The following is a 144179-nucleotide window of genomic DNA, read 5'->3' on the forward strand; positions in this document are numbered from 1 at the left end:
GTATAGAAGAGAGAGAGAAAGCTTCTGACATAGACATCAGAAGGGGGCAGGAAAAGTGCCCCCCTGCTAGCCTTTAGCCAGATGCTATATAGCTACTAGCAGTCCACTAATTAGAGAAAGGAAATGTCTCAGAATTTAGAGAATGGCACCAGGCCCCTCACCCACAACATGCCTGCTTGCAGGGTGTTCAAGAAAACAAGCAAAGAGAGATTGTAAAGGAATTAACATTTTGTTAGCCATATGTCCTTCCAGCCATAGGGGCGAAGACCTCCTACCTTACACAGAAGTTTCTGGATTCTGAGACTGAGCCATGTACGCTTTCTGCCGCGTTTGTTTTGCTGTGCCGGCATCCAGCACGCTGGGCTTCTTGTCACTCCCGTGCACTGGGTTTCTGTCGCGTTCTGCTTCCGCCTTGACAGCTTTTGCCGAGTCGGGCTTCTGCTGTGCTTGGCCTCTGCCTTGCTGGGGCCAAACGAGGTAGCTTGGCTGAGGTAGCTTCAGCCAAGTTAGACCTGAGTCACAGCACCAGCTATGTCGGGAGAGTGTGTAATTTCCTTGGTTCTGTCTCTCCACAACAAAGATTTGAAATGGTGGACCAGTGTTACAGATTGGTTACAGCTCAGAATTTTATTTGGTGAACAGAGGACAATACACCCTCAAGGCATGAGGGTGGGCCGACCCCAAAGGAGAGGCCTCAACCCATCTTGCGACCCTCTTTTTATACATTTTGGCTCCACACCCCCCCACCCCCCGTAACCCCGAGCCTGCCCTATGCAAATTAGGGCTAGCCAGGAAGGAGGCATGTTTGTTTCACCTGAGGTTCTTGCTTTGGTCCTCAGATTTATCCTTTATTCCCTTTTTTGTGGGCTTTTCCCTTTCTTTGTCTTTTAGCTACTGCCATTTTGGACTCCTTTCTCTATTCTAATTACCTAATAAAGGGACTCTATGTCTTTGAAAAAATGAAATCACAGTTAATGCAAATATTTGTTGCAGCATTTCCTGGTGTTTGTAACTCAGGTTAGATGGTGCATTTAGTGAGGTCAAGGACTTCAGAATTATCTTAAGTAGGTCAGGTAGTCACCAGGAAAATCATTTTTGCTCAAGGCCACAGTCTGTACTCGTACTGCTGCTGCTGCTGCTAAGTCACTTCAGTCGTGTCCAACTCCATGTGACCCCATAGACGGCAGCCCACCAGGCTCCCCCGTCCCTGGGATTCTCCAGGCAAGAACACTGGAGTGGGTTGCCATTTCCTTCTCCAGTGCATGAAAGTGAAAAGTGAAAGTGAAGTCACTCAGTCGTGTCTGACTCAGCGACCCCATGGACTGCAGCTCACCAGGCTCCTCCGTCCTAGATGTCTATTTAGCAATGTATACTATCTATCATAAAAACACCAGACCAAGCAGAGTCACAAAATTACAGAACTGAAGAGTTGGGAAGGGTCACAGAAATTATAAAATCAAAATGCCCCCAGTTCTCACAGCCTGCCATTGGACTTCTACATACTTTCCTGCTAAACTGTAACCCCCATGAGGACAGACACTCTTTTTCACCATCATAGCCCCCTGAATAATGTGTGGCCAGTAAATATTTTTGAGCAAGTAAATGGGTGTTCTTGTGGGGGAAATTGTGCCAGCTATATCCGTAGTGGCGCTAGTAGAAAAGAATCTGCCTGGCAATGCAGAAGACATAAGAGACGTGAGTTCGATCCCTGGGTTGGCATTCTTCCCTGGAGAAGGGAATGGCAACCCACTTTAGCATTTTTGCCTGGAGAATCTCATGGACAGAGGAACCTGGTGGGCTATACTCCATAGGATCTCAAAGAGATGGACACTACTGAAGCAACTTAGCAAGCATGCAAGCTTTCATTAAAAGTGGGAAGTTCAGAGTCTTCCCATTTGCATAGTGAATTGGAGCCACTGTAGCCTGAATATGGAGATATGATCATTCAGTACTATGAAATGGGAAATGCATTTTAACTACCCCAGGCATTTTTTTTTTGCAAACGAATTGCTTCTGTTTTTATGACAATATGAGATCATGAACCCGTTCACCTTAACGGTGGTTAATAAGGCCTATAAAGCAAGTCGTAAAAATGCTTTGTTTGCAGTGCTGTTTTTAGAAACTCTTACCTTATGGAAAAATCTTCTCATTATTGAAAGCTTTTTAGTTATTTAAGAATCCTGGAAATAAAAGGATTCCCATGAACTTAAGAACATCCTTCATACCTTAATTAAGGAATCAAAGTATTTGAAGACAGTGGTAAGAATTATTTCTAAATTTACTTCAAATCTATATAAACTATACATTTTTTTTGCTGGTACCATAAAGTAGAATTTAATCTGGAAATGGCTGAAAATAGTCTGAAAAAAGACACTGTATGTACAATGAGGTAACAGTCTGAGACAATAGACCAATAATTTCAAGGAAAAATATTTTCTATTGAATGATATTTCTTCCATTAAATATATATATACATGAAGTCACTCAGTCGTGTCTGACTCTTTGCAACCCCATGGACTGTAGCCTACCAGGCTCCTCAGTCCATGGAATCTTCCAGGCAAGAGTACTGGAGTGGGTTGCCATTTCCTTTTCCAGGGGATCTTCCCAACCCAGGGATTGAACCCAGGTCTCCCACATTGCAGGCAGATGCTTTACTGTCTGAACCACCAGGGAAGCCCATTAAATACATATATATGATTTTTTAAAAAATCTCACCTTAGAAAATGGGAAGGTAAAATTTAAGAATAGTGAATGCAAATTAAGGGAAGACTGATAACCTAGTTTTACAATTAGATTAGCACAAAATTTAAAGGCAATGCATTCATAGCTAATGAGGCTAAGTATGAGTTGCTACAAGTTGAGAAAAATAATCTGGAAATATGTATTAAAATTTAAAGTACACACACTTCTGAACTAGCAGTACTACTTTTGGGGACTCTGTCCTGCTGTAATAAAAAATACATGTATTGGAAATTCCCTGACAGTCCAGTGGTTAGGCCTTGGAGCTTTCACTGTGGTAAACCAAGTTCAATCCCTGGTACCCTGGTTGAGAAACTAAGATCCCACAAAGTGAAAAATGTCAGTTGCTCAGTGGTGTCCAACTCTTTGTGATCCCATGGACTGTAGCCAGCCAGGCTCCTCTGTCCATGGAATTCTCCAGGCAAGAATACTGGAGTGGGTAGCCATTCCCTTCTCCAGGGGATCTTCCTGACCCAAGAATTGAACCCAGGTATCCCACACTGCAGATAGATTTTTTTTTTTAATCATTTGAACCACCTGCAAGCTGAGGGCCAAAATACAAACAAAACAACAGCTAAAAAATACATGTACCTAAGATAAACGGATAATGGTGTATGTTGCATTGTTATAGCACTGCTTGATGCTGCAAAAGAAAAGAAAAAGGGAAAAAACAACTAGAAATAAATTGAATGTCTATAATTAGAGTTAATAAAAAATATTTGACTAAAAAAATATTTGACTATAAAAAACTATGTTAGGTTTTGACTTAATACTGGAGGGATGCTTTGATTTAATAATTAAAATTTATGGAGTAATATGAAGAATATAGTCTCTTTTCTATGAAACCGACTTTTAAATAAAAACCATATGTGCATGTTTGTGTGTTTATAAAAGCATGGAGGTTTTAATATTGATTGCCCAAGGTAATGGCCGTACTAAGAGGGGATTTAAAAGGGAGCTTTAGAGCTCCATAATCTACATTACTTCCTCAAAAGCCACTCTACACATACATAAAAAGAAGGAAAGTGCTTCCCTGTTAGTTCAGTGGTAAATAATCTGCCTGCCAGTGCAGGAGACATGGGTTCCAACCTTGACTCGGGAAGATCCCACGTGCTGCGGAGCAACTAAGCCTGTGCACCACGACTGCATAGCCACAACTACCGAGACCGCGGGCTACAACTCCTGAAGCCCGGTGCCCTAGAGCCCATGCTCTTCAATAGAGAAGCCACTGCAGTGAGAACCCCAAGAACAGCAAGGAGAGGCCAGCCTATGAAGCAATGAAGACCCAGCACAGTAAAAAAAAAAAAAAAAAAATTAATATATTTTAAAAAGAAAAAGAACTAAAAAGAGTGTTCCTGGTATTTGCACACAGCTCCAGGAAAAGTCACCTGTTCCTTTCTGCTGCTGCTGCTAAGTCGCTTCAGTCCTGTCTGGCTCTTAGCGACCCCATGGACTGCAACCTACCAGGCTCCTCCATCCATGGGATTTTCCAGGCAAGAGTACTGGAGTGGGGTGCCATTGCCTTCTCCAAATCTGTGTGACTTGAAGAAAATCAGTCCGTTTGCTCTGTAATTTCTGAACCTAATCAAATCACTACACCTAAACAATGCTGCATGGAAACTCTGAAGTCTTCTTAGCTTCAACAAAGTAAAATGGAAAAGAGACAGCTTTTTCATATACACCTTTTTAAAAAAAAAAATTAAGTTACCATGGAATATTTTCAAAGCTTAAAATGATTCTCTAAAAGAGTTGTGGTGAAACTAATTAGGAATTTATACCACTGTGTGCTGAGCAGGGGAAGCGGGGAAGGAGTGTTCAGGAGGAAACTGTTCAGTCTTCAGGAGGAGTGTTCAGTTGTTAACTACCAAAAGTAATAGAAATGTTAGTGATTTTTAACTGGTTTGTTCATGATCCTTCATTTTTTTTCCCCAGTATTTTTTTTTTCCTTCTCTCTGAACTGTACCCAAAGTCTAGACATTCTTAGCTGTTAGGACTAGAAAGGGTCAAAGTTCTTCCTCAAATCATTCTATAGTCAATTCTTTTTCACGTTCTCTTTGAAGTTTATCCTCCAGCATTGGTTTCCAAATTCACATACTATATTTTTTCATATAAAGTACCTGTTGCTAATATAGTGGCAAACTAGATTTAGGATTAGTCTTCCAGAAATTATGAATTTGCCCAAGGTATTGGTCTTTCATTCGCATGACCATTTCTCCTTACAACCAAAGTGCCTACCATGGAACGAAGTTCTGTCTGTGCCTATCATCTAAGAAAAGTTACAAAATTTAAGCTTCAACGCTCATGCAAGTAAATTGGGAAGTTTATGCATACATAGTATCTTGTGAATAACTCCAATATATCTATGATATCATGTGTGTGTGCATGTGATTGTATCCCCATAAATGTAAGCTTCAGTAAGGCAGGCATCATGTCTTTTATTTCATCTTTTTCCAGTGTCTAGCAGAGTGCTTGACGTAAGTACTAATAAATGTTCATTGGATACATAAAAGTATAAACAAATGAACATTTAATGAATGCCTACTTAGTCCAAGAATACAGTTATTTGGGCTTCCCTGATAGCTCAGTTAGTAAAGAATCTGCCTGCAGTGCAGGAGACCCCGGTTCAGTTCCTAGGTTGGGCAGATCTGCTGGAGAAGGGATAGGCTACCCATTCCAGTATTCTTGGGCTTCCCTTGTGGATCAGCTGGTAAAGAATCCACCTGCAATGCGGGAGACCTGGATTCGATCCCTGGGTTGGGAAGACCCCTTGGAGAAGGGAAAGGCTACCCACTCCAGTATTGTGGCCTGGAGAATTCCATGGGCTGTATAGTCCATGGGGTTGCAAAGAGTCGGACACAACTGAGTGACTGAACTGAACTGAACTGAACTGAATCAGACACTTAAGATACATCTTCAGTGGATCTCAATTCTTAAAATATTCAAATCCAAATATTTTAGAAGTCTTTCAGTTCAGTTCAGTCGCTCAGCTGTGTCCAACTCTTTGAGATCCCATGGACTGCAGCACGCCAGGCCTCCCTGTCCATCACCAACTCCCGGAGTTCACCCAAACTCATGTTTATTGAGTTGGTGATGCCATCCAACCTTCTCATCCTCTGTCATCCCCTTCTCCTCCCACTTTCAATCTTTCCCAGCATCAGGGTCTTTTCAAAAAACTCAGTTCTTTGCATCAGGTGGCCAAAGTATTGGAGTTTCAGCTTTCACATCACTCCTTCCAATGAATGTTCAGGACTGATTTCCTTTTGGACTGGATCTCCTTGCTGTCCAAGGGACTCTCAAGAGTCTTCTCCAACACCACAGTTCAAAAGCATCAATTCTTCAGCACTCACCTTTCTTTATAGTCCAACTCTCACATTTTACATGACTACTGGAAAAACCATAGCCTTGACTAGATGGACCTTTCTTGGCAAAGTAATGTCTCTGCTTTTTAATAAGCTGTCTAGGTTACTCATAACTTTTCTTCCAAAGAGCAAGTGTTTTTTAATTTCATGGCTGCAGTCACCATCTGCAGTGATTTTGGAGCCCAAAAAAATAAAGCCTGTCACTGTTTCCATTGTTTCATTGTCATGAAATGATGGGACCAGATGCCATGATTGTAGTTTTCTTAATGTTGAGCTTTAAGCCAGCCTTTTCACTCTCCTCTTTCACTTTTATCAAGAGGCTTTTTAGTTCCTCTTCACTTTCTATCATAAGGGTGGTGTCATCTGCATATCTGAGGTGATTGATATTTCTCCCAGCAATCTTGATTCCAGCTTGTGCTTCTTCCAGCCCAGCGTTTCTCATGATGTACTCTGCATATAAGTTAAATAAGCAGGGTGACAATATACAGCCTTGACGTACTCCTTTTCCTATTTGGAACCAGTCTGTTGTTCCATGTCCAGTTCTAACTGTTGCTTTTGACCTGCATACAGTCTGTAAGTAAATAATAAATCATCATTTATTATATTAAAATACATAACATGTCCAGTTAGATTTTTTCCCCCCAATTCTCATGGTAACTTCCAAAAATGTCTGAAAATTTCTTTAACAGAACTTGCTTGGCATAGCAAAAAGGAGAGATATGTGTGTTCCAGCCAATGAGCAGGGCCTTGGCTCTTTAGCTCACCTAGGTATGGTTTCTCTTTCTTTAATTTGCTAAGTCTTTCTACACCCAAAGGAGGTAAACCATAGTATCTATAAAGATCATTTCCTTCTCCTTACATTTTATGATTTTATAGTTTAAATTCTGTCACTTTTCAATTATAATTCTACTTCAAGTTGAAAAAAAAAAAAAACACATCATCCTGCTTTCTCATGTTGGCAAGCCTTGTTTATATAAATGATCAGATGGTGATTGTAGCCATGGAATTAAAAGATGCTTACTCCTTGGAAGGAAAGTTATGACCAACCTAGATAGCATATTCAAAAGCAGAGACATTACTTTGCCAACAAAGGTCCGTCTAGTCAGGGCTATGGTTTTTTCAGTGGTCATGTATGAATGTGAAAGTTGGACTGTGAAGAAGGCTGAGCACTGAAGAATTGATGCTTTTGAACTGTGGTGTTGGAGAAGATTCTTGAGAGTCCCTTGGACTGCAAGGAGATCCAACCAGTCCATTCTGAAGGAGATCAGTCCTGGGATTTCTTTGGAAGGAATGATGCTAAAGCTGAAACTCCAGTACTTTGGCCACCTCAAGTGAAGAGTTGACTCATTGGAAAAGACTCTGATGCTGGGAGGGATTGAGGGCAGGAGGAGAAGGGGACAACAAAGGATGAGATGGCTGGATGGCATCACCAACTCGATGGACCTGAGTTTGAGTGAACTCTGGGAGTTGGTGATGGACAGGGAGGCCTGGCGTGCTGCGATTCATGGGGTCACAGATTCAGACACGACTGAGCGACTGAACTGAACTGAACTGACCAAATACTCACGTGATGGTCTTCAACAAGCACAAAATAGAGTAGCTATTGATACCAATAGATTCATTGCATATGTTCATCACATTAATCTAATATTTGCTAAACTTTCACCCGATTTTGTTCAAGCAAACACTCAAACGTCTTGGAGAAACCACGCACACACACAGGCACACACACAATATAAGCATCCTTTATGTGGTTCTACCCTTCATTAGCTTTCCTCTTCCATCTGCAAATCAAAACCTTTTCACACACGATATTTCACTATAGTCTTCGGAAATAAGATTCCTTTCAGACATGAGAATGTGGAGGGAAATGAGTATTTTCTGCAACCAGTCTGTAAGCTAAGGATTTCCCACCACCTGCTGCTTTCTGCACTTCACAACTAGTGCTCCAGCTCGCTTTCCTGGGAGGAGAGGAGGAGACGGGAAGGGAGGGGTGGAAGGTTGCTGCGAGCAAGAGGCGGGATTGAGGGATGGGAGGCCGGGGCAGGCGTGGCCCGGCCCGACTGCGGGATAAATACCGAGAACGGGAGCCCGCGCGCAGAGAGGACTCCCGGGGACGCCTGAGCCGAGCAGCACCGAGGACAGCGACTGGCGGCGCCGGCGCCCTGAGTTCCCTTCTCCTGCAGCCCGGGATTTCTTCTTACACACACACACAGACGTCCACACTCGCGCACGTGCACAGACACACGCGCACCTATACCCTGAGGTTCTCACCCCACTTCAGCGCTGACACGCGCATACTCCACGCAGACCACCCACTCCGCTCTACGATGGCAGAATCCCACCTGCAATCATCTCTGATCACAGCCTCACAGTTTTTTGAGATCTGGCTTCATTTCGACGCTGACGGTGATTATCTTTTATCTTTTTAATTGTCTGAAGAACCTTGTCCCACCGTCTTCCCTTCCTTGAGCCTCCTGATCCGATTATCCTTCATTTCTTTTCTTTGCTTCTTCCCCCATCTCCCTAATCTCTCTCCAGTTGGCTGCCAACCATGAACTTTAAAGTTTGTGTGTTGTTTCTATGTTACCCCAAAACCTTGAAAGTTTTTTTTTTTCCCTCTCTCTCTCTCCAAGGATGATACTAATAGAAGGTGGGGGGTTGGGGTGGAGGGTAGCGACAGCGAGAGAGACCCTACCCTGCAAAATTTCTATGGCTACACTCATCAACCCAACCATCCTCCTTTGCCCTTAGTGGGTCTCTCCCAGGAGGGGACCACTGCCCTGTCGTGTATCTTTTGCGGGTTAACCAATAATCAATATTGAGGCCAAGATGGGACCTCTCCAGTGGCCGGAAAATAGCTATTGTGGAAATTGAACGGGGAAGAAACTTAAGAGTGAAATGTCTGACAACTGGGTGCTTCTTTGTCTTTACAGGAAGTGGTTACCTGGAAGGAAAGGAGCTTCAGAATCTGATTCAGGAGCTCCAGCAGGCGCGGAAGAAGGCTGGTTTGGTAGGTTGAAGTTTGCAAGGGAGGAAAGAGACCTTTGTCCTTGAATAAATATTCTAGCGTTCTCATAAAGAGCTAGCGAAATCAAATGGTTTCCGGGGACGTACACATTTATTTACTGAGAAGGGGAGAAAGAGTGCCTTTTGAAATTGTGTAGGGAGAAAGAGAGGGAGAAGGAGGGGGAGACACAGAGACAAAGGAGAGAGAGAGAGAGAGAGACATTCCTTAAAGGGAAAAAGCCTTACCATATGAAATCAGAGCGTTTAAAAGATTGTATACTTGTATTTTAATAGTACTTAAAAGGAAAGTGTGGGTGAGACCTGTTAGCAGATCACCACCTCTTCTATTGAGTTCAGTTAGGTAATTTTTAACCTCTCTTTAATAGCCTGAAAAGTAAACGAGTAGAAATACATTTCTGCCCCTTGGAGGTCAGGAAACCAATCTGTAGATTATAGATCTCTTATTCTATTGCCAATTATTATTCTTGTAATGTTGATGTGGTTGGAGTGAGGAGAAAATGTCCTCCCTCACTGGGGGAAATTTGTACAACTTTGCAACATAATAATGAGCAGGAAATTTAGCAAAAAGGGAGTTCATTTCTGTTGTGAGGAAGAAAATCAAAAGTTAGAGATGTAAAATGTAATTTTAATAACTTCACACATTTTAAACAAGCAAAGTGATTCTCTAATGGGAAGCAATTAGTGGGATTTTGAAAATAATCTATATTTGTGATTTAAGCTATCAGTTAATTTTTACTAATTATGAATAGCTTCCTTTAGGCATAAATTAGCCTGTTAAGAAAATATATTGTCAGCATAGAGATTTCACATTATATGTATACATATAATATATGAAGATACAAAGATATATCTTTAGAGGAAAATATAATTGTGTGAGCTTTTAGCAAATCACCACCTCCAGCACTGAGTTATATACATAATAGTTAACAGAGGAGCCTGGCGGACTGTGGCCCACAGGATCACAAAAAGTTGGACAAGCCTGAGAAGAATGGCCATATATATATATATATATACATATAATTCACTAATAGTCACCTTTTTGTTCTAAGTTGAAAATTGAGTGGCACACATCTCTGTACAACATATTAAAATAACGCCTAGCCCTCCAGGCTCCTCTGTCCATGGGATTCTCCAGGCAAGAATACTGGAGTGGGTTGCCGTGCCCTCCTCCAGGGGATCTTCCTAACCCAGGGATTGAACCCAGGTTTCCTGCATTGCAGTTGGATTGTTTATACCACCAGGGAAGCCCAAGAATAGTGGAGTGGATAGCCTATCCCTTCTGCAGGGGATCTTCTCAACTCAGGAATTGAACAGGGGTCTTCTGCATTGCTGCAGGTGGATTCTTTACCAGCTGAGCTACCAGGGAAGCTCCAAAAGAACGCCAGAGGACACCAAAATGATTTATAATGCATTAAAAGCTATCAGTTGCTAAAATCCAATGATCTAAATAAAATTTATTTAAAACCAGAGAGCACTCTGGGATCCTGGGTCAGGAATATACCCTGGAGAAGGAAATGGCAACCCACTCCAGTATTCTTGCCTAGAGAATCCCATGGACAGAGGAGCCTGGTGGGCTACAGTCCATGGGGTCACAAGGAGTCAGGCACAACTGAGCACGGCACACGGCACTCTGGGAATTGTTTTACCCAGATTTGATGTTACATAAATTTGAAAGTGTAATAGGATGGGATCAAATAAAATTGAAAATGTATTATATACTGTCTCCATACCATCTTATACATTACCGTGTACATAAATTCATGCAATACTATCATTATAGATCTATATATCTTTGACTAATAATACAAAACATTTTCTTCTACAGTTAAAATATATATATTTAAAATATCTGGTTGAGAAATCTTACTTACCATAAAATTTCTAATTAAAACCTTTAAAGATGTTTCCACCAGCTAAATGATTATATTTTAATTTTCCTAGAAGTAATTTTAATATTTATTTTCAGCTTAGAAATTCAGATATTTAGAAACTCTATACATGTTTTCAGATATTTCTTTTCCTCTTCCCATTTTAATATATATACTTTTTGTAAACAATGACTTCATCTTAGTCTTTTTTAACTTTTAGATCTTAATTATTTTTTTCTACTGCTAAATTTCCAATCTTAGAATATTGGAAGATGGTATTGTTGGATTATAATCCAATAATACCAAATCTGAGCACAGGTTCAGGATTATATCAAGTTGCTTAACAGCTTGATTATTGTAGTATAGGTTTGAATAGTTAAATCTAAATCAAGGTATGAATTGAAACATTCATGTACTAGACAAATATTTCACTACTGGCCTCACTGTATTAAATCAACTTTTATCTATTTTTTCTTCTCTTTATTTTTAGAACTTAAAGGTTGAACTTATAAACCAGGTTTCTTTGCATTTCTAGCAATAGGATAACAGATTTTACTGTATTAATGGAAAAATTGTTTGGCTTAGCATATTAATAATGTGAAATTTCAAAAATTTCACTAATATTAACTGTAGGTGAATATAACATTAATGAAATACCATAACTTAATATACTTTCAGAACTAGCATTTTTCACTAAACAGTCTCTAAATTTACATTTATTTTTTATAAAGCTTTAACTTATTATCATTATCATTGTAATTATGTTTTGCACTGTTTAAGGTAATAAAGGTAGGTTGAAATTAATCCATATTGGAAGAGGTTTTTTAAGCCTATTTTAAGCTGCTTAATTACTATTTGTTACCTTCTATTAAAGATATTTACGTTTAACCAAAGTAGGATTTTGTAACACTAGTAATAATAATATTCAGCCTCAGTACAACCCTCAAACTCTGTTAAGCTATTTATCCCTAGAGCAAATGTGTGTGATAGATACTATCACCATCTTGTTCGTTATGATAAAAACTGAAACCTTAATTTACTTTTCCAAGGACACAGAATAGGACATTCATAAAGGCTGACCTATTTTACATCAGCTGCAGTTAATGCAATAGGGCTATTTTAAATGGGCTATGTTGAAGACCCAAGGGTATAAAATCCAACTTCCTGAATACTAGTTCTATCTATGTACAGGTCATTAGTTTACAGTTCAGAGCTATCCATTCTGTCAATATGTGAAGAGGTTATGTAAGCAATAGAATAGATTGAAAAAGATAAGTCAAACGAGATGAAAGCTTTCACTTTGTCCCTCTTCAATAATCTTCTGTACATAACTAAATGGAAACAAGAATATCCTCTTGGTAGAAAATGGAAACAAGGAAACACTGGAGAACTACTCCCTAAATTCCTCTTGGAAACAAAGATCTTCAGTGTATACAATCAGTGATCCAAACTAAGGTCATCAGTGTCGCATATTTCTAATGAAAGTACAAATCGGTCAGGTCATTTTTGTTAATTTGACACAAATTTTTCTGATTTTTAATTTGTAAGAACATTTCCAGCTTCTTCCACGCTGGAAACTTTCTTTGTTTAAAAATGAGTTGCTTTTGAACATTCACATTTGCTTGTCCAAGATGAAAACACAATATTAACTTCCATGGATAAAGCGTGTTATAATAAGGAAAATGTTATAGAATAATTAGTGCAGCAATATAAAATAATCTTCCCCAAAGCAAGTAATGTTAAGGTGCATTCATGAGGATCACTATATTTAAATTCACTAAAGGTTATGAACAGAATAATTCTGACTACATTTTTAAAGGATAACATATTCTCAAAACTAATAATAGAAGTTAAATCATAATGACTGATTCAGAAATTATGTCTTTCATTTCAAACCAGTAAAACTGGTGCATCAGCTACATCCTAATTTTCATGAAAAGGTTAATCAATATGCATAATTCTAAATGATTCTAATTCCAGTTTTTCTTTGTAACAAGTTATTAACATGATAACAAACATACTGTTTGTTTTTTTTAAAAAACCTTCTTCTTACCTGGCTTGTTATAATTTTAGGAGTTATCACCTGAGATGAAAACTTTTGTGGATCAGTATGGACAAAGAGATGATGGAAAAATAGGAATTGTAGAGGTAAGGAATTTATGCATTGTTCTCATATGGTTTTAATAAGTGAGCTTTTTGAAGTTGTATTCAACTCAAACATGATAAGCAAAACCTGTTCTAAGAGGCTTATTTTACTTAAGTAACATGCTATCTTTTGTTCAGAGATATAAAATAAAAAACTGCTCAGAAATGAAACAGACCTAAGAATTTTCATAATCCAAGCCAAAATTGAATATATTATGAAACTAAGACCTAAAGAAGTCAAATGATTTGTCTCTGGCTGTGCAACTGTCTGCTGGCCTTGGGGCGGTTAGAGACTCAAGTTCCCACCTCTGGATAAGTACTCATCCCATTACCTTACCAGCCTCAGTCCAATAAAATGCTAACTAAGAACACAGTTCACTGGTATTTCTTATTAATAGTGTAGACTTTTCTGTTAGAAAATAAAATGAACTATTTGCAGGCCCTAAAGATGATATCATGGCAAAAAGTTGCATCTTGTTTTCTGAAGTTCCATTTTAAATTGCCAGTTGGCCATGTAAAAACACAAGAACTTAAAGTGAGTGAATGCATAGGTATTTCTTTTGAGTCTTTAAAAGCTGAAACTTCAGTGTCAAATCTTATCTTTTCCTAGTGAGGACAACTTTTTTGTCTATGAATCAAGGAAGCAAAACTTTGACTATACATTAACTCTTTTGCATTCTTCAGATATGTGAAACAGTACTTTTACTTTTATAAAATCTAATGTCTTAGCTACTTTCTTTATCTCTGCAACCCATTAGAGAAATTGAGTGGATAATTTTGTCCAGAAAAATTAATAAGGTCATAGTTTAAAATATATCAAATAATAGGCATAATTATGTTCTTTATATAATGTTCCTAGTGTATTAGATTGTGAAGTATTCTTAGTCATAATTTACCTTTGATTCAGAGAACTAACCTGGTTTTCAAAAATTGATGTTATAGGACACCAGTGATGTCAATGTGAAATATACTTATTTTTAAACAGCTACTACAAATAGAGTTAAAGAAGGACATACTATTATTATCTTTGTAATTAAAATATTCCCCTGGAGTATACACTTTTCCCTTTGCCTATGCATAACTCATTACTATATAAATAGATAAATTAATAGTAATGGGACTTATAGATTGACATAGAAGCCAACTAATCAAGATATGAATCATCAAGGATAAGAAAATAACATTGAAATGAACATAAATGAGATGACATAAATCTAATTATTCAGAACTAGTCAGAAATTCTGAAATCAGTGAAATTATAGATGTGGCTATTTGAGAGTTTGGCATACTTTGTAATTCTAGTACAGGAAAGACTGTCATCTTATATTTAATGTATTTAACCTTAAGGACTCCAATAGGCTCAGCTATTTTAAATTTCTTCTGTGACCCTAGGTTGTTAACAGTAGCACAAAAAGCATGGATCTGATTCACATAGATTCTATATTTTTAAAAGGATAAGATGAAAAAAGCGATTTTGAATCTATATTTTACTGTATATTATATGGGATAATGATTTATGAAGTATTATTTGAGGTCTAATTTGAATGAGAAGCTAGGAGTTATTACCAAATACATTTTCCTAGAGATTTGATGTAAGGAATTTCCACAGAAGTTTGGGAAAGAAACTGTTACATGAAAGAAAAGGATTTCTGTGTGGGGAAAGATAGAAATAGTTAACAGAAGAGAATGAAGAAGTTAATGAAGACCGAAATGAAGACTTGAGGAACTTTTATAGCAATAACAGTAAGAAAGAGAATTTTCATTTATTTGTATGACATTACACAAACGTGGAACCCACTCCAGAATTCTTGCCTGGAGAATCCCATGGACAGAGGAGCCTGGAGGGCTATAGTCCAGGGCTAAGAGTTGGACACGACTGAGGGGACTGAGCACACACACAATTATTGAGTGTTTTCAAACACGTGATCTCATTTGATCCTCATAATAACAAAATAAATTTATAGTTGAGGAAAGCTGTAGCTTAAATAGAATTTCAGCCGCTTTCCTCTAAACCACTCAGCCTTTTTTTTTTTTTTTGCAATTAATAATCCACATATTTTCTGCATTAAAAGAAAATATTTTCAAGCTTCAGTTCATTGGTTACTTATGGCAAGGCTTAAATTTAGCCTGGCTGAACAGGGATGCACAAAGTATAGAGAAGTTATTTGACCCAATCACTTGAAATATGATTTGGGAACCACTTTCAATCAGCGAAAGGACTTCCCTGGTGGCTTAGAGGGTAAAGCATCTGCCTGCAATGCAGGAGACCCGAGTTCAATCCCTGGGTTGGGAAGATCCCCTGGAGAAGGAAATGGCAACCCACTCCAGTACTCTTGCCTGGAAAATCCCATGGAGAGAGGATCCTGGTAGGCTACAGTCCATGGGGTCTACAGTCCAAAGAGTCAGACATGACTGAGAGACTTCACTCACTCACTCATTCAATCAGTGAAAGCAGAAAGAGTTTAAAAGAAGAGAAGTTAAACACATAAGACTTAATTAGAAAGTTTAATTATTCCAGGACATGGAACTTTTTGCTGCATGGGACCCAGAGGAAAAGCTAGCCAAGATTTCTCACTTTAAGGGTAAAGAAACTGAAGCTCAGAAAGGTTGAATGATGCGTCTAAGGTCCCACTGGCAAGGAGTGACAGAACACTTATACAGGTCTAGATCTGACTCTGATTCCAGAATTCTTTTTATTGATCAGAGTTATCAGCCAAGACTAAGGAAGTGAGGAGGGTCCGTACTTGGAGAAACAAGAAGGAGAGAATGGGGGAACAGGGAAGAGATTGCTGCCGTAGTTCACATGCAGGTTGATTGTATTTAACCTAGTTAAGGAGGACGGATAGGAAAAAAGGAGATTCCGAAAAATCATTGGAAAAAAGGAATTGAAAGCTACAGATTACATGTACAAAATGGAGGAGAGTGGGGAATGCCTGAATTTATAATGTGCCCTCTAGTGTCACCAGTAAGTTGTATTAAATCAAGTTCACCCTTTCTGTTTTCCAATCTGACATATATCACTTGCTAAGAAATCCTATATATAACATGGAACATAAATACATGAATTTCAGCCAGCTTTGAAAGAATGAAAAAAACCCAGGTTTTCCAACATTTATAATAGTTTACAGATTCCCATCCGCTCACATCAAGTATACCATAACTTTCACTTTCAAAGGGAAAAGAGATTAGATTTGCTTATGTATTGCCCACTTAGTAGGTGTATTCAGGGGCTCATCAAAATCTAATCAAAGAACCAAATGGTATTTATGTGGTAGTTTGCTTTCCAGGTCAAATTGACTTGGCTCTAATTGAAACGTGTTATTCAAAAAAACAGAAAATATAGTGGTTAACTTTCAAACTTCTGTTTTAACGAAGTTGCCTGACACTTTCCAACAACATGCTGTTACTACCTAGACATGTGAAAACGTGTAAAAAGAAGGGTAATGTACAAATATGCTTTCTTGTGAACTTTTAAGTTTCATGTCTTTTAAATAGATTTTCAAATTCACACAAATACAGCTTGATATAAAGAGATTGTTGATACAAACTCAAAACAGGAACTCTGAAATTCTGAGATAATTTAACAAATACCATGACAGTCAAATGTTCTAAATTTATTCAGACTAATAGCTCTATTGCAAAGAAGATTGATTAAAATAGTCAAAGAGGGAGACTGAATGATTTAGCAGATAATAGAAATTCCGTCTCTGGTGCTCACATTAAGTATAGATGTTTCCCTCAGCTGGATGTCAAATCTGCAAACTTTTCACCTGATTGCCTGAGCACTGTGTGAGAAAACAGTGTCCTCTCGAGTTGTTCTGTGTCTATTTGTCCAGGTCAGTGCATCCACCGGAAAAAAATAGATCGGAAAGCTATTTCAGTTGTAAAATTGTAATAACCCTCCCAGGGCAGCAGGCATTTTTCTGGACTTTCCTTCTTTTCTTGATAGTGGGATTTGAGCATGCAAGTTTAACCATAATAAATGTAATTTTGTAAATAGTAAGCTAATTTTCTACCTCAGGCTTCCCTGGTGATTCAGTGGTAAAAAATTCACCTGCAATGCAGGAGGCTTGCAGGAGATGAGGGTTCAATCCCTGGGTCAGGAATATACCCTGGAGGAGGAAATGGCAACCCACTGCAGGATTCTTGCCTGGAAAATTCCAAGGACAGAGGAGCCTGGCGGGCTACAGTCCATTGGGTTGTAAAGAATTGAACATGCCTGAGTGACTAAGCATACACAGTTTTCTACTTCAGAGTTTGGGGAAATGACTGACAATAAAACCTGATTTAGAACTTCATTCTTGATAGATTTTTAAAATAGTTTATTAAGACTGAAGATTTTAATGGAGGGTGATAGTTAAAGGACAAGAGTCTCAAAATCAAAAAGTCAGACTGATTTCAAATCTGGCTCCAACTGTAAGCTATGTGATAGCAGGTCATTTACCATCTCTGAGCCTCTGTTTCCTTGGTTGTGAACACAGATGACATGAATATCAACATCAGGTAACACATGTCAAAAATAGACAAGCCCTGGTACACTATAAAAACTAAGTAAATGTACTTGCTATTATTATTAAAAATAAAAGTATTTCATTAGAAAATCTTTGCCATTTTTCTTAATGTCAATCTTTTCCCCATTCTTACAACTTGTCAAATTCGAATTATTAAATTCAACTAGCCTTTAAAAAACGGAGAAGTCAATGGCAACCCACTCCAGTACTCTTGCTTGGAAAATCCCATGGATGGAGGAGCCTGGTAGGCTGCAGTCCATGGGGTCGCTAAGAGTTGGACACGACTGAGCGACTTCACTTTCACTTTTCACTTTCCTGCATTGGAGAAGGAAATGGCAACCCACTCCAGTGTTCTTGCCTGGAGAATCCCAGGGACAGGGGAGCCTAATGGGCTGCCGTCTATGGGGTCGCACAGAGTCGGACATGACTGAAGCGACTTAGCAGCTTAGCAGCAGCAGCCTTTAATTTGTGTGAAAAGATTATTTGCCTTTTAAATTTCCCAATTTCCTGGACTCACTTCTCACTGGCTAGAAAAATATTTCTTTGGCTTCCAAACCAAGAAAGTAAATGTTTTACTAATATGTGTCGAAAGAATCTAACGTGCACCAAGATTGTCTTCAAATATATACCTCATTCATTTATATTTCTTGTAAAGTTGTCCTTCACGTGTTCTCTCCCAGCACCTAGAGTGTAGCTTTACCACTGTAGTTATCTCTTGCTTTGAAATTGTCTGAAACAAAATTTTTAATTATCTGCCTCCCTGTAAAGTTCTTACTGTCAGTGACTATGAATCCCCAGCCTGCAATCCAGTGCCTCATAGGTACTGAATCATGGCCACGTGAGCCACAGCAAGGGATTTCAACCTAATCCAAAACATAGTCAAGAGCTCCATATTATGGCTAGTAATAGAAAAGAGGTGGTAAAGATCCCTGTCCTGGGACAGGTTGGTTCCTTTGGGGACCATATCTGAGCTGAAGAGAAGCAATGAGGAAGTTTATTAGGAAGTGCTCTTGGAATCAGTGCCTGTCCGAGGGAAATAAAAGAACAAAGCTGGGCAGAGCGAGACGTTGGGCTGTGAAACAGTCTCAACTTTGGCTGACCCTACAGTGAGCTCTGAACTGGGACAACCCTTGGGAGATGTCCCAAGTTTTGAGTGAAAGAGCTAGGTTTTGTATCCCTATGTGCATCTTGGGAACATAGGTCTTGTCAGCCCAGGTAATCTCCCGAAGAGACCTGACAGTTGAGACCATGACAACACCCCTAGCGCCTAAGAGAACTCTGGATGGCAGGCACAGTGGCCACCCCAACCCCTATCCACTGCTTAGTAGCAAGCTATTTGAATTCTCGCAGCCTGTGCTGACCCTGGATAGTCAACTGCCTTCATTCATTGATTGAGTAAAATATCTATGGAAATTCTTGCAGGTGCCAGGCAAAGAAACATTAATTAAGTCACAGACCCTTTCCTCTAGATGTACATAGACTGAAACAGAAGACAGGCAAGTAGAGAGAAATTTTTGCCTCCCCACTCTCAGTGACAAGCAAGCAATTTTCATAAATGAAGCTTTGAAAGATTCTCCTAGTAGCCACAGTTATCTGCCTTCCATTCATTTCTCTGCTTTTCTTAACTCTCTTCTCCAACTTATAATAAAGTTTTGAGAGTTTGTAAAAAAGCAGGCTGGTGGACTGAAAATTAAGAAATCACCAATAATCTTGGAACAAGTAATACAGGCTACTACTGTTGACAAGAGTGACTTAGCAAAAGAGAGGCAACAACAGCCCTACTTAACAGCTTCTATAAAAGACCTCAGTCACATTGTAGATGTGGTATTAGAGTCAACAGCTGGGGAGTTACGGCACCCAGCTCTGAAATTTGAATACTGATTCATATGCTTTCCCTAGTGGTCCATTGATTAGGACTAAGTGCTTTCACTGCCAAGGGTCTGGGTTCAATCCCTGGTCCAGGAACTAAGATCCCACAAACCACATGACATGGCAAAAAATACTCAAAAGATGATTTGTTATGTTATCTGTTTGTTGTGAAGGGGCTTCCCTCATAGCTCAGTCAGTAAAGAGTCTGCCTGCAATGTGGGAGACTGGGGTTTGATCCCTGGGTTGGGAAGATCCCCTGGAGAAGGAAATGGCAACCCACTCCAGTATTCTTGTCTGGAGAATCCCACGAGGAGCCTGGCGGGCTACAGTCCATGGGGTTGCAGAGAGTCAGACACAACTTAGAAACTGAGCACATAGCCACATCCTCTCCACACATACTTACTTCTTTCTTAGTGGCTGGTTTGTCTTCTGACAGTGTTTTATGTGTTTAAGACTCATTACTAACATCTATAAAATATGATGGTACTATATTGAATTTAACATTAATAGTTCAATTAAGTTAAAAGATTGACTATGTTGCATGTAGATATAATATGTATTTTATTATAATTAAACCAAGTAGGACCAAAATAGTGGGTGAAGAAATATACATTTATACTAAACATAAAAAGCAATTTTGCCATCTCTATATTGGACATTCTTAGAGACCTCTGAACTTCATGCAAGTTATGTAAAGTTTGATTTTTGAAACAAAAGAGGTTAAAATTTCCCTACTTTTACATGTGGTCATTGCTTGCTAGCTCAGTCTTCTAGTTTTTCTGTTTTTATCTATTTCGTGGGTTTTGATAAATAGATTTTTAAATAAAAATTATTATTTTGTTCAAAACAATGTACAGTAATTTTGAAAATCCAAGCAATATAGAAAATCACAACAAAGATAAAAAATATGCTCACTACAAATCATGTTAAGTAGGTACTTTTAATGAAGTAAAATTATTAACCAAATCCAAACATTTATGTCAAGCACCTAACATGTTGAGTACCACACTAAGTATTCAGGGGATGCAGACAAAGAATAGTCTTTGCCCTCCTGAAATGGGTGAGTTATGGGTAGGTCTACCAATAGTTTACAATGGGGTATCTGACAATTTACATACCAATAAAGAAAGAGTTGGCATTGGCTATTTTCTGTTTCCTAAATTAATGCTTGCATTAATGCATAACCATACTATTGACCTTTGGAAATAAGAAAATGTTTTCTGATAGTCATACCAAACATCCTAATAAGATATCTGGCTCTGCCCCTTCATTTCATCCCATTATTAGTGCCTGAATGATTCTAATTTGAAATATTATTTCAAAGATCTAAAAATAAGATGTTAAAGGACATATACAGCATAAAGAAGCTGAGGTTACTTGCATATAAGATAGAATGATACATTTTATATTTAAAATTTTTAAATGGACCTAAAAGGACAATATGGTTTTTTTAAGTGTGAGTCTGTTCTATAATTTGGTAGACTTTTGGCATTTATGCTGACCTAAAGGTTAATCTAGACCACGGGTTTTTTAGTTTAAAATTCACAGATGAGGGTCCCTGCCTGTACTTCAGGGATTCATCAACTTCTGGAAATTAGATGAAATATAGTGTTTAGGTTCATTCTTTAATGGTGAAGACACAGTGATTCTAACAGATTCTCAAAGTCATTTTGAACCCAACACATTTAAGAGACACTGGTTTCTATTTCAACTCCTCATTTTAAGTGATGAGCATGCTAAGTTCCAGGAATGGCTGAGGGAGTTGCTGGGGACCACAGCTAATTAGCAGCTGCCCAGGAATAGAGCACACACCTTCATTAGGACATCAGTCCAGCTCCCACATTCCCTGCGCACAATAGATAGATTGTATTCGTCCTAAAATGGGATCTGGAGTCCTTCTTTCCACCAAAAAAAAAGGAGCATTGAAGTTACAAAATGAGATCTTAGGAGAAATGTCATCGGGTCATTCCAGGGAGATCATCAAATAAAATTTAAGCCTGGACTCAAGCAACAGATGTCCTTTTAGCAGACACCAAACATTTGAGAACTAATATTCCCTATAACCATTCAGTTTCCACTGTTCCCTGTAAAGTGTCTTTTTCCATCTCTCTTTCTCTTGTTTTACAATTGTCCTTAGTTTATATTCCATTGCATCTCTTAATAAGCTTTCTCCTTCGACTTTCAGAATTCATTTTTTGCCTTCTGTCCTCTCTGCTACATTCATATCTCTCAGCTTCTTCTTTTATGAAATGTATGGCCCCACGTGTGCCATCTTCTGGGCCCTCACAGGAAAAGACCTGATCTGGGGCACAGGAAAGATGCAGGGGTCAAGCCAGCGGCATGAGTCTGCTTGTGTGTCTAGCAGACGAGAAGTGTCAGTCACCCTTCCCTGCACTCCCTAGGCATGCTTGCCGCAGCCTCCTCCCTGACCTGACAACCGGTCCCTCAAAGGGCAGCAAGCTCTGCAAAACACGATGGCACTTTGTAGGGACAAAGTATCCGAAAGGAAAATCGATTGCCATGTTTCTCCTCTCCTAGTTTTCTGGGTAATAAAATCATGGTCAAGCACAACTAAGAGCAGGAAACGAGAGAGACTTGCTTTCAAGCTCCTCACACCAGCTTCTTCGATCTTTTCCAGTTGGCTCATGTGTTACCCACAGAAGAGAACTTCCTGCTGCTTTTCCGATGCCAGCAGCTAAAGTCCTGTGAGGAATTCATGAAGGTATAGGAAACCTCTGTCACTGAGTGATATCTTCAGATATCTGAAAGTGGGGGAATTGTGACCTTTTCTAACGTGTTTGGTCTTCCTTATCCAAAATTACTTACAGACATGGAGAAAATATGATACTGATCACAGTGGCTTCATAGAAACTGAGGAGCTTAAGGTAAGCAAAGAAAAATGTGTACATTTTTCCCTTTCAAATGCAATTATGAATTTTGTGGGTTTTTTTTTTAAAAAAACTTCCCACAAAAGAAACTAACGTTAAGCAATGGCACATTTTCATCCACTCTTCCACATGGTTAATAAAGTACCACATCAAAAAAGAGACTTCAAGTACCTTTTGAAATTCTGTTCAGCAGCTGACATTTTCTGTGGTGTGTACCAATTGTTAATAAGGGATGGATAGATGATAGATAGACATATAATGGTACACTAAGCCAAATAAGTCAGATTATTTTCATTAAAATTTGACATTTTACCTTATAAATTAAACAACTATATAGATTTCCCTTTAAAGATAAAGAAACAACTATTGGACACCAGTTGTATGCCAGGCACTTTATACACATCTTATTTAACCTTTGTGTGAGTTCTGTGGGATTAATGTTACTGCAGTAAGGAAAAAAGTGAAGAGAAGTTAAGTGATGAACTGAAGTCTACACGGAAACAGGACATAGAGTTGTGATCTCTGAACTAGTTTGCTTCCAAGACTCCAGGTTTACAAAGTCCATCAAACTTCTGAAAAACTGTAACTTTGGAAATGAATTTATCAATTCGTATCTCAGAAGTGTACATAGGAGCTGGTAGGAGAGGAGGAAGATAGGAAGGAAAAGGTAAAGAGATCTGAAATCAAGTCTTGTCTATGGACAAATGTCTTTATCATTCTGTCTCACTTTTTCATCCTTTATATGAGGGTAATAACACCTACCTTTCAATTTATTGTGAGGCTCAAGTAAGATGTTGCATCTGAGAGGTTTTGTGAAATACAGGTACAATATAAATTATATTATTCATGAACTCAATAATTTACTAGCCTTTCAGAAATACAAAACCATCTCTCATTTTTTTAAATTGACCTCAACACTTCTCAGTTTGAAAGACTCTATTTTCTCTATCTTTAGGATATAGAGTAACTAGAAGGGAAACAAATTAATAATTAATGAGCACCTGCTATGTGGCAGGCATAATACTAGATGCTTAACATGTATTTTAACATTAGTCCTCAAAGAAAATTTGCATGGGAGGTATTATAATTCCCATTATACAAACAAACACACTGAAATTCAGAGAAATTAGATAATTTCTCAAGAGTACTCAGCTGCTCGGGAAGAGAACCTTGCTTTGGCCACAGAATATCTGATAATAGCAATGATTTTCTTTCCCACAACATCAAAAGTTTTCAGCTTTAGTCACTAAGAGTTACCTCTTCTGCTGTTCTGTAGGGAAACAGGAATATCAAACATGGTTTCCCGGTCATAACTGAACATCGTCTGAGTTACGCGTATTTGTATAATGGAGGGCTTCCCAGGTGGCACTCGTGGTAAGGAACCTGCCTGCCAGTGCAGGAGGCTCAAGAGATGTGGGTTCAGTACCTGGGTCGGGAGGACCCCCTGGAGGCGGCCACAGCAACCCACTCCAGTATTCTTGTCTGGAGAATTCCATGGACAGAGGAGCCTGGCAGGTTACAGTCCATAGCGTCACAAAGGCTGAAGCTACTTAGCACACATGTATAATTGCAAAATCGTTAAAGCACGTGGGACTAACAACACTTAGAAATGTAAACATTTTTCACGTGAAATCAACAAAAACTATATTTTTCACAAATTTGTAATTCAGCAACCCACAAGGTGACAGTTAAATTATTGTGTTTTTATTCCACTGGACCAAAAAAATTCTTTTAAAAATCATTTCAAGTTTATAAAGAAACTTTAGCTCATTTCCAATACTGACCTTCTTTGTTCTAAATTTTATTCTCAGAAGAGATTCTAAATAGAAGTACTTCTGTCTGGGGAATTTTGAAGATAAGTTGGCATTCTTTTTTAATGGATCTTTCAAGAAAGCTAATTTTAAGATTCCATAATGGAGTAAAACATTGCTTGCTCTCAGACATGACTTTGAATCTCAGCGTCCTGAAGTTTCTCCCAGGCTATTTTTGTGACCACCATTTTAGTCTCTGATGAGGATTTTTAACCCAATTAGTCTCTGACAAAAGCCTCATATGGTTCAAAAATAAAATTCATCCCCAACAGATAACTTTGAATTTTTCATGCTTCACTTTGAATTTTAAGTGGAATGTTTGAAGTGAAAATAAAATTATGAAACCAAGAAAAAAGTCTCCATTGAAAATAATGAAGTTAAATCATCCCAGCAGAACTAGAAAATTTGGGAGGGAGATATATGACAGCAAAGCTGAAGAAACCCAATCCTTCAATAACGTCTTAACATATCAGCTCAGTTTTCCATAATTGCAGTAATTCATTTTTCTGAACAAATAAAGAAGTTGCAAATGAACAGCACTAGACAAAGTGAAAAACTATTATATTCTTAAGTACTTACATTGTCATTTATATGGCAAGGTTTTGAAAGCTTTTATTTGATTTATTTCTGTGGTAGAAAAATTAAAATCACTCCTAAACTTCAACTGTCAAATTAATAATCATCTTTTTTTTCATCCTTCCCATATTAATTTCTACTTTGGTGTGATTCATATCCTTCAAGAATTAGGTAACGCCTGCAGCCAACTATTTTAGTTTGAACAGTCAGGTGAAACATTCTAACCAAGGTGCTTTGGACTGCATCAAACCTAAAAGCTAACCCAGTCTCTAGTGAAATGTGCTTCATACTGGCTATACACTGATATGGAAATACAGATTGTAAGGGCAGAAAATGCACTTGAAATTAAGGGTAGATCTCCACCTTGTATACTAATAATCATTCACATACCTCAAAAAGGTATAAGGGGGTCCATTCTGTTTCTTGGGATTCCCAAGTGGCTCATAAGCAAAGAACCTGCCTGCCAGTGCAGGAGACATTAGAGATGCAGGACCGATCCCTGGAGGAGGGCATGGCAACCCACTCCAGTATTCTTGCCTGGAGAATCAATCCCATGGACAGAGGAGCCTGGCAGGCTACAGTCCATGGGCTTGCAAAAGAGTCGGACACGACTGAAATGACTTAGCACACACACATGCACAGTGTTTCTTATTTCTTGGAGAAGAATCGCATGAGTATCTGTGAAGATACCATTGGGAAGAAATGCATCCATTGGGCTGGCTGGCTTTATAAGTTTTTACTCTGATTCCTACATGGTGCACAATCTAACTTCTCTTTTAATTGAAATCATAAAAGCATAGCATACCATAGCATGGTCTGACAGATCAGTTCTCAGTAAAAGGCAGATATCACACCCGTCAAAGGCAGCGTCACTGCTGGAATGCCAAGAGGACCTCTCTTCTAACGTCCTCCTTTTATCCAGTCCTAGTCTCAAAAAGAGACTTTCGTTGTATTCCTGGGGTGTTCCATCTCAAGGCAGGCTGTGAAGAAAGCAGATTGTTATTGATGAAATTTATGTTTTTTTGTCTTAACAGAACTTTCTAAAGGACTTGCTGGAAAAAGCAAACAAGACTGTTGATGATACAAAACTAGCTGAGTATACAGACCTAATGGTAAGACTGATCTTGAAAAGATTATAGCCAAGAGCCTATGAAATATTACTGTGTTCTGGCTAATTCCCAAGACTACACAGGATGAAATGAATAAACCATGGTGTGGGCATCGTATGCACACATGAATCATTTCACTTGAAAAGTGAAATACCTACACAGCTTCTACCTTGTAAGGCTAGCTTCAGGGCTCCGTGTATGAGCTTTTCCTTTCTTGTGGAGTTAGGTAATTTTCATCTATCAAAAGATCACTTACTCAAAAATTTATTCTGTAAGGATTTATTCATATTATCTGCTTTACTCTTTGATGCTCTAAAAGAGGAAAACAAATATTTATTTTCCTACTATTATTTGGAAAGTTTCAGGATGTGTACTGCCAGACACCATATCTCCCACATCTTGATACATATAAACACATATTTGCAAGAAAAATAAACAATGATGTTCCAGAAGTCTAGTGTAAGATCACTCTTACTCTGTTTTATATTGTTGTGATAAACTTTTGTAATTGACAAGTCATAGAATTGAAATTTTTCACTGAAAGTTTAATAAATGCTAGTTTCTAGAATTTTGCCATCTATATAGGTAATTGATTACTCAAACTTCTTTATTTTGAATTTCCTTCTCTATGCAACAAGTACTTTTTTTCAATACAAAATAATGCCTTCTGTCTTTCAGTTGAAATTGTTTGATTCAAATAATGATGGGAAGCTGGAATTAACTGAGATGGCCAGGTGAGTTTAGGAGCTATGCAAATATAACCATTATAAGCTGACCTTTGTCAAAAATCTAATGCAATTATATAATGTTTTTCTCTCAAAAGATTACTACCCGTGCAGGAGAATTTTCTTCTTAAATTTCAGGTATTTCTCTTTTTCTCTACCATACATAATATTTCTCAAAAGGGTAAAATGTGGGATATCTGCCAAGGGAAGCACAATGAAATGTAATTGTAGCATTTTAATCTTTGCCCTCTTCTCTATCATCTAGGGAGTCAAAATGTGTGGGAAAGAGTTCAATAAAGCTTTTGAGTTATACGATCAGGTAAAAAAAAAAAAGTGTTTCTTATCTGTAATTTGACTTTTTAGAAAAATTCAGAAAAAGGGAAAAAAAGCCTCAATCTCAAGGTTATATTTAAAGAAACATGAGCTATTAAAATTACTCAGCCAATTTATTCTTGTCATAGGAAATGAATTACGTTATATCCCAAATTAGACGAATTTGATTCAAATCCCCTGCTACAATTTATCTCCTGTGAACTGTGAATAAGATACCAAACTCCTCTGACCCTTAATTTCCTCATTTGTTACCAAGAGATAATAATACTCACTCCGCAGGGTGGAATGAAGATTGAGCTGGATGAAAATATCCGGCGGGGATTCTCCCACAAAGGGTATAGTGAGATCACGTGTGTGAGGAAAGGTTGGGTATGACGTCAGTAGTCAACATGCTCTGTTTCTGCTCATTTCTTTCCTCCTGGACCAAGCCAGTCCTCTGGAGACCCTAGTACAGCTCTCCCACTGCATGATGTGATAACGGCCCGCCTCTGTTACAGGCCGGGAATATGCTTCCCCCATGCCTATGTCCTCCCTCCATCAAAACATTTGTGATTAATTTCTTACTTCAACAAGAGGTAGTGATATTGTTAACATACAGGGAAACAGTAAATGTAAAATCACTTTGAAAATTTCGAAGCATTTTACAAATATAAGGTCTGAATGAGAGGAAATTCGTATCTGTTTTGGGACTTTGGAGCAGTTCAAAATTTGAGGGTCTGACCTACAAGGTTAGTATATCTGCCAAATTTGCAGTAGGCAGATTTTCTGAGGATTTCAATTATTTCCATTTTACTACCTTTGCTTTTTTTGTGGATGAGGTTGCTTATATATTGTTTTATTACCCCTACCATAGGATGGCAATGGATACATAGATGAAAATGAACTGGATGCTTTACTGAAGGATCTGTGTGAGAAAAATAAACAGGTAATGTCATTACCTTGCCATTTCCTTCTTAAGCAGACTTGATGGATCCATCCAGATGCAACCACACATCTACTTTGGAGAATCTACTTTAAAACTTTATAGAGGAGAAGAAGTAGATTTCAGTTCTTAACTTGATTTCATACTGGTCTGAATCAGTGCTTAACTGAGATAAATAGATTTTAAAAACAACCTTGTGATTTATTCACATTTGTATAAGAATTTAATCCAACTCTTCTGAATGGATTGGTATAACAAGCAGTTTTGTCTCATATTTTATTACTTGATAGTGGTTAATTCACTTCCATGTTTAACTGGATTGTAATACCATCTATGTCCTATTTAGGATCTGGATATTAATAATATTCCAACATACAAGAAAAGTATAATGGCTTTATCGGATGGAGGGAAGCTATACCGAACGGATCTTGCTCTCATTCTCTCTGCTGGTGACAACTAGGGTTGATGACCATGACACTTGTTAGTGATACATTGTATCTAAAAAATACTTGTGCACCATAAGGATGTAGGCTGTATTTTCTTTTCTATCTGTAAATTTAACTGCATATAGATAACTATCCAAGATCTGTGGCACTCTTTTCAGTTTGCTTCTATACTCTTCGTAATGTACAGTTTTTGTAACCATATGACTGAAAAGGAAGATGTCTATGCTTAGGCCAGTCAATACACTCAATTAAAAAAAAAATAACATACTCTTCCTTCCATACATGTCATTGGACAAGATTTCCCTCAAAAATCCACCAGGATTAGTCTCTAAAATCCTAGTCTCTGATGTTTGTCACTATTGAATAGAAGGATTATAAATAACAAGCTAAGTATTCTTATTTCAGACAATCTGAAGTCTGCCCAACAAAATAGTTCTGAGCTGTATTTCCAATTAGAAGAAATGTGCTTTTGCATCTAAAATACCAAACTATTAATCCATAGTTAATCGCGGCTCTATGAGGTTAATAGTTTCACTTCACTGGGCAAGATATAGTGAATCAGCAATACATCTACTACTTGAATTCTTATCAGTCTACTGGTTCAAGTTGATTTGATGACAAGGAAAAGCAGACAATGCATAGATCTACCTAATTCTACATTTGTATTTATAAGTCTACTGTCAAAGAGTATGACCTCAACCCATTTTCTAACTGGTTTCATGTCTTGCAGCCTATAATTATTCTAGGAAACTGCTGTTTTATGTCATAGTCTATGTACTATCTGATTAAATTATATATATCACGTATCCTGGTGTTTACTTTGCATACTTCTTGGATTTTCTTTCTATGTAGAACTGTTCTTTTCCACCCAGGGTAACTGCTGTCTCTGAAAATAATTTTTTCTAGCTATGACAGCTCTATTTTTACTACATAAGTGAATTTTAATGTAAAATTCATAGCACCCTGATTATTGAATGTTACATCAACAATTTTGTCTATTCTGTGAATTCTGTATTTCATATTGAGATCAGCATTCAAACTAGTTCTATTTCTATCTGCAGATAGTTTCAAATGAGTTAACAGGAACATCTGAAAAGAAATGCTAATGCAGTCATTTATCTTATTTAGCAAGGGTAATTCTAAAACATTCTCTTGACACACATTCAAGCCACAGTTTCATATATTTGTAGCTAGAATATACTATACTGGTTATAGTTGACATGTAATGCTTGGTGATTTCTCATTTTTTGATTGTGAAGCAGGGAACTATGAGAGATGTGTCTCTGAAATTTATAGTTACTACCAAAGAGTTAATGGTTCTGGGTCACTTTGAATGTTGCCATTCTATAAATTCAGCACTGATTTCCTCAATTCATATAAGTAACAAAAAGTGAGGTATTTCTTTCCCCCAAGAATGAACAGAAAAGAGATTGCCAAAAAATAAAATTTATCATGTGATTTCAGTGGTAGACTGGCTTTGCTTTTAGTGTGTAAATGGAAGCACTGGTCTTAGGCTGAATTTAACTACTAAGAATAAATAAAAACAGAAATAACTTTAATAATTTCTTGTACTTCTCTTTTCTTCCTCAAAAAAGTCAATGAACACGTAACCCATGATCAATCCATGGGAAATGTAGGTTATCAAAATTATTACACCCTAAGATGTCTAATGGGCTTCCCTGGTGGCTCAGATGGTAAAAAAATCTGCCTGCAACACGGGAGACCTGGGTTCAATCCCTGAGTTGGGAAGATCCCCTAGAGAAGAATGGCAACCCATTCCAGTATTCTTGCCTGGAGAATCCCATGGACAGAAGAGCCTGGTGGGCTACAGTCCATGGGGATGCAAAGAGTTGGACATGACTGAGTGACTAAGCACAGCACAAGACATTTAAATAAATGTAAACCTGCTTGACCCATTATTATCAAATTATGGGATGCCTCATTGAATTAATAGGTGTCTCTGACATTAAGATTTACAAAGAAATCTCAACAAACATAATCAAATATTTCTTTATGAAAGATATTCTCCAGAGGCATAGAAACAATATACAGAATTTGCCAGGGTCCAGCCCCAGTGGATCCAGGGAAATTCGAAGGGGAGACGGCTTCAGCAATCAGGATATGATAGCTTTAATTAAATATTAATTAGAGATATAAAGAGTAATAGAATAAGGATAGCTCAGCAGGAAAATTCAGTGGAGAAAAGAGGCTGAATAACTTGGTTTACGTGGAAAGCTAATAAAATTCCAAAATAAGGAATTTATGTCACCTATGTAGGCCACAGGCGTCCTCCCATTCTCCAGAAGGAGACACTAAGGCCTCCCTGGTCAGATCTTAGAAGCCCAGGCATAATTAGTAGGCTTGACGAGCCTCCACGTTCCAGATGGGGATTCAGCCAGAAGGTGAGAGAAAGAACGACATGGGAAGACCAGTCTTTCGAGGAATTTATCCCATTTTTTATTTTTCCAGGGTCTGTTTTTATACACTGAGATGTTATACAAAAGTCACGCGGGGTCAGCAGTCCTGATTTTATTAAAGTCAGGTGCTTCATACAAATGAATACAGAGGTCTTAGGGGTGTTACATCATCTTCTGGCCAGGGGGCCTGCTGACAATTTATGACCCTCTCCTTGTGACAGCGGTCAGTCAACCAGAGCACTTATTTCTCCAGGGGTGATTATTCTTAAAACAGACGCCACCTTCTGAAGGTACCAGATAAAGTTACATTCCTATAGAGTGAGGGTGTAGTGGGTTTTAATTAAGGAAAGAATTTGCTTAGCCTAAGGTCTGCATGATTCATATCGAAGGTTAATACTTATTTCTTCTATATATTCATTAATGTGTATAAGGGCAGGGGATGTGGAGACTTAGCAGCAAACATTGGCTCAACAAATGAAAAACCCTTCACCAGTACAATTTCTAATCAGCCCACTAAACTATACTAATAGTTTTCTAACTTCTCTAAAGAACCTGTTTTTATAAGGTTTAAAGCATCTTATGCCTCTCACAGTTGGGAGGCTGTGAACAATCACATGTGGCAGGACAAGCCTATCAGGCAGGCTAGAGAACCTTCAGAGGAGTTTGTAGGTTGAAACACTTCTATCATGCCCAGGAATTATTATTAACTGGAGCTGTAAGTTAACTCCTTCTCCAAAAGAGGTGGTGGGGGACAGCCCCCCGTGAAGTCAGAGGTGTAGGTGAGAGCACAAAGCAGTAAAGTAGGCAGACTCTGGTTTTGGGGGTAGATGCTCGAGAATTTCCAGGGGGACTCCTGAGGCTCGATCCCGCCTTTGTGTATGCCAAGCCTCCTTCTTCATGACCTTTGCCATGGGCAGAGTTCCTCACGCTGGCTCCCGGCAAGAATTTCCCTACATTTCATCCGTGGGTGAACAGGTGTTTATTATGAAGTATAAACCATAACTAGACCAGGTTTGGTACTCTTACAATAATAGCAAGGAAAAAGAAAGAAAAGCAACAGCAAAACCTTTTTTTTTTTTTTTTGTCTTTATCTATTGCTTTAATAATTGAATGTAACCGGAAGGTCTTTTCATATCTATTAAGTATTTATGAGGATTGGCGATAGCTAATAAAACAGATTTTTAAAAATTTAAATAAATAACTATTCCAGAGACAGGCATTCAAATAAATGAGCCATTTGGAACTGACACTTGGACATCCTTAGGGATGCTCTGAATGTTTTAGAACATCTTTTTCAAGAAATGCCTTTCTAATTCTTGGAAACTGCCTTTCAGTTCAGTTCAGTTTAGTTGCTCAGTTGTGTCCGACTCTTTGCAACCCCATGAATCGCAGCACGCCAGGCCTCCCTGTCCATCACCAACTCCTGGAGTTCACCCAAACTCACATCCATGGAGTCGGTGATGCCATGCAGCCATCTCATCCTCTGTCGTACCCTTCTCCTCCTGCTCCCAATCCCTCCCAGCATCAGAGTCTTTTCCAATGAGTCAACTCTTCACATGAGGTGGCCAAAGTATTGGAGTTTCAGCTTTAGCATCATTCCTTCCAAAGAAATCCCAGGACAGATCTCCTTTAGAATGGACTGGTTGGATCTCCTTGCAGTCCAAGGGAGTCTCAAGAGTCTTCTCCAACACCACAGTTCAAAAGCATCAATTCTTCGGCGCTCAGCTTTCTTCACAGTCCAACTCTCACATCCATACATGACCACTGGAAAAACCATAGCCCTGACAAAACTTCTTATAGAAGGATGTCTGAGGGAACTTCCTAGAGTGCTGACAGTTATAAGGGCCACAAATTGAGCACCTGGCCGATCAGGGTGGACTTTAACTCCTAAGCACTCCCAGGGAAAATTCTTACAACTCAGCTAAATTAGTCACAATTGCATATAGGTGACAGGCCAGCCTCCCGGAGCAGAGAACAGAACAAAGAATGGAAAATGAATCTGAAAGAACAAATGTAAGATAACTCATATAGCACCTTCCTCATATCACGAAATCCATTCCAAGTATGTTACCAGTCTAAATGGGAAGTGTACGCAGACAGCAAGAGAATATCTCTAATACTTCAAGCATGGAAAAATTCCTTAACCAATTATGAAAAAGCAGACTGAAAAATTGGACTCTATTAAAATTAGGAACTCTGTTCCCAAAAATATGCTATTAAGAGAACAAAGTTGCTTGTAGCTTGAAAACCAAACACCAGCATGTGAAAAGGTATTTGTGTTGGCTCACAATCTTGAGAGTTTCCCAGGTGAAACCCAAAACTGGCCCCAGTACACAGAGGGCGTGGAGAGACCTAAGAAAGAGGCAGACCACTCCAGACTGGTAGGTGGCAGTTTTAGTAAATAAGGAAATTGACATACAAGGTTTGGCTTGGGTGTTAAGTGACTAGACCTCCACACTCACCCACCTGAATCTGAGAGTTTCTATAGAGCATTGACCCTGGGTTCAGTCATGCATTCAACCCAGGTGGTCTCACAGTACCTTACGTACTCGTGGCTGAAATAGCTCTGGTGGTAGGAAGGGTAGGTCAAATGGACATTCGAGGAAGGAGGGAGTGAGGAGCCCAGACTCAGCTCCTGGGTCAACCTGCACTTAAGTCCACTTGATGACCGCCTTCAATGACTTGTAACACTGACAAAGGTACAAATATATAAACATTATTTCTGAAAACAATGTTTATATTCAACACAACATAAATATGTATAAGAAGGCTGAACAGGCATTTCACAAATAAAAGGATATCTAACTATCCAAAATAAAAATAAAATAATCAGTGGTATTAGTAATCAGGAGAAATCATATTAAAATAAGTGGAATACTAGCATGCACTCATCAGAGAGGCTAAATTAAAGAGATTTTTGAATGCCAAGTATTGGTGAGGTTGTGGCACAGTGAACATGTTTATGCACTGCTTGGTGGGCAGTTAAGTTGTGAAGACCTTGAAAAGCCATTTGGCAGTATCTACTAAATTTGAATGCATGTACACTTCATGGGCTTCCCAGGTGGCTCAGTGGTAAAGAATCTGCCTGATGATGCAAGAGATGCACGTTCAATCCCTGGGTCAGGAAGATTCCCTGGAGTAGGAAATGACAACACGCTCCAGCTCCAGTATTCTTGCCTGGAAAATTCCATGAACAGAGCCTGGCGGGGTACAGTTTATTGGGTTGCAAAGAGACACGACTGAGTGACAAAGCACACCCACACACGTCACAATCCAGAAATTTCACTTTTAGGCTTAGCAGCCTGACAGAGAAAGGTGCATGTATCTTCCAAAAAAAAAAAGGATGCTTTATAGCAAGCAGCATTGTATTTGACATAACCCAAACTAGAAATAATCCAATGTCTACCAACAGTAGAGCAAATAAACTGGTATATTCATACAGTGAAATGTTATATAACTATGAGAATGAACACAGGAGACTGGCCTACACATGGACACCACCAGATGGTCAACACCAAAATCAAACTGATTATACTCTTTGCAGCCAAAGATGGAAAAGCTCTATAGAGTCAGAAAAAACAAGACCGAGAACTGACTGTGGTTCCACCATCAGCTCATTATTGCAAAATTCAGGCTCAATTTGAAGAAAGTAGGGAAAAACACTAGGCCATTCAGGTATGACCTAAATCAAATCCCTTATGACTATACAGTGGAAGTGAGAAATAGATTCAAGGGATTAGATCTGACAGAGTGCCTGAAGAATAATGGACAGAGATTCGCCACATTATACAGGAGGTGGTGTCCAAAACCATTTTCAAGAAAAAGAAATATAAGAAGCCAAAGTGGTTGTCTGAGGAGGCCTTACAAATAGCTGAGAAAAGACAATAAATGAAAGGCAAAGAAGAAGAGGAAAGATATACCCATATGAATGCAGTGTTCCAGAGAATAGCAAGGAGAGATAAGAAAGCCTTCCTCAGTGATCAGTACAAATAGAGGAAAACAATAGAATGGGAAAGACTAGAGATCTCTTCAAGAAAATTAGAGATACCAAGGGAATATTTCATGCAAAGATGGGCTCAATAAAGGACAGAAATGGTATGGACTTAACAGAAGCAAAAGATATTAAGAAAAGGTGGCAAGAATACACAGAAGAACTATACAAAAAAGATCTTCATGACCCCGATAACCATGATGGTTCAATCACTCACCTAGAGTCAGACATCCTGGGGTGAGAAGTCAAGTGGGCCTTAGGAAGCATCACTACAAACAAAGCTAGTGGAGGTGATGGAATTCCAGCTGAGCTATTTCAAATCCTAAAAGATGATCCTGTTGAAGTGCTGCACTCAATATGTCAGCAAATTTGGAAAACTCAGCAGTGGCCACAGAACTGGAAAAGTCAGTTTCCTTCCCAAAGAAAGGCAATGCCACAGAATGTTCAAACTACTGCACAATTGCACTCATCTCACACTAGTAAAGTAATGCTTAAAATTCTCCAAGTGAGGCTTCAACAGTACATGAACTGAGAACCTCCAGATATTCAAGCTGGGTTTAGAAAAGGCAGAGGAACCAGAGATCAAATTGTCAACATCCATTGGATTATAGAAAAAGCAAGAGAGTTCCAGAAAAACATCTACTTCTGCTTCATTGGCTATGCCAAAGCTTTTGACTGTGTGGATCACAACAAACTGTGGAAAATTCTTAAAAGAGATAGGAATATCAGACCACCTTACCTGCCTCATGAGAAATCTGTTTGCAGGTCAGGAACAACAGTTAGAACTGGACATGGAACAACAGACGGGTTTCAAATTGGGAAAGGAACATCAAGGCTGTATATTGTCACCCTGGTTATTTAACTTATATGCAGAGTAATTATGAGAAATGCTGGGCTGGAGGAAGCACAAGCTGGAATCAAGATTGCTGGGAGAAATATCAATAACCTCAGACATGCAGATGACACCACTCTTATGGCAGAAAGTGAAGAAGAACTGAAGAGCCTCTTGATGAAAGTGAAAGAGGAGAGTGAAAAAGCTGGCTTAAAACTCAACATTCAAAAAATGAAGATCATGGCATCCAGTTCCATCACTTCATGGCAAAGAGATGGGGAAACAGTGGAAACAGTGACAGACTTTATTTTCTTGTGCTCCAAAGTCACTTCAGATGGTGACTGCAGCTGTGGAATTAAAAGACACTTGCTCCTTGGAAGAAAAGTTATGACAAACCTAGACAGCATATTAAAAAGCAGAGACATTACTTTACCAACAAAATCCATCCAGTCAAAGCTATGGTTTTTCCAGTAGTCATGTATGGATGTGGGAGTTGGACTACAAAGAAAGCTGAGTGCTGAAGAATTGATGATTTTGAACTGTGGTGTTGGAGAAGACTCTTGAGAGTCCCTTGGACTGCAAGGAGATCCAACCAGTCCATCCTAAAGGAAATCAGTCCTGAATATTCACTGAAAGGACGAATGCTGAAGCTGAAGCTCCAATACTTTGGTCAACTGGTGGGAAGAGCTGACTCATTGGAAAAGACTCTGATGCTGGGAAAGATTGAGGGCAAGATGAGAAAAGGGTAATAGAGGATGAGATGGTTGGATGGCATCACTGACTCAATGGACATGAGTTTGAGCAAACCGAGGGAGATGGTGAAGGTAGGGGAACCTGGCATTCTGTAGTTGATGGGGTTGCAGAGAATTGGGCCCAACTTGGCAACTGAACAATGACAAAGCAATTGCTATGTAGATAAAAATCCAAAAATATAAGAATACATGTTTTATAATTCTAAATAGAAACTTCAAATCAGCTTAACTTAGATGTTGGAAGTCGAGATACCGGTTAGTTTTAGGGAGAAAAATGGAGTGACAGCAGCGAACATAAGCAAGGCTTCTGAACCCCTGGTGATATTTTGTTTCTTAGCTGCTTAGTGGTTATACAACCAAATTCTCTTTGTGAAAATTCATGATCTGAGTATTTTTAGCAATCATAGGTCAGCTAAAATTATTTTTGAAAAATTAATGGTGTCCAAAGCATCCCTGAAAAAGCCAGATATATAAAGATAAGGAAAAGCACATTCATAGGATTAATAAACAGCAAGTGCAAAGGCCCTAGGCCGAATAATTCTGAGGAATAGAAAGAAAGCTGCTGTGAGCCTGGGTGAGGGGAGACGGTGTATAAGATAGAGCAGGCAAGATCACAGCGTAAGGAGTTGAGATTTTGTATTAAGCACCATGTTTTCTGTCTCCAGACCCAAGGGTTATTTTACTGTACACTTGAGAACTGCAAGACCTTGGAAGGAAATTGAAGTTAAAGGGACTGAGGCTGTGAATGAATTTATGAAAATACAACAAATATTTTTATGTTCAATTACAACAAAATAAAATTGATCAAGAACCAATTCCCCCATTCCGAAAAATTAATAGGCCTTTTTCTTTTCAAAGCTTTTGTGATAGAACTGTATCTCATAAAGACCTTATTGTTGTCTCCTGGTTTAAATGATGATCCCACAAAACTGATCCAATTGAGCAGGAAACATAAGCTTAGCTTAATCATACGACCTGCAGTTCAGTTCAGTCGCTCAGTCGTGTCCGACTCTTTGCGACCCCATGAACCACAGCACGCCAGGCCTCCCTGTCCGTCACCATCTCCCGGAGTTCACTCAGACTCACGTCCACTGAGTCAGTGATGCCATCCAGCCATCTCATCCTCTGGCGTCCCCTTCTCCTCCTGTCTCCCCTCCTCCTCCCAGCATCAGAGTCTTTTCCAGGGAGTCAACTCTTTGCATGAAGTGGCCAAAGTACTGGAGTTTCAGCTTTAGCATCATTCCTTCCAAAGAACACCCAGGACTGATCTCTAGAATGGACTGGTTGGATCTCCCTGCAGTCCAAGGGACTCTCAAGAGTCTTCTCCAACACCACAGTTCAAAAGCATCAATTCTTCAGTGCTCAGCTTTCTTCACTGTCCAACACTCACATCCATACATGACCTTGGTCAAGTCCTAACTTCCTTGAGCTTCAGCTCTCTTTATAAAATGAAGGGGTGAAAGGGGAAGAGTCCAGATGGAGGAGAGGGAGCACATGGAGTCAACATCTCTGCACAGCCAAGACACTGCCAGATGCTTGTGGGGACCTCAACACCCAGGCGGATGGAATGAATCCCTGAGCAACAGGGCAGGACTTTGTGGGGAGGGAGGGGGAAGAAGGGGAGGCCGAAGGTGGTCAGCACCCCTGGGGGCAGCTGGAGGAGCGGAGGTATCCATACACCTGAAGAGGCACACTTACCTTGAGGGGCCAGCGGGGTCAGGAAGGGTATGGGGGTTGGAGGACCAGAGAGGAACATGGCTCACATCCCCGCACCAACTTGGCCTGGGGGACCTGCTGAGGCCCTGCACGTGGTCCTCCACCTTCCAAGGCCCCCTCTGCTCACAGAGGAGGAAGAGACAAGCTGGATGGGGAGGGACCCTCAGGGAACAGGTATCAGAAGTTACTGGCAGTCCCCCAAGCACTCAGCCCAGGGCAGCCTGCGGAGGCCCCAAGCCTGATACTCCAAGGACAGAAGCAGTTTTTTGTTTTTGTTATTGGGGTTCAGTTTTACCTTCCAGTTGTTTCATATATATATTTTCTAATGTTAACCTTCTCAATTTATTTGGTATTCTTTGTTACTGCTATTTATTATTATTTTTGCCACACTGCACAACCTGCAGGATCTTGGTTCTTAGGCCAGAGGTCAGGCCTGAGTTCCTGTACTGGGAGTGCCAAGTCCAAACTCCTGGATTAACAGAAAACATCAGCACCCAGGGGCTATTAATCAAAGTAAGGTCTCCTGGAGGTCCACGTCTCACACTAAGACCCAGCTCTACCCAACCGCCTGCAATTCCCAGTGCTAGAAACTTCAGGCCAAACAACCAGAAGACAGGAATCTATCAAAAAAAAAACAAAAATGACATGACAAAAAAATACGTTACAGATGAAAGACCAAGGTAAAAATCTGTAGGACTAAATACATGAAGAGGAAATAGGCAACCTGCCTGAAAAAGAATTTAGACTAATAATATTAATGTTTGAAAATCTTAGAAATAGAATGGAGGCACAGACTGAGAAAATAAAAGAAATGTTTAACAAAGACCTAGAAGAACTAAAGAACAAACAGAGATGAACAGCAAATGAAATAAAAAATACAGTAGAAGGAATTAATAGCAGAATAAATGAGACAAAGGAACAGATAAATGAGTTGGAAAATAGAATGGTGGAAATAACTGCCAAAGAGTGGAATAAAAAAAAGGGGGGGGGGGAATTGAAGACTGTCTTAGAGAACTCTGGGACAACACTAAATGCACTAACATTCGAATTAGAGGAATCTCAGAAGAAGAGAAAAGGAAAGGATGTGAGAAACTATTTGAAGATATTACAGAAAAAAATTTCCTAGCATGGGAAATAAAATAGCCACCCAAGTCTAGGAAGACCAATGAGTCCCATAAAGGATAAACCCTAGGAGAATCACATCAAGACACATATTAATCAAACTAACAAAAATTAATTCAAAATTGAATTCAGAGAAAAAATGCAGCAAGGGAAAAGCAAAAATAATATACAAGGAAATCCCCATAAGGTTCTGCAGAAGCTCTGCAGGAGAGAAGGGGGTAGGTAGCAGGATATATTTAAAGTGATGAAAAGGAAAAACATACAACCAAGATTACTCTACCCAGCAAGAATCTCATTCCGATTTGATAGGGAAATTGAAAGCTTTACAGATAAGCAAAAGCTAAGAGAATTCAACCCAACCAAACCAGCCTGAAAAACAATGCTAAAGGAACTTCTCTAGGTAGGAAACACAAAAGAAGAAAAAGAATCACATAAACAAAACAATTAACAAAACGGTAGTAAGTACATATTAATAATTACCTTATATGTAAACAGATTAAATGCTCCAGCCAAAAGACACACACTGGCTGAATGGATTAAAAAACAAGATCTGTGTATATGCTGCCTACAAGAGACCCACTTCAGACCTAGGGACACATACAGACTGAAAGTGTAGTGATGGAAAACGCTATTCCATGCAACTGGAAATCAAAAGAAATCTGGAGTTGTTTAGTTGTTAAGTCATGTCCAAGTCCTCGTGACCCCATGGACAGCAGGACACAAGGCTTCTATGTCTTCTACGGTCTCCCATAGTTTGTTCAGATTCATGTCCATCAAGTTGGTGATGCTACCTGACTATCTCATCCTCTGCCCCCGCTTCTCCTTTTGCCTTATATCTTTCCCAGCATCAGGGTCTTTTCCAATGAGTCAGCTCTTTGCATCAGGTGGCTAAAGTATTGGAGCTTCAGCTTCAGTATCAGTCCTTCCAATGAATACTCAGGATTGATTTCCTTTAGGATTGATTTACTGCTTTGATCTCCTTGCTGTCCAAGGGACTGCAGTCCAAGAAGACTCCCCAGCACCATAATTTGAAAGTATCAGTTCATCTGCACTCAGCCTTCTTTCTGGTCCAACTCTTACATCCATACATGACTACTGGGAAAACCATAGCTTTGACTAGACAGACTTTTGTGGGCAAATTGATGTGTCTACTTTTTAATACACTGTCTAGGTTTGTCATAGCCTTCCGTCCAAGGAGCAAGCATCTTTCGGTTTCATGGCTCCAGTCACTGTCCACAGTGATTTTGGAGTCCAAGAAAATAAAATCTGTCACTGTTCCCACTTTTTGCCCTTCTATTTTCCTTTTTTTTTTTTAATGTAGAGTTTCAAGTCAGCTTATTTACTCTCCTCTTTCACCTTCACCTTCATCAAGAGGTGATGTTCCTCTTCCCTTTCTGCCATAAAAGTGGTATCATCCGCATATCTGAGGTTGTTGATATTTCTCCTGAGAACTGTGATTCCAGCTTGTGATTCATCTAGTCTAGCATTTCGTATGATGTACTCTGCATAAGTTAAAAAGACTGACAATATACAGCCTTGACATACTTCTTTCCCAATTTGGAACCAGTCCATTGTTCAATGTCCAGTTCTAACTGTTGCTTCTTGACCTGCACACAGGTTTCTCAGCAGGCATGTAAGATGGTCTGGTATTTCCATCTCTTGAAGAATTTTCCACAGTTTGTTGTGACCCCACATTCAAAGGCTTTAGTATAGCCAATGAAGCAGAAGTGAAAGTCAGTCATGTCTGACTCTTTGTGACCCCATGGACTATACAATTCATTGAATTCTCCAGGCCAGAATACTGGAGCGGGTAGCCTTTCCCTTCTCCAGTGGATCTTCCCAAACCAGGAATTGAACTGGGGTCTCCTGCATTGCAGGTGGATTCTTTACCAGCTGAGCCATAAGGGAAGCCCAAGACATGTTAGTCATTGAGTCATGTCCAGCTCTTTGCAACCCCATGTATATTCCAGAAAAAAAAAAACTAAAAGAACTGAAGATAGTTACATGGGAAGACAGCTTTGGAGTGGGGATTTCAGTGTACTCCTTCCTGTACAAATTATATAAACAAATTACTTTCATAAAAAATAAAGATTAAATGAAAAAAAGGCAAAATGTTGAAAATAAATATACCAAAATGTTAACAGAAGTTTTCTTTAGGAAGTTAGCTTTCAAATTTTTTATTCTTTTCTATTCTCACATTTTCTATAATAATAATTTCTTAAAAATCAAAGAGCAGAAAAACAGAAGGGCCTTATCTTTCATTTGTGTGCTTGACACTTAACATGGTGTTTTTAGTTATCTCACTTAATCCTCATCACAACCCTGTGAAGCAGATATTGCAATTTTGAATTTTATCATGAAGAAAATGAGTGATGAAACTTACAAAAGGTCATTTATGTAACTACTGTCACTTTTTTTTCCTACACCATAATAAGTATCGATAATTTAAAAATAAAGAAGAAAGATGTGGATAGAAGAGAGGAAATGGTTATTTTTAAAGGTAAATGGAGATAGGTATGGGGTCCCAGTAAAAGGCAAAATTATCATACATGTAAAGGATACTCATTCTAAACCATATATGTACACAATTTAATGTAATTAATGCATATAATTAACTGCCAATGTAATAAGGATTTGTATATCAGGCTTATAGTATATAAGTTCAAACAGGAAAACTAGATTCTTTTGCAGGAGGTAAGATGGAAGCTGCTGGTGCCCTCTCTTAGTAACTTAGGCAATGGAGAAAGTCAATCTGGTGAGCATGTAATGAATGATTCCTAAATGGCAAGCCACTCCAGTATTCTTGCCTGGAAAATCTTGTGGACGGGGAGTCTGAAGGGCTATGCAGTCCATGGAGTCACAAAAGAGTCAGTCATGACTTAATGACTAAACAACAATAATGAAAGCAAACTACTTTTTTTAATATAAACTCAAAATTATATCTATATAAACTTGAAACTGTGGATTTTTTGCTATTTGATTCTTAGGATGACAAATTAGTCAAATTAAATATGGAATAAAATGAAATTATACACAAAAAGTTTTTATAAGCTTTGTTCATCTTTTCTACACAGAGAATACACACGATTTTTTTAGCATTTCCTATTCTAGTAATTTTATTTTTTTCAAAATAAGCATTTTATTAAAAAATTTTTTTTCTATTCTTTTCCAAATTCTTTTCCCATTTAGGTTATTACAGAATATTGAGCAGAGTTCCCTGTGCTATCCATCCTAAATACTGCAGTGTATACATGTCAATCCCAAACTCCCAGTCTATTCCTCCCCACCCCATCCTTCCCTTCTGATAATTGTAAGTCATAGAGAATATATACTTTAAACGCTGAGATGAAATGCTATCTACTAGGCGTTACTTTCTCTAAACTCTAGAAACAGAATGAATTACTTCCCCCTCCATAACCCTGCTGGAACCTTGTGATTCATTTATCACAATGAATCATAAATAATTATTTACAAGTTTATTTATCCTGTTAGATAATGAGTTTTAAGAGTACAAATGCTGTAGATTATTCATGGTTTATTTTTACTGCCAAATAAAACTTCTGGTTACAAAATAGGTCCTGGCAAAAACTTGTTTGAATCAATACTAAGTTAATGGAGTTAAAACTGAATTAATACTGAGTTAAAGAAGACAATTCTTAAGTACAATGAAAAGGAAATACCTTGAAAGGACAGAGTCCATTATTAGGTTTATTGTAAATCCCCTGTTTTCTTTTAGACACTGTCCCCATGTCACTGTGTCACTGAAGACATAGGTTTAACATGTAACTTAAATGCTACTTCCACCATTAGGTTTCTCCTGATTTTCTCCAGTTACAAATATCTGTCCCTTTCTCTGCACTTCTAAGCACTTTTCAGTTCTATTAATAGCCTTTCACTTTCCTGTTTTTATTGTTTAAAAATTCTTCGAAGAGACAATATCCCATCTTATTCATCTTTTAATGTACAAGATCTACCTACCATTGACCTAGCATATAATACACATTCCAGGAATGCGTGCTAATTAACAATTTATTAGACCTGAAAATATTCAAATCATTATAGATTGTCTGCATAATTTCCATTATAACCAAGATGAGGCCAGAGTAGTCTTAGGAGCCTTTGGTCTTCCTGATAAGTCCTTCTATTATGTCCCACTGATCCTTGGTGACCTACCACAAAAAGAAAAAGTCAATTTAATGAGGTTCTTGTGTGTTTTTAAAGCTTAGTATCCTCACTGTTAATATTGTATTATATTCACAAAATGGCATTACCTTCCTCAGACTGTTGAATTCCCCTGAAATAAGTACTTCCTCTCCACCATCAAATCTAATTACCTAAAAAATGATAATAAAAGCTGTGAAATTAACTTCTTTTAAAAAGTTTTCTTAACCATTAGCCACTTCTCCCTCCTAACTGGTTGGAATATCTCTTTGACACTTTCAATTCAAGCACAAGTTTTAAAGACAAAACTGACGATTAAACCTAAATTGATTTACTCTCTTAAAAATCCTCTCTCCATCATTTCTATGATTTCAAATTCTACCCAATTTTAAAGATCAGCTTAAAGGCACGTCTACCAGAGTTATTTGCATTTAATAAAATTAATTTATTAATGAATCAACTCCATAAGCTTAAACTATATTAGTATTTCTATATTATAAATAACATACTAAATACAGCTAATTAAATACTTTAAATCATATTTACATTCAACATCATAAGGATTGGTTCTACAATCCACCTTCCCACCCCAAATCCACCTCCCCACCCCAAATCCACCTCCCCACCCCAAATCCACCTCCCAAAAGTGTTGAGAAAGAAAACTATGCTTACAGCTCCATTAATCCAAGAAGCATAATCACTACAAAGGAAAGCAGCAAGATTTGAAAGTTCTTCCACAGTTCCCAGCCGACCACAGGGAATTCTGTCAATCATTTCTTTTTCAAATGCTCCGGTTGGGTCCAGACGGCTAAAGGCACCCTTAGAAATTAAGAAAATAGTTAGGTAACTTTAAAAAAAATCCTATTTAAGAAATAAATTTGCAATAAATGGAATGTTACTAAGGCAGCCCTGTTCATATCTTACTCCCTATAAGCAAAAAGTTTTGCCAAATTCTTCCATATTCATTTTGCCTAATGCTGCTGCTGCTGCTGCTGCTGCTGCTGCTAAGTCGCTTCAGTCGTGTCCAACTCTGTGCGACCCCATAGATGGAAGGCCACCAGGCTCCCCCGTCCCTGGGATTCTCCAGGCAAGAATACTGGAGTGGGTTGCCATTTCCTTCTCCAATGTATAACAGTGAAAAGTGAAAGTGAAGTCGCTCAGTCGTGTCCGACTCTTAGCGACCCCATGGACTGCAGCCTACCAGGTTCCTCATTCCATGGGATTTTCCTAAGACAGGTATAAAGAAAATCATAGACAAAGGTCTCAAACCTGGTTCTATCAGTTCTGGCTACAGAGTTTCCATACTTCAATTTTCTTTTAATTTCTTTAAAATTATATGCTTGTCATTTGCATAAAACTCATACCTAGACTGCTAGACTAAAGCTCCTTGATGGCAAGCATCTTGTCACAACTGTTTTTATATCTTTCTCAGCACCTTTGCACACAGAAGGCACTCGGTAAATATACGTTAAATAAATAATAAAATGCAGATGACTTCCCTAGATACTGAGGTCCTAGAATGAAGTTTTGATGACTGTTTAGTCCTTTTCAGACAGTGCTTAACACAGTGATACTCTGAATCAAGTATTTTAATATGTGCATTTGGATTATTTTTCCATTAATTTTATCATTTTTTATAATTTAAGTGCCAAATAAGATATTCAGTCAAGTTTCACTTAGGCAGTGTTTCTATTTTCCACCCTTCAAACTACTTAATTAATACAACCATCTTCATGTTAATATTTAACAACCCAGAACCACCTATAAGGCCAATGTTCCTTAGCATTATTTTCCATTTATATAACAATACTGGAGTGGGTAGCTATTCCATTCTCCAGGGGATCTTCCTGATCCAGGGATCAAACCCAGGTCTCCTGCATTGCAGGTGGATTCTTTACCATTTGAGGCACTAAGGAAGCCCCCTCAGTTTATTAAGTTAAAGTTAGCAAATTTCACTTGGGCCTTCAAAGCAACATTCCAGGTGGGATTAAAAATTCCTGCTTTACATGAAAACAAAAAGATGTGAGAATGAAGTTATTTGGGATAATGTGAGAGAACAGAGAGCCTGTGAACTTTTGAGCAATGTCTGTAACAGCATAAGTGATAATTATGAATTGCAATGAATATCCGATTACAAGTAAAATGTATGCCATCAGAAGAATTTTTAATCCCAGAGACATGGGACTTAGATAACATACGTAACTGAGAGTTTAAAGTGAAAAGGCACAGATATGACTCAAAGAAAATGCTACCTATTTTCTACATATAAGACCAAGCTTATATGATCAATTTAGAAAGCATCTCTTAAATTTAAAATATAGTTACATTTCCATGATTTTTTAAAAAAGGACGTCAAAGTAAGAACCTGTAAAATATAGTAAAAAATAAGAAATATAATAACAGATCATTAAAGCAAATCAGACAAAGTACCAAAATTCAAGGCATAGAAGATCCCAAAAATATTATATTAAGACACTGAAATAGACCTTATGAAGGAGTTGTGTAACTGCTATTTTCTTTCCCAGATCCTTATTTCTTATGTTGGATAATAGCAAAACCCTCTTCCCTTCTACCAGGGCTCCAAACTCCAGTATCCTTGGAAAATGCTGCATATTTCAGAATGTATGTATTAGTTGTCCACTTCTTAATCACTCAAAATGTGATCATAAGCAAACCAAAACTTACTTTGGTTTTTATAGGCCCCGGCTGAATCACATTGAATCTCATTCCATATTTACCCCATTCAGCTGCAAGAGACCTAAAAATTAAACAGTACAGATTTCTAAAATACTATACTATAAATTACAAATACTATTAACCAAGACTTAATACATGCTTACTACATGCCAGAGACTACAGCTCCAGTAGGTAAGTACTACTATTATTCCCTATGTTACAGACAAGGAAACTGAGGCACAGAGAAAATAAATCATTTGCTCTGGGTCGTATGGCTAGTGAGTCAACTTCTAGCAGTCTAGCGCAAGAGTTTGTGCCCTTAATCACACTCTTCTGTACTACGTAATATTTACATTTTAGTGTCCTAAGCACTATGCTAGACTACCTACCATTCACATTTTAGTATGAAGACCAATATCAGTATACATATTTAAAAAGGGTATCATTATTTAGCATAAAGAACTGAAAGGATCATGTCTCTTCCTCACATTTTCTGGAGTTCAGTCCTGCACCTATAACGTTCAATGCAACTTTACTTACAGTACATTAGATCACAGTGTCTGCAACATTACAAGTGCCTTCATCAAGTAAAAGATGGAAACTGTGCAATATGTGCCAATATGACTCAGAGGAAGAAGTACCCATCTCTACCAGGAGTAAGAGGGAAGCCTTCCTTCAGGAGGTGGTAATTGAGCTGACACTTGAAGAAGGGTTAGGAGGTTTTTGTGGGAGTAAGGGGAAAAGAGAAGAGGATGGAAAATATTGGAAGGGAGGGTGGAGAAAAGAAGACTGCCCAGGTATGTGGGCCAGTGGGTATGCAGGACAAAGGCATAACAACACGCAGTCTCCAGGACCTAAAAGACCTTATCTGGTGTGACTGTGCTACAAGGTATGGAAGAGGGCTGAAGGGAACTCAGGCTGGGGAAGAACATACAGAGTTATTGAGCATCTATTATGTGCAATTCACCGTGTAGCAATATAATATCAAAAAAGCAGCACAGGCTCATGGCCCTTAAAGAACAGGAAATTGAAATATCTAATAAGATCTAGACAAAACAAATATAGATATTGTACAAATGGTGTCAAAATAGTCAAGTTCTAAGCTCTTATTTCCACTATCATTTGACCTTAAAAATGGTAATTATCTCTATTCAGACTAAGTTTAAACTGCTGAGTAAAGTACAATTTTGTCTCCCAGAGAAATGTGTATTATTAGTTTATATGTTACAAAGTACCTTAAAACTACTCAAAAGAGAGAATTGTGTAGCTCAGCAGGAACTGAGCATTGGTTATGTACCAGATCTTGCTGAGCAATGAGCAAGATGAATAAGATCTGCTTTCTTCTCTCACAGTACACAGATCCTAGTGGGGAAGTTATACAGCTTTAATAATATATTAAAAATGGTCTACCATGCCCTTTTCTGTGCACCTTCATTTTAGAATCTATAACACAAGATGGCATTTATTAATGTGTTACTCTTCTCATTAGATTAGCATAAACATGCAAAGGGTTATTGTTGTTCAGTCACTAAGTCCTATCTGACTCTTTGAGACCCCATGGACTGCAGAACGCCAGGCTTCCCTGTCCTTCACTATCTCTCAGAGTTTGCTCAAATTTATGTCCATTGAGTCAGTGATGCCATCCAACCACCTCACCCTCTGCCACCCCTCTTCTCCTTTTGCCTTCAATATTCCCCAGCATCAGAATCTCTTCCAATGAGTCAGCTCTTCCCATCAGGTGATCAAAGTATTGGAGTTTCAGCTTCAAAACCAGTCCTGCCAATAATGGGTTGATTATCTTTAGGACTGACTGGTTTGATCTCCACACAGTCCAAGAGACTCTGATGAGTCGTCTCCAGCACCACAGCTTGAAAGCATCAATTCTTTAGTGCTCAGCCTTCTTTATGGTCCAACTCTCACATCTGTACATGACTACTGGAAAAACCATAGCTTTTCTATATTGACCTAAATCAGCAAAGTCATGTCTTTGCTTTTAATTTTGTGCCTGCAGTCACCATCTGCAATGATTCTGGAGCCCAAGAAAATAAAGTTTGTCACAGCTCCCAATTTTCCCTATTTGTCATAAAGTGATGGGACCAGATGCCATGATCTTTGTTTATTGAATGTTGAATTTCAAGACAGCTTTTTCACTCTCCTCTTTCACCTTCATCAAGAGGCTCTTTAGTTCCTTTTCACTTTCTACCATTAGAGTGGTATCATCTGCATATCTGAGGCTGTTGTTATTTCTTTCAGTAATCTTGATTCCAGCTTCTGATTCATCTAGTCTGGCATTTTGCATGAGTATTCTGCATCAAAGTTAAATAAACAGGGTGACAATATACAGCCTTGTCGTACTCCTTTTCCAATTGTAAACCAGTTACTTGTTCCATGTAAGGTTCTAACTGTTGGTTCTTGACCCTCATACGGGTTTCACAGGAGACAAGTAAGGTGGTCTGGTAGCCCCATCTCTTTAAGAATTTTCCAGTTTGTTGTGATCCACACAGTCAAAGGCTTTAGCACAGACAATGAAGCAGAAGTAGATGTTTTTCTGGAACTCTCTTGCTTTTGCTATGATCCATTGAATGCTGTCAATTTGATCTCTGGTTGCTCTGCCTTTTCTAAACCCATCTTGTACATCTGGAAGTTCCCAGTTCATGTACTGCTGAAGCCTAGCTTGGAGAATTTTGAGCATCACTTACTACCATGTGAAATGAGCGCAATTGTGCGGTAGTTTGAGCATTCTTTGGCATCACCCTTCTTTGGGTTTGGAATGAAAACACATTTTCCAGTCCTGTGGCCACTGCTAAGTTTTCCATATTTGCTGATATACTGAGTGCGGTACTTTAACAACATCAACTTTAAGGATTTGAAATAGTTCAGCTGGAATTCCATTGCTTCCACCAGCTTTGTTTATAGGAATACTTCCTAAGGTCCATTTGACTTCACACTGCAGGATGTCGAGCTCTACGTGAGTGACACCATCATGGTTATCCCAGCCATTAAGACCTTTTTTGTATAGTTCTTCTGTGTATTCTTTCGCCCTCTTCTTAATCTCTTCTGCTACTGTTAGGTCCTTACTGTTTCCATCATCTGCCGTGCCCAACCTAACATGAAATGTTCCCTTGATATCTCCAATTTTCTTGAAGAGATCTCTAGTCACTTCCATTCTATTGTTTTCCTCATCTACTTCTTTGCATTGTTCATTTAAGAAGGTCTTCTTATCTCTCCTTGCTCTTCTCTAAAACTTTGCATTCAGTTGGGTGTATCCTCGGAGAAGGCGATGGCACCCCACTCCAGTACTCTTGCCTGGAAAATCCCATGGACAGAGGAGCCTGGTGGGCTGCAGTCCAGGGGGTCGCTAAGAGTCGGACATGACTGAGCGACTTCACTTTCACTTTTCACTTTCATGCATTGGAGAAGGAAATGGCAACCCACTCTAGTGTTCTTACCTGGAGAATCCCAGGGATCGGGGAGCCTGGTGGGCTGCCGTCTATGGGGTTGCACAGAGTCGGACATGACTGAAGTGACTTAGCAGCAGCAGTAGGGTGTGTCCTTCCCCTTCTCCCTTGCTTTTTGCTTCTCTTCTTTCCTCAGCTATTTATAAGCCCTCCTCAGACAACCATTTTGCCTTCTTGCATTTCTTTTCTTGGGGAATGGTTTTGGTCACTTCATCACGTGCAATGTTACAAACCTCCGTCCATAATTCTTCAGACACTCTGTCTACCAGATCTAGTCCCTCAAATCCATTCGTCACCTCCGCTGTATAATCATAAATGATTTGATTTAGGTCATACCTGAATGGCCTAGTGGTTTTCCCTACTTTCTTCAATTTAAGTCTGAATTTTGCAATAAGGAGCTGATGATCTGAGTCACAATCATCTCCAGGTCTTGTTTTTGCTAACTGCATAGAGCTTCCTCATCTTTGGCTGCAAAGTATATAATCAATATAATTTTGGTATTGACCATTTGGTGGCATCCATGTGTAGAGTGGTCTCTTGTGTTGTTGGAAGAGGGTGTTTGCTATGACCAGTGCGTTCTCTTGACAAAAATTGTGTTAGCCTTTGCCCCGCTTCCTTTTGTACTCCAAGGCCAAGCTTGCCTGTTACTCCAAGAAATGAGAAAAAATATCCCAGAAGAGGTGGGATATGAGAGCTCTGAAGGGAGGTGAAATCTATTATAGCAAATTCTAACAACAGCACAATCTAGGCATAGATATATGAAAGTGCATGATGTGTTTAAGTAAGTATAGAGCTCAGAAATATCAGTGATTAAAGCAGAGGAAAAATGGTAAAAGAATACAAGCTTGGTGAGAATGAGGATTGTTCTATTTCCATTACTACCATATCCCTCTACCTAGTAGAAGTGCCATGTACGCAAAAGGTACACGATAGATATTGATCTAACAAGCCAATGAATACAGAAAGGCCAAAGGCAAGTCCATTTAGAATATCATACTGAGTTTTGGCTTTTATTCCAAAGATGAATAGAAATACGATATAAGGTTTTTAGCTAGGGAATTGTAACAGCAGACATACATTGTTAGAAAGATGAATCTGGTGGGAACATGAATAAAAAATAAACTGGCAGCAGAGAAGCATATTATGGGGCTATTACAATAAGAAGAAAAGCAATGAGAAGAACTTACATTAAAACAAAGACATTGGGAAGTCCAATGGGGAACAGATTCAAAAAGCAGTCATATACTGCTGAGAAAAAGCTGAAAGACCTGATAAGTGGTCACTGTCTACGCTAGTCTATTAATCCTGTATAATAGTATAGTCAGTACAATAGAAGGATGAAAGCATATTTAAGGGAGGTCAGAGAGGGTTCAAGTAGAGATACATGGACACTCCAGTCTAAGTTCCTATCAGCCCTTTTCTCAAACTTTATAATATAGTCGTACTGGATCAGTGATTAAAATTAAGTAATAATTAGTTTCTCAGTCGCAGTAACCACAATGCAAGGGTTCAATGGCCGCTTGTAGCTCCTGAAGAGTACAGATCTACAGAATAGTTTAATCACTACAGAGAATTCTAATGGACAGTGCAGCTAATAGAAAAATAAGACCTATTCATGAGACCCAGTGTCTCCTGGCAAATCCAAATTAGTCATTGTTTTAGTTTTCTCTGGAAAGAAACAAAAAAGCAGGAATTTAGTTGCACAGGCTTTCAAAGCATGTCATCTTCAGGGACAAGATTAACCTGAAAGTACTTATTAGATTACTATATACCCAGTAATAGAAGATTAACAAGATAGTACTCACTTGTTCAAGGCCTCCACTCCTGCCTTGGCAGAAGCACTTGGTACTACAAAACCTGATCCAGTCTCAGCATAGATGGTGGTAATAGCAAGAAATGATGCTCCTAATATTTTTAAATGATACAGTAATTAACAATACAGCTAAACCAATTCACATCAGGAAAACATTTAAAATAATGGGATCTGGTTCAAGAGGGTATAACCAAAACAGAAGAATTTTTTAAAACTTTACTAAGGCTAAATTAATGAAACAGTAATCTAATAAAAGTGTCTCATCTTTCTTTGCTAGTAATCTTGCTGTCATTCAGGATGGCCCAACCTTAATCAAAATTCTATACCAGCTGAGTCAATACTTAGGCTCAAATCTCAGAGGCCCTGCATACAGCTGGATAGGATTTCCATTAGCTATCCTCCCATTTGCTGCTGCTGCTGCTAAGTCACCTCAGTCGTGTCTGACTCTGTGTGACCCCAGAGACGGCAGCCCACCAGGCTCCCCCGTCCCTGGGATTCTCCAGGCAAGAACACTGGAGTGGGTTGCCATTTCCTTCTCCAATGCATGAAAGTGAAAAGTGAAAGTGAAGTCACTCAGTCGTGTCCGACTCTTAGCGACCCCATGGACTGCAGCCTACCAGGCTCCTCCATCCATGGGATTTTCCAGGCAAGAGTACTGGAGTGGGGTGCCATTGCCTTCTCCGATCCACCCATTTAAACAGGAATAAATCAGAACTAAAACTAAATTAGCAGGGACTTCTGCCTTCAGCACCATGGACTTGCCTTCCTCCTGAAACATAAAGAAACTGTAGCAAATATATGATACAACTATTTTCAGATACTGTTTAGCAGGGAGGGAAGACAGCAATTTCTGAGAGAAGAAAAACAAATGAAATGAGCCCTAAGATCACATTTTACATAAAGGTACTATACATATACTACAGTATGTACTCCATATATATATACATATTATAGTGTATATTACAATCTATGTAGTATATATCGTATATACATATGTCATAAAGACTGTGGCATGCTGCTGCTGCTGACTCACTTCAGTTGTGTCTGACTCTGTGCGACCGCATAGATGGCAGCCTACCAGGCTCCGCTGTCCCTGGGATTCTCCAGGCAAGAACACTGGAGTGGGTTGCCATTTCTTTCTCCAGTGCATGAAAGTGAAAAGTGAAAGTGAAGTCACTCAGTTGTGTCCAACTCTTCCCGACCCCAAGGACTGCAGCCCACCAGGCTCCTCTGATCCATGGAATTTTCCAGGCAAAAGTACTGGAGTGGGTTGCCATTGCCTTCTCCAGACTGTGGCATAAGGAGTGGGAAAACAGTAAAATATAGCATTATCACTGTGTTTAGGAGACAGACTGGAGTTTGGGGAGAATGAGGAAGTTTGAATTTGTGAGGAGATTAACCCCAAAGAGAAAAGTATGTAAAGACAGAGCCTCATAAATCGGCATAGTCTATCCTTGAGTCTGGTCAGACACCAAAATGTACTTGTTAGGCTGAGCGTCCATAAGGCCAGGCAAAGAGTAGCTACCTGGGAGTCATAAATGGAACAATTCCCTGAGTACACATAGGCTGGGAGATAAGCGAGTCCACGTAGCCTTGTTGAGTATCAGAGCTTTCAGTGGAAAGTTCAGAAGGGCTGTGCATCAGTAGGAGGGTGTTTGTTGTTCAGCTGCTAAGTTGTGTCCGACTCTTTGCAACCCCATGGACTGCAGCACCCCAGGCTTCCCTGTCCTTTACCAACTCCTAGAGTCTGCTCAAATTCATGTCCACTGAGTCAGTGACACCATCCAACCATCTCATTCTCTGTTGCCCCCTTCTCCTCCTGCCTGCAATCCTTCCCACCATCAGGATCTTTTCCAGTGAGTTGCCTCTTCATATCAGGTGGCCAAAGTAGGAGGATTTAATTAGCCCAAAATAAAGTCTACTCTAGACTCACCTGATCCACCAGCTTTTAATTCAAAAGGAAATAGAAGTGCATACACATATGGACATACCACATACACACACACACATGCACACAGCTCAATGACATAAGATTTATAGCACGCAACCCAAAATCACTACACACGAAAAGACACAGAAACAACCAGGGAAAAAATCAGATAATAGACACAGTCTCTCAGAAACGACACAAAGGAGAGAATCAGCAGATGAAGACCTTTCAGATGATATTGTACACTGAACAGCTACATGCAAAAAAAAAGATTAGAACATATCCTCACATTGTATTCAAAAATAAACCAAAAATGAATTAAAGGCCTAAATGTAAGACCTAAAACTATAACAGTCCTAGAAGAGAATAAGGGAGAACACTCTCTGACATAAATCATAGCAATATTTTTTTAGATCTGTTTCCTTAGACAAAAGAATAAAGGCAAAAATTAACAAATGGGACATAATTAAACTTAAAAGCTTTTGTACAACAAAGAAAACCATGAACAAAATGAAAGAAAAACCTACTAAATGGGAAAAAATACTGACAAATAAGATAACCAATAAGGGGCTAATAACCAAAATAAGTAAATAACACATACAACTCAATATTAAATAAACCAAACAACTCAATTAAAGAATGGGCAAAAGACCTGAATAATCTATTTCCAATGAAGATATACAGATCTCCAGCAGGCATAAGAAAAATGCTCAACATTACTAATCATCAGAGAAATATAAATCAAAACCACAATGAGATATCACCTCACACCTGTAAGAATGGCTATCACCAAAAGTCTACAAATAACAAATGTTGGCAAGGATGTAGAGAAAAAGAAACCCTAATATGTTGTTGATGGGACTATAAATTGGTGCAGCCATTATTGAAAACAGTATGGAGTCCTCAAAAAATTAAAAGTAGAATTACCATATGATCCAGTAATTCCATTGTTGGAAAGAAATGAAATGAAGAAAAGGAATATACTAATTAGAAAAGATACCTGCACCCCAATGTTCATAGTGGCATTATTTACAATTGGCAAGATATGGAAGCAATCTTAAGCATTCATCAACAGATGAATGAATAAAGAAAATGTGATGTATATATACACAATGGAATATCACTCAGCCATAAAAAAGAACGAAATTGTGACATCGGCAACAACATGAATGGTCCGAAAGAGTATCATGCTTAAGGAAATAAGTCAGAGAAAGACAAATGCTGTACATTATTGCATATACTTGGAACCTAAAATCTAACATGGACCATACCGTGTGCTCAGTTGTGTCTGACTCTCTGCGACCCCATGGACTGACGCCCACCAGGCTCCCCTGTCCAGGGAATTTTCCAGGCAAGAATCCTGGAGTGGGTTGCCATTTCCTTCTCCAAAATCTAAAATAAATGAATATATATGACAAAACAGAAGCAGGCCCATGGATATAGAGACCAAACTAGTGGTCACCAGTGAGGTGAAAAAGAAGGGAGTGGTGAGATAGGAATACAGGGTTGAGACACAAACTGCTGGGTATAAAATAAGCAATGAGGACACATTGCACAGCACAGGAAAACACAGCCACTATTTTGTAGTAACTTTAAATGGAGTAGAATCCGTAACAATATTGAATCACTATGTTATACACCTGAAACTAACAGAATATTTTAAATCAACTATACTTACAATTTTTTTTTAAAGATAGTAGAAAAGACTTCTGTTCAAGACGTCAGAATAGAAGTATGTGCGCTCATCTCCTCCTGCGAGACCACCATAATCACAACTAGTAACTGCACAACCCTCAACAGAAGGACACTGGAGCCCACCAGAAAAAGATACTCCAAAGCATATTCTTTGTCTTTGGACAAAGCTGCAGGGAGGTGGTAGGAGGGGCACAATCATGATAAAATCAAATCACAACCCCACTGGATGGGCAACCCAGAAAATAATACCCAGAAAAATAATACCAAAGAAGTTCTCCTACTGTAGTGACGGTTCTAAACCCCATGTCAGGCTTCCAACCTGGGGATCCAACAGAGGGACTGGAATCCCCAGGGAATCTGACCTTGAAGGCCAGAGGGATCTGATTACAAGACTTCCACAGGACTGGGGGAAACGGAGACTCCAGTCTTGAAGGTCACAAACAAAATCTTGTGTGAACCAAGACTCAGAGAAATGCAGCAGTAACCACCACCCCCCACCCCCCAACACAGGAGACTGAAGCAAAACTACCTGCTGGTGTTGGAGGGTCTCCTGTGCATGTGTGGGTCAGCAGAAGCTCACGACAGGAGGCAGGGAAGAGGCAGCAGCAGTCTCAGAAGGTCCCCCTTGATGTAAACCCTCTTGAAGGTCACCAGTAACCAGACCAAGAGCCCATAGACCCAAGGGTTGGATTGGCTCAGGCCAAAACACGACCAGGGAGGGGACGCAATCCCACTCATCAGCAGATAATTGGATTAAAGCTGTTCTGAGCAAGGCTCTGCCCACTAGAGCAAGACCAGTTTTTCCCACCACCAGTCCCTCCCATCAGGAAGCTTACACAAGACTCTCCATCAGTGGGCAGACAGAGGAAGCAAGAAGAACCACAGTCCCACTGTGACTAAAACAAAAGCCACATTACAGAAAGTTAATCAGCATGAAAAAGCAGGAAGTTGTGTCCAGATGAAGGGACAAGTTCAAACCCCAGGAAAACAACTAAATGAAGTGGAGATAGGTAACCTCCCAGAAAAAGAATTCAGAATGATAGTGAATATGATTCAGAATCTTGGAAAAAGAACAGAAGACCTACAAGAACTAAAGAACAAACAAACAGAGATGAATAATACACTAGAAGGAATCCACAGCAGAATAACTGAGGCTGAAGAACAGATAAATGACCTGGAAGACAGATCGGTAGAAATCACTGCCACAGAACAAAATATAGAAAATAGAATGAAAAGAAATGAAGACTGCCTAAGAGACCTTAAGGACAACATTAAACACATCAACATTTGCATTACAGGGGTCCCAGAAGAAGAGAGACAGAAAGGATCTAAGAAAATATTTGAAGAACTAATAGCTGAAAACTTCTCTAACATGGGAAAAGAAGTAGTCAGCCAAGTCCAGGAAGCACAGAAAGTCCCAGGCAGGATAAACCCCAGGAGGAACACACCAAGACACAGTAATCAAACTGTCAAAAATTAAAGACAGAGATAAAATGCTAAAAGCAACAAGGGGGAAATGACAAATAACCTACAAGGAAACTCCCATTAGGCTATCAGCTGATTTCTTAAGTAAACTTGTAAACCAGAAGAGAGTGGCATGATATATTTAAAGTGATGAAAGGGAAGCAACTACCATCAAGAATACTCTACCAAGCAAAACTCTCCTTCGGGTTTGATGGAGAAATCAAAAGCTTTCCAGACAAGCAAAAGTTAAGAGAACTCAGCACCACCAAATCAACTTTACAACAAATGCTAAAGGAACTTGTCTAGGCAGAAAACAAGAAAAGGAAAAGATCTACCTATAGAAAATAAACCCAAAACAAGAAAACAGTAATAGGATCATATATATTGATAATTAACTTAAATGTAAATGGAGTAAATGTACCAACCAAAAGACATAGACTGGCTGAGCAGATGAAAACATGTGCATGTAGGCACTTCCACTCACCACATCACTCTGCTTGATCCCCCAAATTGTATGTAATTATTTTATATTATTAGGTTAATCATGTTCCCATTATGGCTTGCAACAGTAATTATCTTTCATTTTTTATTTGGCTACTGATTGTGAAAACTGATCAACATCTTTTACTATTGTGACTATGTAACCATTACTCACTTAGTACCATGGTATCACGACTGGTCAACAGAAAATAGAAATCTGTATCACCAAAAGTAGCATTTAATAGAAAAACCTGTAATCATTTTTAAAAATCCAGATGCATATCAGTATTACCTTGGAATTCTTTGAAAAATACAAATGTCCAGGTGTTACTTGTTTTTTTTTTTTTTTGCCAGTTTCAGATATGTGTCTAATGAGCAGCCATGTTTAAAGACAACTGAACTCTATGAGGATCTTTTACTTTTATCTAGCTTGTTTCACATTCTCTATTGTACATTCAGTGCTCCCATTTCATTTAGTTTATGTTTTCCAGTTTCTCCACCTTCTCTTTTTTTTTCTAATGTTCTTTCTCAAGCCTTTAACAAGCATAGTAGAAAATCTTTTGTATACAAGGCTTCCCCGATATCTCAGTTGGTAAAGAATCCACCTGCAATGCAGGAGACCCTGGTTCAATTCCTGGGTCAGAAAGATCCCCTGGAGAAGGGAAAGGCTACCCAATCCAGTATTCTGGCCTGGAGAATTCCATGGATTATAGAGTCCATGGGGTCGCAAAGAGTCGGCCACAACTGAGTGACTTTCACTTTCACATATGTATAATATATATATTTTTGAAGATTTATGAATTTTTGCCTAACTAAAAAATTTATGACATTTTGATTTCACCTGATTGACTTAGTGTGAATAGAATGCTAGATTTCTAATTTTAAAAATAGATATGCAACAAGAAACAAAGGTTTACTACATAGCACAGGGAACAAAGTCAATATCTTATTATAACCTATAATGGAAAATAATTTCCAAAATAATATATGTGTATATGTATAACTGAATCACACAAGAAAGGAATTCTACTTCTTGAAATTTAGTAATGTTTACCTTTTTGTCAGTTTTTCTAAATGTCCTATGGAAACCAAATAACAAATGAAATACAAAATTTTAAATATAGTTCTGTAGGATATAAGATTAATATAAATATAAAACTATTATATTTAAATTACTAATGACATCATTCAAGACACATCTATTCTTATTTTTTCTGTAACTGATAAAATATTCTCAGAGAAATATTAATATGTCTCACTATGATTATATATATTTTCCTTTTCCCTTACATTTCTTCTCAGCTTTGCTTTATATATCTTTGTTTCTCTGTTGTTAGGTGTGTAATGATTTATGATGTCTATCTCCTTTGTGAATTGTACCTTTTATCATTAAAAATATCATTTTTGTTTAAAAAAACAAAAGATGGAAGAAAAAAGGATATTGTAAGTATTCTAAAATATTTCAAGGAAAACATGAGTATAATTAGAAATACAAAAGTAGAACCAAATAGAACTTCTAACACTAAAAAACATCTGAGATGAAAAATCAAATAAATGGTCTTAGTTGCAGAAGAAAAGATCCATGCTCTTGAAGATACCACAAATATCAAGCATGGAAAATAAAGGACAAAGAAGGGATAAAAATTGAGGGGAAAAAAAAGGCAGAACGTCAATGAGCTGTGGAAGTATCTAGCATGTTAACATATATATAATTGAAGTCCCAGAATAAAGGAACAGAAAAATCATTTGGAGAAATAAAGACTGCAAATGTGCTATATTTGGTAAAAACTACAACCTCTAGAGACCAGATGGAGAAGACAATGGCACCCCACTCCAGTACTCTTGCCTGGAAAATCCCATGGATAGAGGAGCCTGGTGGGCTACATCCATGGGGTCGCTAAGAATCGGACACGACTGAGCGATTTCACTTTCACTTTTCACTTTCACACATTGGAGAAGGATATGGCAACCCACTCCAGTGTTCTTGCCTGGAGAATCCCAGGGACGGGGGAGCCTAGTGGGCTGCCGTCTATGGGGTTGCACAGAGTCAAACACGACTGAAGCGACTTAGCAGCAGCAGCAGCAGCTAGAGACCAGATAACCTACTCTTTTATCGTTACTTCTGTTATTACCTAGAAAGGGTCTATGATCCTCTGGATCATAGAAAAAGCCAGAAAATTCCAAAAGACATCTGCTTCACTGACTATGCTAACACATTTGACTGTGGATCACGACAAACTGGAAAATTCTGAAATTCTGAAAGAGACAGGAATACCAGACCATCTTACCTGTCTCCTGAGAAACCTGTATGTAGGGCCAGAAGCAGCCGTTAGAACAGGACATGGAACAATGGACTAGTTTGAAATTGGGAAAGGAGTACATCAAGACCATATATTGTCACCCTGCTTATTTAACCTATATGCTGGGTTCATCATGCAAAATGCTGGGCTGTATACTCACAAGCTGGAATCAAGACTGCTGGGACAAATAGCAACAACCTCATTTATGCAGATGATACCACTTTAATGGTAGAAAGTGAAGAGGAACTAAAGAGTTTCTTCATGAAGGTGAAACAGGAGAGTGAAAAAGCTGGCTTAAAAACTCAACTTTAAAAAAATGAAGACCATGGCATCTGGTCCCATCACATCATGGCAAATAGATGGGGTAAAATTGGAAACAATGAAAGATTTTACTTTCTTGAGCTTCAAAATCACTGTGGACAGTGACTACAGCCACAAAATTAAAAGATGCTTGCTGCTTGGAATAAAAGCTATTAAAAAACCTAGACAGCATATTAAAAAGCAGAGACACTACTTTGCCAACAAAGGTCTCTATTGTCAAAGCTATGGTTTTTCCAGTAGTCATGTACAAATATAAGAGTTAGACCATAAAGAAGACTGAGAGCCACAAAATTGATGTTTTTGAACTGTGGTGTTGGAGAAGACTCTTGAGAGTCCCTTGGACTGCAAGGAGATCAAATCTATCAATCCTAAAGGATATCAACCTTGAAGGTTGATATTCATTGGAAGGACTGATGCTGAAACTGAAGCTCCAGTACTTTGGTCACCTAATGTGAAGAGCTGACTCATTGGAAAAGACCCTGATGCAGAGAAAGATTGAGGGCAAAAGGAGAAGGGGGTGACAGAGGATGAGACAGTTGGATGGTATCACTGACTCAATGGACATGACTTTGAGTAAACTCCAGGAGATAGTGAAGTACAGGGAAGCCTGGCATTCTGCAGTTTGTGGGGTCGCAAAGTGTCAGACACAATTAAGTGACTGAACAACAACAGACTAGGAGGAGATATTCTAAATACATACTATATCTCACAAAGTACTCAGTACAGAGTCTATGAAAATTTTCTACAAATCAATAATAAAAAGGTAGAGCAAAATGGAACAACAGACTGGTTCCAAATAGGAAAAGGAGTATGTCAAGGCTGTATATCATCACCCTGCTTATTTAATTTATATTCAGAGCACATCATGAGAAACACTGGGCTGGAGGAAGCACAAGCTGGAATCAAGATCCCGGGAGAAATATCAATAATCTCAGATATGCAAATAATACCACCCTTATGGCAGAAAGTGAAGAAGAACTAAAGAGCTTCTTGATGAAAGTGAAACAGGAGAGTGAAAAAGTTGGCTTAAAGCTCACCATTCAGAAAACTAAGATCATGGCATCCAGTCCCATCACTTCATGGCAAATAGATGGGGAAACAGTGGCAGACTTTATTATTTTGGGCTCCAAAATCACTGCAGATGGTGATTGCAGCCATGAATTAAAAGACGCTTACTCCTTGGAAGGAAAGTCATGGCCAGCCTAGACAGCATATTAAAAAGCAGAGACATTACTTTGTCAATAAAGGTCCATTTAGTCAAGGCTATGGTTTTTCCAGTGGTCACTGATGGATGTGAGAGTTGGACTATAAAGAAAGCTGAGTGCAGAAGAATTGATGCTTTTGAACTGTGGTGTTGGAGAAGACCCTTGAGAGTCGCTTGGACTGCAAGGAGATCCAACCAGTCCATCCTAAAGGAGATCAGTCCTGGGTGTTCATTGGAAGGACTGAAGCTGAAGGTGAAACTCCAATACTTTGGCCACCTGATGCAAAGAGCTGACTCATTTGAAAAGACTCTGATGCTGCGAAAGACTGAAGGTGAGAGGAGAAGGGGGTGACACAGGAGATGGTTGGATGGCATCACTGACTCAATGGACATGAGTTTGGGTAAACTCCGGGAGTTGGTGATGGACAGGGAGGCCTGGCGTGCTGTGGTCCATGGGGTCACAAAGAGTTGGACACCACTGAACGACTGAACTGAACTGAACTGAACTGAAAACTGTCAGGTTACAGCATCTATAACTGACAGGAATTTTGGCAGAAAAAAACTGGCTCCATCTTTTAAGAAGCCTGAGCTAATATAATTTTAATGAAGTCCATAGAATTTTAATTTTAATCCAATGTGATGAGTAAAAATAGATCAAAGTCTATATTACAATGAAAGACAATAATGAGAAAAGAAAGGAGAGTCAGACGGAAATCAAGAATAACAAAGACGGGCAGGGGATGAAATAAAACAGACAAGACAGGGAAATACCAAGTGATGAGAGAGACCAAGATGAAGAAATAAACAGAGAAACAAAAGTGAAGAGTTGATAGAAAGTGAGAGAGAGACAGACATATGGAGAGAAACAGAGAAATGAGTAAGAGGTATGGAGAGAGAAAATCAGACACAGTGTGGATAATTCTCAAATACACTTGAAAAAGGATATAGTAAGAAGACATATAAAAGAGATACAAGGATCCTGGGAGAGAGAAAAGAGAGAAGTCAGCCCACACTTCTCTATCTCCCCACTCAATCATCCTTCTTTAAAAAATTTTTTTTAAAAAGCAAATTCCCTATCTCAATCATATTCACTTTGTTATAATAGGAATTAAAACATAGGGTTTCAACTTCAATAAGAGAACAGGGAAAAGATGGAAGTTGTTAGCACACGTGTAGAAAAAAGGCTAATGCCCCTCTAGAATCCTTCTGTCTGTTCCTAGATCCTTTCTCAAGCTGATTTGAGAATTATCCACGCTGTACAGAAGAAGAAATTGAATCTAATGAGACAAAAGCTTTGAACCAACAGAAGGAGACTGATCAGCTCCATGCCATTCCCCTCAAGCCCCAAAGGGCATCCTTCAAGTAACACAAGGATACTTCCTCCTTGTCCTGGTTCGGAATACTCTATCACCTCTCTGAGAAAATACCTGCACCCTTCAAGTCCCAGCCACAGCCTGATCAGGGACAGTGTCTTATTCACCTCTGTCATTTGGACATGCAGCACAGGGTATGGTACACAAAAGTCATCAGTGAGTGTTAAGTGAGTAACTGTACACTGATTCTAGACATACTCGTTTTTCCAGTGGTCGTGTATGGATGTGAGAGGTGGACTGTAAAGAAAGCTGAGCACCAAAGAATTGATGCTTTTGAACTGTGGTGTTGGAGAAGATTCTTGAGAGTCCCTTGGACTGCAAGGAGATCCAACCAGTCCATCCTAAAGGAAATCAGTCCTGAATGTTCATTGGAAGGACTGATGCTGAAGCTGAAACTCCAATACTTTGGCCACCTGAGGTGAAGAACTGACTCATTGGAAAAGACCCTGATGCTGGGAGGGATTGGGGCAGGAGGAGAAGGGGACAACAGAGGATGAGATGGCTGGATGGCATCACTGACTTGATGGACATGAGTTTGAGCGAACTCCGGGAGTTGATGAAGGACAGGGAGGCCTGGCGTGCTGCGGTTCATGGGGTCGCAAAGAGTCGGACACAACTGAGCGACTGAACTGAACTGAACTGAACTGACTCACTTGATACCATTGCATCACGACTGGTCAACAGAAAATAGAAATCCATATCACCAAAAGTAGCATTTAATAGAAAAACCTGTAATCAGGTTTTTCTGAGTGACTGAACTGACTGTACAAGTACAGACATTGCATCATTGAGTATCCCAGGGCTTAGCACAGAACCTGCACACAGTAGGGATCCAATTAATATGTGAAAAATAAATAAACATACCTTTCTGTGCTTTGATTAGTTCCTTCCCAATTGCTAGAGTCACAAAGGCTGTGCCATTCAGAACTATGTCAGTTATTGTCTTCCAAGCATTAGGAGAGAGTCTTTCAGAGGGAGAAATAAAATTCCCTGCTGCATTGTTTATCACAATCTAACAAGTGAATAAGGCAAGTTATAGAAACTTAGATGAGGAGGAATATTTTTCCTAAAGAGCTTTTATTTCTGAAACTTAAAGCTAAAGTCCGTAGTCTGTTAGGAACAATACTGTGAGATTTGGTTCAGTTTTACTTTCTGTGAGCCTTTGAAAATTTCCTATTATTGTTTACCAAATTTTGGAATTCTAATCCGTGTCTCAAAATTAGGGTAGAGTCTATTACTAAAAATATACATATAGATTAAGCATGTCTAGGATGTGATTATTTATTTCAAGGAATCTCAATTAAAGTGCCTTTAATTTCTGATATCATTTTGGCTTAATTTAGCTAATGAAATTCTTGGTTGATGACCAACTTCTTCAATAACAATAAAAATTCCACTTAGTTCTATAGTAGATATTGATTTGTCCAAAAATATCTTTAACATAGCAAAGTGCTCTCTTTGAGACTACTGGAGAAAAGGCTTCTTTCCAATATGCGAACCAAACAAAAGCAAAACATCCATGTATATCTCAGGTCTTATAAGGAGAAATCTGGAGCTTTTTTGTCCGTTTCCTTGTTTGTATTATTTTCCTCCATGGACAGAGATAATCCAAAATTATAAAGAAAAGCAAAGAGCATGAATCATTTAAACTAAATATTGTGCTCTTGGATAGCTACTCTTATTTCATAATCTTATTAAATATAGTGAAATAAAGTTTGTTCTATATGATTATAAATGTATTTTTAAAGTGTTCCTAAAAGGAAATAGTATAGCAGTCTACCTACTCTACTCCCTAGCAAAAAGAGCTGGCTTTTTGCTAGCAGAGGAAAACAGGGGCTTCTTAACACAGCACTTGCTCAGCATCAATATTTTATTTCATTTATACACCTTGGTAGGTGCTATCAACATCAAACACCTCATCTGTCGCCTCATCACCATCACACTTACATCAGGATGTCCGATGACTTTGATGGTTTCTGACACAGCGTTTTGCACCATATCAGGGTCCCTCACATCACACTGAATTGCATGAACCTGCAAAACAACAAAAACAAAAAGAGTTCTACATTTTTCAGACTTCTTAATCCAGAAGCATGAGTCACTTACTTAAGCATGTTATCATTCCGAAATCTGATTTAAATAACTTTTTAATGTACCTTATTTCCAGTTTGAGAAGATATCTGCTCTGCAGTTGCTTTCAAAACATCAATTTTTCTAGAAAGAAACACATGGTACTTTGCATGAGTTCTGAAATAACTTCATGTTATATTTTTCTTTTTAATTTCATAAATTAAGAAAGAATTTACAGTTTAAAGACATGTATTTTGAGGACAATAGAAAAGCTAAATCTATAAACAAGTTAGTTTGAGTGCATTTATTTTCCAGAAGTTAAATTTAAGCAATTTTCATATATCTGACATTAATTGATAGAATTAGTTTTAAGCCAGTTAAATTTTAAATTATTTCTTTAATTATATTCTTTTCTATGTGTTTTCTTGTCCAGGCATGCTTTAGAAGGAAAATACATTCCTGGAATGATGTAAGCTTAGGTTAAACTATTTTTAAAAAATCTATGTTCTATATAAATCTATGTTACCAGATTTTATACCAAATTGATGGGTTTGGACAACCTAGATGTACTCAGAATCTTACACGCTTCAGAAAAACAAACACACAAAAGCAATGTAAATCACATAGTATTACAAAGACAATAATATATTAACACACTTAAAAACATTGCAACATAAAAAAAAAATGTTCTGGCCAATTTGCATTAAAAGAAACATCTGAAAGAAACTCCTTTGGGCCCTTATAAATTACACAGTGACTTATCATTCAGACTATTATATAGCCTATCTAAAAATTTTACAGTATTCCAAACTGAAAGAAAGGATAGATTTTTTGGCCAGTCTCTAAACCTCTAACTTGAATAGCTATAAGATACCAGGACATGCCTAAATAAATTCTTTCCACAAGGCCTCCCCCTTCCTATATTCATCACAATCGATGTTTTGAAATATTTGCCCGTCTTATAGGAAATGGAAGCATTCTATCCATTATCCTGGTGCAAGGTTAACTATCTACTGAATCAGTAATTATAACCACTCTCACTGAAAACAAAGGAGCCTCAATATAGTACTTTATTACTTCATACACAGAAAAAATTCTGTCGCTGAATTTGTGAAGTATATTATCAGTTCCATCATCAATCATTACTTCTATCATCACAAGTAATAACTGACTTTTTCCAAGGAGATTTAAATCATCTAAAGACTATTTCATAGAGATTAAGATGCAAATCACACAAATCTGGCAAAAAGTGTTTTCAACATTGTAGCACAGACTTATTCCATCAATAGACTCTCGCCAGGCAACTTACTGAGACTCACTCACCGGCTGGCTATCACGCACTGTGCACCCAGGCTGGACAGACAAGTTGTCATTCCTTTTCCAAGGCCAGTGCCTCCCCCGGTAATAAATGCTACTTTTCCTTGAAAACTATTGGCTGGTAGCATCACTTTTGGAAAAGGTGGAAAGAATTTAGACTGCAAAGCTTCATTGTTTTGATATAATGTTTTTGTTCCATAACTGAAAAACTAATAGAAGAAAAAAAACTGAAATAGGCATACTTGTGTTCCCACAAAAGACATGAGATTTTAAACTTATTCTTTAATATTGGTCAAATTCGTGGATTAACACAAACACTGTAAACATATTGGTACTGTATTTAACCAATTTTTGTACTTTTTCTGTTGGAATGTTAAGTAGCATAGTAGAATGGTTTAAAGCAAGGGCTTTGGGGCTATATTAGGAGAGAACTTTCTCCCTAGTCATACAACCTTCAGCAAGTTATTTAATCTCCATTTGCCTCAATTTCTTCTATAATTGGAAATAATGACGGAACCTTCCTCACGGTCATTATAAGGGTTTCACGAGACAATATAAATAATATACTTAGGAAATTGGATAGCACATAGAAAACACTCTATAAATGCTGGCATTGTTAGTTCATGTGTTTAGCTTAAATTTAACTTTAAAAAGCTTAAAGCATGTTTGTCTTTTAACAAGAACAACTTGGAAAAAAATCACATCCCATCTTTTGAATCACTTAAGAACACTATAAAAATCCTTTATAAGGTTTATCAAATCAAATGCCTCTTCTCATGTTGTCTTTGAATAATAAATTTATTTGTTTTTTTTTTAATTTTTTTTTTAAAGAAAATAAAAAAAAACAATCCCCGATCCCCATCATGAATGGGGTTCAACGGGTTACCCGCGCCTGCCGGCGTAGGGTAGGCACACGCTGAGCCAGTCAGTGTAGCGCGCGTGCAGCCCCAGACATCTAAGGGCATCACAGACCTGTTATTGCTCAATCTCGGGTGGCTGAACGCCACTTGTCCCTCTAAGAAGTTGGTTGAATAATAAATTTAAAACAGGAAAAAAATACTTGTTATAATTAAAATGGGGGAAACTATAAAACCATTTTCAACTAAAAAAGTATTTGGACTGCCTTATCTCGTATTTTATAGCTTATTATCGAAAACACTGCTATTCTCTCATTTTTAATTATGAAAACAAACTTTTAAGTGTTAAACACAGAAACAAATAAAGAGCTAACATATTCATTAAGTGTTTACCACGTATCAGGATTAGAAACTAATTGTCACCACCCCATGAAATAGGTGCTAATTTTACCCCATTGTACAGGAGGGGCCCAGAGAAGATAAACATGTTGCCCAAGTTGCAAAACCAAGATTATAAAACCTTGCATGTTGTCTCTTTATATTCACTGAGATACTACTGAGTTTAATGATCACACTATTCGGGTATCTGATATTTCCCATCAGGTCACGGTTGTAAGATTAAAACTTCAGAATATATAATTTCCCACTAGAGCATTCTTACACATTAAATGGGCTGTCATTATTTGTCTTGAGATATCTAGAAATTTACTGTAAGGAAACAGAAGTCAATAACTTCAGTTCAGTCGCTCAGTCGTGTCCAACTCTTCGCGATCCCATGAATCACAGCACGCCAGGCCTTCCTGTCCATCACCAACTCCTGAAGTTCACTCAGACCAACGTCCATCGAGTCAGTGATGCCATCCAGCCATCTCATCCTCTGTCGTCCCCTTCTCCTCCTGATCCTCAATCCCTCCCAGCAGCAGAGTCTTTTCCAATGAGTCAACTCTTTGCATGAGGTGGCCAAAGTACTGGAGTTTCAGCTTCAGCATCATTCCCTCCAAAGAAATCCCAGGGCTGATCTCCTTCAGAATGGACTGGTTGGATCTCCTTGCAGTCCAAGGGACTCTCAAGAGTCTTCTCTAACACCACACTTCAAAAGCATCAATTCTTCAGTGCTCAGCATTCTTCACAGTCCAACTCTCACATCCATACATGACTACTGGAAAAACCATAGCCTTGACTAGACAGACCTTTGTTGGCAAAGTCATGTCTCTGCTTTTGAATATGCTATCTAGGTTGGTCATAACTTTCCTTCCAAGGAGTAAGCGTCTTTTAATTCATGGCTGCAGTCACCATCTGCAGTGATTTTGGAGCCCAAAAAATAAAGTCTGACACTGTTTCCACTGTTTTCCCATCTATTTCCCATGAAGTGATGGGACCAGATGCCATGATCTTCGTTTTCTGAATGTTGACCTTTAAGCCAACTTTTTCACTCTCCACTTTCATTTTCATCAAGAAGCTTTTTAGTTCCTCTTCACTTTCTGCCATAAGGGTGGTGTCATCTGCATATCTGAGGTCATTGATATTTCTCCTGGCAATCTTGATTCCAGCATGTGTTTCTTCCAGTCCAGCGTTTCTCATGATGTACTCTGCATATAAGTTAAATAAGCAGGGTGACAATATACAGCCTTGACGTACTCCTTTTCCTATTTGGAACCAATCTGTTGTTCCATGTCCAGTTCTAACTATTGCTTCTTGACCTGCATACAGATTTTTCAAGAGGCAGGTCAGGTGATCTGGTATTCCCATCTCTTTCAGAATTTTCCACAGTTTATTGTGATCCACACAGTCAAAGGCTTTGGCATAGTCAATAAAGCAGAAATAGATGTTTTTCTGGAACTCTTTTGCTTTTTCCATGATCCAGCAGATGTTGGCATTTGATCTCTGTTTCCTCTCCCTTTTCTAAAACCAGCTTGAACATCTGGAAGTTCATGGTTCACATACTGCTGAAGCCTGGCTTGGAGAATTTTGAGCATTACTTTACTAGCATGTGAGATGAGAGCAATTGTGCAGTAGTTTGAGCATTCTTTGGCATTGCCTTTCTTTGGGATTGGAATGAAAACTGACCTTTTCCAGTCCTGTGGCCACTGCTGAGTTTTCCAAATTTGCTGGCATATTCAGTGCAGCACTTTCACAGCATCATCTTTCAGGATTTGGAATAGCTCAACTGGAGTTCCATCACCTCCACTAGCTTTGTTTATAGTGATGCTTTCTAAGGCCCACTTGACTTCACGTTCCAGGATGTCTGGCTCTAGGTCAGTGATCACACCATCGTGATTATCTGGGTCATGAAGCTCTTTTTTGTACAGTTCTTCTGTGTATTCTTGCCACCTCTTCTTAATATCTTCTGCTTCTGTTAGGTCCATACCATTTCTGTCCTTTATCGAGCCCATCTTTGCATGAAATGTCCCCTTGGTATCTCTAATTTTCTTGAAGAGATCTCTAGTTTTTCCCATTCTGTTGTTTTCCTCTATTTCTTTGCATTGATCACTGAGGAAGGCTTTCTTATCTCTTCTTGCTATTCTTTGGAACTCTGCATTCAGATGCTTATATCTTTCCTTTTCTCCTTTGCTTTTCACTTCTCTTCTTTTCACAGCTATTTGTAAGGCCTCCCCAGACAGCCATTTTGCTTTTTTGCATTTCTTTTCCATGGGGATGGTCTTTATCCCTGTCTCCTGTACAATGTCACGAACCTCTGTCCATAGTTCATCAGGCCCTCTATCTATCAGATCTAGGCCCTTAAATCTATTTCTCACTTCCACTGTATAATCAATAACTTAGAATAAGGCTATTCACAAGTAGAAATTGAATAAGAAAATGCTTATAATATGATGTAAAAAAAAAGAGAGAGAGAGAAATATACAGGATGTCCTGAACTATAAATAAAAATACATGCTTAGAAAAATGACTGGAAGGAAATAACAACAGTAAGTAGTGGATTCGATATTTGCCAAGTGCCAGGTCTACTTAGGACTTTCTACAACCCTAAAAGGTAAACTGTATTGTTACAATAGAGTGGGAAAGACTAGAGATCTCTTCAAGAAAATTGCAGATATCAAAGGTACATTTCATGCATGGATGATCACGATAAAGGACAGAAACAGCAAGGACCTAACAGAAGCAGAAGAGATTAAGAAGTGGAAAGAATACAGAAAAAAGAATTATACTAAAAAGGTCTTAATGACCCAGATAACCATGATGGTGTGGTCATTCACCTAGAGTCATACATCCTAGAATGTGAAGTCAAGCTGGCCTTAGGAAGCATTACTATGAACAAAGCTAGTGGAGGTAATGGAATTCCAGCTGAGTGCTTTCAAATCCTAAAAGATGATGCAGCTAAAGTGCTGCATTCAGTATGTCAGTGAACTTGGAAAACTCAGCAGTAGCCACACAGCTGGAAAAGGTCAGTTCTCATTGCAATCCCAAAGAAGGGCAATGCCAAAGAATGTTCAAACTATTGTACAATTTCACTGATTTCACATGTTAGTAAGGTTAAGGTTAAAAATCCTTCAAGCTAGGCTTCAGCAGTACGTGAACCAAGAACTTCCAGATGTACAAGCTGGTTTAGAATGGCAGAGGAACCAGAGATCAAATTGACAATATTTGTTGGATTATGGAGAAAGCAAGGGAATTCCAGAAAAACATCTGCTTCATTGACTATGCGAAAGGATGGACTGGATCACAACAAACTGTAGAAAATTCTTAAAGAGATGGGAGTACCAACTACCTTACCTGACCCCTGAGAAAACTGTATGTGGGTCAAGAAGCTATAGTTAGAACTGGGTATGAAACAACTGACTTGTTCATGGAGTTCTCCACTGGTTCAATGGAGAAAGGAGTATGACAAGGCTGTATATTGTCACTCTACATATTTAAATCTATGCAGAGTACATCATGAGAAATGCCAGGCTGGATGAATCACAAGCTGGAATCAAGATCTCCAGGAGAAATTACAACAACCTGAGATATGCGGACCGTAACACTATAAAAAGAGGAACTGAAGAGCCTCTTGATAAGGGTGAAAGAGGAGAGTGAAAAGCTGGCTTGAAACTCAACATTAAAAAAAACTAAGATCATGGCATCCAGTCCCATCATTTCATGGCAAATACAAGGAGAAAAAGTGGATGCAATGACAGATTTTATTTTCTTGGGCTCCAAAATCACCAGGGATAGTGACTGCAGCCATGAAATTAAAAGACACTTGCTCCTTGGAATGGAAGTTATGCCAAACCTAGACGGTGTATTAAAAAGCAGAGACATTACTTTGCTGACAAAGGTTCATCTAGTCAAAGCTACGGTTTGTCCAGTAGTCATGTATGAATATGACAGTTGGACCATAAAGAAAGCTGAGAGTCAAAGAACTGATGCTTTTGAATTGTGGTGCTAGAGAAGGCTCTTGAGAATCTCTTGGACTGCAAGGAGATCAAACTAGTCAATCCTAAAGGAAATCAACCATGAATATTTATTGGAAGGACTGATGCTTAAGCTGAAGCTCCAATACTTTGGCCACCTGATGTAAAGAGATTGGAAAAGCCTTGATCCTGGGAAAGACTGAAGGCAAAAGGAGATGTGGGCAACTGAGGATGAGATGGTTAGATAGCATCACCAACTCAATGGCCATGAATTTGAGCAAATTCCAGGGGATAGTTGAGGACAGAGGAGCTTGGCATGCTGCAGTCCATGGGGTCACAAAGAGTTGGAGACAACTTAGGGGACAAAAACAACAACAACACTGTTACTCCAACTTTATAGATGAGAAAACTGAAGCAAACAGGTAGGTCAAGTAACTAACTTTTAGAGGCAAATAATGAAAGTAGTAAAGATTCAAATCTAAGATGTATCTGACTTCATTCATTACCTTTCACAGTCATTATGTATGACTAGGTAATGGGATAATAGAAGATTACTTGTTCTTTTTGTTAGGTTGGTTGATTTTGAGTAATTTCAAATTTTATTCAATATATATTAATCTGATTTGATTTTTAAACCAGGGGGAAAAAGTTACTGAAGGATAAAATTTGAAAATGTGATAAATGATAAAGAAAAATGTGCAGATCTGGTCATCTTCCAAGCTGGTCATTATATTTCCTTTAGTTTCATGTTGACAAAGCCTTGAAGGACTTCTTATCTCTCCTTGTTATTCTCTGGAACTCTGCATTCACTTGGATATATATTTTCCTTTCTCCTTTGCCTCTCGCTTCTCTTTTTCCTCAGCTATTTGTTAAGGCCTTCTCAAACAACCACTTTGCCTTCTTGCATTTCTTTTTTGGGGGGATGGTTTTGGTCATCACCTCCTATACAATGTTACAAACCTCTATCCATAGTTCTTCAGCCACTCTGTCTACCAGATCTAGTCCCCTGAATCTATTCGTCACCTCCACTGTATAATCATAAGCAATTTGAATGTCCTAATGGCTTTCCAGTACTTTGGCCACCTCATGCGAAGAGCTGACTCATTGGAAAAGACTCTGATGCTGGGAGGGATTGGGGGCAGGAGGAAAAGGGGACGACAGAGGATGAGATGGCTGGATGGCATCACAGACTCGAGGACGTGAGTTTGAGTGAACTCCAGGAGTTGGTGATGGACAGGGAGGCCTGGCGTGCTGTGATTCATGGGGTCGCAAAGAGTCGGACACGACTGAGCAACTGAACTGAACTGAATGGCTTTCCCTACTTTCTTCAAATTGAGTTTGAATTTTACAATAAGGAGCTGATGATCTGAGCCACAGTCAGCTCCAGGTCTTGTTTTGCTGACTCTATAGGGCTTCTCCATCTACCACTACAAAGAATATAATCAATCTGATTTTGGTACTGACCATCTGGTGATGTCTATGTGAAGACTTGTCTCTTGTGTCGTTGGAAAGGGTGTTTACTATGACAAGTGTGTTTTCTTGGCAAAACTCTGTTAGCCTATGCCCTGCTTCATTTTGCACTCCAAGGGCAAATTTGCCTGTTTTTCCAGGTATCTCTTTACCTTCTACTTTTGTATCCTAGTCCCCTATGATGAAAAGGACATCTTTTGTGTGTGTGTGTGCGTGTGTGTGTGTGTATTAGTTCTAGGAGATCTTGTAGGTCTTCAAAGAACCATTCAACTTCAGCTTCTTCGGCATTAGTGGCTGGGGCATAGACTTGATTTACTGTGACGTTGAATGGTTTGCCTTGGAAACAAACCGAGATCATTCTGTCATTTTTGAGATTGCATTCAAGTACTCTTTTGTTGACTATGATGGCTACTCCATTCCTTGTAAGATTCTTGCCCACAGTAGTAGATATAATGGTCACCTGAATTAAAATTAATTAAAATTCTCCCATTCCTGTCCATTTTGTTCACTGATTCCTAAAATACTGATGTTCACTCTTGCCATCTCCTATTTGACCACATCCAATTTACCCTGATTAGCACGCATGCACACAAAAGGTGGAGTAACACCTGAGTCTGAGTTGACTCAACACTGCCCACAACAAGTCCAGAGACCTTCCTACAAATATTGGATGACTTTCTGAGCAGGGAGATTGACTGAAGAAAACTGTGGGCAGAGGAAAATGAAGGAATCACAAGGATATTCTTCATACTGCCACTCTCCATATATTTCTCTCTTTTTTCTCATACGTTCTTATGTTGTCCTTTCTTTATTATTCCCTTAACTTTCACTTTTTAACCTACTTTTTCCAGTTTTAAAACATCTTATTTTTTTAAAATTCATTTCATTTTTTTCCTGTTTTGAGGGTACTATGTAGTTATATTGCATTTTCCCCCATGCTTTCATTTTGCATTTTTGCTAGTCATGTTTTTACTACACATTTTCACTTAGGGGCTTGTTTATTAGCTTGATTGCTCTCTTCTGTTTTGACTCTAGTTTTTATCCTTTTCTCTGTTTTCTCTCTTCTTTTTATAAGTGTGTGAGTTTCTTTGGGTGTTACTGGCTACTGAGTGTTGCTTTCACCATTAGTCTTGGAGTTTTGTCCTACATGGCCTATGAAGTCTTGCTGCTACAGTTAGGGGTCGAGCCTGAGCCCCCGAGGTGGGAGACCCGAGTCTAGGACCTGGGACCACCAGAGAACTCCCAACTTCATGGAACATTAATCGTGAGTGCTCTGCCAAAGGCCTCCCATCTCAACACTAAGACCAAGCCCACCCAAAAGCCAGCAAGCTGCAGTTTCATGCCAGAACTTTAGCAAAACAGGAACGCAACTTTGTTCATGAGCAGAAAGGCTGCCCAAAGCCGCACCAAGGCACAGACACCCAAAAAACATGACTGGAAACGACACTACCCTTCAGAGAGACAAGATCCAGCTCCATGCACCAGAACACAGACACACATTCCCCCAACCAACAGACTTTCACCAGGCACTGGTCCAACTCCACCCACGAGGGGCAGATTTCACAACTGAGATGAACTATGACCTACCACCAGGCAGAAAGGAGACTCCAAACTCAGTAAGTTAAATAAAATAAAAAGACAGAAACATGCAGCAAATTTAAGGGCCGTGGTAAAAACAAAAACAGAAAAACAAGGCCAAACAAATGAGGAGGAAATAAACAGCTTACCTGAAAAAGAATTCAGAGTAATGAAAGTAAAGATGATCCAAAATCTTGGAAATAAAATGAAGGCACAGATAAATAGACTCGAGGCAGGGATTGAGATGATACAAGATAAAGTTAAAGAGGACCTAGAAGAATTAAAGAATAGACAATCAGCAATGAACAATACAATAACTGAGAGCAGGAACCAACAGCAGAATAACTGAGGCAGAAGAACAGACAAGTGAACCAGAAAGTAGAATGGTAAAAATAAGTGAAGCAAAGCAGAATAAAGGGAAAAGAATAAAAAGAAATGAGGAAGTCTCAGAGATATCTGGGACAACATTAAGTGGACCAACATTCGAATTATAGGGGTTCCAGAAGAAGAAGAAGAAAAGAAAAGGCATGAAAAAAATATTTGAGATTAGAGTTGAAAACTTCCCTAACATTGGAAAGGAAATAGCCTACCAAGACCAGGAACCCCAGAGAGCCCATACAGGCTAAACTCAAGGAGAAAAACCCAAGACACATATTAATTGAACTAACGAAAATTAAATACAAAGAACAAGTATTAAAAGCAGCAAGGGAGAAGCCACAAATAACTTACAAGGGGATCCTCCTAAGGCTAACAGTTGATTTTTCAACAGAAACTCTGTAGGATAGAAGGGAATGGGAGGCTATACTTCAAGTGATAAAAGGAAAAAAAACCTACAACCAAGATTACACTTTTTAGCAAGGATCTCATTCAGATTTGAAGGAGAAAGCAAAAGCTTTACAGCCAAGCCAAAGTTAAGAAAATTCAGCACCACCAAATCAACGTTACAGCAAATGCTCAAGGAACTTTTCTAGACAGGAAATACAAGAGAAAGAAAAGGTCTACAAAAACAAATAATACAATACAGTAAATGGTAATAGGATCATGGGTGTGCATGCTTAGTCACTTCAGTCATGTCTGACTCTTTGCAACCCTGTGGACTGTAGCCTACCAGGCTTCGCTATCTATGGGATTCTCCAGGCAAGAACACTAGAGCGGGTCCCCATGCCCTCCTTACAGGGGATCCTCCCGACCCAGGGACCAAACCTATGTCTCCTGCATCTCTTGCACTGCAGGCAGATTCTTTACTGCTCATTCACCAGGGGAGCACAGACATAATAATTATCTTAAACGTAAATGGACTAAATGCTACAACCAAAAGACACAGACTAGCTAAATGGATACAAAAAACAAGACCCCTATATATCCTATCTACAAGAGATCCACTTTAGACCTAAGCACAAATACAGACTGAAAGCGAAGGGCTAGAAAAAGATATTCCATACAAACAGAAATCAAAAGAAAGCAGGTGCAGCAACACTCACGTCAGCTAAAGTAGATTCATGTTGATGTACGGCAGAAACCAACACAGTACAGTAAGCGATTATCCTCCAATTAGAAATAAGTGATTCTTTAAATGTCAATTTCGTGAAGACCAAACAATCTTATTTGTCAAGCAACTTTGAAAGTGCACACTTTTGCATTTCTAAAGGAATTCATATAGCGCACAAACAGAGTAAGCCTACAATAACTACTTTGGAATTTATTTTATCCAGTTGCTAGAAGGCATAAGCCTATGACATGCATGCATTCTTTTCAGTGCTCAGACCCTACTGTCACTTCCACATAATTGACATGGTTCATAGTGTCTGGAAATATAAGGGGCAGACAGGACATTATTTCCTGCAGAATAAAAATATCATCCCACCTGCTAATGACAATAGTGTCAGTATACTACAAACCTTAACAAAATTGAAGAGCCCAAATTCTACCCATTCCATTCTTGCCACAGGCTTTATTAAACTCAAACTCCACACCTGTGTGGTTTGCTTGAGCACCTCTACCTGCTCCTTCTCTTAAACCGGGCACTGCACAGAGGCCTCTGATATTCTAATCTTCTGCAGAACACAGATCTCATTGCCACAGCAACATGAAGGTAAGGCTAAGCAAATATAAAAGAGAGTTAGCTGACTCCAAGCTTCAGTGGCTAGGCTGAATTATGTGGTTGTTACCAGTTACAAAACAAAAATTACATTTTTGAGTGATGATATGTCTCATAGTGATGAACATCAGTCCTTGAAAAAGTAGCTGCTCTGTGTTACAGGGTGTACTTGCTAATTTTTATTACAGTTCTTATCTGTATGCAATTAGATGTAGACTAAATAGATGTTTCACCCACACTATGCAATCAAGGAAGATGAAATCAAAGAGATAAGTTAATAGGCACTTTGAAATTTTCAAGTGGAGTTTTCACTCCTGCTTGCCTCTCATTCAAGTCATCTCCTGTTGATCCCTATCACATTAGCCAAAACTAATATGACTAACTTTTTTGAACCAAGAAATATAAACCCTGCGCTTGAAAGAGATTTGTTGTGATTTGGGAATTTGCTTCTATGAAAAAGTACTAGAGACAAATATGATATTATCATTAGGTATACTGTTAACTCATTTTATTTTTAGCAAGTTTTTACTGAGCATATGCTATACCCAAGACACTCTTCCAACCAATGGCAATATAGTGGTGAGCAAAACAGATACACTATTCCATCCACAGAGAGATTATCTTTGGGACGAGGGCAGATAAATTAAGTGAAATATATAGTATAGTAAAAGCTAATGTGTTGCTGTGGGAAAAAAATAAGGCATAGAATATGGGTAGAGTGTTGCTATTTTAAATAGAGTGGTCAGCAAAGGTCTCACTGCAGTGACATCTGAACGAAGACCCAAAGGGAGTGAGGGAATGAGTCACATGGTTCTTTCAGGCAGAGGAAAAGCTAAAGGCAAAGCCCCTGAGAAGGAAGCCTAACGAGCACATGAAGAGTCAGAGGGCCAGCATGGCTGAAGAAGATGGAGGAAGGAGAAAGAGGGAGAGAGGTGAAGTCAGTGAGGCATAGAGGACGGGATCACAAAGGCTGAGTCAGCCACGACACGGACTGACATTCTTACTCAAGTTGTGTGGGAAACTTTCCAAAGTTTTGAGCACAGGACTGTCATGAGCTGCCTTAGGTTTGTAGAGATTTGTTCTGGTTACTAAATTGAGAAGAAAATGTAGGAGGCAAAATGGAAAGCAGGGAAAGTAGGTGTAATGTTTTGTAGCTGGCCAGGCAAGAGATGACGACCTTGACTGAACGCCACCATAGGAGGAGTGGGAAGTCAACAAATAAAATTACTTGTGGGTGAGAAGGTCCCAGAAAAAGAAGATGCAGTGAATTACTATTTCCTCTTGCCTTAAAGTCCAACCTCAGCACACCTTGATCCATATCACTAAAAGAAGACAAAGAGGGCTCTCTCTTTAATCAAGGCTATTTGGTGGACCAAAATTTTCTGCTTCTCCCACCTTCATCTCAGTATCTGAAGCTACTTTGTGCGTTGCCTTTGTGTTTTAGAAAGAATAAGATTTAACGGTGAACTAGAAGGAAGTGGGGATGAGTCAGACAAAAGTCATTAGTCTGGGTGAGAAACAATGAGGACAGCAGAAATCAAGGCAAGACAACACTTTCCACACGTTTAACACGTTGGTTAGCCTGAACTCAGAAGCCAGCCAACTGGAAATGGGAAGCAAGAAGGGGAGAGCTGAAGATGACAGAGTTTAAATAGTATAAATAGTAACTGAAATGACTCGGTTGATCTGAGAAGACTCAAGTTGGAGAATTGAAAATAACCAGTTCTGTATCAGAAATGTTTCACCTGGCATGCCTGTGGAATATTCAGGTGGAGACATCTAATCTGGAGTTAAAAATATAATTTTGAAGCATAAGCAAAATAAATCAGGGCTAAAGGTGAATGGCAACATCATTTCACAAATTGTGAAAGCCTACAGTTCTATCACAGCTTTTGATGCAAGATAGCACGGGAGTTTTCCCATTCTGGAAGGGATCACAGTACAGTTGTCCCCTTACTCTTAACTTACTTAACTTACCCAGGCATTTCTACTGTCAAAGTAAGTTATCATTTTAGGAAGAGAATATAGGACAGTTAAGTTTGCTGACTATTTTCCACCTGGAATTTTCTTTACAAACTAAGGGCTAGGGCTGGGTTTCCCTGGTGGCTCAGTGGTAAAGAGTCTGCCTGCCAATGCAGGAGACACAGCTTCAATCCCTGGCCCACGAAGATCCCACATGCCAGGGAGCAGCTAAACCCGTGCGCCACGACTATTGAGCCTGTGCTCTGGAGCCCAGGAGCCACAACTCCTGAGCCCATGTGCTGCAGCTACTGACTCCCATGCACCCTAGAACTGGTGCTCTGTAACAAGAGAAGCCACTGCAAGGAGAAGCCTGAGCACCTTAACAAGGAGTAGCCCCTGCTCTCTGCAACTAGAGAAAGCCTGCATTCAGCAATGAAGATCCAGTGCAGCCATAAATAAATAAAACTAAAAAAAAAAAAAACAAAACAAAACTAAGGGTTGCCAAGTATTAATGAAATGCCTTCTAATTGCCCGTATTCTACCTCCCTAGTCAGTATCCTTCCTCTCTGCTTACTGTCTGACTTCAAAGACTCCTATCTTCCACCATTCACAAATACTAAGGGTCAGTGCTACATCATCTCTTAGGTGGTCTCTGCCCTCCAGTCCCCCTTTACCCAGCACATCTGCGATACTGCTCTCCAGAGTACTACAAACCTGCTTGTAGCACTTCTCTCTTTAGGATTCCCTGCATAAAGTTCAGATTCCTCAGCTTCACCCAGCACAGCAAGTCATCATGACCTGGCTCTTCTCCATCTATCCAGCCTTATCTCCCTTTGTTTTCCCCTCCTTAAAATTTATACTCAGATAAACAAAATATTCAAGGTTCTCCAAATACCAACTGTGTCCACCTCTCTATCTTTACACAAATGGATCTCCACCAACACTCAACATGCATCATTCAAAGGCTAAGGCCTTCGTTAACACTCCTGACAGACTTATCATTCTCCCCACCACCTCTACAACTTAATCAAATCACCTGTATACCAGTTTAGAAGTCCTAGAGGCCACCCTTACGGCAGAAAGTGAAGAAGAACCAAAGAGCCTCTTGATGAAAGTCAAAGAGGAGAGTGAAAAAGTTGGTTTAAAGCTCAACATTCAGAAAACTAAGATCATGGCATCCGGTCCCATAACTTCATGGGAAATAGATGGGGAAACAGTGGAACCAGTATCAGACTTTACTTTTCTGGGCTCCAAAATCACTGCAGATGGTGATTGCAGCCATGAAATTAAAGATGCTTCTCCTTGGAAGGAAAGTTATGATCAACCTAGACAACATATTAAAATGCAGAGATATTACTTTGCCAACAAAGGTCCGTGTAGTCAAGGCTATGGTTTTTCCAGTGGTCATGTATGGATGTGGACTATAAAGAAAGCTGAGCACTGAAGAATTGATGGTTTTGAACTAGTGTTGGAGAAGACTCTTGAGAGTCCCTTGGACTGCAAGGAGATACAACCAGTCCATCCTAAAGGAGATCAGTCCTGGGTGTTCATTGGAAGGACTGAAGCTGAAGCTGAAACTCCAATACTTGGGCCACCTGATGCAAAACGCTGACTCATTTGAAAAGACCCTGATGATGGGAAAGATTGAGGGTAGAAGGAGAAGGGGACAACAGAGGAGGAGATGGTTGGATGGCATCACTGACTCAATGGACTTGGGTTTGGGTAAACTCTGGGAGTTGGTGATGGACAGGGAGGCCTGGCATGCTGTGGTTCATGGGGTCGCAAAGAGTCAAACACGACTGGGCAACTGAAATGAACTGAGAGGCCACTTAACATTTTCCAGATACATCATTTACCCCTCTCTTCTCTCTGGCTCTTCTTGTAAATTCTCTCAGAGAGGAACATTTTCCTTAGCTCAGGGGCCAATGATAGAAATTTGGACTTCATCTCACACCACGCACCCAATCCACTGAGTTCATTTTAGTCCTAAATAGCAACAAAAACTGCCCTTAGGTCAGACCCCTGTCACTTTTACTTATACTCTAGGATCCCTATCTCAAGTCCCACCTGATGACATTACTTTCCTGCTTCCACTTCTGATGGTGCCATTTGCCTCCTCAGCCTGGCCCAGTCTTCCTTTCTCACCTCCTACCATGGACCAAGCAGCAAGGACTCTCGAGTTACCACTTGAATATCACCAGACTTCAGGCCTCTCATGTACAGCCATTCCCCGGTTGAGGCCACCACGGTCTCTTATCCAGAGAGAGTCTTGCCCAAGTTTCCTCCATTCTCACCCTGCTCTCAGGCCTTCAGGACAAAGCTCTGACTCCTTCCTGGGGCTCACAGGCCTCCCCCGCCTGTCTCTCACAACCCGCCTCCTTACTTGGGACCTATAACTCTAGTCTGGGTCTTCACAAAGGTCACTCTGCTGCCTAGAACTTTCTTACTCTTATTCCTTCCCCTGGCTAACTTCCACTGATCCTTCAGGTTCTAGTTTAAATGTAAAACTCCAAAATGATACACCTAAAAACTGTACACTTCTCCCTCTGTGAGTGGGAATGTCTTCTTCCCCAGTCCTGATGCTTCACTTCCCCCCAGAAGGGAAGATGTCTTCCCTCCTTAACTCCAGGCTTCTTTTGCCCCTTTATTCACTCTGTCCCCCTACAAATAGTTTATCTGACCAGAAAATTTTGAGAGAATAATAGGGCATGAGTAGTCCTTCTTAAACCTTCTCCCTCTTGAAACCAGAATTGAAAGAGACACGTTCAGAATTGAAAGAGATACCCCAATGTTCATCACAGGACTGTTTACAATAGCCAGGACATGGAAGCAACCTAGATGTCCATCAGTAAACCAACAGATAAGAAAGCTGTGGTATATATACACAATGGAATATTACTCAGTTATTAAAGCGAATGCATTTGAATCAGTTCTAATGAGGTGGATGAAACTGGAACCTATTATACAGAGTAAAGTAAGTCAAAAAGAAAAACACCAATACGGTATATTAATGCATATATATGGAATTTAGAATGATGGTGATGATGACCCTAAATGCGAGATAGAAAAAGAGACACAGATGTAAAGAACAGACTTTTGGACTCTGTGGGAGAAGGCGAGGGTGGGATGATTTGAGAGAATAGCATTGAAACATGTACATTACCATATGTGAAACAGATCGCCAGTCCAGCTTCTTTGCATGAGACAGGGCACTCAGGGCTGGTGCACTGGGATGACCCTGAGGGATGGGATGGGGAGGGGGGTGGAGAGGGGTTCGGGATGGGGAACACATGTACACCCATGGCTGATTCATGTCAATGTATGGCAAAAACCACCACAATATTGTAAAGTAATTAGCCTCCAATTAAAAAAAAAAAAAAAACTTAGCAAGTGAACAATAATCACCTTAGGGAGCTAGCTGCCCTCAGCAAGCAAATGTTCCCCCTAAGGTGATTATTGCTAAGTCCTATATGATGCTTTGCAACCTCATGGACTGTAGCACACCAGGCTCCTCTGTCCTCCACCATCTCCCAGTTTGCTTAGATTCATGCCCATTGAGTCAGTGATACAACCTAACCATCTCATCCTCTGCCACCCACTTCTTTTGCCTTCAACCTTTCCCAGAATCAGGGTCTTTACCAATGAGTAGCTCTTCATATCAGGCGGCCAAAGTATTGGAGCTTCAGCTTCAGTCCTTCCAATGAATGTTCAGGTCTGATTTCCTTTAGGATGGACTGATTTGATCTCCTCGTAGTCCAAGGGACTCTCAAGAATATTCTCCAGCACAATTTGAAAGCATCAATTCTTTGGTGCTCAGCCTTTTTTGTGGTCCAAATCTCACATCAGTACATGACTACTGGAAATAACCATGGCTTTGGCTACATGGTCTTCTGTCAGCAAAGCGACGTCTCTGCTTTGTAATACACCGTCTACATCTGTCACAGCCTTCCTTCCAAGGAGCAAGCATCTTTTCATTTCATGGCTACAGTCACTGTCCCCAGTAATTTTGAAGCCCAAGAAAATAAATTCTATCACTGCTTCCACATTTCCCCCTTCTTTGTGCCATATTATATCATAATGTTACTAGACTGTTAAGCTTTGTGAGCAAGAATCAGTTCTTTCTTATGCTTGGATGGCTTAGTATAGTGCCTAATATATAGCAAATGTTCGATCTGCCACATAAATAAGTGAAGCCCAGCATGCCTTGGGCCCTCGGCAACCTGTTCAGCCTCATCTCCATGCACTTCTCTCTGACTCCAAAACTTCACAAACTCCACAGTGCCAAACCACTTGGCTTTTTAAAAACAGGCCATGCTCCTTCACTTCTTGAAACATGCAATTCCTTGTATTAATATCTAGATTGTCTTTGGGGCTCCATATAACTCAATTCCAAAAGTGAGCTTGGAGCCACCTCCTTCATGAAGCCCTCCCTGTCTCCTTTAGCAACACACTGTTTCGTTCAGATGTCCATTCTAATAACACATCTGCATTTTCACAGTCTGTTGATGTCTCATCATGACCCACTGGAATACAATATTTCAGACAGATTCTGGATGAGGACCTAGTACGAAATATGCCTTACACACAGCACAGTACATGTATTCTGTCGTGTAACAGATGTTAGTTATTTACTCTGTGCTAAATGGCAACTCACTCCACTATTGTTGCCTGGAGAATTCCATGGACAGAGGAGCCTGGCAGGCTACAGTCCATGGGGCCAAAAAGAGTCAGACATGACTAAGCTACTATCACTTCACTGGGCACTATTCTAGGCCTGCCTCCAAGAAACCTATATTCTGAAATTTTGAGTTGGGTAAAGAAAGATTTCTTAGGCTTTCTGGATAGAAAAAAATAAAATAAAGAAAACTCAAAACATAAACAAGGGGGAAAAAATCTAGCTGGCTTTATACTTCTCACTGACAATATTCAGCATCAGAATAAAATGAAACAATGTTGATTAAATTCAATGTGAAAAACAAATGTGATACAGCCAAGCAAAAACATGGCTAGTCAGCCATCTCTTTGCCAGTACAAACAGATGCCTGGGATGAAGTTGGTCAAACATTAACCCTGGTTATTTCTGACTGGCCAGTTTGCAGACATGTATTATTTTGTTTAATTTAACTATTAATATATTACTTGAATTCATATTGGCCCAGTATCATTTTTATAAAAATACTAATTACTCTTTATTTTTTTAAAAAAAGTGAAAGTCCCTCAGTTGTGTCTGACTCTTTGTGACCCCCATGGACTATACAGTCCATGGAATTCTCCAGGTCAGAATATTGGAGTGGGTAGCAGTTCCCCCTGGAAAATTTCCAGGGGATCTTCCCAACCCAGGGATCAAATCCAGGTCTCCTGCATTGCAGGTGGATTCTTTACCAGCTGAGCCACAAGAGAAGCCCCCCAAAACAGGGAGGAGGCAAAGGATGGCAATGTGCATCAGAGATATCAAAGAACTGTAAATTTTTAAAAGTTCCACAAATTGTATGCTTAACCTTACTATATAAGATGAATTCTTGTATTTTCTATTCTATTCCATTTTGCTTTTCTTAAACTCATTTTGTTCCACTAAATTATTTGACGGTCCAATCATGAGTTATTATTCATAACTTAAAAAATATACAAGAAGCTATTAATTCAAGGATGGTAGTGATAGTTTCCAAGTAAAGATTGTCAAAGAATGCCCAACACTTTGTAGGCACTTAATTAGCATTTTCTGATAAACTACTGAATGAGTGAATGTTTTCCTCAGTAAAACTGAAAGCAACTTGAGAGCAAGTTTTGTATTTTTTTAACCTTTGCATTCCCATAGCCAAGCAAAGAGCTAGTTCTCATTAAATGCTGTACTGAACTGAGCCCTAGTAGCCCATAGCACAATATTGGTTAGTTAGTTAGTTCAGTCGCTCAGTCGTGTCTGACTCTTTGCGATCCCATGAATCGCAGCACGCCAGGCCTCCCTGTCCATCGCCAACTCCCGGAGTTTATTCAAACTCATGCCCATTGAGTTGCTGATGCCATTCAGCCATCTCAGCCTCTATCGTTCCCTTTTCTTCCTGCCCCCAAGCACTCCCAGCATCAGGGTCTTTTCCAATGAGTCAACTCTTTGCATGAGGTGGCCAAAGTACTGAAGTTTCAGCTTTAGCATCAGTCCTTCCAATGAACACGCAGGACTGATCTCCTTTAGAACGGACTGGTTGGATTTCCTTGCAGTCCAAGGGACTCTCAAGAGTCTTCTCCAACACTAGTTCAAAACCATCAATTCTTCAGTGCTCAGCTTTCTTTATAGTCCACATCCATACATGACCACTGGAAAAACCATAGCCTTGACTAGATGGACCTTTGTTGGCAAAGTAATGTCTCTGCTTTTGAATATGCTATCTAGGTTGGTCATAACTTTCCTTCCAAGGAGTAAGCATCTTTTAATTTCATGGCTGCAATCACCATATTCATAAACAGTGAAAGTCATTCAGTCATGTCCATCTCTTTGGAACCCCACGGACTGTGACCTGCCAGGCTCCTCTGTCCACGGAATTCTCCAGGCCAGAATACTGGAGTGGGTAGCCAGTCCCTTCTCCAAGGGATCTTCCCAACCCAGGGATCGAACCCAGGCCTGCTTGCATTGCAGGTGGATTCTTTATCATCTGAGCCACCAGGGAAGCTCACTTCATAAATAGATATATGAGGGATGAAACATTTCTCAGATTCTTGATAACTAAAATATTTAAATCGGGGGCTTTAATTGTAACAACTTGTATTTGCCCACAAAATCATGTTTCCCGGAACAACCTGCCACTTCACAGATGTGAAAACTTTTCTACACCCAGGAATTCACACCGAAGCTTGTGTGGGCCAGGAAAGGGAGACACACCACTTACAAGGAACTCTTTTGCCTTCAAACCTCCATCCTCAAAACTTCCATTTTTCTTAAGCAAAGGAACTTCAAACTGTAAGGTTACAATTAATTTTTAGTTCATTTTCTCCCTCTCATGCTATATTGCGTAATGACATCAGAAGATCGTGGACACGGTCTGTGTGACCTTATTACTACAATTCTAACAATTTGTGTTCTTTAAAAAATCTCTGAAGACTTCTCTACTTTACAGAGCCATTATAGGATCCAAATGAAGAGTTCTTTAAGAGGGATCAGACAGTGTAGCCTTCTTTTACAACCTACAACCCAAATCTTTGTAAAAGAAAATACTATCAACAACACCCTGGCCTTGAACAAATCTCACTTTTTAAAAGGAAGTTCTCTCTTACGTCATAGACTCATAGTATTCCCTTGTGTTCAGAACTGGAATTTGAAATTTGTCCATGTTTTTCAAAAAAGATAAAAACATGGCTTCTCATTCTAACTGAAAAAAGTTTTTTTCACAATTGGCACACTGATTTTTCTACTTGGCTAAGGAAATTGTGAATTCAGGTTTAGTTTCGCTTAGCTCACTAAGGTTTCTTTTCATTTGATTGAGGAAAGGGGTTGTCTTGGATATCATTAGTCTCTTTTTCCTTTCTCTTTCTTTCCCTCTTTAGCTGTTTCCTCTTGACCACTTTAGACTATCGGTCTAGTGGAGAGATGTTGACAAAACCAAACAAAATTAGGAGAGAAAAAGCTGTGGAAGCCAGCCTGAGATGCAGCGCTCCCAGCATTAACTGCAGGCAGGGAAATTTAAACAGCTCGATTTGCTTTCTATTTTTTTTATGTGAATACGTTCATATGGGCTTCCCAGGTGTAGTGCAGAGGTAAAGAATCCACCTGCCAATCCAGGAGGCAAAGGCTAAAGAGAGGCGAGTTCTGCTCCGCAGATGGGGAAAACCCCCTGCAGTAGGAAATGGCAACCCACTCAGGAAAGACCCTGGAAAATTCCCTGGACAGAGGCGCCTAGAAGGCCACGGTTCATGGGGCCCGCAACGAGTCCAACGTGACTTAGCACTCACGCACGCCAGGTTGGTATTAATCTTTGAACAACAAACAGGTGAACGAATTTCTTCGTTTAAAAAAAAAGGACTCCAGCTAAGGCCAATGTTTCCTCTGGGCCCCGCTCCCCACCCCTCCTTCCCTTTCCCCCTCGTCCCCAGGCCGGCAGGTGTGTGCAGGGCCCTTCTCTCTATTTACATGCAACTTGGACTCTTTGCGACCTCATGGACTATATAGTCCATGCAATTCTCCATGCCAGAATACTGGAGTGGGTAGCCTTTCCCTTCTCCAGGGGATCTTCCTAAGCTAGGGATCGAACCCAGGTCTCTTGCATTGCAGGCGGATTCTTCACCAGCTGAGACACCAGGGAAGCCCGACTTTCACTGGAAACTCACAAGAATGTGCAACTTGTGAGAACCACGCAGGCGTTCAACGTGCCCCTCCACACGGGCACAAACGTACCCCAGGGCTTCTCCCGAGGGCAGCTTGGATGTGACCGCCCCTCTTCATCCCAGTCCCGGGAAGCCACAGCCCCCTGCCCCGGCCCCGCGTCTGCAGGACGCCCGCCCCTAGCTCCCCGCACCGGGACCGCGGGGCCCCACGGCGCTCCTCCCCGCGCCCGGGACGCCGGGTCTGCTCCCTGGACGGGGATCTTGCAGGGGACACGCAGGGCTCCCGGCCCTTTCGGCGCTGCCTTACCCGCCGGGAACCGCGGCCCCAAGAAAAGAGAAGCTGGTTTAGCACCGCCATGTCTGGCCTCCCTAGGTCTGGCCGGAAATGCGCGCGCGAAGGGAGGCGGGTCAGAGAGCCCCAAGTTGGCAAGACTGGGCTGGCCAGGGAGCCGACCCGCCTGGGCGGCTGGGGCTCCCCGCCCCCCGGGTCAGAGCCCAGGCCTCAACTACGCTTTTTTCGTGCTCTAATTACCTTTATTTTCCCCATTGTTGTTGTTGTTTTAATAGGGTATTTAATGGAGGTTCATCTGTCCCTCTGAGTGCACGACTTACTGTGCCAGAAAAGTCCGCAGATTGCAGAAATGCAAGACATGGATACACGTGAATTTAGCGACTAAGTCCTCTCTGACTCTTTGGCACCCCTGTGCACTGTGGTGATAGGGTAAGGGAGTTAGAGAAGGCTAGGTTCGGAAAAAAGAACCAGACAGGCACTTTACAGGAACAGATCACCTTAAATGAGGCGAGAAGGGGCAACTTGGTTGCAACTTCAAAAACGAAAGAATGGTCTCAATTCATTTCTAAGGCAAACCATTCAATATCACAGTAAATCAAGTCTATACCCCAACCACTAAGGCCACCGAAGTTAAAGCATAATTATTCTTAACAGAGTTTATCTAAAAACTCTTATCTCATTTACATTTTCTTTCCTTAAACATTTCTTCACATGGAAAAGTTTCCTTGCTGACAAATTTGTAACAGATATAACAAGATTTTATTTAGCTTATATTAAACCTAAGCAGGATGAAAATATTATGCTTAGTATTAATGACTCTTAGACATGTCTATAATAATTAGATCAAACATTAATACCCGGTATTAATTTAATACTGAACATTTCCCAGTTCATGTGAAGCTGAAAATCATTAATTATGACTTCAGTAATTCATAATTGCTAAATTTCTCTTGTATTTAGAATTGTTTCATTTGTAAGTGCTTACTTTTTTTAGGCCAATTAGATTAAAGCTCATTTACAAATTAACCCCCTGCAACATTATCCAAAGACAAAGACACATACTGAGGCATACATATATCCAAACAGACACAGCGAGAGATCTAGCTTCATTTTCTAAACTTAGTCATGAATCAGATATCACAATATTAAACCCACTAATTTGTAAATTAGTGAGCCTCTTGATGAAAGTGAAAGAGGATAGCGAAAAAGTTGGCTTAAAGCTCAACACTTAGAAAACTAAGTTCATAGCATCCGGTCCTATCACTTCATGGCAAAGAGATGGGGAAACAATAGAAACGGTGACAGAATGTGGTCCACTGGAGAAGGGAATGGCAACCACTTCAGTATTCTTGCCTTGAGAACCCCATGAACAGTATGAAAAGGCAAAATGGTAGGATACTGAAAGGGGAAGTCCCCGGGTCGGTAGGGGCCCAATATGCTACTGGAGATCAGTGGAGATATAACTCCAGAAAGAATGAAGGGATGGAGCCAAAGCAAAAACAATACCCAGTTGTGGATGTGACTGGTGATAGAAGCAAGGTCCAATGCTGTAAAGAGCAATATTGCATAGGAACCTGGAATGTTAGGTCCATGAATCAAGGCAAATCGGAAGTGGTCAAACAGGAGATGGCAAGATTTAAAGTCAACATTCTAGGAATCAGCGAACTAAAATGGACTGGAATGGGTGAATTTAACTCAGATGACCATTATATCTACTACTGCAGGCAGGAATCCCTTAGAAGAAATGGAGTAGCCATCACAGTCAACAAAAGAGTCCATTTTGGATGCAATCTCAAAAATGACAGAATGATCTCTATTCGTTTCCAAGGCAAACCATTCAATATCATGGTGATCCAAGCCTATGCCCCAACCAGTAATGATGAAGAAGCTGACGTTGAATGGTTCTATGAAGGCCTACAAGACCTTTTAGAATTAACACCCAAAAAAGATGTCCTTTTCATTATAGGGGACTGGAATGCAAAAGTAGGAAGTCCAGAAACACCTGGAGTAACAGGAAAATTTGGCCTTGGAATACGGAATGAAGCAGGGCAAAGGCTATAGAGTCTTGCCAAGAAAATGCACTGGTCATAGCAAACACCCTCTTCCAACAACACAAGAGAAGACTCTACACATGGACATCACCAGATGGTCAACACCGAAATCATATTGATTATATTCTTTGCAGCCAAAGATGGAGAAGCTCTATGCAGTCAGCAAAAAAAGAGACTCAGAGCTGACTGTGGCTCAGACCATGAACTCCTTATTGCCAAACTTAAATTGAAGAAAGTAGGGGAAACCACTAGACCATTCAGGTATGCCCTAAGTCAAATCCCTTATGATTATAGAGTGGGTGTGAGAAATAGATTTAAGGGACTAGATATGATAGACAAGAGTGCCTGATAAACTATGGACAGAGGTTCATGACACTGTAAAGGAAATAGGGATCAAGACCATCCCCATGGAAAAGAAATGCAAAAAAACAAAATGGCTGTCTGAGGAGGCCTTACAAATAGCTGTGAAAAGAAGAGAAGTGAAAAGCAAAGGAGAAAAGGAAAGATATAAGCATCTGAATGCTGAGTTCCAAAGAATAGCAAGAAGAGATAAGAAAGCCTTCCTCAGTGATCAATGCAAAGAAATAGAGGAAAACAACAGAATGGGAAAGACTAGAGATCTCTTCAAGAAAATTAGAGATACCAAGGGAACATTTCATGGAAAGATGGGCTCGATAAAGGACAGAAATGGTATGGACCTAACAGAAGCAGAAGATATTAAGAAGAGGTGGCAAGAATACACAGAAGAACTGTACAAAAAAGAGCTTCATGACCCAGATAATCACGATGGTGTGATCACTCACCTAGAGCCAGACAACCTGGAATGTGAAGTCAAGTGGGCCTTAGAAAGCATCACTATGAACAAAGCTAGTGGAGGTGATGGAATTCCAGTGGAGCTATTTCAAATCCTGAAAGATGATGCTGTGAAAGTGCTGCACTCAATATGCTAGCAAATTTGGAAAACTCAGCAGTGGCCACAGGACTGGAAAAGGTCAGTTTTCATTCCAATCCCAAAGAAAGGCAATGCCAAAGAATGCTCAAACTACCGCACGATTGTGCTCATCTCACACGCTAGTGAAATACTGCTCAAAATTCTCCAAGCCAGGCTTCAGCAGTACGTGAACCATGAACTTCCGGATGTTCAAGCTGGTTTTAGTAAAGGCAGAGGAACCAGAGATCAAATTGCCAACATCCGCTGGATCATTAAAAAAGCAAGAGTTCCAGAAAAGCATCTATTTCTGCTTTATTGACTATGCCAAAGCTTTTGACTGTGTGGATCACAATAAACTGTGGAAGATTCCGAAAGAGATGGGAATACCAGACCACCTGACCTGCCTCTTGAGAAACCTGTATGCAGGTCAGGAAGCAACAGTTAGAAGTGGACATGGAACAACAGACTGGTTCCAAATAGGAAAAGGAGTACGTCAAGGCTGTGTATTGTCACCCTGCTTATTTAACTTCTATGCAGAGTACATCATGAGAAACGCTGGGCTGGAAGAAGCACAAGCTGGAATCAAGATTGCCGGGAGAAATATCAATAACCTCAGATATGCAGATGACACCACCCTTATGGCAGAAAGAGTAGAGGAACTAAAAAGCCTCTTGATGAAAGTGATAGAGGAGAGTGAAAAAGTCGGCTTAAAGGTCAACATTCAGAAAACGAAGATCATGGCATCTGGTCCCATCACTTCATGGGAAATAGATGGGAAAACAGTGGAAACAATATCAGACTTTATTTTTAGGCGCTCCAAAATCACTGCAGATGGTGACTGCAGCCATGAAATTAAAAGACACTTACTCCTTGGAAGGAAAGTTGTGACCAATGTAGATAGTATATTGAAAAGCAGAGATACTACTTTGCCAACAAAGGTCCATCTAGTCAAGGCTATGGTTTTTCCAGTAGTCATGTATGGATGTGAGAGTTGGACTGTGAAGAAAGCTGAGCACTGAAGAATTGATGCTTTTGAACTGTGGTGTTGGAGAAGACTCTTGAGAGTCCCTTGAATGGCAAGGAAATCCAACCAGTCCATTCTAAAGGAGATCAGTCCTGGGTGTTCATTGGAAGAACTGATGCTGAAGCTGAAACTCCAATATTTTGGCCACCTCATGTGAAGAGTTGACTCATTGGAAAAGATCCTGATGCTGGGAGGGATTGGGGGCAGGAGGAAAAGGGAACGAAGCAGGATGAGATGGCTAGATGGAATCACCGACTCGATGGACGTGAGTCTGAGTGAACTCTGGGAGTTGGTGATGGACAGGGAGGCCTGGCGTTCTGTGATTCATGAGGTCGCAAAGAGTCGGACACGACTGAGTGACTGAACTGAACTGAACTGAACTGAACTGAGAAACTTTATTTTAGGGGGATCCAAAATGACTGCAAATGGTAACTGCAGCTATGAAGTTAAAAGACGCTTGCTCCTTGGAAGAAAAGCTACCTAGACAGCATATTAAAAAGCAGAGACATTACTTGGCCAACAATGATCCATCTAGTCAAAGCTATTGTTTTCCAGTAGTCATGTATGGATGTGAGAGTTGGACTATTAAAAAAGCTGAGTGCCAAAGAATTGATGCTTCTGAACTGTGGTGTTGGAGAAGACTCTTGAGAGTCCCTTGAACTGTAAGGAGATCAAACAAATCAATCCTAAAGGAAATCAGTCCTGAATGTTCATTAGAAGAACTGATGCTGAAGTTGAAGCTCCAATACTTTGTCCACCTGACACGAAAAACAGACTCAATGGAAAAGATTCTGATGCTGGGAAAGATTGAAGGCAGGAGGAAAAGGGGACGACAGAGGATGAGATGGCTGGATGGCATCACCGATTCAATGGACATGAGTTTGAGTAAGCTCTGGGAGTTGGTGATGGACAGGGAAGCCTGGCATGTTGCAGTCCATGGAGTCACAAAGAGTTGGACACGACTGAGCGACAGAACTGAATTGAACTGAATTCTAAATAACAACTAAAATAAGATAATTTTAAGAGTTTGTTCCTCCCCTCATTGCCTCATTTTCAGGAATTAGATATGGTCTAGATAAGGTAATTAGATGTATAAAAGTGATTTATACAGTAGAGACACAAAAATGATTTAGACACAGCCCCTACACTTAGGAACTAGAAAGGATGGAAAGAAAAGGAAACTAATATTTGTTCAACACCTACCATACATAGTATGGTGTCTCATTTAATGCTAACAGTAATACCTCGAGATAGTTATTATTTAAACCCTATTATATGTCAGAGGATACTGGGTTACCTTTGTTAGTGTGTGATCTGGAGACAGTTAAATCCTAGCTCTATTAAACCTATGCTCTAGCTTAACATTAGTTAGAAAATAATGGCAGATTAATGGAATTTTTGGAGAAGACAAGATGGTCTCTTAAATACTTAAGGTAAGGTGAAGGAAACAAAGAAAGAAATTGAAGATAGATTGGAGAAAGAGGTAATTCATAAGGCAAAACCTTAGTGGGAATGAGAGGAGATGGGCTTGGGAACAAATGTAGGATTTGATTCCAAACCAAAATGTCAAATCACACCATGAAACCAAATATAAGAAGGCTAGAATAAGGGACTTCCTTAGTGATCCAGTGCTTAAGACTCTGCCCTTTCAATGCAGGGGACATGGGTTTGATCCCTGGTTAGGAAACTAAGATTCTACATGCCACACAGCACAGCCAAAAATTTTAAAAGAAGACAAAAATGAGGTATAGGTATAGATTTTAAAAGAAAAGTAATGTGTCTTATGATATGTATAGATGTAGAGTAGGATCAGAAATTGAAAGGAAGTTCTTGTATTAATTTCCTCAGTAAGATATGACGCCATGTTCTTAGAAGGAAGTTTGGAGATGACTAGATCCAAGGAGATTGGCAAAGGTGTGGAATAACTCTTTAGTTTTATAGAGAATGAATTAAAAAAAAAAGAGGAAATGAAGTTGATGAATAGTGTTCTGTAGTTCAACTGATACTAGAGTTTATGAGCTTGCATTCATTTTATATTTTCAAAGATAGGCAGATTTTATCCAGAAGCCTCAGTATAGAAGGTAGCTGTATGACTGACTCATGACTGAAGCGTTGTTTGGGCTCATAGAAAAGTGAGCTATAGAGCTAAAAATGAGAGCTTATAGCTCTGAAAATAAAAGTTATTCTGAGAGCTATTCTTAGCCCTGAGAGATGAGCTAAAAGTAAAAGTCGTTCAAGCTACAGATCCTGATGTCTATTCTGCATACGATGAGGATAGAAGGATACTGATAACCTGCATAAAGTGGAGCACTCAAGTGGCTGGATATCCAGAAGAAGCTAAACAGCAGGTGTAGTAGAAATAAACTTCCAGTCAGAAAGGAAGATATTAAGGTTCTGGTGATGTAAAGAACTAAACTGTGACCATCAGAGAGGTAGCATGTGTGAAACAGAAATGAAAGTAACAGGAATTGAAAGTCAAAGAAATGTGAGCCTAGCTGGTAGGATACATTGTCCAGGTGTTTCTTACAATTACTTGAGAATGACAGCAGGAATTGGGATGAAGAAGAAAATCCTCACATAGGTGGTCCTCAACTGTTGTTGTTCAGTCACTAAGTCATGTCCGACTTTTTGGCAACCCCAGGGACTGCAGCCCTCCAGGCTTTCTTGTCCTTCACCATCTCCTGGAGTTTGCACAAACTCATGTCCATTGAGTCAGTGATGCCATCCAACCACTTCATCCTCTCTTGCCATCTTCTATTCCTACCCTCAATCTTCCTGAGTATCAGGGTCTTTTCCAATGAGTTGGCTCTTTGCATCAGATGGCCAAAGTATTGAAGCTTCATGATCAGGGTTGCTTTCCCTTAGGATTGATTGGCATCCAAGTCAATCTTTGATCTCCTTGGCATCCAAGGGACTCTCAAGAGTTTTTTTCTCCAGCACTACAGTTGACAGTAACTACAACTTTATAATACATCTTGATAGTTGCTAGTTGTAAGTACTCCAGCTTTATTCTTCTTCAAAATTTCCTTGGCTATTCTCAGCCCTTAAATTTCTGTATAGATTTTAGAAACTGCTTTTTGATTTCCACTCAAAAATTACCTGGGACATTGTATTAAATTTCACTGAATCTAAAGATCAGTTTGGGGAGAAATGGCATCTTAGTGTCAGGGGAGTGTGTAATTTCCTCGGTTGTGTCTCGTCACAAGAAGAATTTGAAGCAATGGACGTTAATGCCCTTGGCGTGTCACAGCTCTCAGACAGACCGTGTTATAGCTCTCGGACAGATCATTGTTACAGCTCCATGTTACCGCTCAGTTTTATTTAGAAAATAAAAGGAAAATACAGGTGTGAGGGCATACCAACCCAAAAGACGCGAAGAGGAGAGAGAGAGCGCATGCGCACGCGGTAGAGAGAGCCCCCCCCCCCCCCAGGCCCTTTGGCTCCTCTCTTTATGTTTTTTCTTCCCCCTGGGCCTGCCCTTTGTAAATCGAGCTAGCCAGGAGTGTTATTTGTTCTACCTGAGGTCCTCACTCTGGTCCTCGGACCTTCCTTTGTTCTATTTTCGCGGGCTTTTCTCTTCGTTGTCTTTTAGCCACCACCATTCTGGACTCCATTTTCCTATTCTAACTACTTAACATTAGCAATCCATGAACATGGTATATTAACTTGCATTTATTTAGAACTTATTTTAATTTGTCAGTAATTTTTTTGTAGTCAATAATGTTTTGTATCACATCTTTTGATTGGGTTCTTATGAGGTATTTGATGACTGTTGGTGCTATTATAATTATCTATTTACATGTCATTTCCTATTTATTTTCTGGAATAAAGGTATACAACTGAATTTTTTAGACATTGTGTTCAGTGACCTTATTAAACATACTTTCCAATTCTTTTAGGTTTTCAATATACATGAGTATGCTGTTTGTGAATTATGACTGTCATTTCTTACTTCCCAATTCACATGCCTTTTCTTTTTCTCTTTTACTGTGTTGGTTAGAGCATCCAAAGCCACATTTAAAACAAGTGGTATCAGCAAATATGTCTTTATTTCATTCTTGATGTCAGGGGGGAACATTAAATAATTTACCTTAGGTATAGGGTAAGTGGAAGTCTTTTTTTTTTTGGTGGTAAAGTAGCTTAGGCAACTACTGGAGTATTAAGGGAGCTTCCCAAGTGGTCCTAGTGAGAGAGTTAAAACTTAGGCAGTCCAGGGGCCTTTAAGGAGTAGGTGAACTTTCTCACTCAAGCTTTCCTTAAGCCTTGTGCAAAAATGTATCTTGCCCAAGAACTGGCCTTTCTTTAGGAGCTAGTGATGACACAGTCTTACTCAAGGAAATGCTTTTCTTACACTCTATGTTAATGATTCTAATTGTAATAAATCTTGCCTGGGAGCCTGTTCCTCTGCAACAATATATCTCCCCCAGAAGCATGTTGCATAGAACATGTTCCTTTTCGCTAATCTTGTACTGAAGTTATTTCAGGATGTGTGGCTTGGGAAAGGGTCCACTGGAACTTGTAGTCTTGAAGTGTTCTTTTTATCTATTCTCCGCAGCCAGTTGAAAAGTATATAATGCCCTAGCCGCTTGCAGGGCCTTTTGCTGGAGGACTTTTCTATCTTTTCACTTTAATAAAACTTTGCTGCACAAAAGACTGAGACTGTGTCTTTGCCCCCGGAGTGAAATTTTCTCCTTCAGAGACCACAAACTCGACGCCAACCACTGTAAACTATCACTAGTGTTTGAAAAAAAAAAAGCCCTGCCAAAGCAAAAGACGCAAGAGATGTGGGTCAGGAAGATCACTCCAGTATTCTTGCTTGGAGACACCTATGGATAGAAGAGCCTGTGAGAGGGTTAGGCAGGAAGGCCAGGGGTCTCCAAATGGAGGAAATAGGCTGCAAGTGTCAGACATTTTTAATCTCTTTTAAGCGGCAGGAGGAAACAAACTAGTGTTATATTTTTTCCCCTTCTCTCAGTTCAGTTTAGTTTAGTCGCTCAGTCATGTCCAACTCTTTGCGACCCCATGAACCGCAGCACACCAGGCCTCCCTGTCCATCACCAACTCCTGGAGTTTACCCATACTCATGTCCATACAAATTTAAAGAGTTTCTCTTAAAATTCTGTGTTGCTACAATGACACCTGGTTCTACCTGAACTTAACTTTTCTCAAGCCTTGAGCTAACCAATGCATTTTTCTTATGGAAATGTTTGTTTCAGGCTATGTTAATGTGCTATGCATTTACCCTAGTCTCTGTCTTCAAGTAGGTTCGCCTAAAGGCTCAGAACCAACTTGACAAACCAGTATGTTATACATTATTCTCTTAATCTATGTTAATGAAACCATATATTTGTATGGAAATCTGCCTATCTTCAAGATTTATGTCAATCGCTTTATGGCCTGGGATGACTCACCTGGTCCAATGTTATCTCAAAATGCATGTTGTGGGTGAGGGGCCTGGTGCCATTCTCTGAGTTTTGACACATTTCCTTGCTCTAATTAGCAGACTGCTAGGCAACCCACTCCAGTACTCTTGCCTGGAAAATCCCATGGATGGAGGAGCCTGGTGGGCTGCAGTCCATGGGGTCGCTAGGAGTCAGACACGACTTCACTTCCACTTCTCACTTTCATGCATTGGAGAAGGAAATGGCAACCCACTCCAGTGTTCTTGCTTAGAGAATCCCAGGGACGCGGGAGCCTGGTGGGCTGCCATCTCTGGGGTCTCACAGAGTTGGATACGACTGAAGCGACTTAGCAGCAGCAGCAGCAGTAGCTATATAACATCTGGCTAAAGACTAGCAGGGGGCACTCTTTCTGCCCCCTTCTGATGCCTATGTCAGAAGCTTTCTCTATCTCTTTTATACTTTAATATAACTTTATTACACAAAAGCCCTGAGCAATCAAGCCGGTTTGAATTCTTCTCCTCCAGAGGCCAAGAATCCCCGGAGTCTTTCATGGTTCAGCAATAACCTTTCATTTGGAGGGCTACAGTCCACAGAGTTGCAAAGACATGACTGAAGCAACTTAGCAGGCACGCAAGGAGTATTAAGAGAAGAGCTTGTACCAGCATGCTACAAGTAGAACTGGACAGGATGAATAGACTCCCCAGTACTTAACTCCTTATTAGATGACAGTGCTTCCCAGGTGAAGCAGTGGTAAATGATCTTGCTGCCAATGCAGGAGAAAACAGACAGAACAGGCTCCATCTTGAAAGCAGGACTCCATCTTGGGCCAGACTGTGGACTTTGAGCTATATGCCCAGTATCTATGGAAACGACACACCAACTGGAAAACCAGACCCCCCAGAAGGAAAGCCCCAGGGCTCGTACCTAGACTCTCCTAGTCGCCTAAAAGAATACCCTACTTATCTGTGTAACTGAATAGAATCATAAATTCTATTATGCTTATTGGGGTATGATCACAGGCCCATGGATAATTGTCCACTGTTAACTACCTAGGCTTAAGGCATATGAATCACAGGTTAACTTTGATTGTATCTTTCTTTTTCTTTGTTCCTTTGTGTAAAGTTTTCACAAAAACTGGTCAGAGTCCTTGGCTAAGAGGAGACTCTGCCTTGGGCCCGCTGGTATAATAGACTGCACTCTACTATCTGCATCGTCCTTCTGAGTGAGTTTGTTTCCCAGAATGCGTAGCTACAACATTTGCTGCATTAGCCGGGAAACTCCTCACTTTGAGGAGACAAGTCCCATTTGGGACTACTCCAAGGCCTTGTGGCTTGAATCTTCTAGAGGAGGGAAGGTGCCTCGCCCTTCTGGAAGGATTCTGCTTCTCAATGCCCACATCTTTCACATTAGCAGGTGGTGGACGGCAGCAGGGGAACTGAGCACTCAGGTGAGGAGGAACCCACCCGGCAGAGTGGAAGAGGTGGCCTGATCACCCCCCTGGGAGGACTAAAAGGAGCGGGACCCACAGGAACCTGGAATAGGCAGGCGGCGATTGCTTGGTACACAGGTCGACGAGTGTGTTAGGGCTTATGAAGGAAATTTGCGAAGGTCATAGGAGGTGGTGTCCACGCCGTCGTGGGGAAAATTATTACCAAGCAATCGCCAGGGGATTGTTAGGAGAAGAGACTTGGTCTTTGTGTGCTTGTATTCTGCCCTCCCCAAGGAGGTGTCCCATATGTTGTGAAATTCTTGACCCCCTCGGAATTGTCAGGCCAGAAGGAGGGGGGTACATAAGTGATTACGAATTGGCTTTTCTGGAGACAGCCTGGGACGTGGGATATTTAACACATCTGTGTTTTCATCTGCACCTGATAAAGCCCACTAAAGCAGAATGGACTTTAAAAGTTAAAAGAAACAGTCTTGGACCATGTGGTGTTCTGGTTTGGCCATGCCAACTGGCAGGTGAAAACATGCCAATCCCCCTTCTTCCTCTGAGATCTGGGAGGTAAGGCTCTTCTTACCCCAATTAGGAAGGAGGTGGAATGGCAATTTAAGTGTTTCATTGAGTAGAAATATCAGAAGTACATAGGGTACCAAGAACTTTGTAGACAGAATGAAAAGGAAAAGTAGAAGAAGGTCCAAGAAGGTAAGCAAGATGGGAGGAAATTAATCTAAGGCAACTGCATTGGAGTGCATGATTAAAAATTTAAAGAAGAGACTCGGAGACAACTATGGGATGAAGATGATGCCTAACCACCTCCACATACTCTGTGAGGTCAAATGGGCCCCTATGGAAGTAGGGTGGCCACCAGAGGACACCATGAACTTAAAAATAGTGGAAGCAGTCTACACAGTAGTCACAGGAGAGCTGGGACACCCGGATCAAAATCCATATATTGACTCATGGTTAGGGTTAGCTCAAGACCCTCCTCCTTGGACGAGGTTCTGTATCCAGAAGGGAAAGAGAAAAATATTAATGGCATGAAAATTGACTAATGATAAAAAAGAAGTTCTACAGAATTTGGACGGGGATGACTTGCCCCCTACCCCATACTGGATGATGACATGCCCACCGCCCAGTGCTCCACCAGGATGGGAGGCCGCCTTAATGCCCGATCCAGGGCCAGGTGAAGCTCCTTCAGCAGCTGCTGCTCTTCTGCCAGCTCTCTTGGAGATCGTAGAGCCGCCGTTCAGCAGGCTCTGATCCCAGCGATGGAGACCTCTGGTCAACGCCCCCAGGATTCCACCTCAGCTGGACCTCCTAGACTGTATCCACCTCTCCCATAAGTACTGATGAGAAGGGGGAAGAAAACACAGAAATTAGACAGAGGCTGCGTTCCGCCAAGGAGCAGGGGGAAAGAACCCCACTACAGATGCCCCTCCGAGAGCTACAACAGCCTCCAGTTCAGGACTCGTGGGGCACTACCGTCCGCCTCCTGTAGTCTATTATTACCAACCATTTTTCTCTATGGATATATTAAACTGGCAGAGACACGCTCCACCGTACTCGGGGGAGCCACAAGCCATGATTAGGCTAATAGAGACTATTTTTTGAACCCACTGCCCTACATGGGATGACATAATCCAACTACTAGTCACCCTTTTCAGCACTGAGGAAAAACACAGGATCCTAACTGAGGCCAGAAAATGTTGAAAAGAAATGGCATCTGAGGGTACTGCAAACCCGCAACGGTGGGCAGAACCAGCCACCCCTGATGAAAGGCCCAGTTGGGACTGTAACACAGAGGAAGGGAGGGGCCACCTGGAGAGATATCGCGGCTATTTTACAAGGCCTCAAGAGCGGGGCCCAGAAGCCTATGAGTATAGCAAAACCCTCCAAAGTGATTCAAAGGGAAACTGAGTCACCCTCTGAGTTCTACGACTATGCGAGGCCTATAGACTTTATACGCCAATAGATCCAGAGGCTGCTGGGTCTCAGATGCTGATAAATGCAGCCATTGTGTCTCAAGCCACCCCGAAAATGTCAGATGGGGGCATCAAGTGACTCATGAATTTTTATACATCCCTGAATGCCCAGTATCTTTGTTGGGAAGAGACTTACTGTCTTAATTGGGAGCACAAGTGACCTTTCCCCACCTCGAAAGACTCACTCTTTGAGTGGGCTCAACCAGCTATTTACTCTCCCTCTCGGTAACCCCTCAAGATGAATGGAGGTTGCACCATCTCCTGTAAGGGAAACCGGACTGGCTAAACAGTCGAGAGAGAGAGAGAGAGAGAGAGAGAGAGAGAGAGAGAGAGACAGAGTTAACTCAACAATTCCCTGAGGTCTAGGCGGAAGACAACCCCACTAGGCTTGCAAAACAACAAGTCCCAGTAGTAATAGAACTCAAACCTGACACAATTACATCAGCACTCGCCTTGGGCCTGCCAGACCTTGCTAAGCCGTTTACTCTTCACGTGACTGAAAAGGACAGGTGGCTATGGGAGTGTTGCCCCAGACTATGGGGCATGGGACAGACCAGTGGCTTACCTCCCGAAACGGCTGGACAATGTTGCCACTGGGTGGCTGGGATGCTTACGGGCAGTTGCTGCGGTTGCTCTACTAGTCCAGGAGGCAACCAAGCTGACTTTGGGCCAAGATTTGATCATAAAAGTGCCACATGAGGTCAACAGTCTCCTGCGAGGGGACCCCCATAAATGGCTGTTGATATCCTGGATTACTCAGTACCAGGGACTAGTACCCCATGTTACTATTGAGCCTTGTCAGGCTCTGAATCCGGCCACTCTCCTTCCTGTGGGAGAAGGTGGGCCCTCACATGATTGCAAGGAATTCCTAGAAGAAGTTTATGCTAGCAGACCTTTCTTGAGAGACCAGCCAATCCCAGACCCAGATTGGGTCCTGTACACCAATGGCACCAGCCTGGTGAAACAAAGACCATGACTGTCGGGATATGCAGTAGTCATGGGAGAAACCATTGTTGGGGCTGGCTCTCTGCCATCACGCTGGTCCGCTCAATGGGCCGAACTATATGCTCTAATCCGGGCCCTCCAGCTGTCAAAGGGTAAGAAGACCAACATTTACACAGACTCCAGGCATGCTTTTGCCACACTACAGGTACACGGGGCTCTGTATAAGGAGAGAGGCCTTTTGACAGCTAGTGAAAAAGATATTAAAAATAAAGAAGAAATTCTGACCCTATTAGATGCTGTCTGAGAACCAGGAAGGGTCGCAGTTATACACTGCCGAGGACATCAAAAAGAGGATGCCTCCCAGGCTCGGGGAAACAGACTGGCAGATAAGACCACTAAACAAGCAGCTGAGGGTTTGGGGGTGACAAGTGAAGCCCTATTAAAGCTCTCATATTGGCAGAGCTGCCTGAGCTAACACCAGACTCTCCAAAATATGCTGAAGCCCAAAACCAACCAGCCAAAGCAGAAGGGGCCATCGAGACTGAAAAGGGATGGTGGGAATTGCCAAGTGGCAAATTATTGGTACCGGAGGAGCTGGCACCCACTCTGTAAACCAAGCACACCACGAGACCCACCTAGGGCATGATAAACTGCAAGAGCTAATTTGAAAATATTTCTTGGTTCCCCACCTCTCTTCCCTATGCAGGACAGAATCTCAGAACTGCACTGAGAGGTCAATGCTGCCTCTCGGCATGGACAGAAACCTCCGGGGATTCAGCTAAAAGGCACGCTACCCTTTGAACACCTGGAAGTGGACTTCATTGAAATGAAACCTCACCGACACTACCTTTATCTGATGGTCATGGCGTGTACGTTCTCAGGATGGGTAGAAGCTTTTCCTACCCGGACTGAAAGAGCATTAGAAGTAGCCTGGTGCCTGCTTAGAGAGATAGTTCCCAGATTTGGATTTCCTACCAGCATTGGATTGGACAAGGGCCCGGCTTTTGTAGCTGATTTAGTACAACAAGTAAGCACAACTTTAAACATCAAATGGAAACCACACACTGCATATAGGCCCCAGAGTTCTGGGATGGTGGAACGAACCAACTGGACACTTGAAGAGACACTCTCCAAGTGGATCATAGAAACTGACTGCTCCTGGGTGGACTGGCTTCCGATGGCTCTGCTCAGACTCAGGATGACCCCACGGTCCCATGGCTATTCTCCATACGAAATTGTGTATGGGAGGCCCCCTCCCATAATAAAACAGGTGTCAACAAATTTGCCTCAGGTAAGGGGAGATGAGATTTCACAGCAGATGGAACAACTGGATAAGGTAATAAATCAGGTAACTAAGTTTGTACAAGAAAGGGTGCAGTTCCCCCTTGGAGAACAGATTCACGAATTTGTGCCCAGTGATCAGGTGTGGGTTAAGGAATGGAAATGGGACTCCTTGGCCCCACATTGGGAGGGTCCATATACTGTTGTTCTAACCACCCCTACGACAGTTAAAGTTGCAGGTGTCACTCCCTGGATCCACTACATGAGGGTGAAGAGAGCATACCACGCAGACCCAGAGGATGCCAAGTGCGCTACACAAAAGGACCCCACTGATCCCCGTGAAACCAAGATCATCTTAAAAAAGAAGAAGAGATTAAGCTCTACAATCAACTGCTACTACAAGGACTTGCCATTATCATCTTGGGACTAACCATAATTTCAGCACAAAGAGGGACCTGTGGTATAATTAAAGTTAAATGTTGTGTATATAGCCCTGATTTATCTGGCAATGTACCAGCTGCTTTAGATGACATGAAAAACCAGGTAAAAGCAATGTCAAATGAAGACATTCCTTTCTGGACTTCAGTCCTATCTTGGGTGAAGGGTGATTGGTAGAAAACTATATTTACCATTGTTATAGTTGCCTTGATAGTTCCGCTTTGTGGACCCTTTATTTTACTACGTATTATGAATTTTGTAACCCAAAGGTTGGTGTCGTTCTCCCAAATTGGCAGTCGGAGAGCCAGGGTCCAATATATCCCTATGAATGATGCTCATACTATGAATTAAGAGCATCAAGGGGGGGAATGAAGGAGGAAACGGACAGAACAGGCTCCATCTTGAAAGCAGGACTCCATCCTGGGCCAGACTGTGGACTTGGAACTATATGCCCACTATTTACGGAAACGACATACCAACTGGAAAACCAGACCCACCAGAAGGAAGAACCCCAGGGCTCATACCTAGACTCTCCCTCGCCTAAAAGAATACTCTAATTATCTGTGTAACCAAATAGAATCATAAATTCTATTATGCTTATTGGGTATGACCACAGGCCTATTGATAATTGCCCATTGTTAACTACCTAGGCTTAAGGCATATGAATCACAGGTTAACTTTAATTGTATCTTTCTTTTCCTTTGTTCAGACTAATTTCAGGGAATTGGGGGAGCTGGGTTTGGGCATATACACTTAGGGTATATAACGTTTTCACAAAAAATTGGTCGGGGTCCTTGGCTAAGAGGAGACTCTGCCTTGGGCCCGCCGGTGTAATAAACTGCACTCCACAGCTGCATTATCCTCCTGAGTGAGTTTGTTTCCCGGAATGCGTGGCTACAACAGCAAGAAACACTTGTTTGATTCCTGGGTTGGAAAGATTCTCCAATATTCTTGCTTGGAAAATTCCATGGATAGAGGAATCTGGCGGGCTGCATAGAGTTCATGGGGTTGCAAAGAGTTGAATGGGGACTGAGCATGGAGTCATGAGCATGAACAAATTAAAGTACAACATTAAGAAGCAGACAAGTTAGGAGAAGTTGATTTGTGCTTGAAGAAGAGTAAAAATAATGAGTTTATTTTGGGTGAAATTCTTATATTCAACGTAATTACCATCATCATTAGGATCCATATCAAGGAGTGACTGCAATTTAAGAAATTGCAAAAGCAAGAAACTACATAACTGGTCACGACGTTAGTATGTTTAATTAGAAAGTCTGTTTAGATTGCTTTGAAGCTGATTTTTAAAATAACTTACTTTCATACGCAGGAAAAAAAAATCGATAATCGTGTGGATTCCTTGAAGACCTTAAAATGGAATCCTAGACAGCACGTTTCTATATAGAGCGGCTATTCCTTTCCTAACCACCGGGTGGCAACCAAGTGCCAATGTCACTGTCTTGTCTGTCCCTACCCTTTTTTAGGTGGGCGCGGCTTCCGGGTCTCTGGGCTTCTGGGCTTCCGGGCTTCCTGAGCGCGCACGTTGCAGTCTCCGCCGCGCCTGCCGGTCAGCAGTGTGGTCAGCTCCCGCACGTTGGCCGGACTCTGGGGGACCTAGGCCCATGTGGAAGCTGGTCCCCGCCGCGGGCCCTGCCCGAGGTAAGGACAGAAGGTGGAACGCGGGGGCCCGATTTCCCGAGAGCAGCTGCGGCGGGCGAGGGGTTTGCGGAGCGCACTTCCGGTGCGTCGTCGCCTCTTCCGCCGCCTTCCCGCGCTGCCTCGGGTCGCGCGCTGAGAGGCGGCGGGAGCCGGTGCGAAGGCTGCGTGAGGCCCCCGTGAGGGCCCGCGCGGTCTTCCAGGCGGGGGCTGCGGTGCTTGCGAACCCGGCTTTGGCCTGGCGGGTGGGCTAGGCGTGGGGCGCTGGGCCGCTCAGTGACCGCCCGGGTCCTTTCCGTCCGGTCGGCCGCCCCACCTGGCGGCCCCGGCGCGGAGCCGGGCTTCGATGATGCGCTCCATTGAGCCTTGGCCGGTACCCTGTTGTGACAGCTAGTGTTTTCAAGCTTTTGAGGAAACGCCCAGAATACCTTGACAGAGGCTGCAGGACTTGGCGACACTGTTTTGAGCACGTCGTTTATTTTTGTTGGGAGCCACGGAGATGACGTGTCAATGGCAGCTACGGGAAAACAGTTTCGGTTTTGTTTCCGAGCTTTTTTTTTTTTACCTTTTTGTCATCAGAACTGAGAAAGTTTTTTGGTTTTTCCTCTTTTGCATTTCTAGCAATGGAAAATGGAAATTACATGTAAATTGGTTGCCTGGAATGTGTAAGCACTTGTTAGTTGGTACCTAAGCAGGTGTAGCCTGTGATTGGTCTTGCCCTTAGGAAGTTTACATTGTGATTAAAAAAAAAGATCTATGTAGAAGCTAAAAGGACCGGCAGTGTAAGGCAGTATGGAGAGGGCCAAACGAATGGTAAGGAAAATAAATACTGTAATAATACTGTAAGTAATAAATATTATAAAGACTCAAAGATAAGGCGCTTTGTGGATTTGGAGCATTGCAGAGATAGAACGAACTGTGATGGACATGTTTCCATTAACATTTGTAGCCTATGGCTAGCTTTTTGAGTTCGCGGAAGAAAAATGTCCCTACTGCCAGTGGGTAGCATTCTTAACTTTCAAAGGATCTTGAACTCTTTTCAGAATGTAATGGAAGCTATGGGGTGCCATCCTTCTAGGAAAAATGTGACTAAACCAACCGCAAAAGTTTTTTGTTGAAAGACTCGACTCTAGGTTAAAAATCTGTTTGACAAAATATAATCTAAGTCTGGTCAAGGCTTACCTGGACTCTTGTCTAATTTAGCTGCCCTAATCACCCTACCACTCCAGTGGTCCCAGACTAAAGTCTACTAGTCTTCAACATATATGCCGTTCCACCAACAATTTGTGATTTACAAAATTTTTTAATAACTTTGTCCCATTGTTCTAAAAGTTACCTTTAACATAAAAAAATTCCCCAAATTATGCACTTGAACCTGGTTTGGAGTTTTCTTGCAGTGATCTACATTATTTACTCTTCATCCAATACCATACTTTTTAACTGCTATCACTTTGTGGGATATTTTGCCACCTGGTAGAGAAAGTTCCCCGAATATTTACATTTTTCTGGACAGTTTTTCACATATTTTTCTGACGGAATTTTGAATTTGTTTATCAAGCGCCAAAGAGTATTTTGATTTCATTTAGTAATGCGTTAAATTTATAAGTTAATCTGGGCAAGCACTGACAATTTTCAAAATTATTTTCTCTTTAGAAAGGTGGTGGAGCATTCTGTTTAGATTTGCCTCCTTCAGTGAAGCTTTAATAGAAAATATGTTTGATTTACATAAAGTTGGTTGTTAGCATTTAAATAGCGAAATAAAAATATTTAAATTTTGTCATACCTATATCTCATTACATGTTTATGTATTGGTGTATCTGTAAATATACTTTTTAAAAAAATTCTCTTAGAACCATACAGACTTTTGACTGGTGTTGAGTACATTGTTGGAAGAAAAAACTGTGGCATTCTAATTGAAGATGATCAGTCCATCAGTCGAAATCATGCTACATTAACTGCTAACTTTTCTGTAACCAACCTGGTAAGTCACTATTTGCTGACAGTAAGGGAATTGAAGTCCCAAAAGACTACCTTGGTGTATATGTAAGAGAGAGTTTTGGAGACTTTTCATTTTATAGAACTGTTTTCTTTAAATGTTAGCAAAGTTAAATGTGTTTTGGCAGTGGTACTGGTAGTATTTGTTTATTTTGAGATTTGAAGTTTCTGTTTCAGTATTTTACTGTTGGCTTTAGTGATTTAGAAACTCAATGAAGTAGACCACGTTTATATTTACTTGAACATTTACTGAGTGATTTTTGTTGTTGTCATTCTTCAGTTGCTAACTCATGTCTGACTCTTTGCATCTGCATGGACTGCAGCATGCCAGCCTCCCTTGTCTTTCACTGTCTCCCAGAGTTTGCTCAAATTCCTGTCCGTTAACTTAGTGATGCTGTCTAACCATATCATCTTCTCCTGTCCCCTTCTCCTTTTCCTTTCGATCTTTCCCAGCATCAGGGTCTTTTCCAGTGAGTTAGCTCTTCACATCAGGTGGCCAAAGTATTGGAGTTTCAGCATCAGTCCTTCCAATGAATATTCAGGGTTGATTTCCTTTCAGGTTGACTGGTTTGATCTTGCAGTCCAAGGGACTCACAAGAGTCTTCTCCTGCACCATAATTCGAAAGCATCAGTTCTTTGGTGCTCAGCCTTCATTAGGGTCCAACCCTCCCATCCGTTCATGACTACTAGAGAAACCATAGCTCTGACTATGTAGACCTTTGTCGGCAGAGTAATGTCTCTGCTTTGCAATAATACACTGCCTAGTTCTGTCAACCTTTCCTTCCAAGGAGCAAGCGTCTTAATTTCATGGCTGCAGTCAACATCCACAGTGCTTTTGCAGCCTAAGAAAATAAAGTCTGTCACTGCTTCCACTTTTTCTCCATTTGCCATGAAAGGATGGGTTCAGATGCCATGATCTTAGTTTTTTGAATGTTGAGTTCCAAGCCAGCTTTTTGACTCTCTTCTTTCACCCTCATCAAGAGGCTCTTTAGTTCCTTTTCACATTCTGCCATTAGAGTGGTATCATCTGCATATCTGAGATTGTTGATATTTCTCCTGGCAATCTTGATTCCAGCTTGTGATTCATCCAGCCTGACATTCTGGATGATGTATTCTGTAGAAGTTAAATAAGCAGGGTGACAGTATACAGCCTTGTACTCCTTTCCCAGTTTTGAACCCGTCAGTTATTCCATGTCTGGTTCTAATGTCTGGTTGTTTTTTGAAACACATACAGGTTTCTCAGGAGATAGGAAGGTGGTGTGGTATTCCCATCTCTCTAACAGTTTCCACAGTTTGTTGTGATCCACATTGTCAAAGGCTTTAACATAATCATTGAAGCAGAGGTAGATGTTTTCCTGGAATTCGCTTGCTTTCTGTATGATCCAGTGAATGTTGGCAGTTTGATCTCTGGTTCCTCTGCCTTTTCTAAACCCAGCTTGTACATATGGGAAGTTCTTGGTTCTTGTACTGCTGAAGCCTAGCTTGAAGGATTTTGACCTTAACCTTACTAGCATTTGAAATGAACACAGTCATATGTTTGAACATTATTTGGCGTTGCCCTTGTTTGGGATTGGAATGAAAATTGACCTTTTCCAGTCTTGTGGCCACTGCTGAGTTCTGCAGATTTGCTGTCACATTGCATGCAGCACTTTAAAAGCATCATCATTTAGGTTCTTAAAATAACTCGGCTGAAATTCTCTCACCTCCACTAGCTTTGTAGTAATGCTTCCTAAGGCCCCTAGACTTCACATTCCAGGATATCTGGCTCTAGGTGAATGATCACACCACTGTGGTTATCCAGATCATTAAAACCTTTTTTGTATAGTTTTGTATATTCTTGCCATCTCTTAAAATCTTCTGCTTCTGTTAGGTCCTTAGCATTTCTGCCTTTTATCGTGCTTATCTTTGCATGAAATATTACTTTGATATCTCCAGTTTTCTTGAAGAGGTCTCTGGTCTTTCCCATTCTTTTATTTTCCTCTGTTTCTTTGCATTGTTCATTTAAAAAGGCCTTCTTATCTCTCCTTGCTGTTTTCTGGAACTCTGCATACAGTTTGGTATATCATTCCCTTTCTCCTTTGCCTTTTGCTCCTCTTCTTTCCTCAGTTATTTGTAAAGCCTCCTCAGACAATCACTTTGCCTTCTTGCATTTCTTTTTCTTTGGGATGGTTTTGGTTGCTGCCTCCTGTACACTGCTACAAACTTCTGTCCTTAGTTCTTCAGGCACTCCATCTACCAGATCTAATCCCTGAATCTATTCATCTCTTTCACTGTATAATCATAAGGAATTTGATTCAGGTCACACCTGAATGGCCTAGTAGTTTTCCCTACTTTCTTCAATTTAAGCCTGAATTTTGCAGTAAGGAGCTCATGATCTGAGCCACAGTAAACTCCAGGTCTTAATTTTTGCTGACTGTATAGATCTTCTCCATCTTTGGCTGCAAAGAATATAATCAGTCCATTTCGGTATTAACCATCTGGTGATGTCCTTGTGTAGAGTCGTCTCTTGTGTTGGAAAAGGGAGTTTGGTATAACCAATGTGTTCTCTTGGCAAAACTCTGTTAGCCTGTGCCCTGCTTCATTTTGTACTCCAAGGCCAAATTTGCCTGTTGCCCCAGGTATCTCTGGACTTCCTATTTTGCATTCCACTCCCCTGTGATGAAAAGCACATCTTTTTTGGGTGTTAATCCTAGAAGGTCTTGTAGATCTTCATAGAACCAGTCAGCTTCCACTTCTTAGGCCTCAGCGGTTGGGGCACAGACTTGTTGTACTCTGATGTTGAATGGTTGCCTTGGAAACAAACTAAAATCATTCTTTCATTTTTGAGATTGCACCCAACTACTGCATTTCAGACTTCTGTTGACTATGATGACTACTCCATTTTTTCTAAGGGATTCTTGCCCACAGTAGTAGATACATTGGTCATCTGAATTAAATTTGCCCATTCCCGTCCATTTTAGTTCACTTAGTCCTAAGATGTCAATGTTCACTCTTGCCATCTCCGGCTTAACCACTTCTACTTACCATGATTCATGGGCCTAACATTCCAGGGTCCTATGCAATATTGTTCTTTACAGCATCGGACTTTACTTTCTCTACCAGACACATCCACAACTGAGCATCATTTCTGCTTTGACCCAGCTGCCTCATTCTTTCTGAAGCTGTTAATAATTGCCCTCCTCTCTTCCCCAGTAGCATATCAAACACCATCCAACTTAAGGGGCTCATCTTCTCAGTCATATCTTTTGCCCTTTTCATGCTGTCCATTGGGTTCTTGTGGCAAGAATACTGGAGCAGTTTGCCATTTCCTCCTCCTCAGTATGTAAGCACTCACATATTGAATGCTTACTGTGTGTCAGTACTGTGCCAAAGCCTGGAAATAGAGCAGTGAATGGACTCTTGACTCCTCCTTTAAAGAGTTATGTAGCCATATGAACACTCTTATTTGCCATATATCTTAGGTTTTCAGAGGGAGAATGATTTGCTTTACTAGGGAAAACAGCTGGTGTATATGCCCCACAGCTCCTTTGAATGACTGAGTTTGTTTTGGTGTGCTATATAATTAAACCAGCCCAAAAAACATATATATGTGTGTATATATATATATATATATATAGCTATACAAGAGCTGAGCTCATGGTAATGCTTGTGGTAATGAAGAAAGAAAAACCACTATTTTGAGGTAAGACTGTGTATCAGCAAACAGGATCTGTTCAGTAATGTTTAGGTTTTGTGTCTATATTCTTTTAGATTAAAAAAAAAGCATTATTGTTAAAAATCCTAAAGAAAAAATTGTTACTTCAAGTTAAACACTCTAGCCTTTTCTCATTGGCTTGATTTTTTTTTTCTATGTGATTTTGATAATACTTTAAAAAAAACAAAAACCTTAGGAATGAAACTGTCATGTTATATGTGAAACAGTCTATACAAAAGCAGATAGTCCTCAAATTGAGAGGTCAGGAAAATCTCCACTGACCTAGCAAAAATAAAGAAAATATATATTCTAAGATGAATGATTCTGAAAGTAAGACATTTTTCTCTTAATTGCTAGTTGAGTAATCATTTCTTTGCTTGCAACCAAAACAGTAACTGTGCTATGTACTCTGTTGGGAGGTTATCGCCTATTCTAAAAGTTACCAACCTTTTCTTTGAAACCTTTGCCCCTAGGAATAGTATTTATGCAGTAGTAAGAGATTTTAAATTATTTATTGATCTTTTTTTTTTTTTTTTTAGAGCCAAACAGATGAAATTCCTGTATTGACAATAAAAGATAATTCTAAGTATGGTACCTTTGTTAATGAGGAGAAAATGCAGAATGGTCTTTCTCAAATTTTGAAGTCAGGGGATAGAGTTACCTTTGGAGTGTTTGAAAGTAAATTCAGGTAAGAATTTTGAAATTGATATTAAAATGGACAACTTTATTTTGGCCCAATCAAATTCTAAAGGAAAAGGATATTTATAAATAATGAATTGGAACTAGTCTATTTCGATCCTACTTAGCATAGTAGGATAGTAGTGAACTTCGCACTGTATGTGGTTAGTGCATTTTGTTCACCATACAGAACTGACAAAGAGTGAATGAGACTTTGAGTGGGCCCTGAGAATCTTGATGGAGCTACTTTTGATTGATTCTGCATAGGTCAAAGTGTAATGTTAAGCTTTTGATCTTTGGGGTTTTTTTAATTGCAACTTAAGACTGATAGTTTTGTTGGAGCTAAGTTGGAATGTATAGTAATACGTAAAATCAAAATAACAGTGTGTGATGTGAGCTTGAGTTTACTATACAATAAATTTATGTAACATTTTTATTTACAGAGTAGAGTATGAACCTTTGGTTGCATGCTCTTCTTGTTTAGATGTCTCTGGGAAAACTGCTTTAAGTCATGCCATATTGCAACTTGGAGGACTTACTGTAAACAATTGGACAGAGGAATGTACTCATCTTGTCATGGTATCAGTTAAAGTTACCATTAAAGTAAGTTCAGTGCATTGTGATTATGTTAAAGTAAGTTCTGTGAATTTAAGTTTTTTCATTTACCCATTATACAAAAATGTTTTAAAAGTCATTTACTTTAAAACTATCTGAACTGTTGGCTGTAGATATGTATATGCCAAACAACCCCATACCTACCATATAGGCTAAGAATGGTTTTTCAGAAACACTGTTTATTATCTAAAGCAAGCAAAAAGCACATGAAATTATATTTCAGATTTTGATTTAGCATTTAAATGACTTACGTAGTCCTTTCACCAAGAAATGTTTTCAGTCTAAAAGCAAAGCATTTAGAGATCAACTGTCCATCTTCAAAGTCGGCAGTCTATGTCTTTTCTTCCTCTAGTCTGTGATATATCTCACTGTTTCATGCTCTTTTGTTTAATTTTTATTTGGCTTTAGGCCCTAATCACGAAAACTTTTTTTTATAGTTTAATATTACTTTAATGTATTGTCACAATCTAGAGATATGTAGATATAAGCCTTTAGAAGATGCTATTTGTTAAAACAGTGGTATATTTTGGTATGTTTTCAGATTTTGCATCTTCATCAGATTTGGTTAATCCAAAGCTATTTGAAGAATGAGTTTGGGAGGTGATTCGTCTCCTTTCAACAGTTTGACTATAGATAATCTGAGATTGTTTTAGGCTTATATCTATGGTGAAAAGCAGCAAAAATTTAGCTTCCTTTATTAGATGATACAAAAATCCTTTGCTATATAATTAATTAAATTAGAGTATGTGTGTTATAGCTAAATAGGTGTCATAGAGAAAGAAAGCCTTGCTGTTCAGATTGAACCTCATGTTAAACTTGTGTTTTGGTGGGGTTTTCTCTGATCAGAGATTGTTTCATCTTTGTAAGTTTATGAAATTGATTTATAAATTCAACAGAGTGATTAGCTTCTTGAGTACTAATTTATGGTAATAAACCCAGATAATAGATTCATAATTCAGAATGTCCATTTATTAATTTACAGTAGAGACACACCTTTATAGTGACCAGAATATTTACATATGGTTCCAGCATAGTCACCTTAAAGATACCAAGGTCCGTGAGAAATGAAGTAGGTAATCAAGCCCTTGCTTGGTGGATATAAAGTAAGAGCAAAGGCAGTTAGGTGGTTTTGAAAGATACTTGACAGACTGGGAAACCAGCTTCCATTTACCATAGTACATACTCTTCCAATGACTGGGATGCTAATGACCATCAGTCCCTGGATATTAGACAGTACTGTGTATATTCCAGCAAAGGTTTGTAGAGCAATACTCCTTTTTCAATATTCTGATCAATCATATGCCAAAAAGAAATTTGTCACTGTATTTATTTTTTTTTGTAAATTGTCCCCCACTACAGGTTAGTTTATATTTTTAAAATCATTGAATGTTAGAACCAAAAGGGAACGTAAACATTCAGTTCAGCTTTTATTTTCTAAAGAGGAAACTGAGGCTTGGAGCAACTAAATCCTTTGCCCAAGATCACATGTATTGGAGCTTAGTCAGTCCAATGTTGAATTGCTCATTACTGCTTCATGCAAGAAGTCAATTATTTCACTCATATTTGAGATTCATAACTTTCAGATTCCATTCTTGAGAGGTACCCTAAATTGCTTGCTCACATTTAGGTAATTCCCCATGTTTATTAGAAGCACACTTACAAGCTCTTTAGCTGGATTATTTCTTAGAATTATGCTGAATCTTCTTTATTTTCATTGCCAGTGGTGATATCTTTTAATCTTTCTCAAACTGTGGATATAACTTATTTGAGGCTTATGGCTTGATTCACCTGCTAGGTGAAGTTTCTTCCTCTACTCCACCTGTGTATACTTACTTTGAGCTTTTTGTTCAACACCAGGTATTCCTTTATATACTTTCTTAAAAAGACTGCTGCTGCTGCTAAGTTGCTTCAGTCGTGTCCAACTCTGTGCGACCCCATAGATGGCAGCCCACCAGGCCCCTCTGTCCCTGGGATTCTCCAGGCAAGAATACTGTAGTGGTTGCTATTTCCTTTTCCATTAAAAAGACTGTTCCATAATTATTAATATAATCAGTTTGAAAGGCAATTAGGCTGAAAGATCTATCTCATGTTTATCTCTTGATACTGTCTTCTCTAGGGTAGATGTTACATTTCCTTAATTCTAAGATATACATTTTAATGTTTTTGTAATTGGTATACATTTTTAAATCGACTTGTATTTTGTTATGTTGTTCGGCCCCGCCTCCAGCAGTTTTTATATCAGTACTGTAATTTGTGACTTCTTTTTTTTCACCTTTAATAGTGATTGTTTATTGATACTTGAATTTGCCCATATGTTATGTTTGTTATTTCACTGGTCTTACTGCTTTTTTAGCATATAGACCTTTGTTTTGTAGGGATCTTAACTTACATGAATTTTGGTTACCACAGTTTATTTTTAATTTTTGTATTTATTGGAATATAGTTGATTTCACAATGTTGTGTTAGTTTCAGTTGTACAGGAGAGTGATTCGGTTATACATACACATATATCTATTATTTTTCAAATTCTTTTCCCATTTAGGTTACTACAGATTATTGAACAGAGTCCCTTGTGCTATACAGTAGGTTATCTATTTTCAATATAGCAGTGTGTTTATGTCAGCCCCAAACTCCCAGTCTGTTCCCCCTCATATATTGTAATTGGTAGCTTCTTATAATCAAGTGATTTTATAGGGGTTTGTACACTAAAACTAAGGCATGACCCAGAACTGACTTCTGTTTTATAGATTGTGTCTCCGTTATAAATTTAAAGCGACGCAAGGAAAAATAGAACTTAAAAAAAACTAGGGTATGAGTATATGTATTCACATGTTTTCTTCTTTTTAGACAATATGTGCACTCATTTGTGGGCGTCCGATTGTAAAACCAGAATATTTTACTGAATTTCTTAAAGCAGTTCAGTCCAAGAAACAACTTCCAGAAATTGAAAGGTATATTGTGTATTTGAAATATAACAAAATATGACATATAAAATATGATTGCACTGACTTGATTTAGGTTAATACCCTCTTTCTTGATTATATCAGGATGTAACGTTACAGTTCAGCATTATTAATGAAATTTTTTTGTTAGTATCTGCAGAAAGTTTCCCAAGCAATTCTTTGTTGATTGTTCTTTATCTTGGTGAAGCAGATATGACATGTGTGCCAACATTTAAAGAAAAATAGTGAAGGATAGTAATGACCCCGAGGTAGTACCAGTGGGCACACATGCTGGTGCCAGGCATCGTGCACGCAGGGCACCTGAAATTGTGAGGTGCCACAGCCCTGTTACAGAGCTGGAGTCTTGGACCAGAATATGAACAGTGCTGTGGCCTTAGAAATCGAGCTTATTACCTTCTTTGAAAAATGAGGCTAGTACCTGTCCTGCTCAATGTTTTAAGTATTTTGTATTATTAGTATTATTTATTTTAACTACTGGTATACACTAAGTCTGAGCTTACTGAATTGTAATAGGTGCTTAATAAAAGAAATGTAACTAATTGCAATATCTGGAAAGATTCATAATAGCTTTTTTATTTACGTAATTTTTTGGATGCTGTGCTAAATTTGAAAACCACCAGACTAAGGATCTGTCTACTGTATCTACTGCATTAATCACATCTGCAGTACCATAAATGGTGGTTTGGTAGGAAGATACTTGTGATTTTTCTTTTCAGATTGCATGGTTAGAATACTGGTCACTATAAAATGGTGAGTGTTTTTAGTCAACATAAGAACATACTTAAAATGTATGTCAGTAGCTTATTGTCTAAACGACCTAACAGATTTGAAGAAGTTTAAAAAAAAAAATCTAAAATTCTATGTAAATTAAGTGTTTTACTACGAATTTAAATTAAGCATTAACTCAGTTCAGTTCAGTTACTCAGTCGTGTCCGGCTCTTTGCGACCCCATGGACTGCAGCATGCCAGCCCTCCCTATCCATCACCAACTCCCAGAGTTTCCTCAAACTCATACCAGTTGAGTCGGTGATGCCATCCCACTATCTCATCCTCTGTCATCCCCTTCTCCTCCTGCCTTCAATCTTTCCCAACATCAGGGTCTTTTCGAATGAGTCAGCTCTTTGCATTAGGTGGCCAAAGTATTGGAGTTTCAGCTACAGCGTCAGTCCTTCCAATGAATATTCAGGACTGATTTCCTTTAGGATGGACTGATCTCCTTGCAGTCCAAGGGACTCTCAAGAGTCTTCTCCAACACCAATTCAAAAGCATCAGTTCTTCGGCGCTCAGCTTTCTTTATAGTCCAACTCTCACATCCATACATGATAACTGGAAAAACCAGACAGACCTTTGTTGGCAAAGTAATGTCTCTGCTTTTTAATAGGCTGTCTAGGTTGGTCATAACTTTCCTTCCAAGGAGTAAGCGTCTTTTAATTTCATGGCTGCAGTCACCATCTGCAGTGATTTTGGAGCCCCCCAAAATAAAGTCTGACACTTTTTCCACTGTATCCCCATCTATTTCCCTTGAAGTGATGCGACTAGATGCCGTGATCTTTGTTTTCTGAATGTTGAGCTTTAAGCCAACTTTTTCACTCTCCTCTTTCACTTTCATCAAGAGGCTCTTTAGTTCTTCTTCACTTTCTGCTATAAGGGTGGTATCATCTGCATATCCGAGGTTATTGATATTTCTCCCAGCACTTTTGATTCCAGCTTATGCTTCCTCCAGCCCAGTGTTTCTCATAATGTACTCTGTATATAAGTTAAATAAGCAGGGTGACAATATACAGCCTTGACGTACTCCTTTTCCTATTTGGAACCAGTGTATTGTTCCATGTTGTTCTAACTGTTGCTTCCTGACCTGCATATAGGTTTCTCAAGAGGCAGGTCAGGTGGTCTGGTATTCCCATCTTTTTCAGAATTTTCCACAATTTTTTGTGATCCACACAGTCAAAGGCTTTGGCATAGTCAATAAAGCAGAAATAGATGTTTTTCTGGTACTCTCTTGCTTTTTTGATGATCCAGCAGATGTTGGCAATTTGATGTCTGGTTTCTCTGCCTTTTCTAAAACCAGCTTGAACATCTGGAAGTTCACGGTTGACGTACTGTTGAAGCCTGGCTTGGAGAATTTTGAGCATTACTTTACTAGTATGTGAGATGAGTGCAATTGTGTGGTAGTTTGAGCATTGTTTGGCGTTGCCTTTCTTTGGGATTGGAATGAAAACTGACTTTTTCCAGTCCTGTGGCCACTGCTGAGTTTTCCAAATTTGCTGGCATATTGAGTGCAGCACTTTCACAGCATCATCTTTTAGGATTTGAAAAAGCTCAACTGGAATTCCATCACCTCCACTACTTTCATTCATGATGATGCTTCCTAAGGCCCACTTGACTTCGCATTCCAGGATATCTGGCTCTAGGTGGGTGATCACACCATTGTGGTTATCAGGGTTGTGAAGGTCTTTTTTGTATAGTTCTTCTGTGTATTCTTGCCACGTCTTAATCTCTTCTGCTTCTGCTAGGTCCATACCATTTCTGTCCTTTATTGTGCCCATCCGTGCATGAAATATTCCCTTGGTATCTTTAATTTTCTTGAAGAGATATTTAGTCTTTAACATTCTATTGTTTTCCTTTATTTCTTGGCACTGATCACTGAGGAAGGCTTTCTTATCTCTCCTTGCTGTTCTTTGGAACTCTGCTTTCAGATAGGTATATCTTCCCTTGTCTCCCTTGCCTTTTGATTCTCTTTGTTTCTCAGCTGTGTGTAAGGCCTCCTCAGACAACTGTTTTGCCTTTTTGCATCTCTTTTTCTTGGGGATGGTTTGACCAACACCTCCTGTACAACATTACAAGCCTCCATCCATAGTCCATCTGGCACTCTGTCTATCCGATCTAGTCCCTTCGATCTATTTGTCACTTCCACTGTATAATTGTTAGGGATTTGATTTAGGTCATATCTGAAAGGTCTAGTGGTTTTCCCCACTTTCTTCAATTTAAGTCTGAATTTGGCAATAAGGAGTTCATGATGAGCCACAGTCAGCTCCCAGTCTTGTTTTTGCTGACTGTGTAGAGCTTCTCCATCTTTGGCTGCAAAGTATATAATCAGTCTGATTTCGGTATTGACCATCTGGTGATGTCCACCTGTAGGGTCTTCCCTTGTACTGTTGGAAGAGGGTGTTTGCTATACCAGTGTGTTCTCTTGGCAGAATTCTATTAGCCTTTGTCCTGCTTCATTCTGTACTCCCAAGGCCAAATTTGCCTGTTACTCCAGGTATTTCTTGACTTCCTACCTTTGCATTCCAGTCCCCTATAATGAAAAGGACATCTTGTTCGGGTGTTAGTTCTAGAAGTCTTGTAGGCCTTCATAGAACCGTTCAACTTCAGCTTCTTCAGCGTTACTGGTTGGGGCATAGACTTGGATTAGCGTGATATTGAATGGTTCGCCTTGGAAACAAACAGATCATTCTGTCGTTTTTGAGATTGCATCCAAGTACTGCATTTCGGACTCTCTTGTTGACTATGATGGCTACTCCATTTCTTTTAAGGGATTCTTGCTCACAGTGGTAGATATAATGGTCATCTGAGTTAAATTCACCCATTCCAGTCCATTTTCATTCGCTGCTTCCTAGAATGTCAATGTTCACTCTTGCCATCTCTCTTTGACCACTTCCAATTTGCCTTGATTCATGGACCTAACATTCCAGGTTCCTATGCAATATTGCTCTTTACAGCATCAGACCTTGCTTCTATCACCAGTCACATCCACCACTGGGTGTTGTTTTGCTTGGCTCCGTCTCTTCATTCTTTCTGGAGTTATTTCTCCACTGATCTCCAGTAGCATATTGGGCACCTACTGACCTGGGGAGTTCATCTTTCAGTGTCCTATCCTTTTGCCTTTTCATACTGTTCATGGGGTTCTCAAGGCAAGAGTACTGAAGTGGTTGCCATTCCCTTCTCCAGTGGACCACATTCTGTCAGATCTCTCCACCATGACCCACCCGTCTTGGGTGGCCCTACACAGCGCGGCTCATAGTTTCATTGAGTTAGACAAGGCTGTGGTCCATGCGATCAGATTGGTTAGTTTTCTGTGATTGTGGTTTACTCATGCTAATTATTTTATTACCAGTTTTAAAATATTGTTGTTGCTTAGTTGCTCAGTTGTGTCTGACTTTTTACTACCCTGTCGACTGTAGCATGCCAGGCTTCCCTGTCCTTCACCGTCTCCCAGAGTTTCCTCAAACTCATGTCCATTGAGTTGGTGATGGCATCTAACCATCTTATCCTCTGTTGCCCCCTTCTACTCCTGCCCTCAATCTTTCCCAGCATCAGGGTCTTTTCCAATGAGTCAGCTCTTCAAATCTGGTGGCCAAAGTATTGGAGCTTCAGTATCAGTCCTTCCAGTGAATATTCAGAATTTTATTTCCTTTAGGACTGACTGGTTTGATCTTGCTATTCAAGGGAATTTGAAGAGTTTCTCTATACCACAATTCTGGTACTAGATATTTTCAGTTCTGCAGTGCTCAGTCTTTTTTATGGTCCAACTCTCAAATCTTTACATGACTACTGGAAAAGTCATGGCTTTGACTATATGGACCTTTGCCAGCAAAGTGATATGTCTGCTTTTTAATATGCTGTCTAGGTTTGTCATAGCTTTTCTTTCAAGGAGTCAGCATCTTTAAATTTTATGGCGGCATTCACTGCAGTGATTTTGGAGCCCAAGAAAATAAAATCTGTCACTGCATCCACTTTTTTTCCATTTGCCATGCAGTGTTGGAACTAGATGCCATGATCTTCATTTTTTGAATGTTGAATTTTAAGCCAGCTCTTTCACTCTCCTCTTCAGTTTCATTAAGAGGCTCTTTAGTTCCTTTTTGCTTTCTGCCATTCAGATCAGATCAGATCAGCTGCTCAGTCGTGTCTGACTCTTTGCAACCCCATGAATCACAGCACGCCAGGCCTCCCGGTCCATCACCAACTCCCGGAGTTCACTCAGACTCATGTCCATCGAGTCGGTGACGCCATCCAGCCATCTCATCCTCTGTCGTCCCCTTCTCCTCCTGCCCCCAATCCCTCCCAGCATCAGAGTCTTTTCCAATGAGTCAACTCTTCGCATGAGGTGGCCAAAGTACTGGAGTTTCAGCTTTAGCATCATTCCTTCCAAAGAAATCCCGGGGCTGATCTCCTTCAGAATGGACTGGTTGGATCTCCTTGCAGTCCAAGGGACTCTCAAGAGTCTTCTCCAACACCACAGTTCAAAGGCATCAATCAATTCTTTGGCACTCAGCCTTCTTCACAGTCCAACTCTCACATCCATACATGACCACAGGAAAAACCATAGCCTTGACTAGATGAACATGCAAGCAAGCAAACTATAATATTTTTACCTAACAAAAAGTGTAGTTCTTTTGTTGCAATTATGTCTGCATCTCTGCACTGTTACCATGAAACAGAGTAAGTCAGGGGTAAGATAGAGTACCTGATGTGGTTAGTGATGTCTGATTTTCTTACACTGTTAGAGAAGTACCCGTATAGATGATTCCATTTAAAAGAAGTTTGATACTCTGTGCTCTAGTATAGGAAGTCCATTAAAATATTATTTATGTCTGAATATTAAAAAAATGATCCCTCAAGAGAAAAAGGAAGTTTCCCTTTATTTGAAAATTTGCAAAGTTTCTCATATTATAGTGTTTTCTCAGTTACTTTATTTCAAACAACAAGCATTGTTTTGAGAAAACACTGTTGGAAGAGAGTCCTTACATCATACAAAACTAGCTGAATATTCCAACAGTGTAAGGCCCTGACCCTTGACTGCCCTATACCTAGGCCATTTCTCAGGGTTCTGTTTACAGTGAGAAACCTGGAGGGATGAAGTAATACCTCCTTCCAAGGCCAAAGAGCAGGCCTGCTGAAAGCTTCTTATAAAATGCGTGGATTCCTAAGTTCATTGTAACACTGCTCTCGGGAGGTACAGTCTGTGTCATCCCCGTCGAACTTGGTATGGAAGGGGAGCTGCTGCAAACACAGTGAGGCTTACTGCCGGCTTTTCTCTGACCCAGGAGTCTCCGTCTTCTGCCAACATCCATGAAACGGGTACAAGTTAACTTATTATCTTGTAATAAAATTGCAGACCCAAGAGATACATTAGCCTGAAACAAACATGGTAAATGAAAGTTTAGGAAATTATAAAGTTTAATTGTGTATTGGTATCTCTTTGCTTTAATTTGCATTTTCTTGATGATACATGATGATACTAAGCATCTTTTCATATGCATATTTGCTCTCTATATTTCTTTGAGGAAGTATCTAATAAAGTCTTCAGCTGTTTTTAAAAATCAGGTTGTTTGTTTTCTTATTGTTGAATTTTAAGAGTTCTTTATATATTTTTGATAACAGTTCTTTATAAGATATGTGTTTTGCAAATGTTTTCTCCCAGTCTGTGGTTTGTCTTTGCATTCTCCTGACATTATCTTTCACAGAGCAGAACTTTTTGATTTTAATGAAGTCTCACTTATCAATTATTTATTTCATGGATCATGCCTTTGGTGTTATATCTAAAAAGTCATCTCCATATCCAAGGCTATATAGATGTTCTCCTATGTTATCTTCTAGGAGTTTTATACTTTTGCTTTTATATTTAGGTCTGTGATCCATTGTGAGTTATTTTCTGTGAAAAGTGTATGATCTGAGTGTAAATTCATTTTTTTGTATGTGAATGTCCAGTTTCATCACCAGTTGTTGAAAAGACTGTGTAAGCTCCATTGTAAAAGATCAGTTGACTCTATTTATGTGAGTCCATTTCTGGGTTCTCTGTTCTCTTCCATTGATCTCTTTGTCTCTTTTTTTCATCAGCACCACACTCTCTTGATTACTCTTCACTTTATATTAAGCCTTGAATTCTGGTAGTGTCAGTACTCTAATCTTGTTCTTCCTCAATATTGTGTTGGCTATTCTAAATTTTTTTCCTCTCTGTATAAACTTTAGAATCCGTTTTTTGATATTCACAAAGTAACTTGCTGGAAGTTATCTGGATTGTGTTTATTTTTATAGATCAAGTTGGGAAGAACTGACATGTTGACAATATTAAGGCTTTATATCCATGAACATTAGTAATTTTTATTAGAAGGTAGAGAAACTAAAAGACTGGTCAGTTAATAGCTCTAACAGAAGAACTGACTATATAGAAAGTTGAAACTATGGACTGATAAGAAGTTTTAGTAATTATCTCTTGATTTTACTTTTCTGTTTTCTTCTATTCCCTAATATCTATGGATGACTAAGATGTGTTTATAATATTACCTTAAGGAGAGTATTGCCTTAAAGAGCTAAAAGATTGTGTTTTTAAATCTTTGAAAATTTTATTTAAACTGGCAAAATATAGGTTCTAAAATTTCCTGAGCTTCTCCGAAGAGATTTATAACCAAACACGATGAGGTTTCCCAGGTGGTTCAGTGGCAAAGAATCTGCCTGCAGTGTAGGAGAACCAGGAGACACAGGTTCTATCCTTAGGTTGGGAAGATCCGAGTAGGAAATGGCAACCTGCTGCCGTATTCTTACCTGGAAAATTCCATGGACAGAGGAGCCTGGCAGGCTACAGTCCATGAAATCTCAAAGAGTCAGACACAGTGCAGAGACTGAGCACACACTCATGCAAGCAAGTCTAATATGCAAATAGAATTTGATTTCTAATGGATGATATTTCAACCATTTGTTACTATTTTTTTTTTCAGTTTTGGTTTTACTTATTACTTTTTATCTCTCAGCCATTTGTAATTCACATAATTGTGTAGTTTATATATATTTAATTGTCTCTTGTTATGATTGCCTACTCTTACATTATGTAGTTTTAGAAAATAAAGAACAGCTCTGCTGTTCTGTGTTGCACCTGTCACTGTATTTATAGTAAAAGCATTTTGGTACTTTCAGTCCTTTAGTCCCAGGTAAAACTCTTTAACAATACAGTTGTATTATAGAAATTAAGCCTTTTTAGTTTTCTAGTCCAGATTGACAATTCTGTTTACAAATTTCATGTTATACGTACAGTGTAGTATGTAATTATAATATACTTTATTTTTTGTAGTTTTTACCCACCTGTTGATGAACCAGCTATTGAAAGTAAAAATATTGATCTATCAGGACGCCAGGAAAGAAAACAAATCTTCAAAGGGAAAACATTTGTCTTTCTAAATGCCAAGCAGGTAATGTTATAAGCTAAATTTTCTTGAAAAAAAATATTATAAACTAGGATAAATTATCAGTTATCAGTTATTAATACATTTCCTTTTGAGATCTTGTGTCAGTGTCCGAAGGGAAATAAAAACCTGCCTAGGCCCCAGAACTTGCCCAGTGTTCATGTATATGACTGTGGCATTTCTTAATATCTGTTAATTGGCTGATTAAGTTTACATAAATATATACAAGGAAGAGACCAAAAACTTTTATTTAACTTCTAATTTGTTCAGTTAGTTAGCAGCTGTTGAATGTCTTCTATGTGATGAACTGAGAGTTCCAGAACTTTATGTTATAGGTGGAAAAATGTAAGTAAGCTCACACAGTTCCAGAACTGTGTAATGAGGGACTGTAATGGTATCTAGTGAACGAGGGGTTTTCTCCTAATGGAAGCTCAGATTGTCCTGTTAAGAAGTAGAATCATTTAATTTTAAGTATGTATTCAAGAAATTAATTATGGCTGTGCATTACTTTTTTCCTTTTTTCCCCCATTTTTAGCATAAAAAATTAAGTGCAGCTGTTATATTTGGAGGAGGAGATGCTAGGTTGATAACAGAAGAAAATAAAGAAGATGATAGTTTCTTTTCAGCTCCTGGAACCTGTGTTGTTGATGCAGGACTAACAGATTCACAGACTTTTATGCCTGACTCTCAGAAAAAATGGATTCATTCAATTATGGATATACTCCAAAGGTACAGAATTATTCTTTATTAGTTGGTTTTTTTTTTTAAGGGAAAGTAGGTTATTCTATATGTAAATTTTTCATACTCCACATAGTAATATAAAGGCATATACAGTCTCAAAAATGACAGAATGATCTTGGTTCATTTCCAAGGCAAACCATTCAATATCCCAGTAATCCAAGTGTGTGTCCCAACCACTAATGCTGAAGAAGCTGAAGTTAAATAGTTCTATAAAACATTTTAGGATTAACACCCCCCAAAAGATAACCTTTTCATCATAGGGGACTGGAATGCAAAAGTCAGAAGTCAGGAGTTACCTGGAGTAACAGGCAAGGTTGGTCTTGGAGTACAAAATGAAGTAGAGTAAAGACTAACAGAGTTTTTGCCAAGAGAATGCACTGGTATAGCAAACACCCTCTTCCAGCAACACAAGAGAAGCCTCTACACATGAACATCACCAGATGGTCAATACCGAAATCAGACTGATTATATTCTTTGCAGCCAAAGATGGAGAAGCTCTATACAGTCAGCATAAACAAGACCAGAAGCTGACTGTGGCTCAGATCATCAACTCCTTATTGCCAAATTCAGACTTAAATTGAAGAAAGTAGGGAAAAACCACTAGACCTTTCAGGTATGACCTAGATCAAAGCCCTTATGATTATACTGTAGAAGTGACAAATAGATTTGAGGGATTAGATCTGATGGACAGAGTGTCTGAGAACTATGGATGGAGGTTTGTAACATTATACAGGAGGTGGTGATCAAAACCATCCCCAAGAAAAAGAAATCCAAAAGGCAAAATGGTTGTCTGAGGAGACCTTACAAACAGCTGAGAGAAGAAGAGAAGTGAAGGGCAAAGGAAAAAAGGAAAGATATATCCATCTGAATGCAGAGTTCCAAAGAATAACAAGGAGAGATAAGCAAGCCTTAGGTGAACAATGCAAAGAAATAGAGGAAAACAATAGAATGGGAAATACTAGACATCTTTTCAAGAAAATTAGAGATACAAAGGGAACATTTCATACAAAGATGGGCACAATAAAGGACAGAAGTGATACGGACCTAATAGAAGCAGAAGGTATTAAGAAGAGGTGGTAAGAATACACAGAAGAACTATATCAGAAAGGTCTTAATGACCCAGATAACCACAATGGTGTGATCACTCACCTAGAGCCAGATACCCTGGAGTGTGAAGTCAAGTGGGCCTTAGGAAGAATTCCTACCAACAAAGCTGATGGAGGTGATGAAGTTCCAGCTGATGTATTCCAAATCCTGAAAGAAGATGCTGTGAAAGTGCTGCACCCAATTTGCCAGCACATTTGGAAAACTCAGCAGTGGCCGCAGGACTGGAAAAGGGCCAATTTAAAAAGAAAGGCAATGCCAAAGAATGTTCAGACTACCACACAGTTGCATTCATCAAAGGTAATGCTCAAAATTCTCCAAGCTAGGCTTCAACAGCAAATGAACAGAGAACTTCCAGATGTACAAACTGGATTTAGAAAAGGCAGAGGTAACAGATCAAATTGCGAATATTCATTGGATTATAGAAAAAGCCAGGCAATTCCAGAAAGACATCTACTTCTGCTTCATTGACTATACTAGAGCTTTTGACTGTGTGGATCACAACAAACTGTGGAAAATTCTTTAGGAGATGAGATACCAGACCACCTCATGTGTCTCCTGAGAAGCTTCTATGGAGGTTAAGAAGCAACAGTTAGAAGCAGACATGGAACAACGAAAACTGACTCATAGTTGGGAAAGGAGTACGTCAAGTCTGTGTATTGTCATCCCGCTTATTTAACTTCTATGTAGAATATATCATGTGAAATGCCAGGTTATATGAAACTCAAGCTGAAATCAAGATTGCCGGGAGAAATATCAGTAATCTCAAGATATGCAGATGACACCACCCTAATGGCAGAAGGCGAAGAGGAACTGGAGAGCCTCTTGATGAAGGTGAAATAGAAGAGTGAGAAAGTTGGCTTAAAATTCAACATTCAAAAAACGAAGATCATGGCATCCAGTCCCATCACTTCATGGCAAATAGGCGGGGAAAAAGATGGAAACTGTGACAGACTTTATTTTCTTGGGCTCCAAAATCACTGTGGACAGTGACTGCAGCCATGAAATTAAAAGACTTGCTCCTTGGAAGAAAAGCTATGACAAACCTATGCAGTGTATTTTATAAAGCAGAGACATCACTGAGACAAAGGTCCATATAGTCAAAGCTGTGGTTTTTCCAGTATTCATATACAGATGTGAGAGTTGGACCATAAAAAATGTAGAGTGCCGAAGAATTGATGCTTTCTAATTGTGGTAGTGGAGAAGACGCTTGATAGAGATCAAACCAGTCAATCCTGAAAGACATCAACCCTGAATATTGATTGGAAGGACTGATGCTGAAGCTCCAGTACTTTGGCAGCCTGATGCAAAGAGCTGACTCATAGGAGAAGACCCTGATGCTAAGAAAGATTGAGGACAGTATGACCCAGCAATCCCACTGCTGGGCATACACACCGAGGAAACCAGAACTGAAAGAGACACACGTACCCCAATGTTCATTGCAACACTATTTATAATAGCTAGGACATGGAAGCAAGCTAGATGTCCATCAGCAAACAAATGGATAAGGATATTGTGGTAAATATACACAACGGAATATTACTCAGTTATTAAAAAGAACTCATTTGAGTCAGTTCTAATGAGGTGGATGAAACTGGAGCCCATTATACAGAGTGAAGTTAAGTCAGAAAGAGAAACACCAATACAGTATATTAATGCATATATGTATAGAATTTAGAAAGACAGTAACAACGATCCTATATGCAGTGCAGCAAAAGAGACACAGATATAAAGAACAGACTTTGGGACTTTGTGAGAGAAGGTGGGGGTGGGATGATTTGAGTGAATAGCATTGAAATATATATATTACCATATGTAAAATAGATGAGTAGTGCAAATTCGGTCCATGAAGCAGGGCATTCAAAGGTGGTGCACTGGGACAACCCAGAGGGATGGGGTGGGGAGGGAGGTGGGAGGGAGGTTCAGATGGGGGACACATGCACCCGTGGGTAATTCATGTCGATGTATGGCAAAAACCACCACAGTATTGTAAAGAAATTATCCTCCAATCAAAGTAATTAATTAAAAAATAAAGATTGAGGACAGGTTAAGAAGGGAACGACAGAGAATGTGATGGTTGGATGGCATCACCTACTCAAGGGACATGAGTTTGAGCAAACTTCGGGAGATAGTGAAGTTCCGCGAAGCCTGGTGTGCTGCAGTTCACGGGGTCAGAACTAGTTGCGCGTGACTGAGCAACTGAATAGTAATATATACAAGAATTATTACAAAGATTTTATTGTATATGGTTTGAAAATTTATTGTGACTTAGTATGCTTAAAGTAGAATAGACTTATCCATGATAATTTTCTCTCAGTACATATGTTATGCCTCTTTTTTGTTACTTTAATAAAATTTGCAGAATATACAACTCTTTATAAAGTAGTATTTGTTTTCCTCTAGATTATATAGTTGAGAAAGTTAAAACTCAAATGTAAAATGTTTTCTGAAATAGCCTAGAAATGTATTTTTCCCTGGATGGTTAGTACCCATTGAAAATTTATATGAAAATTTTTATCCCTCCTGTATATATAGGCTACTATAGGAATGGGCTTCCCTGGAAGCCCAGTTGGTAAAGAATCTGCCTGCAATTCAGAACCTGGTCTGATTTCTGCATCAGGAAGATCTACTGGAGAAGGAATAGGCTACCCACTCCAGAATTCTTGGGCTTCCCTGGTGGCTCAGCTGGTAAAGAATCTGCCTGCAATGTGGGAGACCTGGGTTCAGTCCCTGGGTTGGGAAGATCCCCTGGAGAAGGGAAGGGCTACTCACTCCAGTATTCTGACCTGGAGAATTCCATGGACTGTATAGTCCATGGGGTTGCAAAGAGTTGGACACGACTGAGCGACTTTCACTTTCAGTTTTCATAAAAAAGCAGAAAAAAAAAGTATCAAATATACTAGAATAGTGTTTGTAATGGGGGGAGGACCATTTGAAATCACTAAAGCAAGGATTTTTTTCCTGGACTCTTTATTTATATTAATAATCTTTGAAGTACAAAGTAAAAAGTCAGCCTTGGCAGTCTGTTGACTAAATTCTTATTCACTTAGTAAAAAGTTATTAGGGCTTATGGTATTCATATGTCTAAAATGTCCGTAAATAAACAAGCTGTCTCCAGTATTCATTTTTCCTATCCCAGGAGTTCTACTGACCATGAAGGACTTTTTAAAAAAATGAATTTGCAGAAGTAAAAAGTAATACTTCAGTCTTGTGTCCCATAAATATTGTGCTTAATGGAGATGTAGTAACTGCTATGAAAAAGGAAATACCTGTGTAACAAAAGTACCATCATATTACTACAACCAAAATGTCCTGTAATTATGTTTTAGGCACTGGGGATATAATGATAAACAAGATAGCCATGGTTGTCTAGAGGAAAAGACAGATAGAGACAAGTAAACAGATAACTACAAATGTGTATAAGGAAGCAGAGTAACAGGGCGGGGGGAGAAGTTTATTCTAAATAGAGAAAGCTTCTTTCAGGCAGCATTTTACCTATGACCAGTTTTTAAAAGACATGGCAGACAATAGCAATAATAACTTATTTACTGTAAGCTGGTCCTGTTCTAAGCATTTTACATATATTAAGAGGTATTTTAAATATTTAAGCCACACAGAATCCTGTGTATTTTTTTTGTCATGATTCTCACTGTGCAAAAGGGCAAAAAGGGATTTGAGTAGAACACGGGGACTGATGAGAGGAGCCAGCATGTTAACCCGCGGAGTCTGGTTCCAGAGCCCATCCCATCTTGCTGCCTTTCATGTATAGGGACCCTGAGGTAAGAACGGAGCCTTACCTCCGGGTAAGAGGGTGCAAGGGTGCAAGATTGCTCAGAGGCTAGTGACCAGATCATGAGGTGACATTTTGTTCTGTAGTCTTCGGGGCCTGTTTCAGTTTGGTTTTGGAGAGAGGATGATTTTACAGTTTGAGAAAGACTATCACTTAAAATAACACCTGTCCAGTTAGTCTAAGCCATTGATTGTCATGGAAAGTGTAGTTATATCAAACCAGTAACTTCAGCTATTGACTGAATTTCATACAATCTGCCAGCATTGGGATTGGTTAGTGCCATGGTTCTGTTGATTAGTTGTCAGAAGTGGGTATAGGATATCAGTTAAATATCTCTGAAAAAAGTTAGAAGTCTAGGGGAACAATATAACCCTGATGTTTGTCCTTGCTGAGATATGTTCCCAGTATCTTAGCCCAAATTCAGGAACTCTTCTTGTTGCTGATTTTTTTCTCTTTCCTCTCTTCCTTTGCTTTCTCTTCTCACCTGTTCCATGGCTTTGCATAAAATTGAATGAATTACAATCTTTGGATTATATGATACACTGTCATCATTGAACTAAAATAACATATATTCATTTTATTCACTAGTTATTTTAAATAAATTTCTATTATTGTCAACTGTTGAGACCATCTTTGTATGTTTCCTGCCGGTACTTGTGCAGGATTTTCTTTGGGATGTATCACTGCATTACTAGGGTTAGAACATTCAACAGTATCAAACCGTTTGCCACTTTATGCTTCTACCCATGCTACATAAGAGACAAAGTTAGATGCACACCACTTTCAAGACTTGGCATTTTCAGACTATCATTTTTGCCAGTTTAATGGATATGTAATCATATCTTGTGATTTTGATTTATATTTCTCTAATCATAAGTGATGGCTAACACTTCTTCAAATGTTTATTGGACATTTAGTTTTCTTCCTTTGTGAAATACATGTCTCTCGCCCAGTTTTCTATTGGGATAATTGTATTCATTTATTAAGGTACAGATTTCCCCAGTTTTATATGTTCTTCTGTGTGTGTGGTGTCTGTGTATGTATATTAATAGTTCTCTATAATTTTACTACATGTGTAGGTTTGTGTACTCACCATAGGTCAGATACAGAACAGTTCCATCACCACAAGAATCCCTCATGTTGTTCTTTTATAACCACACATCCCTCCCCACTTGCCACTCCCTGTCTTTAAACTGTGGCAACCAATAAATTTGTTCTCCATTTCTAAAATTTTATTGTTAAAAATACATATTTATAAATGAAATCATAACAGCATATATATACCCTTTGAGAATTTTTTCTTCACTCACCATGATTCCTCAGAGATTCATCTAAGTTTTGTATATCAATCCTTTTTTATTGCTGAATAGTGTTTCATGGTATCGACAACCATATATGGATATTTTTAATTACATTTTCCAGTTTACTGTTGATGTATAGAAGTTCAGCTGACATTGATAATAATATCATATCCCACCACCTTGTCAGACTATCCTTTATTTCTAATTTATCTGTAGTCTTTTTTCCTATAAACCATATCATCTGTAAATAATATTTCTCCCCTTTTTAATTCTTATGCCTTTGGTACTGCTCTCTGTTATTCTCTTTCTCTCTTGGTTTTGGACAAACTGGGACATCCAAAGTGGTGATAGTAGCCACATTTATCTTACTATTGACTTTAAAAGGAATGCTTCTAGTGTTTCTCCATTTAAGATGATGTATGTCTGTATAACATTGTTATGAAATGTGTATTTTATAAAGCCAATCTTTATAACTAATTTTCATAATATAGTATATAGTTTCAGAAGTGTTGGTAGTATAGTAAATTTTGAATTGCCTAAAATATTAAGTAGGTATTCATATATATCATTTGATGATACTTTTTAAAATCTGTTTTTTTTAGTGTTGTTATAATTGCACAGAGTTCAAGTCGAAGTTAAATTGTTGTTTAGTCCCTAAGTTGTATCCGATTCTTTGTGACCTCATGAACTGTAGCCTCCAGGCTTCCCTGTCCTTCCCCATCTCCTAGAGTTTGCTCAAACTCATGTTAATTGAGTCAGTGATGCCATCCAAACATCTCGTCCTCTGTCCCTCCCTTCTCCTCCTGCCTTCAGTCTTTCCCAGTATCAGGGTCTTTTCCAATGAGTCAGCTCTTCGCATCAGGTGGCCAAAGTATTGGAGCTTCAGCATCAGTCCTTCCAATGAATATTCAGGGTTGCTTTCAAAACAATGAATGTTAAGCATTTGAAAAATACCTTTAAACTACTTTAGCCGCTTAAAATACATATGCATATGTATATATTATTTATTCTGTGGTATGGATATACTGCAGTTTGTTGAATCATCCACCCATGAAGAATGTATGCGTTTTTTCAGTTTTTGTTACAAATAAAGCTGCTGTGAACATTTGTGTACAGGTTTCTGTGTAAGCGTAAGTTTTCATTTCTCTGGAATAAATGCCCACAAGTGCAGTTTCTGGATTTTATGGTAATTGCATATTTGTGTGCCTTTAAAAAAAAATTTGTAGTTCTTTATATATTCTTGACATTAATCCTTTTGTAACTTTTATGTATTACAGAATCTGTTACCACTTTGTAAAGTATCTTTTTATTGTGTTGATGAATGAAAGTCCTTAATTTTATTATCCTAAAAGTTAACTATCTTTCATAGTCAGTGTGTTTTTTTTAATTTTACTTAAGAAATCTTTTTCTACTCATAGATCAAAAAGATATTCTCTTCAGTTTTTTTACTAATATTTTGATATTTTGTTTTTGAAATTTAATCTATCAGAGACTCATTTATTTTATACCAAGGGACTTTACATGCATGGGAATGGTTTTGGCTTTTGTCTGTTGCATCGAGCAGTATAACTGTACTTGTACCAGTACCACATTGTCTTAATTACTAGAACAATTTAAGCCTTCAAATCTAGTAGGACAGATCTTTTCTTTCTGCTCTTCAAAAGCATCCTGGCTATTCTTGGCTTTTTATTTTCCTGTATACATTTTAGTCATTTTTTTAAAAACCTTACAAAGAACCAAAATTTTTCATTTTACAAAGAAAAGTGAAACATTTTTCAAATGTTAAACATTTGAAAAAGACCTTTTAAGCTACTTCAACCACTTAAAATATCTCTGTAATACATAATAAAAAGAGTTTTAAAGCTCTTGAAACTTGAGGTGTGGTTTCTATATAGCATTATTTGTTAAATTATATTTGGTTTATGTCATTATTCACATTACAGAATAACAAAAAATGAGTTCACCATAAGATTCCTTTAATATTCATTAATACATGTAAATTTGGTCAAATGATTTGATTTACTAAACATAAAATACATATTTAGATGTAATTTATATATAGTTCTTTGTACTTTTTTCCCCTCCTTCTCTCCACCCCCCCCCCCCACTTTTTATTTCTCTCTTTAAGTCTTATCTTAGGATTCTAGTAATCATAGATTTGCTTTAAAAAATCTGTTTTATTGCTTCATCTGAATATTACTGTTCTTAGTGTGAAAATTATAGTTTTAGAACTGGAAGGATCTGTATCCCTTAGCTTAGATCTGTATTTTACAAGTGAAATAATTGAATTACTAAAAGGTGATGAACTTGCACAATGTAATGTTGCTCCAGTGAATAAGCTAGTACTATATATGTATGTGCAATTCTCTCTGTACCATTAACTTGTGATATCACCTGAGGGGAAAAAAGGATAGGTTCAGTTGATATCATCTTAATAAAAATTGTTAATTTTAATATATTATTATGCTTAAACTATTTTATTCTAACAGGCGGGGTCTTAGACCTATTCCAGAAGCAGAAATTGGATTAGCAGTTCTTTTTGTTACTACAGAGAATTACTGTGATCCACAGGGCCAGCCCAGTACAGGTAATTAAAATATTATTTTATTGATTCTTCAGCAACTTTATATGTAAATAGATGATAAGCTGTATGTACATTATACTTGCCAGAGTGACCATTTTCACCATCTTTTAAAGGTCATATGTTTATCCATTCATTTATTCATTCAGTAAATATTTGTGGCTACTAAGTACTTGGCACTGTTGTAAGTACTGAAGGAACAGTGGTGAATAAAGTAAACAAGATACCTTTACTGTGGCAGCCCACTCCAGTACTCTTGCCTGGAGAATCCCATGGATGGAGGAGCCTGGTGGGCTATAGTCCATGGGGTCGCAGAGAGTCGGACACGACTGAGCGACTTCCCCTTTCCCTTTATATCCTAGAAGTCAGGATTCAGACAGTTAACAAGCATCCACATCTGATAAGTTCTGTTAAGGCCAAGTACAAAGGGAAGGCTGAAACAAGGTGACCTGATAGAGACTGGGAGTAGGCTCTTTTAGATCGGGGGTCACGTATGGTCTCACTTAGTATGTCGTGTTTGAGCTTCTCATGTCCTGAAGTGATGGGGAAAGGCAGCGATGGAAGGATCTCGATAGCAGAATTCCAGGTAGAAGGAACAGATCACAATCACACCTGTGTGGAGAAGGGATTCCAAAGGCCCCGAATGGAAGTGGGGACATGGGTAGAAGCTCCTGTGGAGGTCCAGTTGAGAGGGGCCTGGTGCCTTGGACCAAGACGGGCAGCACAGCAGAGAGCAGAAAAACAAACGGAGGCCAGGTCTTGGAGCTAGGCCCAGCAGGTCTTGCCTGTGTAGGATTTAGAAACAATTTAGATCTAGTCTTTTGGCATGAATAACTGGTTGGATGAGGGTGCCATTTATGGAGATGAAGAATACATATTATAATCATCTCCACATTGACTATTACAAAAGCCATTTTACGCAGAACAACTATTACCCTTTTTTAAAAAACACACTCCCCTGCTTTCTTGATAAGCCGATGATGCCATTAAGAAGGTGGTTTATTTATTTTTTCCTTCTCACTTCTTTACCTTAGATATGCTTACATTTATTGTCCTTTCTAACTTTTCTTTGTCTAGCTATGAGTGCATCCATTCAGTATTTCTTTATACATTTATTTGCATCCTAGATTCTTTTTAATAGTTATTTATCAGCAGTTACTGGACTTGAACCAAAAGACAAGTTATGACAGCACCACCTGATTATGCACTCCAGGCGGTATCACAGGAGGTATCATTTATATTGTAGCCCACTGAATGGCACCTATAGAATCGGACAGTGTACCTACTGATTGGCAATAGTAGCTGCCGTTGCTTAAATTTGCAAAGTTTGCAGTGCTTTACATATGGCATTCCAATTTAATATGCAAAACAATCCTTTTAAGAGGGATGACATTTTTGCATTTTATAGGTGAGGAAACTGATGTACAGAGAGGTTAAGAAATTAGCCAGAGGTCACATAAGAAATAATTTAATTCAAACTGACTCTTTAAGTCAAAGCTGTTATGATAATATTCTATTGCTTTTGTGATTGATGGTGTGAGGGTTACTGGAAGCAGATATAAAAGGATAGACAGCTAGTCCTTAGATTTTATGATTCGGTGAGAATGTTTATTCACCTGAAATCTCTACCCTTTCCCATGAGTGCACTGGATATACTTCGGTCTGTAAACAGTTAACCTTCAAATACAGTTTTAAGAGCTTGTGAAGTTTTCATTATAGTTGTGGTATGGTGACTGTTTCCTCAAAATTCATGACTGAGATTCTTGGAATTTATCCTTAGAGTCAGAAGTAAAGTATCTCTTCAGCCTCTTTTAGAAAACTACTTTGATGGAGATACCAAAAGTGAGCCATATTCTTGGAGAAACTGTGCACTGGAGAGCTCCCAACCCTTTAGAAATAGCATATACTGTAGATACTATTTTGTTGACAGTGGATTTCTGTTCTGTTATAGAAAAAACAAAACGCTATGTATAATTTCAGATTTTAACAACACAACAAAAATATGTAAAAACAAACAATCATTGAGTCTATGTGAGTGGCTCCCCTTTCCCAGTACCTGTTTGGGACAACTGTCCTTTGTTTTTCTTTCAGAAAACTGGTTCTTAGTTAGATAGGTGCTTCAGAAACATTTTTTAAATACAGATTCACATTCTGTATAATTCAGGATATTGCGGGATGCAGCCAAGGCATCAGATTTTTTTGGTTTGTTTTGTTTGATTTTAACCTCCTGTTTATTATATAAACTCCAAGAAACTAAGAAAGGACTGAGCTAGAGAGGAGTACTCAGACCATCAACTTCAGTCATTTTTTACTTACCCAAGACCTGAAATTCTCCCTCTGTAGCTTCTGCTCGTGGGGCTTGCTACCATCAAGATCCTGCCCTATTTGAACCCTTGTATCTTTCTTTCCTGAGGGCTGTTACAATTGCCCCCATTGAGAGTCCTGCCTCCACATTCATCTGTACAGTTAATTTTTCACTTTGCCACTAGAATCACTTTCCCATTTCCTAAAAACTTTTGCTTGTTCTTATTATCTGTCAAATAAATCCTTAAGCCCTTTGTCTAGATTTTTGAGCTTTCAGCAGCTTAGCTGTGGCCTATCTCTTCCCATCCTCATCTCTTGTTTAGTATACTTCCCTAGAGGTATATATGACATGTTTTTTAGAATTTCTTAATTTATTTGGGAGTAATTCTAACATAAATAAAATACCTCATGTATAATATGCTGTATTTGTATGTGTGCCATGCTCCCTGACCATGCTCATCATGGTCCCTGTTCCTAGAGGCCAACACTGCTCTTCAAAATCCGACTCACTTCACAAATGCATACCTCCTTCGTGAAGTTTTTCTAAGTTTTTTTTCCTCTCTCACTACTCTTCTCCAGGTTAATTATTCTGTTTTCTATATCCCAGTAACTTTTTTTGCATTCCAGTTAGAGTTTCTTTCTACTTTGAAAAATCACCAGTTGTTTCCATGCCTGTTTCAGCCACTAGATTGATTGTAAGCTTTTATTAATTTTGAATTCTCTGATATCACCAAGGATGATACTTGTTTGTAGTTGATACGAATATTTGCTTAATTGAACTAAGTTATTGGTACATAAGATTATCTTTGCTTGAATGGGCCAACAAAGTTTTATCATTTATCAAAATTCTTATTACATTTCTGCTGTTAGAAAGGTATTTATGGCCAGAAGGTCCTAAGACATCATCTAATCATTCTAATAATAAAAGGTAAGAGACCTGAAGGCTAAGCAAAGTTAAGGTCCTGTAAATAAAATGGCCAAGAGTGTGTGTGCTCAGTTGCTAAGTCATGTCTGACTCTTTGCAACCCCATGAACTGTAGCCTGTCAGGCTGCTCTGTCCATGGATTTTCCAGGCAAGAATACTGCTCTGGGTTGCTTTTCCTCTTCCAGGGGATTTTCGCAACCTAGGGATCAAACTCGTGTTTCCTGCATTGGCAAGCAGATTCTTTACTTCTGAGCTTCCTGGGAAAAGCTCCAAAATGGCCAAGACAGTTCTAAAATTTGGGTTTTCTGACTACTAGACCAGTACCTTTTCTATTGTGTTATTTCATATGGAAACACGGTCATAACAAATTGGTAAAATCTGTGTTATAATTTCTTGCATATATTCATAGGTAGGTCTGTGTGCGTTCTAAATCATAGCCATCTGACTTAAACAATTTTACAACACAGCTAGTTTGAGCGGAACAGAGTGAATACATTTCCTGCCTTTTCTTCATCCTTTGTTTCCTCTTTTCCTTTCGTATTCATTCATTCATCTTTCAACAAGTATTTTTTGAACAGTTGTTATATGCCTTTAATTATTCTGAAAACTTGGAATAAAGAGGTGAACAGGTTAGAGCAAATCCCTCTCATTATGGTATTTTAGCAAGGAGAGCGTTGTCCTTAATCTTACTGTTAACAAACAGTTACTCTGGTTCATTAGGTTCAATTTATGTGTTTCTTTTGGGCTTGCCTCATAGCTCAGTTGGTAAAGAGTCTGCCTGCAATGCTGGAGACCCAGGTTCGATTCCTGGGTTGGGAAGATCCCTTGGAGAAGGAAATGGCAACCCACTCCAGTATTCTTGGCTGGAGAATCCCATGGACAGAGGAGCCTGGCGGGCTACAGTCCACGGGGTCGCAAGATAGCGACACAATTTAGCGACTGAGCCACCACCACCAAGTGTTTCTTGTAGTGATTATATACCCAGTTTTAATGACTGTTTTTTGTAAACTGTTCAAGCTAAAATGAATTTTAGGGTATGTATGTAAAAGGAATGCGAGTGAGCTTTTAAGGTGTTCATATAATGTGAGTGATAGAAGTAACTTAAATACCTGAATTTGGAATTAGTAATAAACATTTATTAAATACATCCTATGTCAGGAGGATATAACAGTGATAATTTAGTTTTGATACTTAGTAAATGTCAACTTAAATTTTTTTTGTTGTTTTCTTAATTCCATTAACTTGTTTATATCTATTGTATACCAAACATTGCTCAGAGATTGGAGATGTAGAAATGAGCAAGACTCAGTTCCTGTTCTCAAGGAGGTTCCAAGTCTAATGAGAGCAAGTAACAAGTATGGTATAACGTGATGATAATAATAACAGCAGGCACTTGCATGGAGAAGGAAATGGCAATCCACTCCGGTACTCTTGCCTGGAGAATCCTGTGGACGGAGGAGCCTGGTGGACTGCTGTCCATAGGGTTGCACAGAGTCGGACATGACTGAAGCAACTGACTGTGCATGTGTGCATTGGAGAAGGAAATGGCAACCCACTCCAGTGTTCTTGCCTGCAGAATCCCAGGGACGGAGGAGCCTGGTGGGCTGCCATCTATGGAGTCGCACAGAGTCGGACACGACTGAATTGACTTAGCAGCAGCAGCACTTGCATAGTCCTTACTATGTTCCAAGATTTATCTAAGTGCTATCCATCTATCAATTCATTTTGCCCTTAAAACATGTGAGGAAAATATTGTAGTTATCCTCATTTCATAAATGAGGAAACTAAGGCACAGGGAGTTGAAGTAATACAGGTCACACAGCTAGCATTAAAAAGTTAAAAAGAATGTGTTAACAGTTAATAGACTGATGTAAAGGGTGGTAGGGGAGCCAGAATAAAGGGCAGCTAATTCGGTGTGGGAGGTTTAAGAAAAGTATTCCAGAAGAATGGCACTTGAGTTAAATTTCTATCCTGGTATATAAAATGATGAAATGATCATTATGGTTTTCTGGAGTAGCCAAAAAATGTCTGTCTAAAACTGTTTATGTCTTCAAATAGTATATTCCTTCTGAAAATTAAATTCATCTTGATTTTGATTTGTGTAGATATGATAGATATACTTTTCGTGGGGGGAGAAATTTTAATTTTTTGGTCTCCTGACTAAAGCATAATTTGAATTAGAATTTAAGTTGAGTTTATTTTTATTTAAGATGATAATCGTTTAACAGGAAAGATTTGAGGTAATTTTAGCATGATTTGGTTCAGATAAGCTCATCACAGATGCCAATAGGCTGCTGCTTACAGGCTTTGAGTATTTGGAGAAAACTGGGTGCTGTAGTTAATTCCCTCAATGTGGCACACTCCTAGCAATGTTCCGTGACCAAATGTCCTTCTTGTGTCTAGCAATTGTGATTCTTTCTGTCACTTCTGTGATTTACAGGATTGAAGACAACAACTCCAGGTCCAAGCCTTTCCCAAGCCTTACCAGCCAATGAAAATTTAATGCCAAATGCCTCAGTGAATACTAGAACATATGTAGCTGACACAGAATCAGAACAAGCAGATACATGGTAAAGCTTCATTGATAATGAACTATTGTTATTATTCTATCAATAAATTAACAGTATATTTAAGAAGTAAAGTCAATGCCTTATCAAGTTGTTTCTTGGGAGATGAAGTATTTGGAGTGTGGGATGCCAGGAAAAATAATATTTGGGGACAGAGTTTAGCAAACCTTATAAAGTACTGGAAAATAATATTTTTGGCTCTATGGGGTATTGACCTCTGTCACAGCTACTCAGCTCTGCCGCTGTAGAATTAAAGCAGCCATAGACACATGTAAATGAGTGAGTGTGGCTATACTCCAATAAACTTAATTTACAGAAACAAGTGGTCAGCCATGTTTGTCCTACAAGTTGTAGTTTGTCAACTCCTGAAATAGATACTTATGTTGTTTTTTATTCCTTGAAAATGTACATAGAAGACTACAAAGAATTACAGTTTCATTTGTGACTGGTGTTTTATGGTTCTGTACCTAAAGAGGGTTTTTTTTAATTGTTTATTTTTTTGGAAAGCAGGGGTAGCTCATAAGTATCCCATGGCATTTTTTTGCTTAAGACACTATTTTAAATCCATAATGAATTATTCATATTGAAAGATACTTATGGTAGCACTGTATTATACCATAACTAAATTTTCACTGTACCTATGGTTTGTATTGAAACTGTGTTTAACTTTTAAAAGAGAAACTATTACTTTTTAAAAAGTCAGCTGAATGACAACTCTGGGTTTTTTGTAAAATATGAATGGCAAAAAAACACACATAAGAATAGCAAAGATAATATATATTTAACCATACATTGTAGACCTGTGTGTTTATATGTGGGTTTAAAATATTTTTCTGTTAATCTAGAGTTCTATTCTAGAGACTGCCTTTTGGTTGGAATGTCACCATTTCAGTTCACTGAAAGTGATTGAAATACCACATTATATTTACTAATGGAATTACTGCTTGTTCTTTTTCTGAATTTCTAGTTTTTAATCACTTTTTTTTTTACATGCAAGTAATTTAAAAATTTTAAACAAACCAAGAAACACTTAGGAATATGATGGTTTAATTTATAATAAGATACAGGGTTATTATTTCATGTGTGTTTAGCAGTTTTTTTATAGAGCAAGCCTGACAGTATGTGCTGTAGGGGATGGAGAGAAAAGGATATCATCTATCTTCAAGGAGCTTTGATGTCAAAGGAGCTGCTTTCTTGAACAATATATTATAAAATATATTCAATAAACAGTTACTTCAAGACAACTATATTCTAAAGCTGTATTTTATTAGTGCTACTTAAAGGACTTTGTTTCTGGATAAAAATTGCTGTAAATTTGATTGTTTACCATACATTCTTTTCTTTTGCTGCAGTATGGATTTGAGTGAAAGACCAAAAGAAATAAAAATATTTGGAATGGAACCAAAATGTCGAATACTTTCACAAGAAACGTCCACTGTGAAGAAACCCCACAAAATAAGCTCTAATAATAATATAGTGTCAAATACTCTGGTTAGGATGAAAATCCCAAACTATCAGCTTTCACCGACTAAAGTCCCACATGTAAATAAAAGTAGGGGTTGGCCTTCTCAGCATCAGCAAACCAACTCCATCAGAGACTATTTTCAGCCGCTTACCTCTCCCCAAAAAAGGTATAATTTTTAATAATAGTGCTTTGTGCTTCTAAAAATATTCATACTTGTTTTATGATTGTAGAATGGTACTAAGTTCATATTCTGTGTAAGTATGCTTCTGTAGAAAGCTGTGGCCCTTTGAGCTTATTCCCTCTCAGAAATGTCCACATTGCCTTCTTACCTAAGTTCATTTCTGCTGCTGTTCAGCTGCTCAGTGGTGTCCGACTCTTTGCAACCCCACGGACTGCAGCACGCCAGGCTTCCCTGTCCTTTACCATCTCCTGGAGTTTGCTCAAACTCATGTCCATTGAGTCAGCGATGCCATCCAACCGTCTCATCCTCTGTCATCCCCTTCTCCTCCTGCCTTCAGTCTTTCCCAGCATAATGGTCTTTACTAATGAGTTGGCTCTTTGCATCAGGTAGCCAAAGTATTAGAGCTTCAGCTTCAGCATCAGTCCTTCTAATGAATATTCAGGGTTGATTTCCTTTATAACTGACTGGTTGATCTCCTTGCAGTCCAAGGGATTCTCAAGAGTCACTTAAGTTCATTGGATAGATTTTCTCTCATTTTTTTCCTTCTGTTTCATTTGCTGAAAAGCTTTCCCATACCTGAGTTTTTTGACCTACCTGTTTCCATTGGTTAGGTCTCATTTCCTCTAGGACCATGCTTTATCACTTATTCTTAATTGCTAACACCTTTAGTATCTTCTAGGTCCTTTTCTTCTGTATTCTTCTGATTCAAAACTAAAAAAGACTCTATCTCATTTTTAGTTTTTAAAACCTTCCCTTGACTTGATTTCTTCCTGAGCTACTGCTCTTTATCTTTTACATTCACTGTTAAACTTATAAGAGGACATTATTGTTCCCATTTCTGTATGAAATATTTCTTAACTAACAGTATTTCATCATGACCTGACATCCTTGAAAGTAATCACTGACACACTTCACACCTCTAGTGGCCTTTTGGTAACACTCAGCTCTTCAACCTTTGTTCTCCTTGTGATTTCTTCTTGATTTTTTGTGGTAGTGTCCCAGTTTTTCTTTTTTCTTTTTTTTGCCTCTCTGACTTTGCTCCCATTGAGGACTTCTTTTCTTCCTACTATGTATATTTCATTTCAGGTTATATATGGTCAGTATATTATATCACTCCTACTTTTCCACAGAAATCTGCTCTTTTCCCTAATCATCGGTGTAAAACTTTTTCACCCCTGTCATTGCACTGGTATGGAATTTTGTTAGCAGTTTACTGTGTCAACATCTTTGACCCTTTCTGCTCTGCCTCCCCAAAACAGTGCTGATTCTTATTTTAATTGTCTTATAAATATCTCTCTTTCCATCTGTTTGTGTTGCTATCTTTCTAACTCAAACTCTGATTATTAGAATTACTACAGAAACCTCTTGGTTGGTTTATCCAGACCTCGACATTAGTTTAGATTCGTTAAGGTATCACTCTTAACTATTCCAGTTCGACATGCAGGTTATAAACTGCAGAGCAGAGACCCAGTTTGTGTGTCCTCTGTGGCCTCAGTACCATTTAAATGAGCTAAGTATTCAGCACTTACTGAGTGAATGATACAGTATTATATAGAATGTACATTGTCATATATTCACATATATAGTCTTAGACTACATTCTGGATTTAGCCACTTCAACTTGAATCTGGCTCTCATGAACTGAACAGGTTTTAGTCCCAGGGTAATTTTTCCTTGCTCACAAGTTCCCTACATTACAAAGTAAGCTGTTTTTTTTCTGACAAGTTTTTTGTATTTTATATTCTTCTACCTTTTCCTCACACTGATTCATCAACTATTGCAACTTTTAAAAAAGAAGATAAATATCTCTCTATTATTTAAGCTATGGGATTCATCAGTCCTATCAAAACAGTCAAGTGTATATGAATTATGTACTATTTTCAGATATCTACTTTTTTTATATCTGGTGAGATTGTTAATCATTAAAACTAGGAATATTGTCAATTAAATGAAGAAGGGGGTGAATATTGCCAAACTAAAAAATTACTTAGCTGTGTTCATTTTCTGTTTTTCTTTTCTTCTCTCCTTTTTTGAACCCAAGGGAAAGGGATGAAGAAAATCAAGAAATGTCTTTATCCAAATCAGCAAGAATGGAAACGTCTTGTTCTCTTTTAGAACAAACACAACCAACTACATCCTTGATAAGGAAAAATAAGGATGAGCACCTATCTCAGAATGTGCTTGTGGAAGAAAACCCAGATAATTCATATGCAGATACCAATGTAAAACCCACTGTGAAAAATTATGCCAATAAGTCTCTTTTTACAGAAAATCTAAAATCAAAAAAAAGAAAAGAAATTGATGATTTAGCCATAGAAGATGAAGTATTGGAACAGTTATTCAAGGATACAGAACTAGAGTTAGAAAGCGAAGTGAAAGTTCAAAAACAAGAGGAAGATATCAATGTTAGAAAAAGGCTACGATTGGATAAAGAAACAAATGTCACTTTTAATGATGAAACAATACCAGAAAGTAACAAAATATCTGTAAGTAACATTATTTATTGAGAAGTATTGCAAATAGGAACTTAGAATGTTAAAAAGTACTTTAGATATTTGTATTGACAGTATGAACAGAACTTCTGTTTATTTGGGGGAAAAAATTAGAATCTTCTACACCCCATATTAAGTATAAGAGTTTGTTGGTTGATAAAGTAAATGTTAAAAATATAATGATTCTTTGACTGTTTATAATAGATGACAACAACTAAAATTGTTATTCATGATTATTTTAATAGATTTCCAGGCTGTACTGTTTTATTACATCAGACATTTGGCCATGATGTTAAGTATAGGAGGTGCTTTAATAGAGTAAACAGGCACTGAAAGATGAAGAAAGTTAGCAAAACAAAGTATCTACTTAAATAAATTTTTAAGATAGAGCATGTGTAACATCATTAGAGATTTTTAATTTTCATTTTTATCTTTAATGTTCTATCCTCTTTTCATGAATATTGGTAATTTGTTTTACTAGCTTTGTTCTAAGACAACAACGATTATTTTTTAGATTGTTTCCTATTTTATGCATTATTAAGCAGCCTACTATTTGTAGGTTAGTTACCGCATTAGGTGAGAGCACAGATGCAACAATGTGATAAGCGTTTGTTGAGAATCTGAAGATTCCCGGGTAGTGCAGTGGTAAAGAATCTGCCTGCCAAATGCAGGAGGTGCGGATTCAATCCCTGGGTCGGGAACATCCTCTAGAGTAGGAAATGACAACCTACTCCAGTATTTTTGCCTGGAAAGTCCCATGGACAGAGGAGCCTGGTGGGCTACAGTTCATGGGGTTATAGAGTCAGACACAGTTGAGTGAGGATGAGAACCTAGTGTGTATCAAGCACTATATAAATCTGTAACTGTTATTGAAGAATCAGAATATATGTCCTGTTTAGCCTATACCCTGGAGAAGGGAATGGCCACCCATTCCAGTATTCTGGCCTGGAGAATTCCGTGGACTGTATAGTACATGGGGTCACAAAGAGTTGGACACAACTGAGCGACTTTCACTTCACTTAGCCTATACACTGGTATCTTCACATGAAGGAAAAAGTCCTCATTGTTCATTACTTCTTATGAGTGAATACTTAATGCCCTCTTTGGACCAGTGCATCAGAATCACCTGGTGAGCTTTTAAAAATAGGGATTCCCAGACCAAAGGCCCGGAGATCCTGATTCAGCATGTCCAGTTTTCTTTCCAGAAAAAATTCCTGCATTGTGTTAAGAATTCCTTTGCTGTCTTTAAAAATTCTAAGATCAGTGGCTTAAATAAGATAGGATTTTTTTTTTTTTCCTGTAGAAGATGTCCAGAGGTACATAACCAAAGCTGCTTGGTAGTTGCTGGTATTAATTTCCTAGGTGTATGTCTTTCTGCTCCATGAGATGGCACCTCTGGCCATCAGGTCAGCTTGCCTGGGAGGAGGAAGAAGGTGGAAAGGAAACAGGGTAAAGGGCTTTCCGCTTGAGTCCATTCTAAGGAGCTTTCTCAGAAGCCCCACTTGATGACTTTGGTTGTTGGCCAGGATTTAGTTATGGTCTTTGCCAACCCCAGCCGTAACCCTCAATCTCCAAGAGGGTCTGGGAAATGCTTTAAACTTAGTACATCACTTAGGACAACACTGTCCCTTAATTAATATAAAAGTTATATTAATAAGGGAGAAAGAGTATGGATACTGAGATATCTGTCAGCAAGATTGAGAACTTCAGAGACAGACAAGTCTATTATCAAAGTTTTAAGATTAGTTGTCACGTTACAGAAAAGATTAATTGAACCAAGAGGTTTATATATCCTATAAGTCACTTCTGTAGCAATTTCCATTGTAGTGGAGAATTAGATAAGTTGATTTAATATGGCATTTGATGAAATCCAAGGGATGTCCTAAATTTAATAAATTTATATCCCTTTATAAAGATGTTTATTAGATGTATTTATTCTACTTTCACTCTGAGTTTTCATTGTCACTTCAGCTCCAGACTATACAAGAATCTGTGTTCAGGCTAGTACTTAATACTATAGTCTTTAGAAAGTCAGGCCCTATTTACGTTACTTTGGCCACGCCTTTGGGAATGCCTTGTGGGATCCTATCCTCCTATGTTTCTAATTTTTCCTGATTTTTTTCCTAGTCTTCTTGTCCTTTTACATAGTTTATATCTTTTCTAATGGGCTTTTTTTTTTCTTTTTCTTAAATTCTTTTGCAGATGGGTCCACCACTTGGCAGTATCACAGCTCTGTCTGACAGAGCTGTAGTTTTAGTCCCAGAATACTTTGGTCCATCCTGTCTGCAAATTAATTCCTATGACCTGCTTTGACCACACATTCTCTCAGGGCTCATGTCACCCAAGGAACTGGGCATTAGGGCCCAGAGTGGGAGAGACAAGAAGTGAGCATCATATACCCTCCAGTGATATGAGAAACACTTTTAAAGTTTTTTAAACAGTTTTTTGTGGACCTGGAAAGACATTTCATTTAATGCCAAGGTTTATATGCTGTATAATGATACCAGGGAATGTAATTACTTTATTTTGCTCTATGATTCTGCAGCATAATTTCCTTTGTCCTTTTTTTTTTTTTTTTCCCCAAGGATTCATGATATTCTGAATAAAAACAAGGTACAACATAAATACGTCGTAGCATACTTTTGGAGAGTGAGTAGCAACTTGATTGTGACATGCTTCTGGAAATACTAAAGTTAAATCACTATATTTATACTTTTTTAGTAAGAACCTTGTTAACAAAAGTATTTTTGCTTTCAATATAAGATAATTGTTTAAAACATTTTTGAAAAAGGAAATCCAGGCGAGAATACTGGAATGGGTTGCCATTTTTTCCTCCAGGGCATCTTCCCAGCCCAGGAGTTGAACCTGCGGCTCCTGCCACGTCTCCTGCATTGCAGGCAGGTTCTTCACCACCGAGCCACCAGGGAAGCTCAAGACGGCAAAATTATGATACTTCTCTCTGGCATTGGCTTCCTTAGCTGTATATCAGAAGGACGTTTTCTAAAATACATTGATATTAGAATGATCATTTTTCTGTTTGGGGATTAAATATGGATTCTAGCATGTCTGTAAGATTTCCTATAAGCTAAAATAGAAAGCTATCGGCTAGAT

At 39.2% G+C, this 144179-nt stretch overlaps 3 protein-coding genes and 1 long non-coding RNA gene across 7 annotated transcripts in view; 2 read left to right on the forward strand and 2 right to left on the reverse strand.

Annotated features, from left to right (window-relative positions):
- Positions 1 to 8187: 8187 nt before the first annotated feature.
- Positions 8188 to 29893, forward strand: CALB1 (calbindin 1). The gene is made up of 11 exons (XM_061439416.1): positions 8188 to 8507; positions 9035 to 9111; positions 13070 to 13144; positions 22160 to 22243; positions 22350 to 22406; positions 25831 to 25908; positions 26584 to 26639; positions 26729 to 26768; positions 26896 to 26949; positions 27817 to 27888; positions 28232 to 29893. The coding sequence occupies exons 1-11, from the start codon at positions 8429 to 8431 to the stop codon at positions 28343 to 28345; spliced, it is 786 nt and encodes a 261-aa protein (XP_061295400.1). The 5' UTR covers positions 8188 to 8428; the 3' UTR covers positions 28346 to 29893.
- An 872-nt stretch (positions 29894 to 30765) lies between these two features.
- LOC133260742 (uncharacterized) lies at positions 30766 to 37927 on the reverse strand. The gene is made up of 2 exons (XR_009740946.1): positions 32540 to 37927; positions 30766 to 31814 (listed from the first exon to the last, which is right to left on the reverse strand). It is a non-coding gene; the product is annotated as an uncharacterized LOC133260742 (long non-coding RNA).
- A 4695-nt stretch (positions 37928 to 42622) lies between these two features.
- Positions 42623 to 86463, reverse strand: DECR1 (2,4-dienoyl-CoA reductase 1). Its single transcript, XM_061439417.1, has 10 exons — positions 86358 to 86463; positions 65430 to 65632; positions 64193 to 64250; positions 63984 to 64070; positions 62901 to 63048; positions 51262 to 51361; positions 46008 to 46080; positions 43995 to 44141; positions 43433 to 43495; positions 42623 to 43330 (listed from the first exon to the last, which is right to left on the reverse strand). The coding sequence occupies exons 1-10, from the start codon at positions 86406 to 86408 to the stop codon at positions 43271 to 43273; spliced, it is 990 nt and encodes a 329-aa protein (XP_061295401.1). The 5' UTR covers positions 86409 to 86463; the 3' UTR covers positions 42623 to 43270.
- Positions 86464 to 103335: 16872 nt separating this feature from the next.
- The window catches only part of NBN (nibrin), a 55584-nt gene continuing 14740 nt past the window's right edge, over positions 103336 to 144179 (forward strand). Inside the window, exons 1-11 of one of the 4 annotated variants that reach the window (XM_061439420.1) lie at positions 103336 to 103496; positions 105344 to 105474; positions 109722 to 109870; positions 110304 to 110463; positions 113323 to 113426; positions 121507 to 121624; positions 122154 to 122347; positions 131044 to 131141; positions 136805 to 136934; positions 138284 to 138562; positions 140618 to 141062. In XM_061439420.1, the coding sequence (XP_061295404.1) occupies positions 103460 to 103496; positions 105344 to 105474; positions 109722 to 109870; positions 110304 to 110463; positions 113323 to 113426; positions 121507 to 121624; positions 122154 to 122347; positions 131044 to 131141; positions 136805 to 136934; positions 138284 to 138562; positions 140618 to 141062 (1845 nt within the window). In that variant the 5' untranslated portion in view covers positions 103336 to 103459. Of the gene's footprint in view, positions 103497 to 103583; positions 104336 to 105343; positions 105475 to 109721; positions 109871 to 110303; positions 110464 to 113322; positions 113427 to 121506; positions 121625 to 122153; positions 122348 to 131043; positions 131142 to 136804; positions 136935 to 138283; positions 138563 to 140617; positions 141063 to 144179 lie in introns of those variants that run through there. The other 3 variants (XM_061439422.1, XM_061439421.1, XM_061439423.1) reach the window with 3 other exon arrangements.

The sequence above is a fragment of the Bos javanicus genome, chromosome 14 (assembly GCF_032452875.1).
Source record: "Bos javanicus breed banteng chromosome 14, ARS-OSU_banteng_1.0, whole genome shotgun sequence".
NCBI lineage: Eukaryota > Metazoa > Chordata > Mammalia > Artiodactyla > Bovidae > Bos > Bos javanicus.

Coding starts and splice junctions, on each gene's coding strand:
- CALB1 (XM_061439416.1), top strand. CDS start 8,429: ATGGCAGAATCCCACCTGCAATCATCTCTGATCACAGCCTCACAGTTT. Junction 13,145..22,159: donor GAAAAATAGGAATTGTAGAG/GTAAGGAATTTA, acceptor GATCTTTTCCAG/TTGGCTCATGTGTTACCCAC. Junction 22,407..25,830: donor TAGAAACTGAGGAGCTTAAG/GTAAGCAAAGAA, acceptor TTGTCTTAACAG/AACTTTCTAAAGGACTTGCT.
- DECR1 (XM_061439417.1), bottom strand. CDS start 86,408: ATGGCGGTGCTAAACCAGCTTCTCTTTTCTTGGGGCCGCGGTTCCCGG. Junction 46,081..51,261: donor GGAGTGGAGGCCTTGAACAA/GTGAGTACTATC, acceptor TTTAATTTTTAG/GTCTCTTGCAGCTGAATGGG. Junction 43,496..43,994: donor CTTCTTGGATTAATGGAGCT/GTAAGCATAGTT, acceptor ATCATTTTTTAG/GTAATTAGATTTGATGGTGG.